Source organism: Daucus carota, chromosome 2 (genome assembly GCF_001625215.2).
Source record: "Daucus carota subsp. sativus chromosome 2, DH1 v3.0, whole genome shotgun sequence".
Classification (NCBI taxonomy): Eukaryota; Viridiplantae; Streptophyta; class Magnoliopsida; order Apiales; family Apiaceae; genus Daucus; species Daucus carota.
Window position 1 is genome coordinate 34715486 of NC_030382.2, and position 142602 is coordinate 34858087.

At 33.5% G+C, this 142602-nt stretch overlaps 19 protein-coding genes across 24 annotated transcripts; 5 read left to right on the top strand and 14 right to left on the bottom strand.

Moving 5' to 3' along the window:
- The first annotated feature begins 439 nt into the window (after positions 1-439).
- On the top strand, positions 440-2782 carry LOC108208081 (CASP-like protein 1E1). Its single transcript, XM_017378561.2, has 2 exons — positions 440-967; positions 2138-2782. The coding sequence occupies exons 1-2, from the start codon at positions 708-710 to the stop codon at positions 2472-2474; spliced, it is 597 nt and encodes a 198-aa protein (XP_017234050.1). The 5' UTR covers positions 440-707; the 3' UTR covers positions 2475-2782.
- A 2178-nt stretch (positions 2783-4960) lies between these two features.
- LOC108206276 (uncharacterized) lies at positions 4961-8877 on the bottom strand. Its single transcript, XM_017376523.2, has 6 exons — positions 8399-8877; positions 7151-7686; positions 6870-7062; positions 6139-6203; positions 5804-6014; positions 4961-5486 (listed from the first exon to the last, which is right to left on the bottom strand). Exons 1-6 carry the CDS (start codon positions 8621-8623, stop codon positions 5124-5126), a joined length of 1593 nt encoding a protein of 530 aa, XP_017232012.1. The 5' UTR covers positions 8624-8877; the 3' UTR covers positions 4961-5123.
- Positions 8878-16662: 7785 nt separating this feature from the next.
- On the bottom strand, positions 16663-17233 carry LOC108208353 (glutaredoxin-C13). The gene has a single exon (XM_017378883.2). The coding sequence runs from the start codon at positions 17084-17086 to the stop codon at positions 16772-16774; it is 315 nt and encodes a 104-aa protein (XP_017234372.1). The 5' UTR covers positions 17087-17233; the 3' UTR covers positions 16663-16771.
- Positions 17234-19075: 1842 nt separating this feature from the next.
- LOC108208233 (glutaredoxin-C13) lies at positions 19076-19527 on the bottom strand. Its single transcript, XM_017378747.2, has one exon. The coding sequence runs from the start codon at positions 19476-19478 to the stop codon at positions 19164-19166; it is 315 nt and encodes a 104-aa protein (XP_017234236.1). The 5' UTR covers positions 19479-19527; the 3' UTR covers positions 19076-19163.
- Positions 19528-26251: 6724 nt separating this feature from the next.
- On the top strand, positions 26252-26884 carry LOC108208408 (monothiol glutaredoxin-S2). The gene has a single exon (XM_017378940.2). It carries the CDS (start codon positions 26435-26437, stop codon positions 26741-26743), a length of 309 nt encoding a protein of 102 aa, XP_017234429.1. The 5' UTR covers positions 26252-26434; the 3' UTR covers positions 26744-26884.
- Positions 26885-29033: 2149 nt separating this feature from the next.
- On the bottom strand, positions 29034-29981 carry LOC108207427 (adenylate isopentenyltransferase 3, chloroplastic). Its single transcript, XM_017377875.2, has one exon. It carries the CDS (start codon positions 29979-29981, stop codon positions 29034-29036), a length of 948 nt encoding a protein of 315 aa, XP_017233364.2.
- Positions 29982-40866: 10885 nt separating this feature from the next.
- Positions 40867-41961, bottom strand: LOC108208397 (probable aspartic proteinase GIP1). The gene has a single exon (XM_017378929.2). It carries the CDS (start codon positions 41959-41961, stop codon positions 40867-40869), a length of 1095 nt encoding a protein of 364 aa, XP_017234418.2.
- A 4869-nt stretch (positions 41962-46830) lies between these two features.
- LOC108209658 (glutathione reductase, chloroplastic) lies at positions 46831-53555 on the top strand. Of its 2 annotated transcripts, none has more exons than XM_017380690.2 (11): positions 46831-47354; positions 48168-48393; positions 48510-48788; positions 48894-49070; positions 49788-49841; positions 49919-50067; positions 50309-50372; positions 50446-50616; positions 50851-50988; positions 51350-51435; positions 52958-53288. In XM_017380690.2, exons 1-10 carry the CDS (start codon positions 46957-46959, stop codon positions 51389-51391), a joined length of 1698 nt encoding a protein of 565 aa, XP_017236179.1. In that variant the 5' UTR covers positions 46831-46956; the 3' UTR covers positions 51392-51435; positions 52958-53288. The 2 variants fall into 2 exon arrangements, with proteins under 2 accessions (XP_017236179.1, XP_063943305.1); XM_064087235.1 differs by lacking the exon at positions 52958-53288 and adding an exon at positions 53347-53555 and having other exon boundaries at positions 46851-47354.
- A 1858-nt stretch (positions 53556-55413) lies between these two features.
- On the bottom strand, positions 55414-56746 carry LOC108206884 (probable histone H2A variant 1). The gene is made up of 2 exons (XM_017377314.2): positions 56546-56746; positions 55414-55864 (listed from the first exon to the last, which is right to left on the bottom strand). The coding sequence occupies exons 1-2, from the start codon at positions 56663-56665 to the stop codon at positions 55568-55570; spliced, it is 417 nt and encodes a 138-aa protein (XP_017232803.1). The 5' UTR covers positions 56666-56746; the 3' UTR covers positions 55414-55567.
- Positions 56747-59760: 3014 nt separating this feature from the next.
- On the top strand, positions 59761-60626 carry LOC108207428 (blue copper protein 1b). Its single transcript, XM_017377876.2, has 2 exons — positions 59761-59969; positions 60201-60626. The coding sequence occupies exons 1-2, from the start codon at positions 59813-59815 to the stop codon at positions 60557-60559; spliced, it is 516 nt and encodes a 171-aa protein (XP_017233365.1). The 5' UTR covers positions 59761-59812; the 3' UTR covers positions 60560-60626.
- Positions 60627-61115: 489 nt separating this feature from the next.
- Positions 61116-64190, bottom strand: LOC108206929 (protein LONGIFOLIA 1). 2 transcript variants are annotated; one of them, XM_017377367.2, is made up of 3 exons: positions 62898-64190; positions 62528-62729; positions 61116-61840 (listed from the first exon to the last, which is right to left on the bottom strand). In XM_017377367.2, the coding sequence occupies exons 1-3, from the start codon at positions 64068-64070 to the stop codon at positions 61260-61262; spliced, it is 1956 nt and encodes a 651-aa protein (XP_017232856.2). In that variant the 5' UTR covers positions 64071-64190; the 3' UTR covers positions 61116-61259. The 2 variants fall into 2 exon arrangements, with proteins under 2 accessions (XP_017232856.2, XP_017232857.2); XM_017377368.2 differs by having other exon boundaries at positions 62537-62729; positions 62898-64189.
- A 5272-nt stretch (positions 64191-69462) lies between these two features.
- Positions 69463-71409, top strand: LOC108207429 (protein FAR1-RELATED SEQUENCE 5-like). Its single transcript, XM_017377877.1, has one exon. The coding sequence runs from the start codon at positions 69463-69465 to the stop codon at positions 71407-71409; it is 1947 nt and encodes a 648-aa protein (XP_017233366.1).
- A 5411-nt stretch (positions 71410-76820) lies between these two features.
- On the bottom strand, positions 76821-79310 carry LOC108207430 (ammonium transporter 2 member 5). Its single transcript, XM_017377878.2, has 3 exons — positions 78700-79310; positions 77967-78252; positions 76821-77665 (listed from the first exon to the last, which is right to left on the bottom strand). The coding sequence occupies exons 1-3, from the start codon at positions 79291-79293 to the stop codon at positions 77121-77123; spliced, it is 1425 nt and encodes a 474-aa protein (XP_017233367.1). The 5' UTR covers positions 79294-79310; the 3' UTR covers positions 76821-77120.
- A 1363-nt stretch (positions 79311-80673) lies between these two features.
- On the bottom strand, positions 80674-83981 carry LOC108205720 (heat stress transcription factor A-2c). 2 transcript variants are annotated; one of them, XM_064087237.1, is made up of 3 exons: positions 83719-83981; positions 83264-83623; positions 80674-82383 (listed from the first exon to the last, which is right to left on the bottom strand). In XM_064087237.1, exons 2-3 carry the CDS (start codon positions 83606-83608, stop codon positions 81589-81591), a joined length of 1140 nt encoding a protein of 379 aa, XP_063943307.1. In that variant the 5' UTR covers positions 83609-83623; positions 83719-83981; the 3' UTR covers positions 80674-81588. The 2 variants fall into 2 exon arrangements, with proteins under 2 accessions (XP_063943307.1, XP_063943308.1); XM_064087238.1 differs by having other exon boundaries at positions 83264-83550; positions 83719-83980.
- Positions 83982-91176: 7195 nt separating this feature from the next.
- LOC108206898 (chlorophyllase-1, chloroplastic) lies at positions 91177-93211 on the bottom strand. The gene is made up of 2 exons (XM_017377327.2): positions 92781-93211; positions 91177-91944 (listed from the first exon to the last, which is right to left on the bottom strand). Exons 1-2 carry the CDS (start codon positions 93033-93035, stop codon positions 91282-91284), a joined length of 918 nt encoding a protein of 305 aa, XP_017232816.1. The 5' UTR covers positions 93036-93211; the 3' UTR covers positions 91177-91281.
- Positions 93212-95023: 1812 nt separating this feature from the next.
- LOC108206323 (uncharacterized) lies at positions 95024-99337 on the bottom strand. 3 transcript variants are annotated; one of them, XM_017376579.2, is made up of 3 exons: positions 98991-99337; positions 96368-97440; positions 95024-95165 (listed from the first exon to the last, which is right to left on the bottom strand). In XM_017376579.2, the coding sequence occupies exons 1-3, from the start codon at positions 99264-99266 to the stop codon at positions 95150-95152; spliced, it is 1365 nt and encodes a 454-aa protein (XP_017232068.1). In that variant the 5' UTR covers positions 99267-99337; the 3' UTR covers positions 95024-95149. The 3 variants fall into 3 exon arrangements, with proteins under 3 accessions (XP_017232068.1, XP_017232069.1, XP_063943309.1); XM_017376580.2 differs by lacking the exon at positions 95024-95165 and adding an exon at positions 95611-96253 and having other exon boundaries at positions 98991-99336; XM_064087239.1 differs by lacking the exon at positions 95024-95165 and having other exon boundaries at positions 96152-97440; positions 98991-99335.
- Positions 99338-101030: 1693 nt separating this feature from the next.
- Positions 101031-108967, bottom strand: LOC108209285 (protein NETWORKED 1D). Its single transcript, XM_017380108.2, has 4 exons — positions 108744-108967; positions 107978-108163; positions 103304-107430; positions 101031-102263 (listed from the first exon to the last, which is right to left on the bottom strand). The coding sequence occupies exons 2-4, from the start codon at positions 108078-108080 to the stop codon at positions 101175-101177; spliced, it is 5319 nt and encodes a 1772-aa protein (XP_017235597.1). The 5' UTR covers positions 108081-108163; positions 108744-108967; the 3' UTR covers positions 101031-101174.
- Positions 108968-116552: 7585 nt separating this feature from the next.
- Positions 116553-122081, bottom strand: LOC108210178 (FCS-Like Zinc finger 14). Its single transcript, XM_017381457.2, has 4 exons — positions 121922-122081; positions 119436-119609; positions 117830-119264; positions 116553-116985 (listed from the first exon to the last, which is right to left on the bottom strand). The coding sequence occupies exons 3-4, from the start codon at positions 118129-118131 to the stop codon at positions 116835-116837; spliced, it is 453 nt and encodes a 150-aa protein (XP_017236946.1). The 5' UTR covers positions 118132-119264; positions 119436-119609; positions 121922-122081; the 3' UTR covers positions 116553-116834.
- A 2508-nt stretch (positions 122082-124589) lies between these two features.
- LOC108206910 (vicilin Cor a 11.0101) lies at positions 124590-127166 on the bottom strand. The gene is made up of 6 exons (XM_017377340.2): positions 126669-127166; positions 125960-126135; positions 125787-125858; positions 125431-125691; positions 125049-125331; positions 124590-124965 (listed from the first exon to the last, which is right to left on the bottom strand). The coding sequence occupies exons 1-6, from the start codon at positions 127159-127161 to the stop codon at positions 124796-124798; spliced, it is 1455 nt and encodes a 484-aa protein (XP_017232829.2). The 5' UTR covers positions 127162-127166; the 3' UTR covers positions 124590-124795.
- Positions 127167-142602: the final 15436 nt, after the last annotated feature.

A 142602-nucleotide genomic window follows, 5' to 3' on the forward strand; every position in this document is an offset into this window, starting at 1 on the left:
GTGAGGTTAACTTACCATTATTCTTTCTCATATAACATGACACTTGCCGATATATCATGATACCAAGTTTGATAATGTAGAGGTGTTAGATTTTACAAGCAGTGCTCAAGTTGCTTGACTAATATGCTGACAGAGAGGAAGGGGCAGTTGTCAGTAGGTAGGCGAGTTCAAATCAATCAATTGAGTTGATCAAATAATTACGCATCAAATAAAAGTTCATGGTAACTTACTACCCAGGCAAGTGATGAGTTTGTTACACACAAGCCTATCCTGCATCCCGGCTCCACTCTCCTGTAAAGAGACGTTCAACGGTACTCGTGGTTAGAAATTTGGTAATGTCAATGCCGTTGTCCACCCTGCAGTGCAAGGGAAGAGCATAACATCTTTAAGAGTAAAAATGATAATTTCTAATATAACCACTATGATGATATTTTACATTTTTCAGAACCTCGTACGTTCAAAGCATTAAATCTCAGTCCCTCTATGGTCTCACATACAGTTATGTAATAAGTTAAATATGACATTTTTCTTACATATTTTTAGAGAGCATCCATATTTTAAAACCAAAATTTCAAAAAAAAAATTAGCTAATAGCTCAATTGAATATGTCCATCTGCTGAGCCGTCAATATTGTCTGTGGTCTTTCTCTCTTTCCGTCTCAGAAATAAAACCCTCAGACACACACACACACACAAAAGCTGAGTAACATGGAAGATGCAGTAGGCAAAAGTGTGGAAGATCATGTCATAAGGCAAGAAGAAAATAGAAACAAGGGGAAGATTAATAAGATGGAGGGTTGTGAAATGATGATAGTAAGGTTTATGGGAGTGCTATTGTGTTTAGCTGCGGCGGTGGTTGCTGGAGTGAGTGAGGAGAGCAGCATCATATCACTTGCTACACTTGCTCCTTGTCTCCCTCCTGTGGATCTCTCTGTCACTGCTAAGTGGCACTACTTGTCTTCCACTGTGTCAGTAACTTCTTTAACTCTATAATTCTCTTTCAGTTTTTCTTACTGCATCATTCTAGCTTGATTTCCTTAGTTACATGCTTCTGAATCTGACACCTAATTGCAGTTTTCAGAATATTTTCATGCACTTCTAAATTTTGCGGAAACATAGAGAATGTTCAGAACTGTATTTCTTTAGATTTTCTGATTCCCACCTGAGCCTGAGCTAGCTAAAACTTAAAACTATTAATGAAAGCTTAAAATCAAAGATTGCCGTGGTGGGATCGGAACAAGAGCTAGTTTGTAGCCTGGATTCAGGCATTGGCATCATCTGGTTAATTGGTTTGTGTGCCACATTGTTGCATAAGATTATTTTAAACTTACTTATAAGTTAAAACCAGTGTTGTAAAAAGCGGGAATCGGATTTAATCGGTGAAGTCACGGAATAAGGATTAATCGGAGATTAATTGAATTGATCGGAGATTAATCGGACTAATCGGTGATTAATCGGATATTTAATCAGTTCGGCGAGATACGGAACAGGGATTAATCGGTGATTAATCGTGATTAATCACCGACTTTTAGAACATAGGTTAAAACTTACAATTTTCTAAATAATTCAAACATGTACTTAACTGCCTGTAGGGCAACATTGAATAGTCAAAACTCATTAAGTTTGGCCTTATTTACAAGGACAGCAACTTACACGTACAAAAAGATCTCAGCCCTGGTCGGATCTGCTGAATAAGTATTATTTTCCAACATTATCATGAAATCCCTTACATGTTCTTTTGTTTGTTTTAGTCTGACTTTGAAATGAGGTAATATATCAGCCTGTACCCTCAACTATATGATGCCAACATATTTATGATACATTACTATAAATAACGTTGGCCCCCAAGTTTCCAAAGCCTATGTAAAATAGTCAACAATAGTAACAAACTTATTAATTTAGATTCGGTTGTGTGTTCTGAGTTCGATCCACTACTCGAGAATTATTAGAACAGATGCTGCCTCATATTACAACCCTACTCAAAATATAATGCTATATAAAAGGTTGTGTTCCTTTCTGTTATATAATTCTCAGCCTTTTGCAGTTGTGTTTTTAATATATTTTTTTCATATTATCATTTTTTTTGGATTTACTATTTTTGCATAAGCAAACTTCTATTGTGATATACTGAATTGCAGATACTTGGTAGTGGCAAATGCCATCGCATGCCTATACGCAGCAGCATCGCTTCTACTCTGCTTTGTAAGCTGGCGCAATAAGCGATACAGTACCACATTTCCTCTGCTTATACTGGACCTAATGATGGTAGCTTTGCTCTTCTCTGCGAATGGAGCAGCCACGGCGATTGGCCTTGTAGCCCTTCATGGGAATTCTCATACACATTGGCACAAACTTTGCTACCTGTTTCACAGGTATTGCATTTATGGTGCAGCTTCAATCGTCGTATCTACACTTGGATCTTTGGTGTTTCTTTGCCTCGTCGTGCTTGCAGCCTTAAAGCTGTATAGGGAATAATCCCTGCAAGAGAAGTGACGTGTAATATTGTTGTTCTGTTATTTTGCTTATGTTCTGGTTTGTTTTTGTAAAATATACTTAAAGTTACATAAGCTTGCCGCTGTTAAGTAGATGAGCAATTACAAATTTACAAAATGGGTCGACATCAGTGCAATTCAGAGATTACCTGTAATACAGGGAAAACTAAATACTGAATTAACTGTAGGAGGGCCGAGGGCTGAAGAGATGTCCAAAACTCGACGTCAATATTCTGATGTATTCTTCTGACTAAAACTTGTTACTGCTCAAACAAATTCTTTCTTCTCTTATTTTTTTTGCCAAGTAACGTCTAATTCGGACATAAGTAATGTCTAATTCCGACAAGAAACGCTAGAACAGAGGCAAGGACTCACCACGAGGTAGACCATCTCCAATCATAATTTTATAAATGAAGCAACTTCATCTTCATATCATCTTTCACCTTTTTCACTTTATATCTTTATCCAACTCCAACCATTACTTCATTTTATAAATAAAGCAATTTTTGCTTTATCTTCAAGTTCAACTTCATATATAGAGTATTAGAGTAGGATAGTGCATGAATTTATATTTAAAGATAGAGTAATAGATGATTGGAGATGGATTACTCTATTTATAAAGTTAAAAGTGAAGAAATATAAAGTTTAGAGTGATGGTTGGAGATGTCCTAACTCAAATTACATAATTAAAATAGATGGTCGGACTTGAAACCAGCAAGCAAATGGCAACAGAAAGTTGAGTTTTCGGCCTTTCTCTAGATATAAGAAGTACCGCAAGAAACAAACTCCAATTCAAAAAACATCACGCCCTGTCTAGACGGTATAGTTTAGTGGGGCAGTGACCATGGACCGGGACCTAATTTTTGCAGATTTTGCTGTCTTAGTAGTTAAAAAAGTAATACGATTTTTTTTATTGATACATTTCGCACTTCACAAATCATTTCTAATACCAAGATCATTCAGTTTTTGTTTTCTCTCCTTTCTCGCCAAGATGGCAAGATCATTCACATGTTATCTACATCCTTGTTAAACTCATACGACTTGCTGTATATAACTAGCAAGTAATGGTACTTACACTTGTTTACAGCACATACAGCCCCGGTTCTGAGGGCAGGCCAGAGGGCAGTGGCCTAGGGCCCCAGACCAAGAGGGGCCCCAAAAAATTTTAAGTTATTTAATTATATTATTTTTTTTTGTCAAAAAATTATTATTTTCATTTATATCATTATTTTTAAGGTAGAAAATATTAAAGTCAGAATAATTATTATTTTTAAGTTAGTTTTTTTGACATAGAAAATATTAAAATTGATTGACAAAATAATTAAATTAATAAATAAGAAAAATGAAAGAAAAAATTGAAAGGCAAAGAGAACTTGTTGATAAGAAAAATTAAAAGTGATACACAAGAAATAATACAACAGATCCATAACACATTACACATCCAAATACCCAACCCAATTTTATCTCAGCCCGCTGCTCGTCTTTCTTTCTTCCCTCGTCTCCATCCCTTTGTCTCCATTAAATATGAATACTTCCCAAGAAAAATAAGCCGTTGTAACCATTAAATCTCTTGGAATCTTCATATATTCTTAACTATGACAATTATTTCCTTCTACAATTTAAATAGAGATAAGTTGCAGTTGGAAGGCGCATCACTTGTGAGTTTTATTATCTATGAATTGAAGTTATTCAGAGATTCTGCAATTGATAAATCAAGGGTTTCTTGGTCAACAATGAATTGAAGTTATCATCAATGATTTTGCATTTCGAAAAACTCGTAGAAATCATTTTTTTATGAAATGTTAGGATTGTGTATTAATAACATTATTTATATATTGTTTGGAAGTTTTTTTTGTAATATATTTCAGTAAAAATTTGATGATTTAAATATTTTCACATTTTTTTAAAAGGGCCCCAATTTTTTATTTTTTTTGGCCTACGGTCCCCGAAAGTTCCGGACCCGGCCTGAGCACATATTATTTGTACAGCTTAGTGGTATAAATAATACAGTACATAAATAATATATAGAAAATTAACTTGAAAATTCTGTATACATGCTGACTAGGGTTCATGTCACAGCGGCACGGGCATGCCCGATTGGGCATGCCAGACTGGGCATGCCCTGGGCATGCCTTTTGTCCATTTGGCATGCTTTTTTACTAATTTTTTATATAAATAATAAAATTTATATAAATATTATATCTTATAAATATTGAAAATTTTAAAAATATAGTCTAACGTCATAGTTAAATATTAGATAAACTACTAATATAAATTAGTACTGTAATAAGTTCTGTTCTTAATATTTACTAACTTTTGTTATATTTGTAAGTGCACTTTAGTATCGATCCTGTAATGATGCAGCAGTTTTTGCTATATTTAATGGAAAATGGCATACCATTTGGGCATGCCTTTTTGTAAAATACATGCCTATAGGCATGCCAGTGAGAACTGCCGTGACATGTACCCTAATGCTGACCGCATTTTTGCAGCCAGCAATATGTAATTTATTGTAATGCTGCCGTCTCTTTTGCCTGGCACGCGTTTGCTTATAATCAACATACAAAAGATGCAAAGAGAATCGTACTAATGATTTCAAATTTGATCTACACAATCTACACATTATCTTCCACTAAAATTTGACTTTTGTAGCATCCCCACTTCTTTCCCACACCTCCACTTGTTTTCTCGCACTTTCTTGCTTATTTTTAATTGCATGAACATCATTTCGACTATATGAAGGAGCCAGAACACAAGGACTTGAATCAGAGGGATGCTTAACCATTGACTCAATCTTAAACCTTTTATTCACTTCTTCGTGTTCACGGCAAGTCATTGTCTCGGAGCACACTTCTGTGGCTTTTGGCGGAATCGTTGGTTTATACTTCATCAGCTTTGCATATTCGTTCAATGTATGATACATATAATCATATACATTTTCCATCTTCAATCCTTCTTGGATAAAGTTGCTTCCTGCTCTTCCAATTCTCTGAGCCTAGCATTTCGATGAAAAATGAATTAATAATTTGTTTGGGAACTTGAATTTCATTTGAAATCCTGAATTTGATCAAATGACATATTTGGATATACAAAAAAGTCGGATCTGAATTTCATTTGAAATTGAAGACATTCAAATACTAGTATAAAACTGAGAATTTGAAATGACGTCTGAGATCATGTCATTTGAAATTCAAAATTTGAAATGGAATACATGTTTCCATACACAGTCTAATAGAAATGGGGACCATGTAAAGTAAGATGTGCCCATATGTTCTCCTTCTCAGAAGACAAAAACAGAATATATTTTCTTACCTTCTTGTGATGTGAATTTCCCCAATCAACTGCAAATTTAATTGATCTGCACTTGTTATTGTTATTTACCGGCCAGTAATGTACCAGCGGCTGTAAACTTCTAGTAAAAAAATCGTAGAACTGTGGCTTAACTACAAGAGCCATTGAATCACAAGCTAGAATGTACTTTTCACTAACTGACCAAGCTCTTCCTTCGATATATATCTTGTATCTAGAGAGTACGCAAACAAGAGCAAGAGGAATAAATAAAATTAGGAGTATTAAAATAATTAGGCCATAATGAACATAAAAACAGGACAGAACTTTATAGCCTAATTAATGGTTTAATCACCAACCTATGAGTGCATTGGTTTGCTAAGTTAGTTTGTTTGAACCCTTTCTTTGACTCAGCGCCCCAGTCCTGCAATTTAGAAATACATAACAAGGGGGTTTACTACTGATACACAAAAAAAGGAAGAATAGATAGGTTCGTCACATCAAAACAAGATCTCCGATCATACTTCTATAGGTTCGTCAAGTTTGCTTGCCGTTTTATTTTACAAAATCTGTTGAATAAAATTTATTTTTTAATGGTTGAAGCAGTTTATGGTGTAGCATATAAAAAACGCCGAAAAGTAGAAATCCTAATATTTTTTGTCCTAAGCACAGAAATCGGCACTCAAACAAAAAACTGGACAATGAATGTTAAACCATCATCTGCCAAAGAAATAACCATTTTTCATTAAATAAAATATGGTTCGTTATGGTGTTATGGAGAGTTTGTTTCTACAAGATAAAATTTGTTATTTCTGTTCTTTGAAAAGGCTATATATAGCATTTGTATATTGTCGAACCAGATTCAGATCAGTCAAGCATCTAATTTTTTATAGTATAATTTGTTCCTTTCAGTTTAAAAATAATCTGTAGCCAAACATCAATTAAATTAATGCCTTGAGTCCTGATTCCTAACCAGGCTTGCCTGCACGCTCGACTGTCAGTATCTTATAGATGTAGTGCTATCATTTTCTTCTTGATCAGTTTCGAAGCTTATGAAAAAAACAAGTAATAAAAAAAAAGGACCACTTACAACTTGATATAGTCGAGCATTCCAGTCATTCTTGTTAGTAACATTGCAGTTCATCAGCGCTCGCCTGTTTTTACTCACCCATGCATTCCCTTTCCAATATGCATAAGGTATTCTTTTCCTCCAAGTTGTTTTCTTATTGCCATTTTTCATCTCATTTTTAAGAGACGCCCATGGTCTTATATTGAGCTCGGCCCTGACAAATTAATAAAATGTGATCACGTTACTACACGAGTAATGGTATCTTAAATTATTGAATGTGATGTAGTGAAGTTTCATCATACCAGCCCCAGAATGACCAATCGGGAAAAACCAAATCCAAAGTTGAATCGTCGCCACAATAATGAAACAATGGGGGTGGACTTGATGCATTGACTCCCATATAATCTCTCATAGGGATCACTGGAGTGTCACCACACTGGAACATGAAATCGAGGTCTGGTATTTTACCTGGATAAAGCTTTAGAAGCTGTAGTATTCCCCATATCGTAAACACATCTCTTGTTTGGAAAACATCCTTATATTTCTCCATGTACAATTTTCCATCAACTATAATAATCCTGAGACTGGCCTTATGCATTCCACTCTCGACAATTTCTTTCGTAATTCCAGTCCTTTTCCATGGTCTTAAATCTTCGTAAATCCACCTGAAATACTCAGGACATTGTCGAGCTGAAGAATCATCGGTGGTGAACAATATTGGATTCTTAGCTGGACATGTTTGTGTAGCGTTCCCGGCAGAACAGTCAAGTTGATATGTAATTTTATTATGATTTAATACTAGAGATGATTTCTGGAAAGGCGCGCCTGTAAAAATGGACTGAGAGAAGTGAAATCTGTTAAGAGGAAATAATATTGATTTTTAAATCATAATTAAAACATTTAGTAAAGTACCAATAGAACTTAAAGAATCATTTTACAAACAGAGCAAAATAATTCACATGCTACATCCATCTAGTGTGGATCTACTGACAAAAAGCGGTTAATTAACTCACGCGATTTGGCTATAAATGACATTTAAATAATGCCAATAATGCTTAATGAAGGTTACTAATGGTGCTTGAATTATTAAAAGAGAATGATCTACTGTCATTAGTCTAATTCCATTATAATATATCCTAATTACAAAAATGCGTTTCTGAATAAGCTACTCTACTTTGCAATACCATTCTTCCTTAAAAGAATCCCCTTTATCAAGACTTTCTGCATTAGATAATTGATTTGTCTTCCACATATAGTTACTAGATAATGCAGTTCAAGAAACACATATCATGCAGTAATTAACCTCTGTTTTCTCAAATTGAGAACGAGGTCGGTTTACATCTCAACCTCTCCAGACCCTGCTTCCGCTGATCCTTCTGAGAGATTCTCGCTGTGAAATTCTCTTCATTCTAGGCCTAATATACTAAGAAGCTAACAAAAGCTCTATATCTTCAAAGACAAATTATAATAAAGAAGCTGACTTATCATATAAGATCATTTTCATGATTTCTTAGCCACATGATGATAAAACAGAGGATCTCGAAACTTACAATATCGAGCCACCGTGTAGCGTAAAGGCCTCCGAAAAACATAACTATACAAAAGAGAGTGGCACTTCTGACAGCTCCAATCTTCAAAGCTGGAGCCATTATTTTTGAGTAAAAAGATTGAGCTTCACTCCACCAAAACTTAAACTTGTGAGTAGCTGCATCATGGTTCTCATCCTCGCCTTCATCCATGCTTATCACGCCGTCGTTTGGGAGCGTTTCCTTCATGGTTTGCTCCCCGGAGAGATTTTGAAGGAGAGGAAAAGAGTGTGAGAAGAGAGGGAGAAGTTGTTTATGACTTACCAACACAGAACTAAAGTTCTAACAGTTGACCAATGCAATATAGTGTGGGAACTCTAGGCTGCACCATGAAGAGTTGAATTTGATCATATATGAAAATTGACGGGGTCATTGAGTACAAATATGCTTTGTTTAGGAACATGTTTGTGTTCTATACAAATATAAAGAACCGAGCACCAGGATTACTGCAATATAAAAGGTAGGTAGAGTTTTTATGATTCACAAAAAAGCACTGTGCTTCATGGAATTTCAAAAATCATAAAATAAATTAGGGATCTTTTTAAAAATACCCATCTGTAAAATTATTTTTTTAAAAATACTACCATCTTTTTCATTGTTTTTAAAAATACCTTTTCATAAAATTTTTTTTTCAAAAATACGATTTGCAACTTTTGCAACCTCATTTGCAACCTTGGGCGGCGCAGCCGTAAAAGTTGCAAATGAGGTTGCAAAAGTTGCAAATTAAGTTGCAAATTAAGTTGCAAAAGTTGCAAAAAAAAATAGAAAGTTGCAACTGTTGCAACTGTTGCAACTGCAATTGCAACTAGTTCAACTGAAAACTGTAAGTTGCAAAAGTTGCAAATGAGGTTGCAAATGAAGTTGCAACTGCAGTTGCAACTTTTGCAACTGCAGTTGCAACTTCATTTGCAACCTCAGTTGCAACTAAATGCAACTGAAAACTGTAAGTAACAACAGATGTATGGTGTGCCCCTGGCGGGGCCATTAGATTACAATAGAATCAACTGAATGCAACCATATGCAACTGAATGCAACCATATGCAACCATATATGCAATTACAAATCCTGATTTCAAGTTCCAGTTTTCAAATGTCATTTTCGACCTCATTTTCGGAATCGATATATATATATGTCGAAAATGACATTTGAAAACTGGAACTTGAAATCAGGTTGCAACACGGCTGGCGCCGCCTGTAGTTGCAAATGAGGTTGCAAAAGTTGCAAACAGTATTTTTGAAAAAAAAAATTTATGAAAAGATATTTTTAAAAATAATTCTGGAAGGTAGTATTTTTGAAAACAATAAAAGAAAAGGTAGGTAGTTTTGTAGATTTCCCAATAAATTAAAGAATCCCATAAAACCTACCGTTTTATAGAATTCAAGAAAATACTTTTGATATTATAAAATTTTAATGAATTTTATTCCAATTAGTTATCATTGCATTTTTAAATATAATTTAAAATTTTAATTAGATACCGATAGATTATGATTATTTGAAATGCTAATTGAATACACAAGATTCTGATAATTTTTAAAATCTAAGTTGAATATACCTCGATCTCATGAATGATTTTTAAAAAAAAAAAATCGATTGAATACCACCTCTAAAATTCTGAAAATAAGTACATTATTCAACACCACAACTCCACGAGTATAAAAAACATACTAATTTAGAAAGCAAATATATCTATTCTTGACACAAAATTATAATTTTTTTTCTATAAACAAATGAGTTATTTGTCCTAATAAGAAATGTTGAATATTTATTAAAATTTGAATTCTAAAAATAATATATAAATAATAAAATACGATTTCAAAAATATATGATATAATTAATATTATTCCTAATACAACTAATTTTTAAGATTACAATTGAGGGTTTGGTCGAATACCAGCATGAATCGGGGAACCAGTCCTATGGAGAAAATCAATGACTTTTCTCCTCTCCTTGTTGGTTTTCTACCGGAAAAAGCTAGCTAGATTTTTCTTATCAACACAGTACAGTGTATCGGTCATTATCTCTTGATTGTACAAAAGAAATTGTCTCAAAGGTCGTCACATGGAGACTGTTTTCATGTTTCACGCTCTTCAAACCAAATCCAAATGAAAATAGAATTTAAATTCTAAAATTTTAATCGATATGATATATTAGGAACGAACCAAGCAAATATGCTGAATCTCAAATTTTGAGCCCGCGTTTTCATAAGAATTAGAATTGTTTTCTTTATATCAGATTTATATCTAGTTTTGTTGATAATTATTATATAGGAGATGATATTATTTTTTATTCAACTATATTGTGTATTAAAAAATCATATTAGAAATTGATTAAAAAGCGTAGCTATACAATTAAATTGATTAAAAAACATATTAGAAAATCATATTAATTTTCTTATTAGTGATTACCTATTTTATTTAATTATTGTTGTATAATAGAATTTTTCATATGAGAATAAATTGGTCTTTCTTCAAACATCTATGGTATACATAGTATATTAGTATGATATGCTTATGTATTTATTAAGTAATCTGGACTCGTAATTTTCGTACAAATTAGTAATTACAATTAATGTTTGAGGCACCTGATATTAGATTCGAAACTATGTGTGTGTTTGGCACCGCCTTTTAAGCCCAGCTTTTGGCACCGCTTTTTATGTCCAGTTTCTGTAATTATAAGTTAAAAACAATTATTTGTATCGTTTGTATAAAAAATCAAGAAATACTTATAAAAAATTAATAATATTAACTTCTGTTTCACGGCTTCTATTTATTTTCCAAACACTTTAATTATTTATAAGTTTTACTTTAGTTATAATATATATTCAATTATTTACTTTAAGTAGAAAACACTTATTTTATATTTATCCAAATGACGGCGTCATTTATTTGCACTTTAGCACAACGAGTATTTCATATGCAATAATGGGATTACTAAAACGTTGTACATTATTGTCAATATTTTTTAATGCCTGTCCGACAAGTTGTCGTCAAGGAAAATTTAAGTTATGCTCCGGTTCTGATGTGAGATTGCAAGTATTGTTTGTTTTGAAGGGGGGACTGATATAGCGTTTTTGTTTTGAAGTAAGTTTGGTGGGCCGAGATATTGTTGTAGTACACTAGTATTAGTGAGGCGGTACCACAACTGTTAAGTCGACCACCACAGGTCCATACTCCATACAGTATGCACCAATAATTCCTTTTAAAATTAATAGCATATGCGTGATATTTTTACAAATATATTTCTTTTAAAAGAATTCGTTCTTTTTATTTTGAAGGAACAAGAGAACAATAGCCTGACCGAAGGTTTAGTCTTGTTCTTTTTAGGTGCCAAACAGGTTATTTATAAAAATATATTGATATATATAATGTAGGTAAAGTTTTTGTAGTACTCATTTTTAGGGATGTGCATGGTGCGGTTCGGTGCGGTTCGATGCGGTTTGCACCTAAAACCGCAACCGGAACCGCAAAGGTGCGGTTTCTAAAATTGAAAACCGAAACCAAACCAAACACCATTGGTACGGTTCGGTTTATAACATGAGCGATTTCGGTTTCATATGGTGCGGTTCGGTTTTCAAACTGTGAAAGTCTCGTTAATATTTCCGCGGCACATTACCAGTAAGAAGAGCATCACCACATTCTGAGCTAATCATCTAAATTTGAGCAAATTAAAAGTGTAATAGGAATAATACAAATTGTCATATCAGCAAGTGTAATAGCCTAATAGAAATATCCTACATTATATCAACACAAATGTCCAATCCAAATATGTGATACAGAGTAGTGACTAAAGTAAATATTAACCTGTGAACTGAAAATTTTGGCCGCAGCCTGTAAGTGCCAATATTCCTAGCTTTAAGCAGGATAGTTTTGAACACCTTGAGATGGATTTCAACCCTGCAAAGACATAAACTTTAAAATGTGAAGAATGACCGGCAGCACGCAGCAGTTTGGCAAGTGTATAAAAATAATTATATATTTTATAATAAATATAATTTACATATTATATTTAAATATATAAAATAAATAAATATTAAAATTATTGCGGTTCGGTTCGGTTTGTATTCGGTTTTAAAATTTTCGAAAACCAAAACCAAATACAAAGTATCGGTGCGGTTTTTATTCGGTTCGATTTTTATTTGGTGCGGTTTTATATGGTGCGGTTTTGTACGGTTTTTGCAGTTTTTGGTTCGGTTCGCGGTTCTGTTTCTGCTCATCCCTACTCATTTTAGTGGAGTGTAGAAGCCCTCATTCTTTAAAATTGAGTAAAATTTAATCTAATTATTTTAATTTCATTTTTTTTGTTTAACAATATTTTTAAATATACAACAAACTAGAAATTATGTTCTACAACGTAATCAATATCCACAACAGTGAATTTATTAAATCGCAAGACATATTTTTTTTTTGTTTTTTTTTTGACGGAATCGCAAGACATATTAAACATATTGTAGCGTCCTGTAATTAACGATGTGTCTTTGTGGCCGTTTGGGTGAGCTTAAAATAAGTGTTTCTTGCTTAAAATAAAAAAGTGAAATAGAAGTTAGAAGTTAGTTAAGACTTATAAGTGATTGAAGTGTTTGGGAAAAAAGCAGAAGTCATGAAACAAAAGCTAGGAATCTTAGCTTTTTATAAGTGCTTCTCGACTTTTTACACAAGCGGTACGAAATAAGTGCTTCTAACTTAAAAGTCCAGAAGCGGGGCTTTTTAGCCCCGCCAAACAGCCACTTTATATTAAACTTTTTTTTGAAGGCAGTCTTTATATTAAACTTGGTAAGCTAATTAATTTTATATGTGGATATCATATATGCCTTTATATTTATATTTTAATTAACGGTGTAGTGTACATCGTTATTTAAGCTAGAATCAATAAAAATATAACATGAGTCATTTTGCATCAATGCTATCCAATTTGATAGGATTTTTATACGCTTTATTCTAAAACGTATCATATATGTAATTTTAGTATCCCAACATTATTTGTAACTGTCCATCAAATATACAAAAACTAGAAATAATATCGAATAATATATTTATTCGATCAAGTGTGATAATTAGTTAACATGGAAATCTACACCAACAAAGGGGATCTTTATAGGGACCAACCGGAGCTCTGCAGTAAGCCGTTGCAGCAGGCCCAAAACGATATTTACAATTATCCCAGCAATTATCGTCAGCCTTTTCATTCTTCGGACAAAATGGAACTGGTACCGTTAATATCGGACTCTCGCATGTTTTTCCAGCAACGCATGTTGCATATATCGCTATCACAAATAAAACGTTATTATAAGTTCTGATAACACAAATATCAAACTTTAATTTAAAATCATTATAGCTACCGAGGAGATAAAAATCTATAAAACTGAAACAAGTAAGAAATTAAAAATATTTATAGAAAAGAAAAAGTACCTAAAATCAGAGCACAGAGAATTTTAACCGACTGCTTTTCCATAATAATGTTACTAATCGTGTCTCTGTTGCCGACGCGAATCCACCAAAACCGAAAGTATAAGAAGGAACTTATGAGAAATATGCACACATATCTCCCCATTTATATACTTGTAACGGAATTTAAAAATTAAATGATAATAAATGTGAAATCACAAATTAGCTTTTTTGTCACGATCTTCCATAATTTTTTAAAATAAGTGAGTGTTGTGAATAATGTTTAACTTTCTTTAAAAGTGAAGAAAGAAAGCATCTATAATTAGTAACTTGCGTATAATAAACAAATCTATATAAAATATGAAAAGCGGAGTAAAAAAAAATTCATTTCTTTTGTATAAAAATTTGGGAAAACTTGTACTTGTATAAAATTCCGTAAGTCTTCAAAAGGCTAGGCTCACAATACTGATGCAACAAATATTTTGTTGCGTGTATAATACCATTGCATATAAAAGGTCATATAGTATAAGAGAATCCTATTTATGTTTTGCCATGGTTGATAATCTTTTTTTTCTTTCTTTAAATAAATAAGGGCCACATGCTCAATTCTCCATCGCGGTCATACTTCCTAGCAATCTACCCTCTATATAACTCCCATCAGAGCTCAATTCTCCCAACAATCCTCACAATTATCAAAATATTACGTATCCGTTTGGGAGTGCAGTTCAAATTGTTGTGCTGTCAGAAAAAGTGATAGTGAAAAAAGTGGTGTTATAAAAATCAGATAATTGTTTGGTAATTTTATATATTTGATTATTTTGAGTTGTAATATAAAAAATAATATTTTTGGTAGGTTTGATAGTGAAATTTGTAACAGTTTCTTGCAAAAGCTAAAATACAGCTTTTTTTCAAAAGCATGAGAGTGACCCGTTTTTTCCAAAAACAACTTTTCATCTGAAAACTATTGTTTGGAAAAGTTGTATTTAGATTTATCAAATAATTTTTCATCTGCTTTTTAGCAAAAAACTATTGTTGCTGCTTATAAAAGCAATATCAAACAGTACCTACGACACTCTTATGCAGTAAGAAGCTGTTTGACAAACATATAACCCGTTTTTTAAAGTTAGAGGTTTGTGATAAAATTAGAGTTTGCGATGTTTTAGAGTTTTGACCATTTCAATCCGCTAATGTTAGTGTTTCATAGTTAGAGCATCTCCAATGTCGTTGGCTATATTGGACATGTAGGACATTATGTAAAATTTGTTGAATCTGTAATACATTGTGCTTCAATGGTATTAGCTGTAATTTAAAAATATTTTATTAATATTTAGATTGTTATAAATAGAATATATCAGTTTAATATGATAATAAATGATGTGTAATCTTTTTACAGTTTTTTTACAGACTTATAAAAATTTGACAAATATAGTCATCCATTAGAGGTTGACTATAATCATTGAAAAGGGGTGAGTATGGTTGGAGTGTTTTTTTTTTAAGAGATTGGCTATATTTTTTTATTTTTGTATGACAATTTACTTTTTAGCTAAGAACTCTTCATGGTTGGAGACGCTTTTAGCGAAAAAAATAGAGGTTTGGGCTCAAAAAGCTAATTTTCAAAAAGCTACATAATTTTTTGGGTTAGGGATTTTGATATTTGTCATAAAAAGTTAATCAAACAACTATTTACCAAACAATTTTATATTTACCAAACAGTTTTACAAATAAGCGTTAATTCAATTCAATACCCAAAACATCTATTTTTAATCAATCCATTCGAAATTCCTAAACAGGGCCATATAATTTGAAATTGCGTTTCTTTATCGAAGAAATGGCTATGGTTACAAATGTAAGGTGCTGAATATCCATTCGTGTTATTCAGCAAAAGCTCATGTTGCATGTTTCGCAGCATCAAGGCATTGATCTCCAACTTTTGTGCCAGTCCAATAGTTTACGAGCTTGATGAACTGCCAAATGGGAAACAAATGGAAGAAAGCTCAAACCATTCGAAAGAAAGCCAGTAGTGCCAGTCATTTTCAGAGGGAAAGAAGTAATAGGTGGTCCTAATGAGCTCATGGGTTTCCTTGTGAAGTGAAAATTTGTTCCCCTGATATTCGGAGCTAAAGCTATATGGTGGTTATAGTCTATAAATTATCTGATTGTGATTAGTCACATGAGTGTGCTCTGATTATAGTGTTATCTCACTATATTAAGTAAGATTCACAGGCCTTTTGTAACTGACAGGACAATCTCTTTACATGAATTATGTATGAGCTGGTTTTGTGATTAGTATATCTTGAGTGGAACTAAAACAAAGAACAACTTGTATATGTGTCACTATGGCCTAATTTAAACATATGTCATCATCTCCTAACGAGTGTTCTAAAAATCGTCCGATTAATCGATTAAGGAGTAATGATTGATACATACTAATATGCTGGATAGATAGATACTCATTTCGATCGTCCAGCCCAAAAGAGATGCTGGACGTGAATTTGGTTATAATCCTGACTGTTGGATACATAATTCGTCGACTATAAAACTGTGTTGTGTATGCCATTGTATTAACCGGATGAAAATCTGAACTACCAAATGCCTTGCACCTTCTTACGCAACCTAAAAAGGGGTTTTAAACTTTAAAGTATGGCCCTCAGAATCTAAGCCTTTTTTATGTTTTTAAGGGTCATTTAGTTGTACTGGTCCGATTTATATGACCTTGCGGCAAAACCAAGTACACATCTTCCCTGTAAGCTAGTGTAAGTCCATGTGTGGCGTCTTCACCGACTAACTCCGCTTCCTACTTTTTGATAAAACTGTCTGTAACTAATGAAAGCTAAAGATAAATACCAATGCCTAAGATCAAATTATATAGACTGATTAAAAGGGAGCTGAAAGTGCTACTGAGCCAAGCTTATTTTTATCTTAGAATGTTACATTGTTTTTGTTGACATGGTATTGTTTAATTTGATAACACAGCCTGGTATGGCTTGATCAGAGTTACAAGGGAGCCACTCAAGTGAAGTGACATGACTTCATTGGTTGATCCCACAAGCTTGCCTCCTATGAACACTGCTGGAACCGCGGGCGCACTGCACCCCAACCGGTAGAGAGCCTTCTCCATTTCCCTTCCCTCGGGATCTTTGTCGATTTCATAAACGACTGGCCTCACTTCCAGTTCTTGAAACAGAATGTCCACCGCATAGCACAAACAGCATGTGCTCTTGCTGAAGATCACAACTCCATTCTCTGACACCAGTCGCGAGATCTTCTCCATCTCCAGAGGAGAAACTAGTTAGAAGCTTAGGTTGCTTGAACTCTAAGTCCTCAGTGCTCATCTATTTATACTTAACCAATTCTGGACTAATTCCACCATGTAAGAATATTTAAAAGTCTAGGGCTTTACTTAGATTCTAGGCTCGAATAAAGCAACTTTTCAAGATAGAGATGCACTAGAATTATCTTCCACATACCAATCAAGTTGGAAGATAACAATATATTCTGCAGATCTGTAAGTTTGTCTATGTGAATAAACGAAACCATCCAGTTCATATAATAAACACTTCTTATCAGATATATGGACAGAACTCTGGCTAAAATGATTAAGTATATTGATTTTTCACACATTTGAAGCCCAAAGATCATGCTTTTGACCACATCATATTTATGGACTGTAATACTCTTTATTAAAGTAGCACAAGAAGAAACAGTCGATTTTCAACAGATTCTCCAACTTTTTAATATATTCTGAGATAGAGAGATTAAAAATGAGATAACTTTCAGTCTCTGTGCAAGATTCTTGGAGTCCTCCTTAAAAACTTGCATGCTTAATTTTTACTATACAGCTTGTTGAGATATAGGAAATAAACAAAAAGTCTCCTAGTCCTCATTTTCTCTCTGTATAGTTCTGTTTTTGTTTTAGTTGCACAAGTTGGTATAGAGCCTTGTCTTGTCTGATCAATATGAACAACTCAGTTCCTCTTTCCTTTGTACCTTAGTTAACTAAAGAAAACTATGCAAATGGAGTATACAAATGAAGGCTCTCCTGGGAGCTCAAGAAGAACGGGAAACAGTACTTGAAAAATGTTATACTGAAGTTGAAGATGAGGAAGGATTAAACCAAGCTCAAAAGGATAAATATGAGAAGATCAAGAAAGAAAAATCAACAAGCTTTTTCTTGATACATTAAGGAGTACAATCATACGATGCAGATTGGGTGAAAATCGCTTCTGCCCCCACAGCACAAGCCTGGGAAATTTTAGAAATTTTGTATAGAGGTGATGAAAAAGTAAATAGTGTAAGATTTCAAACTCTTCTTAGTGAATTTGAATGAATACATGAAACAGAGTCCGAGCCCATTTCAGATTATTGTTCACGGAGTATTATCTGTAGTTAACAAATTAAAAAGGAATAGTGAAGCTCTGGGTGATGTTCGTGTCATTGAGAAAATTCTCCATTCTTTAGGTTCAAAATTTGGCTACAAAGTTGTAGCCATCGAAGAATCTTAAGATGTAAGCAAAATGACCATTCATGAAAGTAAGCTTGTTAAAAGCCCATGAAGAAAGATTGAACACGAAAAAGAATGAAGTGTCATCAGATCAAGCACTTGAATTAAAATCCTCCCTAGATGAAAAAGAAATCACATTGTAAAAATCAAGCAGGAGAACGTAGTCGTGGAGGGGATATGCAATATATCTATACTGACAGTTTTTGCATGCCTTGCAACTTCTAACACTCTTTTAGATTTTAACTGTCAAACATATATAATCCGAAATTGTGTTTCTTCTCTAAGAAATGGCTATGGTTACAATGTTAGGTGCTGAATATCCATTTGTGTTATTCAGCAAAAGCTCATGTTGCATGCTTCGCAGAATCAAGGCATTGATCTCCAATTTTGTGCAAATTCAACAGTTTACGAGCTTGATGAACTGCCAAATGAAAAACAAATGGAAGAAAGCTCAAACCATTAGAAAGAAAGCCAGTAGTGCCAGTCATTTTCAGAAGGAAAGAACTAATAGGTGGTCCTAATAAGCTCATGGATTTCCTTGTGAAGTGAAAGTTTGTTCCCCTGATATTCCAAGCTAAAGCTATATGGTTATAGTCTATAAATTATCTGATTGTGATTAGTTACATGAGTGTACTCTGATTATAGTGTTATCTCAGTATATTAAGTAAGATTCACAGGCCTTTTGCAACACTGTCTGTAACTAATGAAATTATGAAAGCTAAAGATAGATACCAATGCCTAAGAACAAATTATATAGACTAGAGATTAAAACGGAGCTGAAAGTGCTGAGCAGCCAAGCTTATTTTTATCTTTGAATTTTACATTGTGTTTGTTGACATGGTATTGTTTAATTAGATAACACAGCCTGGTATGGCTTGATCAGAGTAACAAGGGAGCCACTCAAGTGTAGTGACATGACTTCATTGGTTGATCCCACAAGCTTGCCCCCTATGAACACTGCTGGAACCGCGGGCGCACTGCACCCCAACCGGTATAGAGCCTTCTCCATTTCCCTTCCCTCGGGATCTTTGTCGATTTCATAAACTACTGGCCTCACTTCCAGTTCATGAAACAGAATGTCCACCGCATAGCACAAACAGCATGTGCTCTTGCTGAAGATCACAACTCCGTTCTCTGACACCAGTCGCGAGATCTTCTCCATCTCCAGAGGAGAAACTAGTTAGAAGCTTAAGTTGCTTAAATTCTATGTTCTCGATGGTCACCTATTTATAACCAATTGTGGACTACTTCCTCCATGTAAGAACATTTCGAAGTCTAGTGCTTTACTTAGATTCCAGACTTGAAAAAAGCTACTTTTTCGAGATGGAGATGCACTACTGTTATCCTCCACAGACCAATCAAGTTGGAAGATAGCAATATATTCTGCACATCCATTTATGTGAATAAAATCAAACCTTCCAGTTTAAAACACTTCTACTTATTGGAGAAATCTGACAGAACTATGACTTAATGATTAATTATTTATGTTTGTCACAAATGGTCATGCTTGTTACCACATGCACATTTATGAACTCTAATACTCTGCATCAATTAATTGAGAAACTGTCAATTTTCACCAGATTCTCCAACTTGTGTTTATATTCTGAGATAGAAAGATTGCAAATGAGATACCTTTCGGTGGCTGTGGAAGATTCTTGGAGTCCTCCCACAAACTTGTGTGCTTAATTCTTACAACTTACAAGTAAGTATCCAAGTTTGGCCTTATATACAATGCTACCAAACTATATGTCAATGAAGTTTTAAACACTTGATACACGACTAGAACAGTCAATAGGAGTTCAAAGAGTGTCAACCAAGTACCAACAATGATATCATCATAGGACTGCAATGACAGTACAGAGTACTATGAGTTGTGTATTATGCAGGCTCAGGTTCTATAAGACAGTTTTAACAATTCAGTAAGATATGAGTCCAGTAGTAAGGGTGCAGGAAACCTTTCACCTGACTAAAAAAACCCTGAGTTCTTGATATTGCTCTCGTTTTTTATAACAAGAAGTTTAATCAGGAAAGGAACAATTAAATTCTCTTTTAGTCGTTCTTAATATTAATATCTGACCTTTCTTGCACAAGAATAGAAATAGGAATCACGAAGGTAGTTCATCTGGTGCTTGAACTAATACAATTAGATTATAAATGTAACTAAGATACTATGCATTAAAAAAAAAAGATACCAGCGTGCATACATGTGTCAAAAATATCAGGTTTACCGTGGCATAATGTTTCTACAAACGAGCAAATATCATATAGCATGTAATTTTCAGGCATACTGGATCGTTCTGTCAGAACATGTCTAATCACTAATTTAAAAAATTCCCAAGAGTAGATTTTCTCCATATGAGAAGAATCTGTGAGTTTTGATTTATTTCAAATATCGATCTACATGAACAGAGATTGGCTGAGAATGTATATATTCCACCTATGAAAACAACTGGGATGGAAGGATAAACACCTTTTAGTTTCCCAAAACATTTTCCCTCCCATTCGCATCTTGATCTAGTTCATGTGTTCCAGGACTTGCACCGCGTTATTAATGAAGTGCCTTTGCACTATCGCAATGCAAGTCAGAGCTCTTTGTGGAAATCACTACAGGCGCTTTTTATGCAAGGTCTTTTACTCTATCCAACTAAATAAAATATATGGACTTCAGAAGATTTGTACAACACAGAGCTTATGAAAAAGAATGAGAAATTGGTTTTGCCATAACCAAATGAGAAAGTTAAGATATGTGCCAAAGCTAGAAAATACAGAAAGCTAAGTGGCCATGAACTCTTCTAAGCAAGCTTGTGTACAGTGGTGGACTCTTACCAATGCAGATACTCAATATAAATCCTATAAAGAGAAAAATGTGGAACGGTTTTAACTCCAAAGTGAGAAAAATACACTTCAAAAGTTGAGATAACCTCCATAATACTAGGATGCAGTTATGAATAATGAAATGATAGCAATATCCTTGACTGCTTCAAGCATGGAGATTTCAACGACTAAGTGTCAATAGCAAGTTTACATGGGATAACTGATTAGGAGCGAGCGCTGGAGAGTTTGGGGAACATATTCTCAAGTCAATCACAATCAATTATTTAGAAGGAACTTCAAGAATAAAACCTATTAACTATCTGAAGAGTGAAGAACCTTCAAAAACTGTTTCATAATGCAGGTGAACTATTCAGCGCTCCTAAATGCCAATTTGCTTCTCTATGTGGGTAAAGTTGAACTCTAAATTGTTCTCTAATAAAGTGAAACTGCACGTTTTTATGGTGAATAGACCACGAATTATTTTCAGGTCTATGTGATCCTTTCCGATTATTGCCCCTTTAAAACTCTCGATATACTTAACAAAATCTTACGCAAGATCACTAACACTGCAAAATGATTTAAAGAGAGAGCCTAAACTCAGTTGATAAATCCTGGGGAAAAAAAAAGGACAGTTGAATTTCTGCTAAACTTAACACCACATTCTGACCTAGTACATTTTTGCATATTTTTATTTACTCCTTTCAGGTTCTACATCATCGTTTATCTTGGTAGGAACCCTCTCAGAATGTGGAAAAAGGCAAGTGTGTCTATAATTCAAGTCGGTCAACTTTCTGGTGTTGGTCCCCTCTTAAGCTCATAGCCTAAAAAACTCAAGCAAGAGAAGCAAGCACTGTAAAGCCATAGATTTACTAAAAGCTTATGACGTAATTGGCTAAACAGAGTATATCTCAGTTGCATTTATATACTAGAAATTTGTTAAGAGAAACAAAAACTCCCCTTTCCAGCTTAAAAATAGATCAGTATTACTTAAGACATCGAAGATTCGCAAAACTAGTGAGAAAAGAAGACTTATCATGATATGATTCTCACTATGTCACAAAGGAACTTCATGCTTAAAAGCATTTACTTTTCTTCTTTCTGGATGGTGTATACTACAAAACCATCCTACTATGTGAGCTTACAAATTTGCCAACAAAGTGCTCGTCTGCTAGATGCAGGCTAATTTAATCATAGCCAAGCATGAGGTGCAAACAGAATAAGACATGTCCAAGTTGCAGAACCATCATATGCAAATTTCTTAGTTTTAATACTACTCCAAAGGCCATGTAGCATATATACTTCTTTACTAGGAAATCACTAATGATCATCCAATTCAACGTTCGTTGCAATGATGCATCTTGATGCAAACCACACTAAATACATGGAAATAGACATGTGATGGGATTTTCTGAAATAAATCGCATGTTTCAATATAAATGACTTGAAGAAAACTTAAAAAAAAATAACATAAAAAAATCAAAAGAAATCAATGGATATAAGACTAAATGACCAGATGCATTCTATGTGAGACATAATGAAAAAGAATGGCTTCTGAGATATCTGCAAAATGGGGTAATAGTGTCCACTTCAGAGAAAAAGACAAACAACTATCTAATGCACATTTGCACTTTAGATCTATTGTTGCACATAAAATCAGTCACTTAGTTTCAAACTGTAATATAAGAGTTAAAGAACATTTTTTTATTGTTGATTGTCAGGACTAGATAGTGTTTTTCCAGATATGCAACATTATTCCAATATCTGTAAACAAAATATTATGAAAAAGTTCATAAAAGCTCTCACTTTAATTGCGTTAAGAAATTGGACTTCTTCCGTTCACCATAATCCCCGGACATGCAAAACCGGAAAATTAGCTTAAACGAAAATCAGCATATTCAAAGCAACATGTTAATCTTATGGTCTGTTCGAGAACTTGAATTTCATTTAAAATTATTTGAAATCGAGGACATTCAATTACTAGCATAAAGCGGAGAATTTGAGACACTTCAGATTATGTCCTTAGAGCAACTCCAATGCAATGCTATATTTGGTTCTATTGCTATATTATAGCATCAAAAGTAAAAAAACTCAACTTCAAAGGGGTGCTATATTTGGATGCATCCATGCATAGATGCATCCTTGGTTCTATATTTGAAACCAAGGATGGATCCATCCATGTTGCCACATCATCAATAAATAGAAATTGGAAACTAGTTAATGAGTTAATGAGTTAGGTAAAAGTTAAAGAGTTGGTTCTATATAGAAGTTAGATAAAAGTTAATGAGTTGGTTAAATTTGAAACAAGTTATAGAACTTAGCATTGGAGTGCAAGTTTTATTTTAGCACCAAAAAACACTTTTTGGTGCTATATTATAGCAATAGCAATAGATATATAGCATCTAGCATTGGACTTGCTCTTAAAGACCAAGTTTGGAACCATTTATGTCTAATTCTCAGAGATCATAAAATTTTTTAATGCCAGTTTAAATTGGGGTTCATCATGACTTTGAACAACAAAATTCTGAATTGGCTGTGTAGCCTTTATTAACTGAAGTATAATGCGGTTGTGCTAACATCTCATTTTAACCGGAAAGCTGTTTTAGCAAATAATTTTCTGAGTCCCCAAATGGGTATATTTATCCAATATCTAGTATAAGTCTTTAACAGAGAGCATAATGAGATAAAGTTCTATTGATATTGACAACCACTAAATTAAAGTATTGCAACAAAAAATTCCGTTGGCAATCATGAATTCTGTTTGGTAATCGAGAGTAGCAATGGAATAAGCTTGTGATATACAGTTGCAAAAAAAAAACCGCCACAGGGAAGGCATTTACAACAGATATTGTTTCTTTGACAACTTAGCGACGGAGATGCAATAGTTTAGCAACAAAATTCAAGGTGTTACCCCTTCGACGCAACTAAGTGCCGTTAACATTCTTATTTAGGAACTTAGGAACTTAGCAACTGAGAATTTAGCAACAAAATTCTTGTTGTTGTAAACAACAAGACACATGCAAAAAATGTCAATATCTATGTATTAGAAACAGATTGACCAACCGAAAAAAAAAAAAAAATCTAACAGAAAAACTTTAAAAAATTATAATAAACCAAACCACGGCAAGTTGTGCGAGTAAATGACTAACCATATATACAATCGACCTTTCATTCTGCCTGCAGCCACTCAACCAGTTTTTGTAATCGAATCCAGTCAACATCTTGTGTTCTACAGAATGTTGCAGGTGCATACATACGTGGCCAACTCTGATACCTGAAATGTACCTTACAGTACTTAAATTATCATAAGATAAAAGAAGAAAAGGAGATATATGCTTTTATTCCCAAGGGTCATACTAATCATAACGTCACAGGGAAAATAAAAAAGTTGAACTGCACCCGTGCACAGCACTAATCAAAAAATTGTTGGAGCAAATAATATATGAGGCATATGAAAATTGATGTAAATATGTATTTTCAGGCACATATATATCGATGTTAATATATATATATACAACATAAGCAGGGACGGAGCTAGCATTGGGGCACTCGGGATACTTACCCCATGATTTTTAAAATTTCTATATTTTGTGGTATGAATTGATAAGATGCACAGTTTTGCTCCTCATGCGGGAGTCATTGTTCTGCTACCTATATGAACTGTGTTCAGCTCTTACTCCTTCTACACTTTAGATTCATTTATGTTTAACTTCTTGTTAGCATATATACTTGGGTTTTTGTGATCAAAGAATCAAATATAGTTTCAGGTTTAGTAGTTTATGTTTGATTTTCAGGTTTAGTAATTTCATTTTTTTGCCTCCATTAATTAAAAATCCTAGATCCGTCCTTGAACATAAGTACTCCCTCTGGCTCATTTAATTCTATACGTGCTCGATACACACTTCAATGCTCTTATAAAACATAGTTCTATAACTTATTTTTAAAATTTTATTTTTCTGAATAAAAATATAACATTCAAACTTTCATACAGAAAAGAAAAATCTTAAAAATAAGTTACAGAACTATACTTTACGGGAGTATTAAAGTCCGTGGCGCGTCCCCGTCCCCCAATGTATATAACTCAGGGGGATAGAGGGAGTAGTTTTTTGATCGATATAACATAAATAGTAGCTACCCTTCTGTCATGGGATTGGTACTGGCAGCGAGAGATTGATTGCTTAAGTACCTGACATTGATGATATTAAAGTAAAACCTTATCCAGTTGTCTAAGCAGGAGAATATGTACGGAATAGGACTGGCGCATAACTTTTACATGGCTTAGCAGACGTGTTACTACTCGTACCTTTCAATTCTCAATGTGATCAAAAAGAACTTCAGAGCTAGCAAGCAGTCGAAGCATGATATCGACATCAAGAATAATAGTAATTTTACGCCTTTAAGTTATGAACTTATCCATTGAAGTATATTTTGGTGAGAAATGTACTTAATTTACTGTTGGAAAGAACTAGAGAGATCAAATACTAATACTTTTGATTATCCGTCAGTATTGACACATTCGGTTGCCATCCTCCATTGGAGATGCTCTTAGGAGCGATATTTACCTGCACTGCAAGGAAACAGGCCTTTCCTGGTAAACTAAAATCGACTGACAATCGATCGACAGTAACTAAAGGTCTGATATATTTAGTGGCCACACAATAATAACCAAACACGATCTCCTTTGTTAGTGGTGTTAAAGCCGAGCAAATACCTCCTAACCGACTAATTATTTTCTGACGATGGCAATCAGTAGATTAAGGACCTTATAATCAGCTGAAAGTCTTTTCCGACCAATATTAATGCTGGTGGTCGTAAAACCCTGTTTTGTTGTAGTGTTGCTAAAAATGTCTGTATAATTGGTGAAATGCATTTGTTAATATGTACAGTGATCCAATTAAACAAGCATTATGCAAGGCCGATCCCAATTAAACAAGAATTTTAAACAAATGAAGAATGTGTTATATGGAGAATATAATGCATGGTAATCATAAGGTCCTGCAAGAATATGCATTCTATCTAAATTGACAGTTTTTGCATGTCAATCCACTGATTGGCAACTTGTAATATTCCTTGTAGATTTTCACTATCAAACGCTGAATTGGTTGTCTGGGAATCCACTCATATCATTTCACAGCAAATTTTTATCACAGGTGCTAAATATCATTGTATTGATCAAGTCGGTCTTCACTATATAGTCCCCATCAGAGCTCAAGTTTCAACACAAACTTCTCAATAATCAAAACTTTTCACCTTTCTTATAAATACCAACTTATATATTTCAAAATTGTAGATCCTTATCTCTGAAATATGGCTATGGTTACAATGTTAGGCGCAGAATACCCGGTTGTGATATTTAGCAAAAGCTCATGTTGCATGTGTCACAGCATCAAGACATTGATCTCCAACTTTGGTGCAAATCCAGTAGTTTACGAGCTGGATGAACTGCCCAATGGGAAGCAGATGGAAAGAGAGCTCAAAGCATTAGGAAGAAAGCCAGTTGTGCCAGTTATTTTTATAGGAAAAGAGTTAATAGGTGGTCCTAATGAAGTCATGAGCCTCCATGTCAAGGGAAAGCTTGTTCCACTGCTCTTGCAAGCTAAAGCTATATGGTTATAATCTGTAACTAAATTACTGTACTAAGATGAGTACGCTCTGGTTGATAGTGTTATTTTACTATTGATTAAGAGCGACGGCCTTTTTGTAACTGTGAGGAAAGTGGCCTTGGATTGAATAATATATGAGACCTTGAGACTTATAATGAATCAATGTGATTGTCATTTGTCAGTACTGTTACTCTGTGAAATCAGAAAATATGGTTGCATGTGTTGCATCTTTATGTTTATGTCTAACCAGCAACCTGTCACTAGATTGTGTAAAATATTGTTGTCTATTATTGACATATATATTGGATATTGGTAATCCGAACAAAATCAAATAGATTTAAGTTAATGAAGTCAAAGTCCTTATAATTTGACGAAGCTTTCATGGAGTTGGTTCAATTTGTTAAATAGATTTTGAATGTACTTGCTTTGTTTGAGTGCAACCTGACAACGTGTATCTTGTGCATCCGCTAGGCCACAGCATATTCAGATATCATCCCAAGTGCTGGTTTCAAACAGTTACAAGTTTCTTAAGTTTTAAGTACAAGGCAGTATTTTGTCCCTTCAAATTTGTAAATAATGTTCTATATTTAGGTTATCTATCTTGCAGATGTTCTCACGTACATGCTAAGATGTAAATGTAGCTCTGCAAGTGTAAGGGTGTCTGAATTTGGAGCTCTAAGTTGTGGAACTTCAATACACTGATACACTCAAATTATTGCTATTAATATTAATGTGAAGGAGAATGAGCTTGGTGTGGGAAGAACAATTTCTTTTATCTGTGTTCATGCAAGTCTCGCCTTCTAACTGTATTCACTGGTATTTGGTATGTAAATAAATGACTTCTCCTCTTTTTGTTTATCTTTTTCTTTGATTCTTATATTATTTGATAGCAGCTTGCATTGCGGAACAAAGGAATGTCTTGTGGAGGGACTATATGTCATTTACAGGTAGAGTCTCACCATAAGCTGGCATAATAGTGAATGTCTAAATGATATGGATATTACAGTATGGCAATTTCTTCTTCACTGTATGAAAAATTGAAATTATATCTCTACTTGTAATGTACTGGGATTCGGCTGGAAGTGTACAACATGTATATGCTAAACTAACAGAGTTGGTAGCATCATGAAAATTGTGCATATTTTCGGCCCAAAATGAAGTGTGGAGTGTCCGAACTCATGTGTTTCTAGTATCCCATGCAGGTTTGATGTAGAAGAGAGACAAAAAAAAGAAGAAAGATTCAGGATAACAGAGCCTTTAAGTCTTTAACTTATCTTACTCTGAAGGAAGAAATTGTAATTATTCTAGATGTCAATTTAAGCTCATAGGTATTAGGAAGATTTCCTCCATAAGATTCTAATAGTCTTATGGTACTTAATATTTGAACTTACACTTTCTTCAACTTGTCATATCTACCAATGTCAAACTTTTTGTATATTGTTTGTTGAGTGAATGCAAATCGCGAAATTTGATTCACACATTTTGTACTCAATACTAGTTGTTAGTTTTGCTTATCGTCTTTGAAACACTTGGACATCGTCTTGTGTTTTCTTCTATAAATTTTGTTAAATGTTGTAAAATGTCATTAATGAATATCTGTTCTGATCAATATCTTTGAAAACAGTGTCCGCGTATCCAGGATCTGCCTTATGTATCTGTTGCATTCCTACAGGATCGTAAATTTTATGAAAGATCAGATTCAAGGGTCCATAAGATATTCTATTGTTTATACGGTCAAAAATATAGTCTGCCTTAATACTATGATAACAACACTGTTGAATCTCCTTTTGGTGCTCTTGATGATCTCTTGTTCTTGTCCTCTGTTTGAAAATGATAGTTTTGCTGTTATTCATATGATGCATATTTGTTTTACTCTTTATAAATTTTATATCACATATTTTGAGCCATATAAAGGTAGCCAGATATGACAAGATGCTTAGAACTATATGCTGTGAAAGACCAAAATTTGTCTTTCAGTAGGCCAGATAGTGACTGATACAGAAGTTTCATTCTATGCTCATCTCCAACTTCAGAACAATGATCACTTGTCACTTTAAATTATTTTACTGCGAGTTGATCCGTATTTGTACCTCTTATATAATCTTGTCTTCAACCATACTCAAGTGACACCATGAAAACATACTTAGTTATAGCTTGTGGATGACTCATCTATAAGGACGCGTCTAATATGACTCGTATCCATGCAACTTCAAATCTTCAGAACTAGGTTACATAATTTCTTTATAAATATATAAATAAGTAGCCACAATAGCCTGGCATCACTGTCTGTTGAACACATAATTTTAGCGGATTGAAGCAGCCATGGCTGTCAGTGTTGGTACTTTATTAGTATATATGTTGGGGCCAGGAGTGGTAAGAAATTTGTTTACAATTTTCATGCTCGGCTCCAGAACAAGCTCCTTCCATGCCTTACTGGACTCCTTGGCATTCTTCTGCAACGCGTCAGTGGCATCAAGCCTGTAAATATTCCATCCCTTGTCGTTCCTCAGTCGTAAAATCTTTTCTAGCTGACGACAAGCTAATCTGCAACTGTTTATCTTCACATCATATATAGCTTTCTGCAGCAGCCTTGTCCTAGTTTCTTCATCCGCAAATGCCTCAACTCGAAAGTAATAATCAAACTCAGGCACCCCAATGGCCCTCCTTATCCCCTTTGAATAATCACCATTCGGGTTGAAATATTGCCTGGCCTCTTCCACCATCCCCTTGTCAACCATCACGTCAACACGTTCCGATATAACTTGGTGTAGCACTGGCATTGAGACATCCAGCCATAGGTAACAACAGTCGTACCTCGAATGAAATCCATGCATCTTACTGTCAACGAGAGCCTCAATGTACGAATTTGAGCCTCCTGCAATAATAGGAACTCGTCGTCGTTCCACTACAGAGGCCAAAGCAGAGGAAGCCCTGTCACAAAAATCAGTACTTGTAAAATCTGCCGCAGGATTCATGAATCCCAAAAGGTGGTGCGGCACACCACAACTCTCTTCATCTGTAATTTTGTTTGTAATCACGTCCAATCCCTCGTAGACTTGTATTTTATCTGCATTGACCACCTCCCCGTGAAATCGCGTAGCAAGATTGATGGAGAGTCTGGACTTACCCGTGCCAGTGGCTCCCAAAACAACCACCACCTTATCTTTAGATGGAGGCCTAGAACTTTTACAAGAATTGCGAATTTGGAGAAAAGGTTGAGATGGTTTGCAGATAACCATCGACATTGTCATTATTCGAAAACAGAACTAATACTTGATATTCTAGCAAAAGGGGGTGTGTCTGCACTATACACTGTACAGGCTGTTTATATACTGCAGCTCGTCGAGTTGAAACAAAAATGGAAAGCGTTCGAATGTGCCACCTGTCCTCTAGTCAAACACTGAGTTGCATAGTGGTGGTGGGGGATCAACGATTGCTTCAGTGATATAGCTTTTCAAAGCTTGCGATAGTGAGGTTTCCGGGCTATAATGTTACCTGTTTTTATTGCCTTGGAGCCTGGAGGCTGTAGATTTACAAGTACTGCATGGGACATTGTGTATGCTCATATTTGAGTGCGGTGCGGGACAGCTCCTAACAATATCCCCTTATGGTCTTTTTTGGAACCTGACTCTAATACCAACCAATTGTTGCAGCTCCCGAAAGGCCTCGTTACTATTATCCTGATGGTTATATTCTAGCTTTTCTGTCACTCTTACAACCGACGTGAGACAACTCCTAACAATAAAGCTAGCATAAGAAACAATGGTCAAACAGGCACTTCATATGCATATAACCATAATTACAGTTTTTTTCTTTAATCCCGAGTTCCACACCATTTAAGTTCCAACAAATATGAAATCATGGTTCCGTAAGTGATCATGCATGTATGATGATAGCATGCCTAAAAGAGAGATTCGAGATACGGCTCCCTTTTACGCTCTGTATACTCTGTTCTCAAATTTTTTGGCCCCAGTCAAACAAAACTCTATCCCTATTTACATAACTAGTTGCATGTACAGCCAGATTAATGCACGCATGGGTTTGGATGGTGATGTATCAATAATTTGCAGTATTGTTTTGAAAGGAATCTTTGATTTCAATTAGATTCAAGTATATAAGTTTTCAGTAGTTTATTGTGGTGGACTCGTGTATCTGTGCAAGCTAGCTCTTAAAATAATACTATAACTTTTTTAGTGTATGTTTGACTTGATGAAAAGGAAGGCTTATAATGGAACTTGGAACTTGGAAGGGGATGTTATAGCATCAAATGTAAAAAAACTCAACTCCAAAAGGATGCTATATTTATATTTAAATGCATCCATGCATAGATGCATCCTTGGTTCTATATTTGAAACCAAGGATGGATCCATTCATGTTGTCACATCATCAATAATTAGAAATTGAAAAGCCTTTGTTGAGATATTTAATAAAATTTATAGAAGTTAGGTAAAAGTTAATGAGTTGGTTAAATTTGAAACTAGTTATAGAACTTAGGATTGGAGTGCAAGTTTTATTTTAGCACCAAAAAACACTTTTTGATGCTATATTATAGCAATAGCAATAGATATATAGTATCTAGTACTGGACTTGCTCTTATGTGTAACTCTTTGTAGTTCAAAGGATAACTTTTGATGCAAGGAGAATCCGAGCTATTATGTGTCTTACATTCAAGACTACTAAAATGTTATGCTAATATTTGAAAAAATTTGTATGCACGTTTGTTAGACCAAGTCCGATAGCTGTTCTAAATAGATGCATATATTTTGTTATCATCATTGTTACAATTTAGCATTAAAATTTGTATCAAGAGTCCAAAACAAGAGTATCAAGCAAGAGTCCAAAAAGACTTTTTGAATAAATTAGATTGCTATGGAATAAGTAAATGCCACAATGGTTCTTCACGGCTTAAAAACAGTTGTACTTGTTAGTGACAAAAATGAAAGCAATACAAAATTTGTCCCTTGGCCACATCACACGAGTTTGTTGTATCTCACTTGAACTTGGACCAATTCTTTATAAATTTGACCTGCATCGACTTGCATTTGGGTCCTCACCACTCACTAGTCACTCCCATGCAATATTGCTTAGCACAATAGCACTAATGGAATCTATTTGTTGTCAGGTTGTGCAAAATGCATGGCATTCATAATTTTGACCAGAAATGTTACTTTAAAATGTGAAGCACGTTACACAGAAGGATGATGATGTAAATACTCTTTTGCGGATTTTGATTTTTTAACACACATACTTGTGAAAATATTATTTTTAAATATTTTTTTATTAATAAAAAAAGTGATCGATTCATATTTTTATTATGAAAAAAATAGGGCTTTTTTTATTTATAATCAAATTTTCAATCTTATTTTCAAAAATACTACCTTCTCCAATCATATTTTCAAAAATACTACCTTCTCTAAAATATTTTCAAAAATACTGTGGTTGCATATGCAACCATATATGCAACTGAATTCCTGATTTCAAGTTCCAGTTTTCAAATATATATATATATATATATATATATATATATATATATATATATATATATATATGGATTCCAAATATGAGGTCGAAAATGACATTTGAAAACTGTAAGTTACAACTGATGTATGGATGCCCCTGGCGGGGCCATTAGATTACAATAGAAACAACTGAATGCAACCTCATATGCAACTAAATGCAACCTCATATGCAACTAAATGCAACTGAAAACTGTAAGTTACAACTGATGTATGGGTGCCCCTGGCGAGGTCATTAGATTGCAATAGAATCAACTGAATGGAACCTCATATGCAACTAAATGCAACCTCATATGCAACTAAATGCAACTGAAAACTGTAAGTTACAACGAATTCCTGATTTCAAGTTCCAGTATTGACATCAGTCAAAACGATAATATACAAAAAATATGAAACTTCCCCCACGCCTGACCGAGAAACAGCAGGTCCAATGAATGATTTTTCTGATGATGTGTCGGATGATGTAGTGTATATAGAATAACATAATATTAAGAAGATTCGGATCGTTGGTCGGGCTTTAAAAAAAGTGACTTATTGCTTAAAGTAAAGAAGTAGTTTAAAAATGAAAAGTTGATTTAGACTTAAAAGCTATTACAAGTGTTTGGATATCGTGACTTATAAGTTCTTATAAATTATTTAAGTGTTTGAATAACCTAACTTATAAGTTAATATAGTTCTGTAATTTTGTAATATAAATTGTTTTTTATAAAAATAAATTATAATATTACAAAACCTCTTACTATTAATACACGAAATATTTAACATATAAAATTTATTAAAACTATGCATTAAAATTATAAAAACTATGCATTAGAAGAAAAAATTCTGTTTTCTGTTAATTAAAGAAGAAGTGCTGCAAGAACAATTAAAGAAGAAGAGTTGCATTTAACAAAAAAAAACAAGAAGAATAGTTGCAAGGGAAAGCTGCGGCAGAGAGAGGTAAGGAAGTGTTAGTAACAAGTTGGAGTCCAAAAAAAAGCTACGTTTTGTAGCTTCTTTTTTTTTAGCTTCTTAACCTCAAAATAAACACTTATTACAATTTGCCAAACAACATGTTTATAAGTGAAGTGGACTTTTCAGGCTTTTAAATCCATAAGCTCAATCCCCAAACACTTGCTTAGTTTTTGTTTTAGGACTTTCACATATTTCTCAAACAATTTAATCACTTATAAGTCTTAAATTGCTTCTAAATTCTGCTTCAGTTTTTTACTTTAAACAAAAACACTTATTATAAACTCCCCCAAACGGCCCCTTAATATGTATCCATTATATACTTATATATAATAATCGTAAGGGAGATAATTTGGTCGTATGGTCCTATGGTCCAAAATCTTATCATCCGTTGGATCGTATATTGAACAAATAAGCACCGTTAGATTAGAACAAAATTAAATTCTGTTCTATAAGGAAACTGACATCTACTTGCATGTTTATAATTCTTTTTTTGAATCCAAAACAAATTCTGTCTTTCACGTGTTTTTGTTTTTTTTTTAAATCCAAAATACATACTTCCTACAAATTTTAATTGTAGAATCTTATAAATCGCATCGTCACAAAATTATTTTTATCCCATCGGATCGTATATTGAACAAATAAGCACTGTTAGATTAGAATAAAATTAACTTCTCTTCCATAAGACAATTGATATTTACTTGCATGTTTATAATTCTTTTTCTGAATCCAAAACAAATTCTGTATTTCACGTGTTTATGATTTTTTTAATCTAAAATAAATATTTTCTACCAATTTTATTTGTAGAATCATATAAATTGCACCGTCACAAAATTATTTTTATCTAATATATTTTAAAATTAATAAGCCCGATTTATGTGGGAAACGAATACAAAAACTTTTTCTTAATCCAAAACAAATTCTACCATCTTATTGCATGTTTATGATTCATCTTTTTAATTCAAAACAAATTGTGTTTATCAATTTTAATCTCGAACTATTAAAAATTTTTGAAAAATATTTAAACCACATTATAATAATTCTAATATAAAATATATTTATAAATATAATCTAATAGGAGTTGGCGTCACATATTCTACTTAAAATAATTTAAAATTTGATAGAAAGAATTTAATAGTTTGGCATGATACATATAATTTTAATTTATTATTTATAAATTAATTTTTTTCACACCATTTAAAATATATTTAAAAAGTTTATAAATAATTAAAAAGCTCCCGTGCCTTGCACGGGCTATAAGCTAGTAGCTATGAACACCGGTACGTGGTTGGGACAATAATGGTTCAATTTTAAAATTTAGTCGAAATTCAAAATCAATTTTTTTTATTACAGTTAAACCTCGATTAAGTAATATCCGATAAAGTAATAACCTCGCTTAAGTAATAAATTTTGTCGGTCCCAACTTGGGCCAATGTTGTGAAGTTATATTTTAAAAGCATAAGATAATAAAAATTTAGAAATTCATCAAAGGCCCACATAATACGTAAAGTAATAATTCATAAATTATATATATATATATATATATGTGTGTGTGTGTCATGTTCTAGAGAGAACCATTAGAGACAGAACTCATGGAACCCTTACCTTATTTCTAGTATGAGTGAGAGTTCTGCAGCAGAACTTCACATGCGAATTTTGAGCTTGGTTTCTCAGCTCCAGCAATTTGAATTTTGAGATGTTATAATATCTCTATTACATGTGCCTTCATGCATTATGATTGCTTTCGTCACGTGATAGCTAATTATTATGACCCTTGCAGTCACAAGACATTTTGCAAGAGGGTCAGTGAAAAGAAATCTGCAGTGCAACCTTCAAATTCTTTAAAGTAGTTGGTTTAGAAAAAGATGTCTGATGTTGTTAACTATGCTCATCTAACATCCTTGCAAGATACTCCATGGTCTTACATCCAGTATTCTAGCAACAACATGCAATTCCAGTGTGATAATTTTTACGAGGACGAGTATAATTTTCAGAATATCTATGAATTATGCTATATTAAGATTTCAATCATGATTTAACGGGCTCTAATATATAGCAAATATTATACCAATAACCAAAAAAAAGTAATACTTACACTTAATAATGATTAGAAACATCAATAACTACCAACTCTAACAGTACTTTCTAAGATTAGGAACATATATCATTAGTAAAATGGTTAATGTTAACATGATATCTGCATCCGAATATGTTCTATTTTATATTTTATTCATATATGAACTATAATAGAGGAAAAAGTAGTGGATGAATTGAAGAAGATGAATTCGTTATTAACCAAAATAAGTTAAGCGCCAAGTTCTTAAAAAATAGAAGAGAGAAGATGCTCGTAAGTTCATAAAGAGCGTGCAGGAGTCCACCGAAGATCTATTTGGATCAATATTCTTTATTCTGGCTGCAAGTCACCAAGGGCCATGTACATGGTGTTAACCATAGATAGCCGAATGTATGTCAGTTATTTGCAAAAAAAATTATAAATTATTACATTCAGGAAGAAACATGCAATGTCTTAATTTTATTTTTTTAATAGTCAGAAATCTAAATATAAAATTATCAATATGTACAAAAGGTTATCTAACACCAAAGAATTACGACATTCATTTTAAATAGTGTCACACATTCTTACGTTTTATGGAAAGCCCTTCGATTACATGTATTTTTGTCAAAAGTTCCTAAGGTTCATTGTTCATTATCTCTTAAGTTAAGACAGAGCCAGGTTGCAGATAGTGACACATATCCATTAGACAATATCATTTGGCAATAAACTATCAAGAGCTCGAATACTCCATATGTGAAATTTTTGCTCTGGGATTGGCCATTTAACATCATAATTTCTGAAAGCGTTAATTTCAAGATTACAAGGCCAACACTTACATTTTCTATCACATATCTAGCCGAGATAGCCAAGCAGAGCTAATGTTTAATTATATTTAAGTTGCAACTTTATCATTTATATTTGTCAGTTTAAGAGAGAACCTCTTATTATAATTGTAACAATCAAGCACCATTATAGATTAAGAGCCAACAAAATCCATGCATAATGATATTAAAAGAAAGAAAATTATATTCAAAGAATATAATCTGGATAGTACATCTACATATGACATATAGTGCAAAGGCTTACCGCAGCTCAACTGCCCAAGTTAAAATCGCAACTACCTTTTCCACTTCTCCATATGTTTTTCAGCTTGGAGTCTTTTTCAGAATTTTCTGATTGGCACATGAGAGCGACTGCAATACTCTAACCGGGTCATCATCATCAATTAAATTTAATTGTGCCTGGACTTCTAAATAGCTCAATTTATTTGCAGAATTAAACGGTAACAAAGCTGCAGGCTGGAAACAAATGAACCACAATCTTTGTGACTGATTAGAAGTCCTACTAAACACAATGATAATCACAATTTTTTTATGTCAGTTTTATATAAACAAATAGGATTATTCTTTCTTTTTAAGACTTGCATACATTTCAAGAAATCCATTTGCACTTTTAGTTTAAAAGTGTTTGCATATGATTTAGAATAACAATGGTATCTTTTTTTGCTAATTATAACAATGGTATTTGAAGTTAGAAAAGACATGTATACTCAGAAGAATTAAAAAGCTACCTACCCTGAAATATTTCTCAATTCAATTGAGTTCACAAACAGAGTCAACACGATAAAATGGGATCTAGGCTTATAACTAACTGTATATGACGTATATGATCATTTATACATTCATGAGACCTTGCATTATAGTTTAGTATAAAACAATCAAACAATACAGTCACTTGAATAACTCTCAGGCGACTTCTACCAAACATTTGAAAGTCACCAGAGAGGCATATATGTTGTGCAAAAAAATTCTGATAAATAAGAAAATGAATATGCAATGCGACCAATGCTATTATTGCTATAGAGGAATTTAACCTTCCAAGGACAATTAGTGAAGCAAGTCTTAGTAATAATACGAAAAGCTATTGAGTCGCACAATGACTTTATCGCTTTAACTTCTTTACAATCCATACCCTTTCTCCAGAACAGAAGATCCAACGAACACAGTCGGAGTTAAATTGAACTACAAACAAATTGAACTATTTTAACCCATCATTTGATTCCATCATATGAACCCTCAAAGCTGCTCGGTCATGTTTTTTTTTTTGACAAAATTGCACTTGCTCTTATCGAGAAAACGCCGCTACTCTGAAGAGTTTCTTTCATCCAAAAAGCTTATTATCTAACCAAAAGACATGAAAATGTCTCCGGATTTTTAGACAATAACACTAATGTCCGAAGGGTCCTGTTCCCTGACAACTGATTGTCAGGGAACGTTTAACCAACACATTGTTTCCCAGCTGTTGGATCGACGTTCCGCGCTTTTTTCCCACGGATACTGGGCCTTCCGCACATAATTTACGCGGACACCACTGTCCATCCACGTTTATTTTGCGCGGATAACACAGAAAGATATCACTCTCTCCCTCTTCTCTCTCTCTTCTCCCTCTTCTGAAAAGGGTAAAAACCATGGATAACAATGAAGCAACGAGTACAATGTTATCAAGAATCAAAAGCTCACAAAATGGAAGCAAAATTGTGGGGTATCTTCTCATAAAAGAGATTGGGGAGAAAGAAATGATAAGGCTTGTTTTGGGCCTGAAAATCACTTGATTTCTCTCATTAATCAAGTGAAAGCTGAGATGGCTGCTGCATCAAACACTCCATCTGCTTCTCCTTTCATCCCCATCGTAAACCCTAACGGGCCCAATTCTTTTGCCCAATCATCACCCAGAATCATTGTTCCGATCAATGAGTTTGTGAGCCGTTCTTCTTATCCGCGCAAAATAAACGCGGATGGACAGCGGGTGTCCGCGTAAATTATGTGCGGAAGGCCCATATCCGCGGAAAAAAAGCGCGAAATGCTTTAAAAAAAATCTTTTATCCCAGCCGTTGGATCGTCGATCCAACGGCTGGGAAACAGTGTGTTGGTTAAATGTTCCCTGACAATCAGTTGTCAGGGAACAGGACCCATGTCAGAAATAAAACGTCCCTAGTTCTCTTTTTATATATAAGAGTAGATGGGCTGAGCTTGCAATAAAAGTGGACGAGCTCAAAGTAATTGGGGTAGGGTCATTTATAAAATACACAGATTTTAGAAAGAAAATGAAGTTATCATAAAATCTGTAGGTGGGCTCCTGAACCCCATATAAATCCGCTAGGGGTGAGCATCGGGCGGTTGGGCGGTTTGAAAGGTCTAAACCAAACCAAACCAAACCGAAACAATCGAGTTTTCAAAATCTCAATCCAAAACCAAACCATTATGTTTAAAATCCAAACCAAACCAATCTGTTTAAAATGGTTCGGTTCGGTTTGGTTTCGGTTTAAACCGTTTTTTATATGTAAATCAAAGTTAGCAACAAAATTAAATTTTAACTTTAAAAATAATTAAGGAATGAAAAATTCAATATATATTATCTATTTAATCATATCTAAAAAAGACAAAAGAATATATTAGCTTGATAAATAAAAAGAGACGGAAGAAAATAAGAAAAATGTGATTCCTATACTTTTATAATAATATAAATAAAAAGAATGGAAACATAATACATACATCAAAATTAACATCATAAAATAGAATAAATAATATTTTTAAAGAAAATCTTTACTAGGACACCTCTTATATGTTTAAGATTTTACATTTTTTTGTAGATAATAATTTTATTTTTAATAATACATTATTAGTACATGTATATTAATGTTTAAATCTACACATTCGATTCGGTTCGGATTTATCGGTTGGTTTGTAAAAACCGAAACCAAATCGAAATAATTCGATTTCTATAATTTGTAACCGTAACCATAACCAAACCAAACTGTTATTAAACTATTAAATTCGGTTTGGACGAATTGGATCGGCCGATTTCGGTACGTTTGGAGAATTTTCGCTCACCCTGAAATCCACCATTGCCTGTTTGTCCTGTAAATTAAAGAAGTAATTTGAACCTCCGTATTGGTTTTGATCTATTTTACAAATACTCGCTGCACATCCATTATTTCTGGTCAGGAACACGTCGTTTTGCAAGTAGCCTGGACTTGGAGTCTTGAAATACTTTATCTTTTCTTTTGTCTCTTGACGCGAGCTGTTAAATGAACTTACATGGTTGTTGCTCTCCTCGTTTCTTTGTTTCGGACATGTTGATGTTCACTTTGTGGCAGTGTGATTTCTTTTAACTCATATCACACAGTATGATTCATTTCGTTACACTTTCAACTACAATTGTATCATCAAAATTAAATATCACATTTTATAATACAGTGCGATGCGATATAATATAGATATTTATGCATTTTGATGAATATCTGTGTTTATATGCATCAAAATAAAAAAACTAATTTTCAACAACGAAGAAGTCTTGAACTATTTCAGTTTTAATATATTCAAAATACATGTTAAGCAAGTTTTTATAAGTTTTTAATCTATTTTAATTTTTTGGCCCTTTTAACATCTCATTCGAGTCTCGATGTAAAGCATAAGCAACGAAGAAGACTTAAACTATTTTACTTTTAATATAATCAATAACTATTATCAAAAAAATATCAAAATACATGTTAAGCTGGTTTTTCTTACTATATCAGTTTTATGCCCCTTTTGACATCTCATTCGAGTCTTAATGTATATTGTCTAGGTTTTTACTTTCGGATTTTAAGTCATTTTCGACTTTAAATTAAAAATTGTATATTTGTATAATAACTCAAAAATCAATTTAAAAATAAAAATGAATCAGAAATCATTTAAAACTAGATGTTAGTTAGATATATTTTTTAATCAGTTTATTTCACTTTTATGATTTTTAATAAAAACCAATTTTAACACTAAAATAAATAATTTAACAATATTTTTTAATACTCGCTATAAATGATAAGACATAAATTATGGTCAAGTCTCTTTACAAGTAGCATCGCATAATTAATTAACTGATTTCTCTGCGCAATCATTAAACAAGAGCCCACATCCGGCTCTGCTTTGTCAGATAAACCGTTATTTCATCATTGCTCACTCCTTTATGCGTTTTTTGAGTGTGCCCCATGAGCACACATTAAGAATTATTTTTTGTTTAGATGCAAAATTTTGATTGATGGAAATTTTTGTGCATGTAGGAGGGTCATGGACCATCACTATTAATCAAATGGGAACCAATAAAAATCTATCATCTAATTAAAAAATGGTTGTTCATGTGTCATCATGAGAATTTGTTCTTTTGTTTCATCATCAACTCATGGGATCTGAAATGCTTCATTTTCATTTTAGTTAAATAAATCATTTTTTTAAATTACAAATCGTTTCTTTATTTTATTATTATCATACTCCATGACAAGAGGAATAATTTGGTATGATTAAACATGTTTCATTAATGAAATAAGATATACAACTGTTTTTCAAAAAAAAAAAAAACACCTCCAGAAGCATAAGAATATTATATAGTATTAAGATCAAGACGAATACTATGACAAAAAAATCATGAGAAATAAAACTTTAATATATATTAGCCACTATTGAAACACGTCAATAGAAAACGAAAGTACAATGGCATAACAGACGATGACATGAAATCTTAAATTTCCTAATATGCCCTTAATATTGTAACTAAAACACACATCTAAATGTTGCCAATTCATTTCATCCCATGAGTGGTGAAATTGAAATTAGCACACATGGTATTTTTTGCTAATACTGTATTAGTAAATCCTAATCTATTATTACCCACATCAAACTGCAGCAGATTATCATGTATTTGATGCCCTCCGATCACGATCGCAGCCATTGATTTAAATTTTCCTTTTGTAACAAATCCTAAACACCACCCATCAAAATCATCTTTTACAATCCTGACCATTGAATTTGATCCCAATATGCTCCACTTCACATCAGGACCGTCCAAGACTAAATCAATGTGAGGCACTGTGGGTCCTACTTGTGTCTCCATGATATCATCCACTAGATAGCAAACACTAAATGGCTTCACAGGCTTGCTTACGGTGAGGTTGAGTGCAACTGATTCTCTCACAAACGCTTTTGTTAATTTCTTATAAATTGATTTTTCTAAAATTGTGTAAGGAGCAACGGTGCTGATGATGGTTCCACCGACGCCATTGTGATTGACGGTCAGGATCTTCGGATTAATGCCAATTGATTCTCCATTGACTAGAATTGACTTGACCCCAATAAAATACTCATCGGTACGATGCAGAGGATTGCTTATGATATGCCTCTTAGATGGACTGGAAAGGAGTGGAGTGTAAATAAGAGATTTAGCAAGGTCAATTTCGGGAAGAAAATGGTAGGGACCACGAAAATTGAAAAACGCTACACCAGGAGCAGATGGTGAACCGGACAAACACAAAGCAAAAATAACCGGTCTGTGAGCAGCAGAGCTAAGTTGAGCCGCGAGAGAAGAATTAGACCGACCTAAGCCGGCTAAACCAGGAAATTTTCTCGCATTATGTATGCCTTTTAAAAGTGAAGGATTCGAAGAACAAGAAAATACGAACTCAGACAACGATATTAAATTACCAGCACTTCTTCCATCAGTTGCATGAAGAGCAAGTGTCCCGACGGAGGCCGCGGTCACAACCGAACCAAAACGATGAGAAACGGTTCGATTATAAGTAGTGGATTTACAATTGAGCCAAGAAAATGTTGCACCAAGGTCCAAAAGCAAATTTGTCGTTTGACCAGGATTATTCAGATAAACAGAGATGGTGTACATGTCACTTTTATAATCTTTGGTAACGGGAGCTAATAGATGTGGTGAACATGGTGGAGTTGTGAAGATGAAGAAGAACAAGTAGAAAATGGTTGAAATAAAACTAGACATGGAGAAATATTGTGCAATCTTTATGAACAATTTAATTATGTGTGTAACAAAATGTAATGTTTGTGTGTTTATAAAGAATGCTGTTGAGAGAAGAGACAAGAATTGGAAAGTGAATGACGAATGAGAGCAGAAACTTTTAACTTTCAATCCTTAAAATAGTGGATTTTTCAGTCTTCCAGCTGGATAAGCACTGCAAAGTGACATATATAGATATACATGCAATAAATTTTGCATGTAGAATTTGGATGAGAGATGTAAATTGTAACGCATGTATCTTGTAGGACTATGAATTTCTTGGTACTTGTTTTTTTGAAAAAAATGATTTTTTCGGTACCTAAATTTTGTAATATTTTAAGTAATTTAATCATAGTTTCAACACTGTCCTACGTTTTTACGTATAGTGTAACAACATGGACAAGAATCTAATTTTATTTATTGAACAATTTAACTTCATAATTCAAGAAATTTATGATTTGATTGAGCGAATTCTTTACAATTATAATTCTTATTCTATTATTCTTATTCTCATTTATTTTTATTTATGCGATTCTAAAATTTTCATATTATTTTAATGAAAGATTATAGGGACATTTGGTCGGGTAATTTAAGAATCATGTTCGGAGTGGAATAAAAAAAATTAAAGCTCATAAATAGTGTTTGGTTGGAATATTTAATTTAAAATTTTTAAGCCCATAATCCAAATAATATATACCTTTGGGGAGGTAGGTGTAGCCCAATCCATACCTCCAGATACATACAAAGATAATAAAAAAATATTATTTTATTTACCTCAATTCGTTCATTATCTTTGTTGTCATCTATGCCTCGAGAACTTTCTAGTATATCTACAAACACTTCTCGATTTATAACTATATTTTATAGTAACAAGTACGACCATCCAATAATTATTGACATAATTGTAATCCCGCAAATTATATGCAGGTAAAATAATTATGTAAGATATAAATCGGAACGTAATTTCTTGAGAATATTTGTGTGCGCGTGTGTGTTATATAAATGTATATATTCAAATTAGATTATTGAATGAAATATAGTATAATAATGTTAATACTAAATTACTCAAGTTTATAAATATTGAAATGCATATTCAAAAATGTGTTGGATTATTCCATGGTGGCATGTCTTCTATAGCCGCTTATTTCATCTTGTAGTATATTTTCAAAGTGTCATGTTGTTTCAAAATTTTCCTGATTAACGTTTTGAGTAATTCACTATATGAACCATAATAGTTATGTTTAGTGTTTTTGTTTAACATTTTTTACATTCTTTTACTTGCGAAATTTGTAATCTGATATTTGTTGGTGTATTGATTTGAGGTCTTATATATATTATCTTTCAATAATTTATGTTTATAATCAAGTTTGTGAGTGTATAAATAAATCAAGAAAGAAACTGTTTATGAATTAAAAAACATCATAGACACAACTGATTATGAATGTTTTGAGGCCTGGTGGGAGATAAAATTTTGTGTCATTTAATATACTATTAACTTATTTATATAATATTATTTTATATTTTATATTTCAATATTTATTTATAAATTATATTAAATTATTAATGTAATATGGAGTTTTGCATACTAATATTTTTGTAAGGATGTGAAAATTTAAATTTTGTAAAAAGAAGGTTTGACAATGAAAAAATTAACATATGACTTATTGAAATAATTTTTATTCATACGAGTGTATTATCAAAATTTATTAACTCTCACTTTAGTCCAAATTTGGGAAAAAATTTAAAATAGTTATTACATCATATGAAATTTAAAATTATATAATTGAATTAGAATACTTTTAAAGTTCAAGATAAATTCAGATTTATACAAAAATTTGTATGAATAATACAAATTATTGAAAATTAGTTCATATGAAACATTCAAAATAAAAATTTATTTTCAAGAGAATTATTACTTTGTTTAGTTAAGTTTATTCTATAATTCACTATACGACCTAAGCATATGCATCAGGTCATCGATCAACAACAAAACAACATAAATATATAAATCGTAAAGTAATATTCATGGCCCCCCGATCCTAGTAGGCCATATGTGAGTGCACGGCTACACTAGGTCAGGACGATCATAGACTAGATAATTCAAATGTATTGATCGATCATGGTGGGTCAAGTAAATTTATTTTCATACAAGTGGAGAATGAACTTAGCATAAACAAATAACTATTTAGTGTACTTTACAAAATGGTTAGGGACATGGTTGGACCAAGAGAACATATCTTCATACAAGTGGAGAAAATGTGAGTAGAAAATTAAATTTCTACCCCTTCAAGATTCTACAGTTACATGACTATTAATTAAAAAATCCTACCGAGTAATAGAGAAATGCGAGTTTAATAAATAAAATTATTTAAAGATACTTTTTATGATATTTGGAATTAAACTCTTTAACTAAAAAATTAATTTTCTTTTCTTCTAAGCATGTAAACCTCGTCATATGTATTACGTAGAATTGTTTGGTGTCTTAGATCATACGTTTGTTAGTAACCACTTGAAAGAATGAAGAGATCTAAAATATTAAAAAACAAGAAATGTGACTGATAAAAGTTTTGGCTTGTTAAAAGAAAAGGTGGGGAGTTTTGAGAAGTCTTTTCTTTTATCCAGTTCATACCTATCTTGTATATTAACATGTGCTTTACTATACAATTAAATTTGAAAGTACATGCCTATTGATCTTGGGGTTGACAATGCTTTGGAAGATAATAATAGCGAGGATGATTGAAATTGATAACAAAGTTAAATACATAACTCTTGTTCTATCTTCAATTCATGGACTGCTTCTAAATATAAATAAAATTTGTTTACCACATGGTGAGCTAGTTAATTATTTCTGAAATTTATCTTTGCCTATTTTTAATATGCGTATTCTTCATCTTTATGTTACATATTGAATGTTTTATCTTACCAGTTTAATTGAAAGTGTTTTTTAATAATTGATACGTTTTATATTACAAAAAACATTTGGTTATGTATGATTTCTTAATATTATTTATAATGGATCCAAATAGTCATAGTTCTACTCTAGGAAGGAGAAAAGATGATGAAGAAAAAGTTTTAATTAATTGTTTGTTAGATATGAGCACTGACCGATAATGGAAAGATGATGGAGATGTTAAGAATCACTATTTAAATTAGTAGGATGTAATGTTAATCACGAGTGTTTTTGTTATTGTTTAAAAGATGTTCCCCACATTGAGTCGAAATTCAAATGGCTCAATGATAATCAGGCTTTTAGTGTGATGAACAAACAAAAATAATACAATGTGATAAGCAAGCTCATGATGAAAAAAAATTAAATCTTGATATATGTTTTGATTTTTACATTATTTTACTAATTTGCATTTTGATTTCTAGAATCATCTAAAGCTGGAGGATTACAGAAAATCCATTTTCTTATGAATTGATTTTTTTATTAATATCATAAAGGATATTATGAGTACGGATTATAATTTGCGTCTATTTATACATTTGTATATGTTCTTTTTTATTATCTTTTTTTGTTCTTTTTTGTTATACAAATCTAGATAACGATTAGCTTTATCTCTATCTGAAGACAAATATTTTTTTTTTTAGAATTTCTTTTTTTAATCTATTTTGCATTTTAGCGATCTGATTACATACCATATTTTTCATATATTATAGGGTGCTTAGGTGTTGCATTTAAAATTTATTTTGAAGATGCTAATGTATACTTTTATCTTCACGGAGATACCTACATATATTTTTGTATCTAAAACTTCATTTTGATTGGTCTGTAATTGTTTCATCAAGATGTTTAGCCTTGTTCAGTTACAATTCTATGAAGATAGTGAACTTCTCATCTTGATTATTTAGATATTCAATTATGCATTTCATACTCTAATCCAATTTATTATGCATCATGAAAAGTGTCCATAAAATTTCTTGTTCAGAGTGAAGTAAAGGTGGCTAGAAATTTAGTTGTTATCTGTTGTGACTTAAGGTTAATTGTCTCGGTAAGAATTCTTGAATCGTAATTTGTGAACAAGAATGACAAATGAGTATTTTACTAGATTTACAAGAATGAAGTGATGAGGTGTTCAGACTCGAAGTGGAAGATTGTTGGGTTTATGGAGTCTATATCAGTTTTAGAATTGGATTCTGATTTGAGTAAAAATATCATAATTGAATTCTAATTAGAGTCAGGTATTTCAAAGTTAGATGGAAATTTATCTAGGTCTAATTTTTATCTCATATAAAATATTCTCATGTAATTGTAAAACCTCAACACAACATAATTGTTAGAGATTTATAAAATTAGTGCAACTTGTGGAGTAGGAATTTCTGACCACATAAATCTTTGTTTTGTGTGATTATCGTTTATTTTCTTGTTCTTATTTATTATTCGTCTTGGATTTTGCTTTCGTTGTTGTATACTCAATTGTTTATGATGACTCAGTTATGAAATTTTGTTCATTATAATATGTTAATATCTTGACTTATTGAATAATAAACTTGTTGATATCATTGTAGTTATATCATAGAAGATAGTTTTCGACGATTTATAAAAATAATTATACTGCTTTGATTTTAGAACAATTATGTTATAAAGCAAAATATGCAGGTAATCGGATGTTTGAAAATATTATAAAATAAAAAAAGTTAGAATTAAAATGACAAATTGAAATATTCATTAATCTTAGAAATCCTGTGTCATCAATATCAAATCAATAATAAAAATAAAAAATGAGCTCTAATCAACTAGGACCAAAATCAAACTCGAAAACCACAAGCCAAATACGTTTTCAATGACGTCCAAACACGCCCTTAAAACCAACACGGCTTTCAAACACAGAAGATAGAAAACCAGACCTCCACAAAGCTTCAACAAAATCAATGGCAGCTGCCACGTCACTCACTATCACCCTCCCCAAACCAACCACCGCTTCCTTCCAGAACCTTCTCTTCCACCACCGCCACTTCCACCGTCGAGCCCCGATTTTCTCGCCAATTCTCCTCTCCTCCTCATCTCAACTCTCCAAAACCCTAGACTTTATCGCCCATACTCCGCAATTCACTCACACCTTTACTCGCCCCCGGCGTTTCGCTACTCGAGCCGAGTCGAGCAATGGCGCCGAGCCGAAACACTATGATTTTGACTTGTTTACAATTGGTGCTGGGAGCGGCGGTGTTAGAGCCTCGCGTTTCGCAGCTAATTTTGGCGCCTCCGTCGCGGTCTGTGAGCTTCCTTTTGCTACCATTTCTTCCGAGACCACTGGTGGTGTTGGCGGAACGTAAGAATTCCTATGTATCTACATTTTAGCTAATTTTTTAATTAATGTAGTTTTGGTAATGTTCGTTTCGTAAATATCGTGATCGTTTCTAAATAGCTTACTTATTGTATGTTGTAGTGTTTTGGCTCGACTTCATTTTGAATTTTATGTAGCTCGAATTTAATATATATATTTGATGTGAACATGTATAGTTAATGTATCTCCAGATCACCTTCGTTTTTAGATTAATGTAACGTTATCTTGCAAATGTTGTACTATGTTTTTGTGCGTCTAAAATTTAAGCTGCTTTAATTATGGCTGTTCCTCAGATTTGGTATGTATAAGTTTTTAATTTAGTTCACCTTCATTTTTTATAAATGTAGTTGTATGAATGTTTATCTTTCAAATTTCTGCTCCGAAAATTAGGAAGGAAGTGTTCTGCATTATGAGTAAAATTATCTCATCGTCAGTAAATCAGGTTCCTGATGATGCATATAACACACAAATAAAGTTATGCAGTCTAAGAACGACTAATTATTGAGTTCTATTTGGCTTTAATAAATTCAGTTAAGTAGACATATAGAAGTTTTAAATTTTCAAAAAATCACAGTGAGACGCAGATTAATGGGAGGATTAGCTAATATTACCGGCTATCTTGGAAAACTGGTCAGAAGCGGCAAGACGCTACATCAATTCAAAGTGAATTTGGGTTTCGAAATATATTTGTTTTTAAGTAATTGTTCCTCATCTATATTTGCTATGCCGTGATCTTTGAAAAAACTAAGGATCTACCAGTGTTGTATTTATGTGATGCTTGATGTATTTGTACCATAGGTGTGTTCTTCGGGGATGTGTTCCAAAGAAACTGCTTGTTTATTCATCCAAATATGCTCACGAATTTGAAGAAAGTGGTGGTTTTGGATGGACATATGAATCTGAACCCAAGCATGATTGGAGCACCATGATTGCAAATAAAAATGCCGAGCTTCACCGTCTTACTGGTATCTACAAGAATATTCTGAAAAATGCTAATGTCAAACTGATTGAAGGGCGTGGAAAGGTTTATTCTTTTACATGGCATCAAAATTGTATCTAACTTTATGTTCGCTTTCCTTTTCTTTTACATCATCAAGTGTCTAATCACAAAGCCCATGGGCAATAATGACCTGATTGTAGATTTTGGATCCCCACACAGTGGACGTCGATGGAAAAATTTATACAGCTAGGAATATACTAATTTCTGTTGGAGGACGGCCCTTTGTTCCAGAAATACCTGGAAGGGAGTATGTGATAGACTCAGATGCCGCTCTGGATTTGCCTACACGTCCAAGTAAAATTGCTATTGTGGGTGGTGGTTACATTGCAGTTGAGTTTGCAGGCATTTTCAATGGTTTGAAAAGTGATGTCCATGTATTTATACGCCAAAAGCAGGTTTTGAGAGGTTTTGATGAGGAGGTGAGAGGCTGTATAGTTGCTTGATATTATTGATTAATATGTATATATATTTATATATATTATGTCATATTATTTGTAGTAATACTTTTGTTTCATTAAATCCAGATAAGAGATTTTGTTGCAGAACAAATGTCCCTAAAAGGAATTGAATTCCACACAGAAGAGTCACCTCAGGCTATTGTGAAATCTTCTGATGGTACACTATCCTTGAAAACTACTAAAGGCACAATTGAAGGCTTCTCTCATGTTATGTTTGCAACAGGACGCAGACCTAACACAAAGGTTATTTACTTTATTTTTTTATGTTTGTTTTTTGTACATCATTTTTTTTTATATACTACCTCCGTCCCACTTTATATGAACGGTTTTCTGTTTACGCGTATTTCAATTTGTTCGATAGATGTACTTTTATATAATGTTTTTCATAATTTTATTTTGTATAAAAGTTTTAAGTTTAAATTTTTATACAAAAAAGAAATCACGAAAAAATATTATATACAAGTACCTCTTTTACATACCTAAAAAAGCGTGCAAAAAATGATAAAGTCGTATAAAATGGGGGTGGAGGGAGTATATTATATTTGTAGGTACGCGAGGTGGTTTGGGGGGTGTTAAGAATTTAGAACCCATTTACCTTATCATGAAATGAGGGGTAGGGGATAACTTTGTAATTAAGCTTCTCGTATTATGATCTCTGAAGTCCGGACCCTTTGATGGTTTAATCTTACTTTTGTAGTCGAAAGGCTGCTCTTTAATCTCTACTGCAACCAGACCAAGCCTGGAGTTTTGATAATATTTTATTATTCATTTATTTGTTGCCATCTTTGGGATTTACTATGTAACTTCTTCTGTAAGTTTATGGGGTCATATGCAAAAGGTTTTCGAACTACTTATAATTATAAACTGCAATTTCATGAATCTTATTTACTAGAGCACCTTTATATGATTTACTCAACTAAAACTGCAATTGAATTGCTGACACATATTTGCACATTTCAGAACTTAGGATTGGAGACGGTTGGTGTGGAAATGGACAAGAATGGAGCAATACAGGTGCTTTATTCAGTTGCGACAATTTCCTTCTCTAGTTCTCGATTCATGTTCGTGACTAATACAGAATGTGTGGTCAGGTTGATGAATACTCCCGCACTTCAGTTCCATCAATCTGGGCTGTTGGAGATGTTACAGATAGAATAAATCTAACCCCAGTTGCTTTGATGGAGGGAGGTGCATTAGCGAAGACATTGTTTGCAAATGAACCCACAAAACCAGATTTTAGGTACTTTATTCTTTCCACAGTTATTGTTAGGTGGCAATACATTATTAATTTTATCTATGTGGTTGATGTGGTTAAATTGTAATGTTGCTCATGTTCTTGGTGGACCACCTGGGGTGAGGACTTTTTGACCTTCATCGTTTGTTTCTTTTGGATTTGGAGAAATATTCCTTGTTATGAATTTACAGTTACAATAAAGGTGATGACTAATTTGTACCTGACCGTCATATTTACTTTTTAACAGGGCTGTACCTTCTGCAGTGTTCTCTCAGCCACCTATTGGTCAAGTTGGCCTTACTGAAGAACAGGTATGTCATTTCTGCATCAAGTCCGCACCATGATTATATGCTCACTGTGGCTGACATTTTTAGGGGTTTTCAGGCTGTAGCAGAGTATGGTGATGTCGATGTTTTCACATCAAATTATAGGCCCTTAAAGGCCACACTTTCAGGCCTCCCAGACAGGGTTTTCATGAAAATGATAGTGTGTGCAAAGACTAATAAAGTTTTGGGATTGCACGTATGTGGTGAAGATTCACCAGAGATTGTGCAGGTTGCTTTTTGTTCTTTGTCCTGTGCTTAATATAGTTGTAGCAGGATTCATATTCTGTTGTATTGATAAAATGTTACTTGTCTATAAGTATCCATATTTATAGACAAGTAACATATTCTTTGTCCTGTGCTTAATATAGTTGTAGCAGGATTCATATTCTGTGGGACATCCATACAAGGAAAGTGTATAGAAATGAATGGGACAGAGGGAGTAACAATTACTTGTCTATTTCAGGGATTTGCAATTGCAATTAAGGCTGGTTTGACCAAGGCTGATTTTGATGCCACAGTGGGTATCCACCCAACATCAGCAGAAGAACTCGTTACAATGAGGACGCCGACACGGCAGATTCGAAGCAGTTCCCCACCTGAGGTTTGTCCATTGCACTAGATGTGCACACTTGCATCATTGCATGTATTATCATTATAGTTTCACAATTGTTACCTTGCTTGAATATTCTGCATATTCTTTCCCGGGTACCCCAAAACCCAAATACTATTCTTGTATATCTCAAGTATATCACTTTTAAGTTTTTTATATATATTCAGCTACATAATGTTGTCGCCACTAATTTCTTGTGTATCCTCTTGTAAAATTTAAAATAATTAATAACTATGAGGCACTAGTGGGTAAATATCTAACAAGTTATTATGATTTGCATTCTACATCACCACATTAATCATTGGATGCCACTAGAAATGCATATATATTCAGTATCTTGTTACTGATCCAGGGAAAGACGGATCCTGAAGTCAAAGCTGCTGCCGGAGTTTGAAAGGAGTTGTGCTGAACTCTTGATGAGAATATTACTGGATTTAGGTGAGATGCATTGTATTTACTTTCCTTTTATGTGGAAACAGATTTTACTGTGTATTACTGGCTTAATTTCCTGTGGTGTTTATATATTAGAAGGATGTGAGAAACTAGAGTTCAGAGTTTAAAAATGTATTTTCACATAGTAGTTATGAATATACCGACTAGAACTTTATGATATGAATTTTTTGAGTCAGGTAGAGGCTATGTGGGGCTGCGAAGTATGATCACTGTCAAATCTGGTTGTCTCTTATTTTCCTGGTGGTTAGCTTTATGTATTCTTAGGAACATGAAGACTTTCGAGTGTTGAGTTGGTAGGGACAGAATAGAGGGTGGAAGTTGCATGACAAGAATAAGGGAACTTATAGCCAGAGGAAACTACTGGAGTTGGTGATGGAGTGAATAAAGTTACAAGTTTAAACTTTCTCTCATAGGATTAGTCCTGACAATTGTGTTGTCTGTTATGTGTTTTCCTATCATGGCCACAAACCACACATGATTTTGTGTAGATTTTGAGTGGCAGGAATATTATTTTTCATTTTCAACACTAAGCGAAACAAAAAGTACACTAAAGGGTTTCGTGATGCAGGACAACTATTTACATATAGAAAATGACAGATCATTACGCAGAAAACCCACAAGTATCTAAAGAAGAGCCACTATCAGTAGGATATCGTAACTGCAGAAGAGAGGAATATGCATGGATTATAACTTATAAACAACACATAACAAAAGAAACAAATCTTAATATCAATTATTCAATCAAAGTCTTCGTATAATGAGATATTACATCTCATATGAGTTAAATTCTACAACCTAACCAAGTGAATCCTAATAATTAAGGGGAAAAAAATCATTTTCTCATTTTATTGAAGTCTAGAATATTGCTAATGAACTATTTATGTATGCAATTAAAATTTATGATAAATTGCAATTAAATCTGTTCTTTAGTAATCACAAAACATAAATTAAACTTAATATTTTAATTTCTCACTCTACACCAGTTCTTGTACTTTTTATGCATTATACGACAACACAATATGGAATAATGTGCACTGGAACACTAATTTGTGCATAAATAAATGTAAAAAGCACCTATTATTTTATGAAGAGTAAGCAAGAATTCTAGGCTCCATCACAAATAGGTGCACCTATCACAAATTGGAAGAATGGGAAAGATAAAAAAAACACAAAATCGGAAGTAGATTGTGGTTGGGAAATGGGGCCTTGGAAGATTGTTCAGCTTGCAATGGACTGACTGTTATATGGCCCCTCTGTTCTTTCCTGCAAGTTTGTGCAAGAAGTAATTGTTTCTTCGATTTCTGTACCTTCCATCACTTGGCCATTAGATTTATGTAACAAAAATCCATCTGTAACTTTCACCGACTAAGGACTGGAGTTTTTATTTTGGCCAGAGTTGTAATATTCTTAGGGATCTTTAATAAAAGTATCATGCTTTATCATTATTGAACTGTTCAGTTTCTAGATTGTAGACTAAGGTCTATTTTGGATTGAATTTCATTCTCAGCTGCTTGGGTGGTCGTGGTGAAAGACTAGATTTTGCTAACGGGGCCTTGACCGAACCTGACCACAAACCATAGCATCAAGAAAGCAAGTGCACCTGTACCTGGGTATTTATGGAGCTATGGATGATTTTTTTTGAAGCAACGTCATTTTAATATATCAAGTGTTTTTGGTTTTGGGAACTTGTTTGTATGTAATAATTATTTTTTGTTTCTGTAATGCTTATTGTATTATAGGAATCAGAATAATAATTTAACAGTGTTGATACATAAATTAAGAGCTGTACATATATGAGATGATCTATACAATTTACTTTGATACTTTTTTCATGACAACACTATAAGCTTTTTTGGTTTATTATGCATAATGTTTAATACATCAATTTTTTTTCAGAATTCAGATGACTATTTGGCAATCTTGGCAGAGATGGTGTTAATTCGTGTATAGTCACATTTGTGATCATGTAAAAACTAGGCTTCTCAGTGGGGCGGCTTCAGGGTGGGTATTTTGACTGATTTGTGCATCCGTCCCGGTAACTGGGTAGGTTAAGATTTTTTTATTTTTTTTTTAAACCTCAGTAAATGGAAAAGTTAATTCATTGACATGCTTGCAAGTTTTTATTTCTCTGTCTCATGCAAACGAGAAATAGTTTGAAGATCAAAATATATGATGGATTAGTGTGTTGGAAGAAACAGAGAATTGCTTTCTAAGAATCAAACAGCTGTTTCTGCAGCTGGTGTATTTTGGGTCACAGTGTAAAACAAGTTTGTTTGTTTGCTTTAATATTTTCCGAAACAGCTTCATATTTTACATCAACAATTTAGTTTTTAGCTTTCAACAAAGCTAATGTTGTTACATAACCATTAACTACCTATCTGAAATTTGTAAACATCGACAATCGATAGGTCCAACAAATGATCAACAACAATCAGATGATAGTATTTAGTAACAAACACAAATGGCTAGAGGGCATTGTACTTGGAACACCTATTCTATCTTTCACACAATGCCAACACATATGGCTTCTTGGATTCTCTTTGCACTTCTCTTGATTCTTCCTTCACCACTGTGCATGAGATTTGTAGCTTCTGCTGTCACTGCTCCGTTATCTGCCATGAACCCGTTAACTTGCTCATTGTTTCAAAGCGCGACTTGCAATTCCATACTCTACCAGAGCAATGATCTCCAGAAAGAAGAAATTGCAGTTTACTACTCCGTGAATGCAACGGATATCAGGAACATCACAAATGGCAGCAAACAAGACTACCTAGTACCAGTACCTTGTTCTTGCCAAAATGTCAATGGCACTACTGCATTTTTCTATGATACAGTCTATACAGTGAAGGTAGGTGATACATTTGTGAATGTGTCATCTCAGTACTATAGTGGCCAAGCTTGGCCACTCGGAGGAGAGGAACGAACTTTTATTCCAGATGCAGAAGTTCCTATTCATCTTCTTTGTGGGTGCGTACAAGATGATGCTGAAGTTGTTGTAACTTATACAGTCCAGCAGCAGGATACATTGTCGGAAATCGGGGACAACTTGTCTGCTCAAGTAAGCAAGATTCAGAGCCTAAACACAAATTTGGCTCAAAATTCGACATACATAGAAGCGGGTTGGGTGTTATTTGTGCCCATGGAAAAGAATGGAACTTCTACACCATAAGATTAGAAGGGTTTAAGAGGTAAGTACTAAGTAGTAATCAGTCATACACGCAGTATCATTCTTGTGAACAATGTTTACACATATTTTTATCAAATGAACACCGTATTAACTGGGAATGATCATATTTATGAATGTTATGCAAGGTTTCACTCATTATTCGGAGACAGTTTAACCATCTTGTTTGCGTATCATCATTAATATGTAGAATAGAAACAGGCCACTAGCAAGTCCAGCTCACAAAAAGCACGATAGCATGCTCAGAAACAGAGCGTGGCTGCTTGAGGCCTTGCAGAAACAACCTCGAGTAAGGTTCTGGGTTTTTGTCCCTTGAGATGTAATCAAGTCTTAACTTCATGTGATATACACCACATCTACTGCTACATATAGGTGTGATGTATTCAATCTTTTGATAGTTTCATTGAGGATACATTACTGAGATGAATATGATGGAATAGACTGCTATCTGGAAATATAACCATTTCTAAAACTAGATATATAGTATCGTAGAGCAGCACCACACTACTGACACTATTAGTCAAAGAACAGTGTAAGGCTCAGCAAAGAAACAACCATAGTGATTTCTTTACAAGATGAGCTCGTGAAGCATATTCAGCTCTTGCAAACATAAATAGGTTCAATATCTGTTTCTGAGAATTTGTTATATTTGGCATATATAGAGTATAACTTGGTAGATTTAGGATAGTTTAGGTTTTGATATTTTCTAGGTTTGTGCCCTAGAGGCTAGAGCACTAGGAAGCCGAAGCACCTTCTAATGAATTTGACCTCTCTAAAAGTTAAGCAAACACACAAGTTCATAAAAAATGCTAAATATACAGTACAACAATCTTTAAAAAGTTAACAAATACCTAGAAGAAGTCATTAAAAGCAAACAATTGCAGTAAAACATTGTTGGTGACAGGAGCTTATTCAAATTAATGAACAAGTCACCTACTCTTTTGTGGTTTTGTTGATGAGGGACTTGTGGATATGAGGGATCACACCTCCTCCAGCAATGGTACCTTTGATGAGCGTGTCAAGCTCCTCATCTCCGCGAATGGCTAGCTGCAGATGCCTTGGCGTAATCCTCTTCACTTTCAGATCCTTGCTTGCATTTCCGGCTAGCTCAAGAACCTCTGCTGTGAGGTACTCAAGAATTGCAGCCGAGTACACAGCAGCCGTGGCACCAACACGCCCATGTGCAGAAGTCCTTGTTTTGAGATGACGGTGGATACGACCAACTGGAAACTGAACTCAAGCAACAAACTAGTCAAGTCTACTCACAAATATAGCTCAGATTTAGTTCACCTATAAGTGTTCTCAAGCATACAAAGTAAATGGTATCATGGACATGTCACAACAGCCCAATAAAACTCTAAACCACATTTTCACTCCAAATGTATACATATCACACTATTTTACACTCTCTTTTCCATTTTAAAAACTCACTGCTTCATAAAACCATCATTTATTTTCAAGAAAATCCAAAAAAATCAAAAAGTGTTCCCAATCTCCAATATGAACAAAATTGTTAAAACTTTTGGGATTCTCACTCAACTTTGTGTCATAACAAAAACCAAGTAAAGACCACATATAATCCGAGCCGAAGGAGTCAGTCTCTGACTGTGCACACCGATTATTCAAGATACATTTCGTTCGATTATTCAAGATACAAAAGGCAGCTTAGCATTTCTGTTAGAAAACTTCACATTTTCTTGTTAAAATTTTCGAAACAATTTCAATTTAAAAACTAATTACACAAAGAAAAATAAGTAAATCCCAAGCACTCCAACTCGTAACTATACTCATGTTAAAAAGACAAATAATGCATATAATCGGCTAGTACAAGCACAACTATCATCATCAATACAAGAAAAATACAATAAGAATTATTTATAAAATCAGAAGCAATTGAAAATGATATTATACCTGAAGACCGGCGCGAGAAGAGCGAGAAATAGGCCTCCTGCTGGTGTCTTTCTCCTTGTTAGCCGCCGCCGCCTGTGTGGTCTTCCCCGCCACGAGCCCCTTGCCGCCTTTTCCAGCCATCTGATGAATCTGTGTATGATAAGTTGAGAGACACAAGTGAATTGTGGTTCAGATCTGAATGTGAGTTTCAGACTAGCTTGTGGTCCGTCCTTTTTAATGTCCGAAATTAGTTTTGAAAAATTTACAACAAATTGGCGGGTTGATTTGCGCGGGCTTTTGGAATTTGGAATAGTGAGAGACAAGCCTTTGTCAGGGATTTAAATATTGTTTTTTTTCCCAAAACTAAACAGTGTTTTTAGTATATGTGACGAGTGACAACCATTTTTTTCCTTCGGTGATGTATGATGCAAGTTCTGAGTAATGAAATTCCTACTTTTATTAAAAAAATTTGGGTGACGGATTTTAACCCACTTTGATCTCATTGATAGTAATTCACTTACATGCACAAGAATTTTTGTCACAGAAAATTTCTCATCTAAATAAAAAAATTATTATGTTCATGAACACACGTTAAAAAATCAAGATGATAAATGTTTTGCTTTATATGCTCATCATAAATCCCTTTTCCCAGAATCTATTTAGGTAAATAAATATTTAAATGAACCATGAATTGGTACCATTTACACTTTGAAATATTGATGTGATTGGAAATTCACGCTATTTGATTTTAGAAATTAATATGATATTTTGCATTAATTATAGTCAGATCTGTAATAATATTATGACCAACAAATATAGTATTTTATCAAATTTATTAATTAATTAAGAGTAAAATTAAATTATCTATAATATGTTGGGAAAATATCATTTTATAATAAAAATATTAATTTATCAATTATTACTTAACAAGTCTAATTATAGTTTTCCTATGGTTGCATCTGTTTTTGAGGCTGAGGTTATAGGTATTAAGCATGCGTTGTCTGGATAAAAGAAGATTGTATAAAGTAGTGGTGAAGTCAGATTCATTACTTAGTGCTTGTTTGGTTGACATCTAGATATATGGGGAGTAGAAGTTCCTAGGAAGTACTATTTGATGAAACTGTTTTGTTGACATTAATTGGAAAAGTGTAAATTCCTTGAAATTTTAAATGCCTACAAAACATAGGAAGTTATTGACCTACACCCCCCTTGATAACTTGCACTTCCTGTAGGAAGCAAATTAACGGGGGTGTATTCTATTGGGATTTTAATGCATTGTTTTTAGTCTATAGATTTTAATGGATTGTATGGGATTTTGATTTTGTGCGGATTCTTGACGAAATGTCGCAGAGTTGATAGGATTTAGGTACAATGCTTCAAAATCCTATTGAATTTGGTGGGATTTCAAAAAACTTAAAATACACTGGAGAATGCCACAAAATCCACCATTTTATGAAATGAAAAAAAATCCATCAGCATTTGAATACCATCAGATTTTAATGGATTTCAAACAATCCCAATCGAATACCCTCGGATTTTAAAGTATAATTTAAAATCTCAATTGAATACCATCAGATTTTGTAGCATAATTTAAAATCCCAATTGAATACCTCAAGATTTTAATGGATTTCAAACAATCCCAATCGAATACCCTCGGATTTCATGAATACAAAAAAATGCTTTAAAATCCCAATCCAATACACCCCTCTAAGTATCTATCAATCAAACACAAATTTTAACTTCCCATTTATTATAATTTCCATAGTAATTTCAAATTACATAGGATTTAACTTCCTATCGGTAACCAAACAAGCATTTAGTGTCAAGGCTATTTTGGAAGGCAAAGTGAACTTGTTGGAAGTTGATGATATTGTCGAGGAATGTAAACAGGAGCTGCAAAGCATGGCATTGGTTTCAGTTCGTTTTATTCGGAAAGAAGCTAACATGGTAGCTCATGTTATGGCTAGAATCTCATGTTTAGCTAATTCCTCTATTATTATTTTTACGTCTCTTTCTACGTGTTTGTTGGATACTCTTTCTTTTGATCGGTTAAGTTGAATGAAATTTGCTTGATTTCAAAAAAAAAAAATCTAATTATAATTTATTTCTGCTGAATGCTATTTCCATTCCAATAAAAAGTAGAACAATTCTAATATGAAAGAGCCGTAAGAACAAGTCCAATTCAATATCAAAAATGGTGTCATTAAAATAATTTTTTCACAAAATATAAAAACAAAATTAACTCTAAAGAATAGAATTTATAAAAAAAACTCTAAAGAATAGCAAATTTAGATGTAAATATGCATGAATATATATATGTGGTGTCAAATTTGCGCCAACTATGCATTTTTGCATCTTCTTAACCTCGTCATGTAATTAGAATTCAAAAGAAGAGAGGTGAGACTCGAGAGTTCGAATCTTGTCAAGATAAGTATAAATGTATTTAGATATAAAAAAAATTATAACGTATTTCACTGTATTTAAGCTTTGTAAAAATTTTAGGTATTTTATACGGATATTGCATGATTTATGAGCATGATGCTCCCAATTATGAAGATTGTTCGCCCATCATTCTACACTATAGCGGGGAATTTTTGTAAGCCGAACCAAGCACAAATGATACTGCAGAAAAGATGAATTCCAAACCACATGTCAGTTCTCAGAACCATCCCATATTAAATTCCAAAACCACGGCTTAAGTAAAATCGATATTTCTCGAACTGAAACCGAGTGCACAATATTATAATCTAACCTGCTGCCACTGTTCTAAAAATCCCCGATTTAACCGATTAATCCCCTGCAAGGTCGGTCACCGATTCGATTTTTGAAATCCGATTAATCCTTATATATATTTCTTAATCGAAATATATATGATAAATTATTAAAACTAAAATACTATATTACTTTAAATACGATCAATTATAGAGTTTATGAATATAGTAAATATATTATTTACTAGATAACTAATATAATAATAACTAAATATTAAATGATATTTTAATATTAAAATAAATCCGATTTTCATTCCGATTGATCTTTCCGATTAATCCCCGATTTCCGATTAATCCTTCAATCGGCAGCTCAGCCGATTAGATCCGATTCCCGATTTCTGTAACACTGCCTGCTGCTAACACAATCGGCCGAGCCGGTTATCGATTTAAGATTTTATGGAGTCTTTTGTTTTATGCTTTGACTTAACAAGCAACTGAAACCTATATAAAGAAGGATACATCCTCTCTTTCAAACACACTCCCACTCTTCTACTCGTTTGATATATAGTACATTGCAATGGCTTCTACGCGTATCATTATCCTTTTAGCCATTGCCTTACCAGCACTCGTTTCCGCGAAGGAATTTATGGTGGGAGATCAGAAGGGGTGGACTATTAATTTCGACTATCAACAGTGGGCACAAGACAAGGAATTTCATGTTGGAGACAAGCTTAGTAAGTTGCTCAACTACTCCATTTGTCTCATTCAATTCTATACGTTTTTCTTCATTGCTCGATACACACTATAATGTTCCCTTAAAGTATAGTTCTATAACTTATTTTTATTTAAAAAAAAATTGTATACAACTCAGGGGGACGGAGAGAGTACTGTTTTTGAAGCACATTAGTAAAATGAAGCATTATGTGGTGATATACTAATTTTTTTTGTGTTAATAATGTGTGCAGTATTTAGCTATCCAGTTGGTGCTCATAATGTGTTCAAAGTTAATGGAACCGGGTTCCAGAATTGCATCAAACCTGCTTTATCCGAAGCCTTGACTTCTGGAAATGACACGATAGTGCTGGCGACTCCAGGGCGAAAGTGGTACATATGTGGTGTAGGCCAGCATTGTGCTGCTGGAGGGCAAAAATTGCTCATTGTTGTCAACCCTGGGGCAATGTCTCCGAGTGTTTCTCCTTCGCAGAGCTTTGGTGCTCCTACTCAAACTTTACCTGCCACGGGATCAGCAGATGGGACTGTCGTTGCTTCGTTTCAATCAATCATGGCGATCACACTAGCTGTTTTGTTTGTCATTGCTGTTTGAAATTACATTGCTTAACCTTAATTTATACTAATACTAGTGTTTTGTAGTATGTTGTTTCAGGCACCATGAGGTGATCAGCTATAATAAACATAAGAATAAGAAACTAGTTCTAATTCAGTTTGTTTCAAATTTAATCTGATTAGCTGCCATTCAAACAGAAGCTTATGGAGAGGGTCAATAACATAGAGAAATTTGATTTCTTCTTGCCAAATTTTGACAGGGATCAGATCTAGGAAGAAAAAAAAGAAGAGGTTGATAGGAAAAGATGTGCAGAGAAGGATTAACAAGTAACAAATATTAAACTCTTCATAATGGCTTAAACACCATTCAGAAGGCATTGATGTTTGAGAATCATGAATCAAATCGACTCAGTCTACAAGTACTCACATCGTAAGACCTCGTGATTTAAAGGACCTGCAATTCAAAGACCACTGAATGATTTGTAACTGTGTCAATTTCAAATAAATTTTACAGAACAAAAGCTATGAACAGTATGAAGTAAGACCAACTAATTACTTCAAGAAAAAAACAGACAAAATAATGTAAATGGTAAAAAGAAAATAGAAGGTGAACTACTTAAATTATAAAACAGAAGCAGAGACAAACAGAACTAAGGGCGAGGAAGTTAAAAGTAGCCTATCATTTTGTCTCCGCCCTTTTGAAACTTTAGAACACTAACTTTCTACGAGGATTCGAAACTTTAGAACACTAACTTTCTACGAGGAGCCAAGTATGAGCTTTTGGTAGCTGAATCTGCCAGATCACGGATTGACTCCACAACTAAATCCTTGAAAATCAACCGTTCAATATCTAATACAGCTTCTGACATCTCTGAAGGAAAATCTCCCCACCCAACAACTGAGTCTCCAGCCAGGTCCTTCTCTAAAATTCCACAAATTACTTCAAAGAGATCATCTGATAATTGTTGCTCTCTAATTTTTTGACATTCAGACCATATCTGTTGCACTAGTGGCCGTGAAGTGTTCCGGTTTTTAATCGATAATGCTTTCCATGGTGGGAAATTTCTCTTTTGCTCCAAAATTTCTGTGATAGTATCAAATATAAGTCTTCTTTGGAGCTTTGAAACTTTGGAGGTGTCCTTGGTTTGCATATAATGCTGCTTTTCAAGCTGTAAGAAGATAAGATCTTTAGTTTCTTCTGGGGCAGAATTCCAAGCTTCAATGACCTTGGAGATATAAATGAAATCAGAGTCATTGATTTCATCCCCACAATCTAGCAGGACAGACGAGGTTCTAGGGCTCCCCAATTCTTCTAGTTCCACTGCTTCATCCAAAACACCATGAAATGTATATATGATTATACAGTTACTAGAAAGTCAGTAACACGGAGAACTGTAAGTACTTTACTTAATCTAAACATGACAAAAAAAAACAATTTTACATTAGCAAGATAACAGGACCTCCTGAAGGGATAAAAATCATATATACATTTCCTTTCATGGTCAAAAGCATAAAGTAAAATGGAGATAGGACATCGGACTTTGTTCTTACATGCCTGTAAAACTAGAACATATCGTAAAAATAAGTAGGGTATGCACCATTTTGATATTTCTAGTGGAAGTATGATTTTCAACAGTTAAAAATGGAACTGAAACAACCTTCTGAGGAAAGATTAAATTCACAAAAACAAATGTTTGGCTTTATTTTGAAGTTCTTAGTTAGCACACATCCACCACCTATCTCTTAAATTTTACTCTGCAGAAGCTCTTATATCTTATCCTGCACACAACCACTATCCTTGTCTGATACATTACAAAACTAAACTTGTAGTATTCAAAACAAACATAACTGAAAGTGACAGCAGCAATGAAATCTAGGGCCTAGGAAAACAAACAAGGTACCTTATAGTCAACTCAGGCCTAACTGCTTCATGTAACACCAAAACAAGTAAACAAAATCTAGCAAACAAGAAATCAATGGAGTTGAATGTGATAGTGATAGTGGCTACCTACTGTACCTGGAAAACTAATGCTTCGTTTTATTACAGGTGAAGGCGACAATGACGAGTCATCCTGGTAATACGACGAATCAAGCACTGACACGGGGCTCGGTTGGGACTCTGTCGCATTCATCTCTGCTATGCTATTCAACAGCTTATCACATCTATTCAACAATCTCCTTCCTTCCTTGTATTCACTTTCTTTAAATCTCTGCAAAACCAGAATTAATTAGCTAAACAAACAACTAACTAATCCAATTACAAGGTATCACACACACACCACACACACACTGAAACCAAATAACTAAAATAATTTAGCAAACAAAATTAATAATGCAAATTATAAAAACAACTAACACAAACATTGTAATTAAATTACCTCAGTATCAGTTTGAAAGGGTTTACTAACACCACTTTCAGAAAGTATCGATGAAAATTCATTTTCTATCGGTTTCCTGTTAATTGGAGATTGATTTATGACCACTTGATCTGCTGCATTTCTTCTTGGAGATATTCTCGGTGAAACTTTTGTTGAATCTATAGACTCATTTCCTCGCCTTTGAGTTTCAATACTCAACTGTTTCGTCTTCACCAGTGAATTAGACCTTGAATTTGAACTCCTCACATTCGTCTCAGTTCGAGGGGGGGAACTCAAATTTCTAGCTCTGACTGGACTACTCACATTCTGATCAATGCTTTGTCGTTGACGCCTTGGACTAATGGATGAAACACGGTTACCAGAGTTTGATCCAGAGTCATCACTGACTCGTCCATTCATAGGCTTCATAAGAACAATCGGAGATTGAGTTTCAGAACATTGTGAATAATTACGATCATAAACAATGTTCTTATTCTTAATTTGAGGTGTTTGATTAGAATGTAGAAGTCCTTTGAGTTGCATAGCTTCGAGAATTTGCTTCAGCGTCTCAAGATCCTTCGAAGGTTCGTCGATTCCCTTCATTTTCAATCTCCGTTCAATTTCTCCGTAAATTGACACATTTTGCGTCGGCTCAGGAAAAAAATCCGCAGAATTGAAGAAGCTCTTACATTGCTGTGGAGATTTAAGGCCTCTCCGCGATTGATCCACCTCTTTTTCCCTAATAACATTGCTTGTAATCAAGTGATTTTGCTGCTTCACCTTCGCATCATCTTTACACTTTTTCTCAACCATTCGAGACTGAAACATATCACAAGACACTCGACACTCGGACACAGATCTCCGTAGCTCAGCTTTCCTAGCTACTGGCTGAGACGGTAAATTAGGCAACGGTTCGATTCCCATTAACTTCGCAATGACGCTTGTTGATCGCCTCCCGCCATTTTCCGCTCCACAATCAGATTGATCACGACGAATCACCGATATATTCGACGAATTCATCCGCTCCTGCTTCTCGTAAAGGCTTCGTTTAGACGCATCAAATGTGGCTCTGCTATCCAGAGAGAGTCTCGGCGAGAATTTCCACGAGTTCCTAACGCCCTCACTTACGTCAAACAACGGCATAGCAATCGGCGACTTTGGCGGCATTTCGGCTCCTGGTATCGGAAATGTCATTGATCTCGTCACTTGTGGCGATTTAATCAACTTATTTTTCGAATTCACAGGAGACTTGTTCAACTTCTCCGTTTCCAGCGAAACCTCATCACCCTGAAAATTAAAAAAAATAATTATAAAAAAGTATAATTATAAAAAAAATAAAAAAAAAATCGTAAACTAAGGGCAGCTTGTTACGATAATATAAATGATCTTGCCTTAGGTGGAGGAAGGCGTTTGCTGGACAACAATTGGTGACGGTCGAAAATGTGAAGCAAGCCCGATATACATCCCATTTGTTTCTCAATCTTCTTCTGCGTATTTTGATCATGCAAAAATGCCGTTGTCGCCATTTAAGGTTCGGTGACGAATCTTGGAGTTGCGGGATGCAGCTGTGTGATGTGAGGTATTGTCGATGTGAAATGAAATGAGACGGGAAGTAGAAGATTTTATCTGAAATATATGCCCATCTGCCGCCTTGTGCTGAGAGTTAGCTAGGCTAAATTTAAGCGTATGGTTGAATTAATTTAGTGTTTGGAGAAAATGACATGCAAGGGCGAGGGGTGAAAGAGGAAAAATAAAAAAATAGAGGGACGTCATGGATACTGTAGCAGCTGCAGCAGGAGGTTGGGAATGGTAATGTTAGTGGTGTCAGAGGAGTAGGCTCCTTGATTTGCGAAAGTTTGAACGTAGACCGAATATACCATTATGTGACATCACGCTTCCCTTGTAATTTAGGGATTTCTTGTAAATAAATATCCGGGTCCTAAATTTTGCTTATAAAAATAATATAATTTTTAAAATTTTTATAAAAATGTCAATTTTTTATAAATATTGTAAAAATACTGTATGCAACTAGATGTGACCGACAATTAATTAAATTGCATACTGTTACATCTAGGACCGTATTTTTCCAAATATTTTCTAAAAAATTTATATTTCAAAAGATAATAAAATCGCAAAAAAACTTAGAAAAGGTGATATTTTAGCAAATTTCCTGTAATTTATACTCGCTTGAGGTATATATAAGCCATGTTTGCCAAAGTTTTTTTATTTCAAGTTTAAGGACTTACAAGCTAGAAGTAATTTATTCCTACATAAGCCGATTTTCAACTTATAAATTAGAATAGAAAGAGTTTAAAATCATAACTTTTTCTAGGGACTTATTTTTATTTTTAAAATTTGATTTTATAAAAATGTATAGAACAATAATAAATAAGTAATTTATAATAATTTATTATTATATTAATAATTTTAATTTATGATTAAGTTAATAAAACCTGTCCAGTAACAAAAAGTTTGTTAGAGTGATATTGTACGATTACAGAAACACCAGAAAAAACCAAAATAAAATCAACTCGATGCTTTAGCTTCTCTGAGTCAAATCAGCGGGTGGGTGGCAGAAGTGGGAAACAGGTGAAAATATATAACGTGAGAGTTATAAAAGCAGATGAGATGGAGTGTGCTATCATACCAGTGACTTAACACGGATCACGAGGTTAGTTTGAGCCTTTCTGGACTTGAGACTTGACCAACTTACTTCATCCAAAAATTTATATTTGGGTTGGGTATGGTTATCAAAAAATAAAAAAAATGAACATCGTAGTGAAATTGATTGATACTGTATGTAATATATACAATAAATATAAGGAAAAAAATTAGCTACCCTGTACCCATGCAATACTTCATGCATATGTTCTTTCAGCTATCTCTCGGCTTTTAATATACGACTTCGGCATATAATTTTGATTTTACATATATTATGTAATAAAAATTATTTTTGATATATCAATTTTATATTTATATATATTGGTCTAAGAAAAACCACTTTGAATCAATTAATCTAAAAAACATTAACTTAAATCTAGCATATCAATAAACTCTCAATCATTTGAACGTAAGAATAACAACATTCGTTGCATAAAAAAAAAAAGAACAACATTCGTCAATGTGTATCACAATATGTCGTGTCTTAATATTTAATAAAAATATGAATTATACACAAATATCTGATCGTAAGAGTATTATTACGTAACATTCAATTAAGTATGAGTATAATTGTAGATAAGTATCAACGTGATACTCTCCCACAAATGAAGTAACATATATATAAATTTAATTAAAAAATTAAATTTTTGGATGTCCAGCCAAAATATCCAGCTTTTAATATTATTTAATCAAAATATATATATTTAATGAGAAAAAAAACCTAAATAGCTACGGTGATACTACCTCCATCCCAAATTAGACGACCCCCTCCATCCAAAATTAGATGATCCTGTTGACTTTAGACACGTAATTTTATGTGCATTGACCGTCTACTTCCGAAATTTATTTTTTTATTTTTTCTTTTGTAAATGAAAATTTTATATTTTATTTTTTATTTACAAAAATAAAATTTTAAAAATAAATCATATAACTATACGATCAATAAACATTAAATTGTGTGCCCAAAATCAACGGGATCATCTAATTTGGGATGGAGGGAGTACATCACATGAGCTGAATATCAAATCGATACATCACAACCAAGGGCACCAGCAAAGAGATATCAATGCGATATTTTACTTATATTCTTTCAAGAACAACAATTTTTAGTTCATAACGTCAAAATTCAAGTTTATATTGCGATGCAACAATAGAAAATTATTTATTCATTATATATCTCCTAGATTCAACTGCCGGAACAGTAGAACGCTCAACTTTTCCTCGTGGATGTTTCAAGCTTCAACTACTACCTGCGATAGTATCAAATGTCAGTCACTCAAGTCAACTGCTTGAAAGTTTGTCAAATGTCATATCCAAACCCATGTTTTGACTTCCATATTATTTTAATCAAACTGTTGAATATTTGACTGGATTTATATTAAAATTTTAGTTTTCGCATAGTCTTAAGTTTCGAAGTATATCATCGTCCGTCCTTCCACCTAGTAGAAGATCTCCCATGTGTGGGTCGGTCTTTCGCCGCACTGTAATTTTACATCAAGAAAGGCTATTCACAGGCCTCCCACCTAGTTCGAACAAATTTGGAGATGTGTGGTAAAATTTGAAATTTTGAAATATTTGTATGTTGAAAATTACATCAGTACAATATAAAATCATCCTAAAATTAAACCAAATATTTCACAAAACTCATTTTTAACTATTTATTTAGGCTGAAAACCGATCTTTGTTGCAAATATAACAAGAAAGTTTGAGCACGCGGAAGTACATACTATGATAATTCTAGGAATTTAAGACGGAAATTTTTCGTCTTTGTCGCCGTAATTAATCATTCACGACGAAGTTTTTCCTCGTTTTCGCTGGTGTCTTAAATTTAAATATGTTCGGTAATTTATTTTGTGTCACAAGTTTTTATTGCCGTCATAAGTTCAGTCATGTGGACACCACTGCTTAATTTATTAACCACAATATATGATGAAAATATCATTGGTACGTTCAAATGTTGGCCCAGTATATTGGCGACAGGGAATAAAATCTTAAGTTTTAGTTTTTTATTTATCTTAAACCACAAACTCATGATGACTTTGTTTCGCGGGAAAATAATATTATTATGTAATTAGTTAGCGCCAAATTCTTTTTACATGCATCAAATAATACGACATGGACTCGTATTCATCTTATGTTTGTGGTACTTCATACGATGATTCAGTCTTTCTGTTATAAGTTTAACGCCTCCAACTTTCCTGTCATAAGTTATTCTTCGTAAGTATCGAGAATTGTCGTAGTGAAATTCTACAGGAATACATGATAGTTTTTCATGCCAAAAATCTCAAAAATATTACGGGTATGAGAAATATTAAATCAGCATAAGAGAATTTTTAAGTGTGAAGATTAACATTACAAAAATTTGGGATCCGGAAAATCTTCGAAAATTTGCGAATGTGAGAAAAAATCCTAAAAATATTAGTGAACATGAAGATACCGATAATAAAGATAATATACATGCTGATGGAGTGAATTAATTGAAGAGTAGAAGAGTAGGTCAGTACAGATGTACAATGGTTACAGATTGATAGTGCTGGCTGGATGCTGCATATACACTGAATAGTGAAGAAGATGAAACACTACTGAAAAAGTTGAAAGTTTCTCCTGCACAAGACCATTTGTTTCATACTCCCTCCGTCCAGCCATTTGTATATAAATGGTTGGGACACGGGGAGACCAAGAAATTGTGTAGAAAATGAGTAAAATTAGATGAAAAGAGGGTATAGTGGTGGGACTCATTTATATTTAATACTCCCTCCGTCTCTAAATACTTTTTCTATTTGTGTTTTTCACGTTTGTCAACATACATTTTTTATCGTTAATATCTTTCATTTCGTATTAGCTATAAATATAAAAACTTCACCGTATTAAAGTACTCGTGAATACGAATCTAACAAGATCACTCATGATTATGTTTAGTTTTATAGATTAGATGTAAATTAGTAATTTATCTCATGTTATGAACAGTACCGACATCACAAACAGGAAAAGAAAAAAGAAACGGAGAGAGTAATAGATTTGAGATAGTGGAGGAAAGTAGTAGATGTAAGAGCATCACCAGCAGATTAGCTATATGAGATCCTAAACTATTATTTTAAGGAATATACACAAAAATTCACTCCAGCAGAGTCCCTCCTCATTCCCTAAATGTTAGGATCCAATTTCTATTCCTCATTAGGGAATCCCTAACTCATTCCTCATTTTATTTTTAATGATTAAATATTCAACTCTTACCTTTTGCACACTCTTTCCCACATATTTTTTGTTATCTTTTTGTTAAAAATATTTGAATATAATATTATAATAATAATAGGGAAGACAAATAGAGATCATTGTTGGAGTTGTCAATCAATATAGGATCCCTATTATTTAGAATTTGAATTGTTTATTATAAATTTAGGGAACCTCCTTAGGACCCTGCTGGAGATGCTCTAATAGTGTATATGTTATTATAGAATGGAGATAATGGAAGAATGTAGTTGGTGTAATGATATTTTATATTATAAAAATTTACTACTTTTGGAATGTATACAATTGGTGGGATGTCCCAAAAAAAAACTATATACAATTCATTGGGACGGAGGGAGTATATATAGTACGCATCTGCATCTACTTCCTCAGTTTGCCATGTGCCATTTTTCACTAGTGAAATACGAGTCTGGATCCTCTGTCTCCTCTTTGTGTCTCCCTCTGTGTCCCCTCTTTCTTATTGGTCAGTTTTTTTACTTTTCACATGATCTCTCCCCTTCAAAATTTTATTAGTTTTAATTAAGATATATTTTAAATATTATTGCAGGAAACAAATAAACTACTTACAGATCGTGGGTATATCTCAAACTCTGGTATATCAAGAGGGTTTTACTTTGCATAACAAACTCGATTCAATTAGTTAAATCGGAACTATCAAGAACCCTAATACTACAGTATGAATACTGTTTCTCAAACATCACGCCACTTGAATTTTGATGATTATTCTTTGGAAGACATTGGAATACCTATTACTCCAACAAAGACTAATGAAATCGATGAAAGTATGGTACCGAAGGTAGGGCTTGAGTTTGAAACAGAAGAAGCTGCTTATATGTTTTACAAAGCATATGCTGAAAAGGCTGGATTTGGTATACGGAGGAGTAAAATGCATAAGGGCCGTTCGGGAGAAATTTTAGACAGAGTATTTGTATGTGCTTGTGAAGGACAACGTGCAAGTGATAAACGAGATGACGTTGTAAAACAACATCGTCCAGAAACTAGATTTGGTTGCAAGGCAAAATTGAGTGTCTCTTCTCGATCAAATGGAAAATACAGAATTTATAAATTCATATCTGAGCATTCTCATGATCTTGTAAGCCCATCTAAAAGTCACTTTTTGAGGTCGCACAGAAGTTTAAATGATATCCAAAGGTTTCAAATTGATATGGCACAGAGTTCTGGTATAACACCTAAAGCAAGCATGGATTTATTAGCACGACAAGCTGGTGGACGTGAGAATGTTGGTTTCATTCGTGATGATTATAAAAATTATCTACGTACAAAGCGTACCATCCAAATGAAGTTTGGTGACACTGGGGGAGTGTTGGAGTACCTACAAAAAAAGCAAGCAGAAGATCCAAATTTTACATATGCAATACAAGTGGATGTTGAAGATTTAATTACAAATATATTTTGGGCCGATGCAAGGATGAAGGTAGATTATGACCGCTTTGGTGATGTTGTGTGTTTCGATACAACATATCGAAAACATAAAGAAGGTCGTCCACTTGCTCTTTTTGTTGGAGTTAACCATCATAAACAAAGTATCATATTTGGTGGCGCTTTGTTATATGATGAAACCATAGAAACTTTTGAATGGCTATTTGATACATTTTCTCGAACAATGTCGGGAAGGAAGCCAAATACTATTCTTACAGATCAAGACGCAGCTATGGATAAGGCATTGTCAACACAATGGCCTGAAACTAAGCATCGACTTTGTGTTTGGCATATGTATCAAAATGCAGCCAAACATCTTAGTGGTATTTTTGACAAATTTAAGAGTTTTGCTAAAGAGTTCAGCAGCTGTGTTTATGATCACGATGAGGTCTCTGAATTCATTCGTGCTTGGGATGATATGCTTGAAAAGTATAATCTGAAAGATAATGAATGGCTGAAGAAGTTATATGAAAATAAGGAGAAATGGGCATTAGTTTATGGGCGTGAAACATTTTCAGCTGATATGAGTACTACACAGCGCAGTGAAAGTATGACTAGTAAGGTAAAACAATATATTAGTTATAAACATGACTTGTTACAATTTTTCCAGCATTTTCAGAATTTACTTGATGATCGACGCTATGATGAGTCTAAAGCAGATACTAAATCTAGTATTAGCATGCCTGCTTTACCATATCCTGCTGAAATTTTGAAACATGCTGCTAGTGTTTATACTCTCGAAGTATTCAAAATATTTCATGAAGAAGTTTGGAAGACATGGAATTGCAATATAGAAATTCTTCAGGAGGTTCAGACAATTACGGAATACAAGGTTACTTCTGAAAAACCTTATTCACATATTGTGAAATTTGATTCAAATGATTGTTCGGTAACCTGTAGTTGTAAAAAATTTGAATTTGTCGGGATCTTATGTGCACATTCTCTAAAGATATTTTTCTTGAAGAATATCAAAAGAGTGCCTGATGGTTATATCAAAAAAAGATGGACGAAAAATGCTAAAGTTGCTTCTACAAGTATTCCTCAATATCTCTCCACAGATGATGATCCAAAGATTGCAACGAGAAGGCGTTATAAGGAGTTGTCATATGTATTTAATAGGTTGGCCGAAAGAGCTGCTGAAACAGAAGAAACATATCAAATTGCTGTTGTGGGTAATGGGTGAAGCTAGAATCCTGACCTGAATTTATTTATCTTTACTTTATTCTGGAAATGAATGCAGTATGACTAAATTCTCCAACTAAGCCGGGACAAAGCTTGTCAACAGTCCCCTGCAGCATCACTTCCTGTCTTCCAGAAGTGATGTAGTCCACTCACAAATACCAGTTAGTTCATAGTTGGTATACGCCGTACAATAAGACATAGAAACATAATAGTGAATATGATCTGTCATTTGTCTCTGAGGTTTGTAAATTTATATCTGACTAGGCTACATATTTTTGATGAAATATTAATTAATTTTGTCACTAAACTGCAGGCACTGATGCTAAACTCAAGTATTCAATCTTTTGGTTCTGTGCCGTCATCCTATAATACTTTTCCTAGCCAGAATATTTTTCAACCAGCAATTCTCAGTACAATGCCAAATCAAACTTCAAGGCAGACATTTGTGGAATTGCTTGCCAATGCTAGTCCAGGAAATGCAGGGGCTACTACAGTGGTAAATAGTCAGAATCAGCAACACATATTGATGAAGGAAGGACGAGAAAATATACTCCAAGGACATGGAAGAGTTCAAGCAGTACCCAAGGATAATGGACAGTCAGGCTGGGCAGGAGCTGGTTTTGGTGGATTTTAGAATCCAATAAGTATTATTTGTGGAGTGAACTCTGATATAAAATCTTTTTTTAGTTGCAGGCTTAATCTGTTTCTTCTCGGTGTACACCTTCAATTTATAAATTCCCAGTCATGCTTTTTTGTTGCATTAAATATTAACTCTATGATTTACCGTTTGTTTTATCAAAAAATGTACCCATGAATTTCCTTCATATACCACCAATATATTTGCTTTACTAAAAAAAATTCATTATATAAAATTTAATTTTAGTAGATTAATACTATATAAAAAAATCTCAATTATTAAATATAATTTAAGTCATTAATAAAGTGTTTTTTTTGTTTTAAATTTAATAATATTAAAGTTTTCAAAATTTTAATTACTTATTTAATATAGAATACATAAAAATAAATTTACTATATAATATTATATTTATACCATGTAAAAAATATTTTTAGTTGATTACGTACTATATGAAAAAGGTATTTAAATAATTAAGATATACGTAAGTAAAGTATTTTTTTGCCTTTAAATTTAATAATATTGAACTTTTCAACATTTTAATTAATTATTTCATATAGAAAACATAAAATTAAAGTTACTATATAATATTATATTTATGTCTATGTAAACAATATTTTTAGTTAATTAAGTATTATATAGAAAAAGATATTTAAATAATTAAGATATAGTTTTATAAATTTGAAAAGGTTAATTAAATTCTGATGAGAAACATGCAAGAAAGAATAAATAAGGATGATAGATCACGTGACAAGTAAACAACTGACCAATAAGAATGAGGGGACACAGAGGGAGACACAAAGAGGGGACAGAGGATCCGGACTCGTGAAATACCAGTGAAGAAGTTGATAGTGGTCATTTTTATTATATGCCGTTAATGTCAGTTTGATAGTTGGGTCGAGTCCAGTATTAAACTCGGACCATAGATTTATTTGAATCACACCAAGAATGTGTTTTCGAAGTCATGGATCTTACTAGATTGATATATCTTGATTTTCGACTCCTCGATCACTCGAGCGTCCTAAAACTAAACAAAATCCAAGTACAGATTAAAATCTTTTTCGGTTTCCCATTACATTTATCGAAATCGAAACGAAATCGGGTATCAATAACTCGAGAACAAATCATGTTCCCTAGCTGAAAATGTACACAAAGCGGTACCAAATTTTTATTCATATAATTTAGTTCCACCATCTTGTGTCTTTTTATTCTTATAGATCGACCACACGTAGGGCTGTAAATCGATATGGACTATCCGGTGTCTCGGCTCATATTCGGCTCGAAAATATGATACATGTCTCATATCTGTTTTGAAAACGATCCAAATCTGGCGGAAAAATTAGGCCCGTATAATATATGATCCCGGATACGAGCACACATATACCCGCTCAGATTCGGTCTCATATAATTTTTCATAATATGATCCTACCCGAATAACCGAATATGATCCACGGTTCATATTCGATTCAAACTCATATACCTATTATATTTTAACACCATCATATTTGCAAGTAAATAGTCATCATTTTATAAAATTGTACTATCTTATTTAAGTTTATATCTTCATAAAATATGATTTATTTAATGTGATAATGCCTATTATCTTCATATATATTTAATAAATGACATATACCAACACATAACTATAAGTTTTAATTCAAAATTATTATACTTTATAATATTATGTTTACTTAGACTAAATGATAATTATTTGAACAACTGAAATAATAATGATATTTGATGTTAGTGGATCATATCCGGCTCATATTCGATGGATCATAAACTACCCGGTTAAAAAATAGAAAAACGATACTGGATCATATCCGGTTCGGATCCGAATCTCAAATACCCGGGATCGGTTTATACCCGAATAAAACGATCCCGGACCCAAATCTGGACAACCTAAAAATAATATGATCCGGTACTTGAGCAGAGGGGTACCCGGGATCACCCGGATCATTTTACAGCCCTAACCACACGTACGGTTAAAAATGGGGAACCTGCACCCGACCAGTACGGTATGAGGCAGATCCGCCCCGCTAATGTGGGGAATGGGATGGTGGCGGAGAATGATTTTCCGCCTCGCCAAAATATGGGACAAGTATGGTATTTGTTGAAGCTCCACGGGGATTCCCCGCCCTGCCCCGTATATATTTGATATGAATAATTATATTTAATATAATATATTTATTATATTTATTATATTTAATATTATTATTTTATAGTACACAAAACTATAATTTTACAATGTACATGTCTCTTTGATTTCTATTAAATTTAGTTTTTTGCTTTTAATATACATATCTTGTATTTTTTTATTAAATTCTAAAAAAAAATTACTAAAATTTTAAAGTAATTATTTAAAGTGTAATATTATAGCAACGGGACGGCACGAAATTATATTAAATTCCTGGTGGGGCGGGGATGGGGTTAAAAATAAATCCCTCCGAAGAATGGGGCGGAGACGGAGCTAAAAAAATATATATAGGACGAGGCTGGAAAATGAAATCTCCACCCAAACCCACACCATTTTTAACCCTACCCACACGCCTCTCGCAAGCCTATCTTCACTTTTTCATATACAGTTGAATTTTATTTACCAACAGCCTTGTATAGGGGTGGCAATTTCGGGTAACGGGTCGTGTTCGTGTCAGCAATCGGGTCGATTTCGGGTCAACCTAAAATCACTTAAAATTGAATAAAACCAAAAATTGAAGTTATTACAAATGAAATTCTAGTTTCGGGTCATTTCGGGTCCATTTCGGGTCTGTCGGGTGATTTTCGGGTCACTTTCGGGTTTCTGTCTCAGTAAATCGGGTTTCGGGTTGGGTCGGGTTCGTGTCCGGTTTCGGGTCGTGTCTGATATTGCCACCCCTAGCCTTGTATACGGAGCCACTGACGTGATCCAACTAGTGACTCGCATATGATAAGTATAAAGTGCAGTAGTAGTTAGGGGTGAGCAAAAAACCGAAATGTAACCAAAATCGAGCCAAAACTGATGAAACCCGAAGTTAACCGAACCATATATGATTGAACCAAAATTAAAACTGAAAAACTGAAAACCCGAACCGTTTATGTGGTTCGGTTTCGGTTTTGGAATATAACCGAACCATAATTAACCGAACCGAATCGTATATTAAATATAAAAATATTTTACACACACATATATAAATTTGTTCGAATATACTAAAGTTTTTTAGGTATTTAATAGAATGTAAATTTATTAAGATTAGTAGCAGAATGATCTCAAAAAATCAATAATATATATATTGCTGAGTGAAAGTTAGTCAATTTTTGAGTGCTGCAGTTATGCATTGTTGTTCTGTTCCACTTATTCAAGTTTGGTTTTATGAGAATGATGTTACAAGTATTTTATTATACATGAAAATTAATCCAGTTACATCTTCATATTATTACACTAGGTGTAGCATGCATTGTTAATATTGAATAATTTTAAAAACCGGGTTATGGTTGCGGTTCCGGCCTAAAATCGAGCTGAACTGAACCACGCTCACCCCTGAGTACAGGGATACCCCTCCGTCTCTTTTAAAAAAATTACGCATCTTAAAAAAATGTTAGTTGGATATTTAATTTTCTTGTCAATCCTTGAGAGATGCACCAGATTAAGATGAGGTTAATAGGCAAAAAAATCACTGAACTCATGACCAACTTGCAGTTGGGTCACTGAACTCAAAAAGTTTGCAAACGAATCACAGAGTTAGATTTAACTTGCAGTCAACTCACTGAACCAATAAAAAATTGCATTTAGGTCCCTGTGCCGTTAAAGTATCAGTTGACTTTAACGGAATCCGTTAAAAAAATCAAAAAAAATAAAAAAAACTCTGAAAAAAATAATAATAAATTCGATATTTAAAAAAAAAACTGAAAACTTAAAAAAATTGGAAATTTGAAAAAGCTATAAAAAATATGGAATTTTTAAAAATATGAAAAAATTGGAAAAAAATCTAATTTTTTTTGAAAACAATCAAAAAAATCTGGAATTCAAAAAATATACCTAAATTTTTCAACTAAAAAATTTCAGAATTTTATCCAATTTTCAAAACTTTTGAAATTTTAAAGTTTTTTCATAATTTTCAGATTTTTTTTAAAAAAAATCAATTTTTATATTTTTTTCAAAGTTTTTTATTTTTCTTGACGGAGTCCGTTAAAGTCAACTGATACTTAACGATGCAGTGACCTAAATGCAAATTTTTATTAGTTCAGTGAGTTGACTGCAAGTTAAATCTAGTTCTGTGATCCGTTTGCAAACTTTTTGAGTTCAGTAACCCAACTGTAAGTTGGGCACGAGTTCAGTGATATTTTTGCCTATTAATCCAATTAAAATGTATTATGAGTATAAGTGTACTAGTCAAATATTGGAATTGTGTTTTAAGAGCATTTCAAGAAAAACCATTTACTAAAACATTATTTTGAAAAGGGTTAGATAAAAGTATTTTGGAACAAATAATTTTTTTAAAAAAGACTTAAAAATTGAGACGGAGAGAGCAGTGGACTAGTGGTGGTGGTCCAAAAATGTACAAGTTCCAATGTAGTGGTTACGCTACATGAATGAATGATGATTTCCAACATGAACCGACTCTCCCTGCTTGTTTCTTTCTGCTGCACACATTCATTCCTTAATGTTAGTATTCAATTCTACTCCATACCTTCACTGCATCATCAAATATATAGACTCATGCTGTTCAAGTGCAATCACAGGTACGAGCTTGTAAGTATTTGTAAGTGGCAACTGTATTTATCACCAACCTGAATGCTCATTCATTAATTTGAACTTCTCACATATTTTTCACATCCAAATCGACAAGGATCATTTCACGTGCCATTAGCATTTTCACTACATTTCCATGTCTTTTTGTTAGATCCTGCCCCTTCCTATCACGTGATCACTGTAACAGGATTCTATTTCATTTCATTTTATTCCTTAAATCTGGCAGTCTTTTCTAACACCATATTACATCCATAATTATCACTATGTTTCTATCTTAAAGCCTAATGGTCATGAACTGCTCATGTTTATAGTTTAGGATTCCTGGGCCCATCCACAGCCCAGACCAAATTCAAACTTTGGCCCTCCTTTTTGTATTAATCTCCTCCTGAGCAACCTGCCTTGATTTCTCAAACTTTTCCCCATCACCCCAAACTGCATAGGCCTCTTCTCCATGTATGGCTTCATCTCCATATTCTAATTCCTGATCACTCAGCCTCAGCGGAACCACAAGCCCAATCAACAAACAAATTATGCTAGTAACAACAAGGTTCAGGCAAACCACAAATACTATTCCCAACAGCTGAACCCCCATTTGCCTAAACCCTGCAGAGCTCCTTCCATTCTGAATACCATAGGCAAGTCCAATGTACTTCTTCCACGAATCCGACTTCAGTGGATCGATGTTGTAGAACATTCTATTAAGCGTTGGATCCGCGAAAAATCCTGCAAGGAGGCCACCTAAGCTCCCGGCAACAGCATGGGTGTGGAACACTGCCATTGTGTCGTCTACTTTTGTTAAGAACGATATTTTTTTGTGAAGGACCATCATTGTGTACCAGGGAATGCTTCCGGATAGTAGTCCCATTGTAATTGCTGCCCAACCTTGTACCACTCCTGAAATTTTTGTAGCATCAAGTCAACCAAACCAAACCAAACATTATCGAGTACCTCCACTCGTAGAATAGGTTTCAAGAAAAATTTAGGGAAATTCACAAAAATATCAATATTTTCGAAAAAAATAATCAAAATAATGTTCAAAATTGCATACGAGGTTGCAACAGTTGCAATTGAGGTCGCATATAAGATTGCACAGTAATTTAGAAGAAAAAAAATTACAACTCGTGTATTTTTGAAAAAACACAGAAATTTAAGCCTAGCCATTAAAATTAGTGCAGTGGTATACAGATAGCTGTACCTGCAGCTGGAGTAATACAAACTAAGCCAGTAATCATGCCTTGTGTGGCGCCAATCACCGAAGGCTTTTTGAAGAACAGAATGTCCAGCATGAGCCATGTGAGCAAGCTGGTGGCAGCGCAGACGTGTGTGTTAAGGACGGCTAGAGACGCGTCAGTGCTGGCAGCATAAGGATCTCCACCGTTGAATCCGCTCCACCCCATCCAGAGCAAACCTGCTCCTGCCAGCATCAGTAGTATGTTGTTGGGAGGAAATCTCTCTCTGTCCTTGGTTGCTCTTGGCCCGACCTAAACACCACAAACAATCCTCACCTTCGTAAACTCTACACAAAAATCTAAATGAATCATTCGAATTGCTTCAACAACTGTTACAAGTTATTACTCCCTCCGTCCTGTTTTTCTTGTAAAAACTCGGAAATGCTAGGTACTTGATCCAAAATGTTTTCTCAAATTTAGTTGGTAATGTATGATTTATTCAACTCACACCAATAATAAATAGGATTACTGTATACACATCAACCACCCAATTAAAATTAGTCATCTGTCTGCCACGTCTTTTGAAACAAAATTTGGGGTACGTAGCACTACTCCCCTGCACTATTTATTTAATCATAATAAATAAACTATATGTTACCGAATTTAACATGTAATTTATCATGGACAACGTTTTTGTGACAAGGAAACAAAAAAACGGGATTAGAAAACTGGGACGGAGGGAGTATTATTAAACGTTACCCAATAAGCTGCGGTGAAACCAGCTACCCCGGAAGAAAGATGAATAACATAGCCACCCGAATAATCAATAATCCCCCTGGTCGACAACCAGCCTCCAAGGGACCAAATACTATACGCCCCAACTGTGTACGAAAACGTCATCCAAAGTGGCACGAAAATCATCCAGGCCACAAAATTCATCCTTCCAAGTAACGCCCCGGCTATCAAAATCAACGTTATTGCCGCGAAAACAAACTGAAAAAACACCATGGTAGCGTTCGGGAGCATCCCCGTAAACGCTGGCCCCGTCAAATACTTGGCATTGAGTGCCACATTAGGCATTCCCAGAAACGGAACCAATTGTTTGGTCCCGAATGAGAGCTGATATCCCCAGCCAACCCAACAAACCAGCACAGCCGCGAAGGCGTAAAGGGCCATGAAGGCAGAGTTGACAGCCCATTTCTTCTTGACAATGCTGCCGTACAAAATGACTAGGCCTGGAACACTCTGGATTCCCACCAGGGTTGCTGCTGTGAGTTGCCATGCATTGTCACCTTTGTTCATCCATCCCGGGCTTGCATCACTCGGAGCCAGGTTCAACGGGAGGTGACTCATTTTAATTTTTTCCGAATCTGGTGAATATGGAATAAGAAGGTATGAAAAGGCATGCTTATATATAGTGCAAGCAAGAGATACCAAACTGGCCTTGCTTGCAAGCTGATTGCTAGAATGATGATTTTGAGGTTAGAAAACATATAGCTGTTAAAATATGATCCTGATAAGCCTTCCTCCTAACACTTTGAGATTTTAGGAGAGTTAGTCACTTAATATGGTATCAGAGCCTAGGCTTGCCGGAGAATCAGGTTCAACGAATATGATTCTGGTAAGCCCTCCTCCCAACACCAGGTTTTAGGAGAGCCGATCACTTAGTAATAGCTGCGGTTGATTTTTTTCTTTTAACTAGACTAATTATAGTAAGTTCTTGTGAAATGCCCATTATTCGGAAAAAAAACATATTTTTGTAAATCAAAATTAATACTGAGATAAATTATTCAATATGAACTCATGTTCCTATTTTTTTCAAGTTCTGATCAATGATTATTTGAAAATTATAATTAAGAATTATAACATCTCTAAAACGAAACACATTTCTTAAGGAAGTTTAATCAGTAATTATAGTTTGATGTCAAAGTTAAAATAAGCACAAGTACATTTTGTGTTTAGCCTTTAAAGAGTAACAAAAATCAAGTGCCAGATAATTTTCCCTTGCCTTGGTAACATTTTTAAGGCTCCTCAGTTCTCAATGCGTTTTGTCATAGATATGACACAAATGCTGAGTGAAGAGTCTGTATTGAGGTAGATTTTTTTGGACTTACCTCTGAAAATTGTCCCTAAATGTTTGTTTTTACCAATTTTTTCGACTATATTACTCTTAAAAATTGAAAAAAATATTAATGAAGGATTGCGGACACATTCATCATATATACAACACTTTTAATAATTTGTTGGTACTATGAATCTATGTTGGTTGATCGGAGAGACCAATGGAGTTCAAAACTGATGTTGGGGCACTACATTGGTAGTATCAGACATCATTATTGGAATCTTGCCATGGGAAATAGCTTAGATACTGTCAAGCTTCGTCTTTTTTAGTTAAGTGTTAGATTTTTCATTTTGCAATCATTGGTTAGAACCAAAATCAGAACTGAGTAAATTAATCATCCAACTGTCTGCTGAATATTTATCCAACGGCTCAGAAATAATAGGCCATGCGGTAAACCAATACCCTTATAATAAGTCAAATACCATCCTAATTCTTGAAATGTGCAGGCCTCTTTTAAATTTACTTTTTATTGATCATCACCAATCACTACTCCTAGATTAATTAATTTATTAGTACTTATTCATTAGTATATCGTCTTTAATAGTAGTAGTGCAGTTGACAGAAAATGCTAAGCAGATTTCTGCATTTGCACATAAGTCAAACCCCATAAAAACAGCTGAAGGTCATGAATATCAAAATAGCACAAGTTGAAACCAGTCTACATAAGTGTTACAGCATTCACTATCCTGTGGAAAGTGCACCTATACAGAACAATTTCTGACCATATACATTTTTGACATATCCTGGAATCAAATTGTATATCCAAAATGTTCATCAGATGCTATACCTGTGAAGAGTCTACACTTGATGTAAATGCTTCTACTCAACGGCCTCTTTTTCCCGGACCATCTCTTGCCAAGAGAAATTTAAAGAACCACACTGGACTAAATGGTGAACAACAAGAACAGAGTTAAAAACACCAACAAGGAGATATTTTCCGAGGAGGAAAGTCTTTGTGCTCCGTCTTGTGTCAATGTCAGGATCCAGTGTAACTCTAATTCCATCAACAAATCTTAGAGTACAGGAAAGAGGATATATATTACCATAAAACGATGACTAATGAAGTGACGAACTAGCAAGTTCTAGGACATCTAGCCATATGAACGAGAGAAACAGTGCACAACTAACAGGGAAGACTATATTGAAATAGAGTGACTAGCAACAGAGTTAGAAACACCAAGATACTCTCTGAGAAGGAAAGCCTTTGTGATCTGTCTCGTGTCATTGTCAGGATTTCAATATAACTCTGACTGGATCAACACTAAGTAAAATCCTAAGGCACGCAACAAAAGGAAATAGCAATAACCGTGAAGTGGTGACTGATGAAGTGACGAACCAGCACTCAGAATGCATCTGGAACACAAGGAATCAAGAGATTCAGAGAAGAATTCGCATCTTCATCTTTTATGCAGAGGACCTAATGGAGAGGATAAGACAGAGACAACAAAGAAGATCAGATACGAGTGAGATTGTTATTGAGACAATGAACAAAGGACAAGACGGAATTGGTGAAAAATTCCAGCTTCCTACTTTGGGCCTGAACCTAGAAAACCCATCCTATGAGCCAGCACACTGATATCTTCCCCTTCATCCTCTTCGTTTCCACTTGAACCTAATTCATCATCATATCTATCATTTAATAGCTCTTCCCAAAATTCCTCGTCAAGTACACCATCTTCATACTCAGATTTGTCAAACACCTCATGTTCTTCCTCTTTCTCACTCCATGCTCTACCAAATCCTTGAATTTCTAATGCAAGTACGTCTAGCTCAGACACTTGAGTCCCATAAAAATCTCCGAATTCTGGAGGCTCCGTTTTGATAGGCTTTAGTACTCCTTGAGCCCTTTGGCTCGATTCTCCCAGTTCATAACCATTATGGCCTTGATCAATTGCACGCTGCCTTTTTTTAGTGACGACACCGTCAAGTTTCTTTCTTTTCTCCTTTTGCTGGACTAAATGGTTAATAAACTCAGGATTTTGTATGGCCCTTGCTAGGAAAGTCATCATATGTTGCTGTTTCTTCTCCGTCCCTTGAATCCTCTGCTCCAAGGATGAAAGGTAAGCTCTGGTAATCTGCTGCTGGTGTCTAAGTTTTGCAGCTTCCATCAGAAGAACCTGCTTGTCACGTTTCAGAGTTTCGACTTCCCCATCTATTCCAAATTGTCCAATCTCAACACAAGGTTCAAGCATTTGTTGTTGTGGGGGCGGAGTCTGGGAAGGAGCCTTTCGTCTCCTAATATTCCTCAAAAGATGCCTCTGACCCCTTATAAATGCTTCATTCGCAAACTCCCACAAATCTGGATCAATCTTTCTAAAACCCTGCATTAGTTAGGATCCATTTTTAAAGGTCAACAGCAGTTTGTGATTAGATAAAATAATTTCTTGTTTTTCTGTCAGAAAGCTTAAATCTTCTAAATCAAGCTTCTAGCATTCCGTTGTGAGATGGCTTCAACTTGGACAAATTAAGATCTTGAACTAAATAGGTATCAAGAAATTATGCTTGAACTTCTTGTCGACATAGCCTTTGGGGGAAAATAAAACACATAAACACGAAGAGATTATACAGTCACAGTAATCAACAGATATCCATTAGATGTGTGATGTGCATATTATACTCAGAGTATATGAAATGAGTGAATTCAATATAATTAAAAACCATATGCCAAAATAGATCATTGCCTTGTGGTTTCGATGCAGATTGTTACAGTGACCACTTTATCTTCTCTTGTGAAGATCATTTCCTAACAAAAAATTATTAGTCATAAATTTGTCTTGGCAGCAGCTGTATACTTCATTTGAGGAGAATAGTAGCAGCATCTTTCAACATCAACAGCCTACAAGCTTCAATTATGAAAAGAATTGAATTATTACTAAATCCGATATCACGGAATGATGTGGAGTTCCTAAGACTCTTTAAAAAATTCAGAGCACTGTTTGCATTGGGGATTTGGTGATAACTTTTTCCGAAAACTTCAATTTATTTATAACAAGGATTCTGATTCAATAGATCTTAGCAAGCCATATCAATAGCTCAAGTAAGATACATCACCAAAGGAATAAGAATTCTGATTGAAAAAAACAGATTAAAATCACCCAATTGACAAAAGCCTAGATGAACTCCACAACCAAAGACAAAACAACTAAACATATAGATACACCAAAGAGTATCAAGATTGAAGCAAGAATCAAGAATACTCACATAAGTATTGAGCTGCCTGACAAAGCTTGAGAAGTTACTGTGCTTAAAGTATCTTGGTAGAAGTTTGGTGGAGAAAACATGAGGGTCCCAAACAGAAAAGCTGAGACCCCCTCTACTCCAAGAAACGATTTGAGCAGTGGCTGGATCATCCACCATATCAAAAGTCTTATTGAGAAAAGGGGGAGGCCCTATCTCATTCAGACCCTCCATTGGCACTGGCAGCCTCATCATCCCACCCTGATCCCCCCCTGATGAGCTGGATCCTTCACAATCTTTCTTAACTGGGTCTGAATCATTCATGATCAAGAAGATTACAAAAAACACAAACTTTAAATCAAACTTCATAAACTTAACTCAGACCTGGACACACACAATACAAAAGATCCAAACTTTAGTAACATAAATAACAAAAAACCTTAAACATAAACATCAAGACTTTAATGAGAGAAACTTACTATCAAAATCAAGAAGATGGTTATGGCTATTCTAGTATTAACCTCAAAAGGTGAATGTTTTAAGTTGAGTGTGCTTAACTTATAAGAAGATAAGGATGTTTCTAGCCTTCCAAGAGGGGTGAGTTTTTATTAATAGAAAGTTCTTAGAAGTTATAGAAGGAAGGCTGGTATATAAAATGAAGTTTCTTCTCTAAAATAAGAAAGGAACTTTTTGGAACTTCAATAGGAAAGGTATGGGGGAGGCATGGGAGGCTGGCAAGAATACAGTTATTTTGGTTTTCAATGTATGTTTTGTGCAATCTGATTGGTTGATGCAAATGACCCACTTGATTATTGGATCACATCTGTCTAGTACTGTAGTACACCATGGATTCACATTAGAGCTCAGATTTGTCAACTTTTTATTGGATAATTTATAATATTAATGCTGGTAAGAAATACAGTGTGTAGCAAATACTACTGCTGCTACTACAATACCAGGGTCTTCACAGTGTGAACATTTGTAAAAACTGTGAACGCTCTTACTTCTTACACTCTTGTTTAATTTACTGGAGGGAATACGTGTCTTACCTGTCAAGGAAAATGTGACACGTACCTTTCTGTAATTTGCGACCATCGGAAAATCGAAGATTCTGAGCTCTGTATAGTGTATATTAAACATCTGCGTTAGCCCTGAAACTGTAATGAAAGTTTCTTTTACTGCAAGGATTTACTGCGGCAATATGGCAATTCTAACTAGGTTTAAAAGCAAACTACACATATTTCGGGCTAAGAGCAAGGCGACGAGTTTCCTAAATTAATGTCCTAAACTATACTCCCTCGGTTTTGAGATATAAAACACTGCCTTTGACCGCAGACTAAAAATGGTTATTTTTGAAATTTTCTTTTTTTATATAAAAATATATGATTGATACTCCCTCCGTCCCTAAATATACTTTTCCTACTTTCCTTTTAAGGTAATTCAAAAAACTTTTCCCATTTCTATTTTGGGCCACTAAGCACAATAATTTTATAAACATATTCCTTTACAACTTTGTACACATGTGAGAAAAACAAAACCAGGATACTATTATCCAACACACCTCATTAATCTCCCGATCCTTTGCATATGTAATATTGGTTTCTGATTGGTCATTCAAAAGTACTCTTGTAATCTGATTGGTTGACACCAATAGTGGTGGATCATGAATTTAGTATAACTGTGCAAGCAGCTCTCTAATTAATGTAAAGACATGCAAGTCAAAGCTAGTTACTCAGTAATCATGTTAGTCTTAAAACCTGTGCAATTCACCTAATGAGAAAAGAAAAAAGAATCAGAGGGAGTATTATTATTCAAAAAAAAAAATTTCAAAAACAATGATTTTAAGCATGCAGTCAAAAAATTTAAAAATACGTGCAAAAAAGTCAAACGACCTCTATTTCAAAATAAAGGGAGTAATTTAACACATTTTACATAAATAAGTTCCATTTGTGTCTTAAAATACTACGACATCGAATAGGCATACCTTATATCGATTAAATCTATAAAAAAAATTCTTTTTTTCTCCAATTATAAAATATATTAATAAGATAAAATTATAAGATATATTGTTCGAGTTGATATATAAAGATCACGACTTGAATGACTAGGACACTATGCGCCTGTTTGGTTAGAGGAAGCAGAAGTTACTTCTGGCTTATGCTCTTCTTGACACTTTCGTATAAATAAGTAAAAGCATTTTTAAGAAATTCTATTTCTTTTTCAAATATTTATTAACATATTTACTTTTCACTTCTTCACTTCTTTAATTTAAACGAGAAGCCACTTTTTTAAGTTTGTCCAAACAACATATTTATAAGATAGAACAATGTTGGACTTAGAGTCTTTTGATCGCTTAGTTAAAATTTTCATTTTTATTTTTTTCCCGAATTATAATATTGATCATATATTATTTATTCAAAAAAAATTAAAAATAATGATTTTAATTATGCGGTGAAAGGATTTAGGTTGTGTTCACTTGAAGTGAATGGAATGGGGGGAGAATGGAATGAATTTTGTACTCAAAAACGGTGTTGATCAAAGAAAATGTATACAATTTTCATTCCTTCAATCATTTCATTCCTATTTTAACTAGAGTTCTATCCCACCTGTTGTGGAAGGAATGCTCATTCCATCTCTACATCATATTTCCTTACAATTTTTATCACAAAAAATTGAACTCATTCATATTTAGTCACTATTAGCTCTTACTTTCTTCTTTCTCCATAAAATTTTTATATAATTTTTCATTCCATTCTCCCCTCATTTCATTCCATCCAACTTCCAAGTAAACAAAGCCTTAGAAATGTGTGTCAAAAAGTCAAACGACTTATATTTCAAAACAGAGGGAGTATGAGTTTTGTCCATTTCAAACTCATACCTAATCTTTGGTTGCAAAAAAATAATTTCAAATCTCATACCTCAAACTCCTAACATATGAGTTTTTGATATCCAAAAGGAGTGTGGGTTTGAGATTAAAATGTGAGAATCAGTTTCATTTTTATTTTTTATTTTTATTTAAGTAATTAAATATTAGTGTTCAATACAAGGATAATCAATTATGCAAATAATAATAATAATAATAATAATAATAATAATTTTATTAATATTTTTAATTAATATAAAACAATAACCTAATCTCTTTAAAAATTGAATATATAAACCAAACACATGATATTATATATAAATTCTTCCGCCCATACCATCTTCACCAGATTTCTCATTTCAATCTCATAATATTCTTAATCTTATTATAAATTGTATACATCAATTTAATTTCGGAAAGAGTTGCCTGAACAAGAAGCATCACATTCGAGATTTAAAATAAAATATTGATCGTGTGACGTGGAACATATAGTGCGCTACAGCCTACAGGCAATCGTGCACTTCAACGTGTCACGACCTCCAACTTGCTAATATTTTATTCGGAAAATAGCTTTGGCAGCACTTACAGTCTTACGCCCAGAATATAATAAATAAAACGAAATTAAAAATTACTGTACTGTATAAACAAATTGCGCTACTTAATCCGGACAAAATCCGTATTCAATGCCACTAGGACCACATATTTTAATTTTAGTTTTCTTCTTTTTTGAGCAAAGTTTTATTTTTCTTCTTATTTTATACAATGAGATTGTGGACAGAGCATGGGTCGCCCCTGCCATGGACGACCCATGCTATATATTTTGGTAATATAGGTCGTCCGTGTATAGGGCAACCTAGCCTCCATTATGCGGACCGGTATTTACTTCTTTGTTTGTGAGTTTCAAGATTAGAGAAAAAAAATCTTCAGCGTATTTCTTTATTGCTAGCACATTTAATAAAAGGTATTGTACACAAATATGATTAGAAATTTAATCAAGCAATACATAGAGGTTTTTTTTTTTTTTTTGAAAAGCACATAGAACTCTTTAATTTTTTACCTTTTATCATTAATAATCAGGGATTCAGGGGCGTAGCTAAATAGTGAGCGGGTCAATTGATTCAGCTCAATTTATAATTACTAGTTGAGAAACCGCGCGTTGCGGCGGCCTATAAAAATTATAATAATAATTCAATATTAATATTTGTAGAATGCAATAATTATATAATTGTCTATAAAAAATATATAAATGATTCAAAATTAATATTTGTAGGATAAAATAAATTTTATATTATAAAATCTTGATGTAATACCAATACTAATATATAAAATTGCAAACTTGGACTATAATTCATGGTAAAAAAATAAGAATAAATTTCTATTTTTAAAGTAATCATGTTCTTACATTGTCACCTTCCTCCAATATTTTTGGATTGATTGTGCACAAAAACATATAACTTAAATCCGCAGGATAGCGGTGTATAACTACTCTTGCTTGTAACAACCTTTATTTTTTAATACCGTATAAACAACCTTTACTTAAAAGTTGCTTGAACGGAGCAAACAGATAATGCATGAATAATATTTTCCTGTATACAAAGTAAATCCTATAAAAATTAACAACAACAAACATGTCCGATGAACAAAACAAATATAAAAGAATAACCAACAAAAATACATCACTAATAGTTAATTTATTGTTATCATCCATCAATATCATGTGAAGACTATATTCTTCTCCTATGTTTAGATTTGTCGACTCCCACATAGCGGTCTATAACTACTTTTACTTGCAACAACTTTTATTTTTTTAATACCGTATAAACAGCATTCACTTATCGTTGCAGAAGAACGACACCACCGAGTTATAAATCGAGCAAGAGAACTATCACCACAGAGAGGAAGGGTTGTGGTATCGAGAGAGAGGAGGTTGTGTTTAGATGATTCAAAACTCTACAACTTATTGGGGTATTTATAGGTGCAGAGAGACTTGTGTGCCACTCTTTCTCATAATTAAATAATCTGAAACAAAATCAGATTAAAACTTTCAAGCTACTATATTCCATAAATAATCGGAAACAAAATTAGATTCCGAAACTTGCTTCTAATATATCTGAAACTAAAAAGTAATTTTAATTTTTGATAATTTCCATCCGAAAATTCCAAAAAATTGAAAAAAATAGAACGGAGCGATGTGAGAGGCGCCACCTACACACCCCTCGCTTTTCCTTTACACAGAAACAAAATCAGACTAAAACTTTCAAGCTAATATATTCCATAAATAATATGAAACAAAATCAGATGCTAAAACTTGCTTCTAATATATCCGAAACTAAAAAAGGTATGATAAAACTTGCTTATAATATATCCGAAACTAAAGAAGATAGTTCTATTTTTTGATATTTTTCATCCAAAAATTTCAGAAAATTAGAAAAATAGAACGGAGCGATGTGAGAGGCGCCACCTACACGCCACTCGCTTCTCCTTTATATAAGTATATTGATTTATAAACTTTTATTATATTAAACATATTTATGTCAAAATATCATTGTTCTAAAAATTTCCAATTTGACTGATTAATTCCCGATTAATTCTCAACAATGTGACCGGCCCGATTCGATTTTTGAAATATGATTAATCTTTAGAAATTTTTCTTAATTAAAGTATATATAATAATTTATTCAAATTAAAATATTATATTATTTTAATTATGAACAATTGAAGAACTTGTGATAAAGTAAATATATATATATATTTGTTAATTAATAATAAATATAATAATAACTAAATATTGAATAATATTTAAATACAACCGATTTTCACTCCGGTTAATCCCCGATTTTCACTTAATCCCTGAATCGGTAACTAAGCCGATTAGGTCGTAACACTATATATGTATAAAATTAATATTTTACTTAACTAAAACAAATTTATATACTATATTTTACGATTACAAAAAAATTAAATTTTAATACGACTAACTTCAATTCTTAGCTACGTCAGTCTTAAAACTCATAATAAATTTTGAGGATATACCTCACTGTAAAATTGACCTTCATCGATTATTATCAATTTTTTGATTATATGCTTATATATGTAATAAAATATATATGTTAGCACAAATAAAATTATATTATATTCTGCCTAACACAATAAGATGTTATAGGTGAAAAATCAAATATTCGTTAACCTGATAAAAGCGAAGTGATTTTTTTAATTTCTAAATTCAATAATATATCTCATAAACATAAATTACACTAATATAAATTTAAATATGTTATCTTACCTATAATTTATATAAAAAAATTTCATTATATTTTGGTAAAGTATAGAAGAAAGAATACTTGTTCACTTGAGGTACAAATTGAAATGATAAATGCAGTTGTGAAAGGGGGCGGCCGTGTATGGGGCGACCCCTGCTATTCTCCATTCATCATAATTAGGTCGCCCAACTTTCAATCAATTAAATTAGTTAGTTTTGAAAACTCAAAAAAAAAAAGTTTTTTTTGAAAAATGATCGAATGTAGTGGTTATAAATGAAATGGAACCGGATCTGTTTGGTAGCATACGTTTTTGACAGAAGACAAGACACATGTCCCAAAAACTTTAATTTTTTGACCTGTTAGATATTACATGTCATTTTTAGTTTTACTATTGATTTTGATATTTTCTTTATTTTTTATACATAAAACTTTTACATAGATTTTTCAATATAATAAAATAAGTTAAATGTTACAAGATTATGCAACCTATTTCTATCTTAGAATGTATAGATGTATTTTTATCAACTTGTTAATGTTGTGTTTGGTTGGGGAGGATGGAATGGAATGAATAAAAAATACTTGAAAAGTAATAGAGATAGAAAGAAAGTTTTGAAAAAATTTGAAAGAGTGGAAAATTGCTATGATGAGATTTGAGAAGAAATTGAGGATGAGAGAGAATGGAGCATTCCATCTCAAATGGAAAGTGTGATAACTAGCATATGATGTAGGGAATGGAACGGAGGAAGTAATGAAATTTCTTAAAAATCATTTATAAAATAATTCATTTTTCATTCCATTCCTTCCGGAATCATTCATCCCAATCAAACACAATCAAACACAATATTAGTGAATTTTTTATATTTGTACGATATGGGACAAATAGGACAAACCTACGCGGCTACACTAGAAATTGAGATGATGTTGATAAAGACGAAATCCTTATGTTATAGTCTCAAAAGAAAGGTCCGGTAATTATGATTGATGTTTAGTTTTGTGAACGTAATATACCTTCATTGTGGATGTTTTCATAACTTTACTTTTTGTTTGTGTATATATATATGTTAAGACGTTATTTGATGAAATTATGATATTGTGGATTGATTATAATATTGTTATAATGATTATTATTATTAAAATATTTGTTATAGTTGTAAAAAGTATTGAGGAGGGAGCGGATGTTTGGACAAATTTTACATCTATTTTGAATATCATAAAATGATAGTAATAACGAAAATACTCCAGATTCTTGATAGATAAATTTAAACTTATGACTGATATATATATATAGTAAGCTTAAATTTTTTCCGAAACTTGTGACGAACATTCGTAAGGTAAATATCCGTCGTAAATTAGATATCTTATGACTAATTATGCATCTTAAGTTAAAGATGTATGTTGAAAATTGTGACGTTTTTCTGAACTTATTACTTGCGAAAAATGAATGGGGTCAGCTTGTTGTAGTGTAATTTGTTTTAATTCTAAACATGATAAGAATTTTAGGGTGTTCTTTTACAAATTAAATTGTATAATTTTAAAATTAAAATAGATAGTTTTATTGACGATATAATTATGTCGATGGAATATTTGTTAGATTACAAAATCATAATAATTTCATATTAATATAATAACAATAATTATTAAATAAAAAAGTTACATAATAATAATAATCAAATTTTAATACTTTATTATTTCACTGAAATACGGCGAGTACAGATATTTTTTTTTTTTTTTTTAAATCTTTGAAGTTACCCGGGCCGTAGCCCACCTAGCTACGCCCTGGGCTGTTTTTCAGAGTCTTTTATACTCTCTTTCAATGAATCGACAAAAAAACCAATAAATATAAATTTCACTGACAAATTAAACTTGTAAACCAAATCCTGAAATCCATTCCCAACAATTTGTAGCCTATGTGGAATGAATCAGTTTTCAACATACAGAACGGGATCAAGTTTAATAGGAGCAACACTAGGTTCCTCCCCAATGATTCTAAGATCTTCCTCTTCATCTTTCAACTTGGCATTCAGAAAAGCAACAATAATTCCTCCACAAGCTTTTATCATCAACTCTTTTGAACCCTGCCCGTGCTTTGTCAACAACTTTGTAAACCAGTACTCAATTCCATCGTCTAACATATCCCCATGCCCGTAATCTTTAGCTAAAAAATAATATATCGGAGGCTTGCTCTCGTTAAAAAATTCTGCATGGTTAACCCCGCACGGGGCAAATGGTGGAATTATGCATTTTGCTTGGCTGCCTAATCCGGTTCCGATTATAGCCACAGGAATATTAAGGTCTAGGCATCGCGGAATGTAGGAAAATATTTTGGGCTGGGGTCGATTATCTACGCTGCCTCCTGCTACTGGATCAACACCAAATACAGCTGAGATTTTGAGGTTTGTGGTGGATATGGCTAATGCAAATGCTATTTTTCCGCCTCGGCTGTGACCTCCGACTGCAATTTTGGTCATATCTGGTGTGACATTGTCTGGGAGTAGAGCTGGGAGGCCATCGGGCATCCAGTCCAGCACATTGGCATCAGAGTCTAACTCCTGGTCTCCGCAACAACATAACAGGGAGCTTACCTGCATGGATCCAGATACTGTGAAGCCAGCTAGAAAACTCCAACACTACACACTTTGAGCCCATTTGATTGAGTTTAAAATTATGACTTATGAATTAACATGACAAGCCGGGAGTTATTAATATTTTTTACTAATTTTTTTTTAAAAAATAAGTCGCTGGAAAAAACATGTCAAATTAAATTATGACTTTAAGTCAGTTTTTGGCTTATTTGTAATTTTAAGCCAACATGTAACTTATTACACAAAAGACATTTTTCAGTTAAAAGTCGAAATTGACTTAAAGCCCCAGTTTTAATTCGAGACAAACATGCTCCTACTTTGATGGCTTACTAAAATTTAATTCGATTCGAATTTGGCTCAAAAAGTTGAACTACAAAAACAGGTATGGCACACTGAAATGCAAGCATCTACTCCATCTGGAAAATAGGAAGATTTGGAAATACTGTTTGATCTTTCAAGGCACCATTTCGAGTATATAATCTTTTTGAAGTTGAGATTGAAGGCTCAGAGAATTTTTTCTTTCAGTTTGGACTAATAATTTTTTGGTAGACTAACTAACTCTGGTTATAAATTGGACTAAAAAAACTAAAAGGAAGAAGACAGGAACAATTGATAATTGGTCCCCAATCCATTGATTCATATGCAAGTCGACCTCGACCATAGAGTTACAAATAGTATTATTATGTGAATGTGGTCTCCACATGTGGTACTCACATATCAATAATGTGAGAGTCGTACGATGTTTCTTACATAGATTTGAAATCAGATAAGATTAATATAATTATATATATATACAAAAAAAGCTAGGTAGGAAGGAGATGAAGGTAGAAGTATACCAATGGATCACCAGGAGCAACAGCTATGAAGCCATGAGAAGCAACATGTTGCAGAAGCTGAGAATAAGCTGTATTGCTCACACAACACCCATGAACGAAGAGAAACACCGGGTATTTCCCATCTTTAGTCGGCGAAACGATGAACAAAGCCTTCCGTTCTGCTGATTTCTCCACTTTGATCCCCTTCACCTCCAAATTTCCTCTCTCAAATACTGAACTTGTTGCCAAGGCAGGCTTAGCATCACTCACTGACATTTTCGAGCTCTTAAAAATGTGTACATATATCTCTGTGTTTTTTTTTTTGTGTGTAAGTTGCACTTTGTATATAGCAAACGCTTGCTATTTATAAATATCTCATGTTACTTCGAATTTTTCTTGGACCAACAACGTAAGAATTTTGGCGTTTGTGGCAGATTCTGAAAATTTTTGTTGGTTTGCATACAGGCTTGTCAATTTGCACTTAAACTCTATGACCTTTGTTATGTTAAAGCAGCCAACGTGTTAAACATTCTTGGAGGAGGACGAAATCGTCGATATCCACATTCTGGTCCCGTTTGAAAGTCAGAGTTGACATGACAGCCGTTAAAACAAGGATTAGTGGATTAATTTTAAACGATTTATAGTTTTAGTAGTTTTAAACTATTACTCCCTCCGTTCCCCCTCCCTGAGTTATATACACTAGCTTATAGCCCGTGCAAGGCACGGGAGATTTTTAATTATTTATAAAAATTTTAAATATATTTTAAATGGTGCGAAAAAATTGAATTTATAAATAATAAATCAAAATTTTCAATAAAATAAAATTCAAAATTATGATTTGTTTGTAAGTTCGAACTGTTGTAAATACACCATCACAGCCATTAATGCCTTCAAATAAACTATTATAATCAAGTCATTTCTTTTCTCGTATGTATCATGCCAAAGTATTAAATTCTTTCTATTAAATTTTAATAAAGTTTTGAAGTGAATATGCGAGACCAACTTCTATTAGAATATATTTATAAATGTATTTTATATTAAAATTATTATAATTTGATTTAATTATTTTTCTAAATTATGGTTTTAGATTAAAATTGATAAACATAATTTGTTTTGAATTAAGAAAAAAAATCATAAACATGCAATAAGAAAAAGTTATATGATTAAGTAGAACCTGTTTTGGATTAAGAAAAAGTTTTTATATTCGTTCCTCACGTTAATCCGGCTTATTAATTTTAAAATATATTATATAAAAATTGTGCCGGTGCGATTTATATATATATATATATATATATATATATATATATATATATATATATATATATATATTTGAAACAGATGGTGCAATTTATATGATTCTACAAATAAAACTGGTACGAAATATTTATTTTACATTAAAAAAAATCATAAACACATGAAAGATAGAATTTGTTTCAGATTCAGAAAAGAAATCATAAACATGCAAATAGCTATCAGTTGCCTTATAGAACAAATGAAAGATAGAATTTGTTTCAGATTCAGAAAAGAAATCATAAACATGCAAATAGCTATCAGTTGCCTTATAGAACAGAAGTTAATTTTATTCTAATCTAACGGTGCTTATTTGTTCAATATACGATCCAACGGATGATAAGCTTTTGGACCATAGAACCATGCGACCAAATTATCTCCCTTACGCTTATTATATATAAGTATATAATTGGGGGACGGGAACGCGGCACGGACTTTAATGCTCCCGTAAAGTATAGTTCTATAACTTATTTTTAAGATTTTTCTTTTCTGAATAAAAGTTTGAATGTTATATTTTTATACAGAAAAAGAAAATTTTAAAAATAAGTTATAGAACTATATTTTATAAGAGCATTGAAGTGCGTGTCGAGCAATGAAAAAGAAACGTATACAATTAAATGGGACAGAGGGAGTATATTTTAGAGGGCTTTTATAAATATCCATACTTAAAAAGAATTTTTATAAAAATACAGTCATATTTGTAAACAGATTGTAAAAATACAATCTTTCGAAAAAAAATGCAAAAATATGGTAGTTACATTTGCAACCATATGTGCAACGGTCATATATGCAATCACAAATACAACTTTAGAATAATCTTTTGAAAATTAGATGTGATTGCAATATAAATTGCAAGTGGGTGCAAATGACAAAAATTGAGTATCCTTCCGGAGTCGATATGAATAACACAAAAGTATTTACAAAATCAACTTAAAACAATCACAAAATCAACTAAAATCAACCGATTAAGATGGTTGCATTTCCTTGGCATTGTTTTCAGGCCCGGGCGTCCTGGTGGTCTAGTAACAGGTAAGGTGTGGCACCGAGTCTCCATTTCGCTAAAATATCAATCCGACTCCCTTAGCTCAACGAAGAAACTATCAGGAAACACCTTCACTAGAAGACACAATTTTTATTTGGATGTCAATAAGGAGAAGGTAATTATTTTAAATTTTTTAATTTCAAGACATTATCAGCAAACAAGAGCAAATAAGAATTGCCAATAAGAGAAGGTAACAGATGTGATACAGGCTTCGAGAGGTCAGGTCATCTTCAGTTGTCCGTGGAAGACAAGGCAACAAAAACGTACACGAGTAAGACTAAGATACTCTCGCATTGTCTCCATCTCAAAAAAACGACCCTTCAACCTTTTCGCACATTTCAATTAATCTGACGTAGGTAGTATTTGTGAATGCTTTCATAAGTTGGACTCGTGTATATATTGAATTTGTTTCACTGTCCTCCCAAATTTCTCTTATCAATTTCGGACCGATTTTACTGTGGCTATTGCAGCATTAACAAAAGACATAAAGCAACTATAGTATTGAACAACGAATAAGAGTTAATATCAAGTAGGTGACCCATTACACCCAAAGTCCCAAAGAATCAAGTATAGTCACACACACAGTCCGTCATTTTTACAACACATTTCAAGGCATTCTTCTTACTTCTTTGGAATGACTGCAATCTTACGATCGAACAATCATTCCAAAGTTGTTCGACCAAGCAGTGGGGGAATGATTGCAATCTTACGATCGAAAAACAGCTTCACTGCCAAAGTTTGTAAAGAAAACAAAATGAAGCTCTGCTTTCAACCCTAAGATTCAAAGAGTATGACTATTATTACTATAGTTTTGATGACCAATAATCCTTAACTATCAGGCTCAGATATCACCAGGATCTGGTTTGTATTTTAAAAAACCAACTCGTATCATTGGCATGACCAAGATAAATTTTGAAATAAGTCTCGCACAACTAGTTGAGATGCAAGAATCCAAGTCGGGCACTAGCCAACTGCAAACTTGCCTTATAGACGAGCAGCACCATTTTTCAATGCGCAAACTAGTAATCTGGTATCTCTGTCATGCTGTAAAACAAATATGTAGTTTAACAAGTTCTCAAGTATGTTCGTCCTGGTTCTATTTGAACTACCATGGTGGCTTTCCCAAGTAATAAGTGGCATCTGAAGTTAAGGTATTTAGGTCCTGTAAAAAGTCCACAAAAATCGAAAGATGTATGGTGGCTGGGAAAAAATACTTCACATACTGTGTCCTAACACCTGTGAGAACAAAGGCAAAAGGAAAAAAGCGAATCGCTACCTCTTTGACTGCAAACCACTGCCACCATAATATTGCTTTGTAGTTGCTTTTGAAAATTCTGCAAAAGTCATTCCCTCTTTCAACCGTGTGGAAAGTGGTGGAACTATTTTATAGATTTCTTGAGCTAGTTTTTCCGATTCCAGGTTGGTATGACTTTCCTCTGTACACTCATTAAGCTGCTGATCAACGGGATAATTTAAAAGAGAGAAAGTCTTGCCCCATGCTGGATGCAAGAAGACAACAAAATTTTCTCTACTCAAGTCTTTTGGTCTAGCTGGTCTACCAACGGAGTGAAGTGTGGCACGAAGCCTCGCTTTTGATAAAATATCAGCTGATTCCCCAACCTGAATTAAGAAACTATCAGGAGGCATCTTCACCAGATATACACCATTTTTACTTGGATGGTATATTTGCAAATATGAATGCCCGCTAGGAGATGGTAATTCCTGATGTAGTACGGAAGGAAAATCATCTTTATTTGTTGTTTGTGAAAGAGAAGGCAACAAAAACATTGGTTCAGTTAGAATAGTGAATATACCATAATCATAATGCCACTGCTGCCATAAGTAGGCCTCATGTGCATCGCATTTGGTTCCATTACTTCCCACACTTGTCTGATTGTTTCTGAATAACTTTTCTGTGCCTTTTGCTGCATTACTAAAAGACTTTACACCGCGATGTCCTTTAGTATACTCCTTTCTATTGGAAATTTCTTGTAAAAAATTGTTATCAAAACCTGAATGATAATGTATGAGTCGCCCTTTAGCTGTGCATGCTTCAAATAGGCTTTGCTCAAGATTTTGGTCACCAATAACTCTGTCACATACTCGTGCTAAGCGACAACCTAATTCTATCATGAGAGATCCTAGCACCTCAAAGATGTTTCTTAGAATTTTAATATCACTTGCCCAAGATTCTCCTTGTCTGTCACTAACCATGCAATCTTCTGTACCCAATTGATTCACCTTTACACTGCTGGCCAGAACACCTTGGCCATACTTCAAGTGCATTGTAAAAGGCGAGACAGTTCTTTCTAGATTCTTCAATGGGACATCACTGCCCAAACCATTCTCCTGAAAATATAAATATGATTTAACGACTCAAAATGCAAACAGACAAACCCTCATTATGTATTAGCAAAGGAAAATGTACCCAATCTCTGTAAAGCCAAGAATGTACCCTAGTTTTTATCTCATTAATTTTAAAACAGATCATGTAGTTCATATATTAACAGCTACTTCGATTCTTAATGGCATAAATGAATGCATTAAAGATGCATTGTGTGCTGTGAGAAGTGAGACGATATTCGTGGTTACAAAATCGACACTAATATTGGATATAACATTTTCGTAACTATGTTCAAGGGAATATTGATGTTTTAGTCAATGCAGTTGGACCTTACTCACAGATGAAGTACTAAAAGAACTTCGAGGGTATTTATTATAGCCTATATACCTCTTATAAGCTAAATCAAACAGGCTCGGTATCATTATAATTTCTGGTTTATAATCGAGCATATGACACCAGTCCGGTCAGAATAATTAACCCATAAATAGCAAAATAACAGTTGACTTTAATTTGGACATGATTACCTGGTGTTTCATTTGTATTTCTGTAACATCAAGAAAAAGAATTCCATATCTAGAGAAACAGAATTGATACGCTTTCTTGTTTTGTTTCAGAGTATAGGTAGCACATGGCAAATCACCAGAATAATGTGAATGATAATGGATTTATGGGTGTTAAGAGGATTGCGAGTGGACCGACACTGAGGGCAGTACTGCGGTGTAACATGAGTTTTAGATGACACTGACGAAGAGACTGAAGTGGTAAAAAGTAAGCCTTAGATAATGATCTAGGTTTTCCTTGTAATTATGTAAAGAGTAAAATAAAAACTTTTCTTCTTTGTCACTTGTTTAACATCTTGTTTCCTTATTAAATTTTTGACCCAATTACCTAAAGTCCTTCTCTTTCAATTAATATAAATTTAGTAAATGCAAAATGATATATAGTTCAGTAGTAAGTTAGCCATGGGTGCACAATAAGAAATAGCAACCATCACCTGGTGCTTCATTCTCCGAAACCTGTTCCACAAAAAAGTCCTTTCCGCCACAATTCCTCCAACTATATATAATTTGCTCACCAAATTCGTCACCGGTATATAATTCGGTCACCAAAATATGAATCATTACTCTATAGTTTCCTAATTAAAATTTAAAATTACCTTCCTCACCGCATACAAGTCCTAAAAATTACCCAAAAACTTACCTCACTCTACTCTCACACCCCATAACTCAATATCTTTCACATTCACATTTCTTGCATACCCAGCCGTACACTATCACCTTGATAAATCTATCTTTCACATTCACATTTGTTATATATCGAGCCGAACACTATCACCTAGAGCTCGACTAAAGTAAGTGCAAAGCTCAACAATCATAAATTATAAATGATAAAGTCGAAGCTTGATTTTTTACTAAATTAATCTAGGCAATAAGTTTAGACTACAAGTTTAGAGTAATAGAGTCACAAAACTAGGCAATTAAAATTACTCACATTAAACCAGAAATATAAGGAAAAATAAATAAATAAGAAAAAAACATATATGCGTGTAATTAACCTTAAGAAGACGGTTAAGATCTCGAAAATCGAGAAGAGCAAGCTGAGGAGCGAAGCGAAGAAGTGAGCTTCTGAGTGATGAAGCACCCGGGACAGCAGTTACTGCAAGAAGGCCTGGCCCATTGGGCCCTAGGTTTTCCATTATGCTAGTCGTGATCAAGTCCAACCGTTGAATCTCGTTTTCAGAAAGAGGTTCATCAGAAGATAAGAGAAGCAAATCAGAGAAGGAAAGCTCGTAAGGATGTAGTAGCTTTTCTGGGTTTGCGTCTTCTTCCATTGTTTCTTCTTCATCCGTTTGATTGGAATCAGGGCCGGGGTGTTATATTTTGGCATGGGCAATGGGCCATGTTTTATATAAACTCTGGGCCTAGCACCGCAGCAGAATATTTTTCTGAACTGTCTTCTGAGGACCGCCAAATTCAAATATCCCAATTTCACATTGCTCCCGATAGGGGTGTGCATGGTGCGGTTTGGTGCGGTTCCGGACATTAACCGTTACTAAACCGATGAATGCTGTTCGGTTCGGTTAATCATCATTAACCGTAACCGCACCAACTAAAACGGTTTTTCGGTTGCGGTTAACCATTAGTCGGTTGCGGTTTTTTTCGGTTTTTTTTTTCGGTTTTTTCACTATTATTTGCTACTCTTGTGCATAATGATTTTTTCAAAAAAATATAAAATTTTCATGAACATGTACAATATGTTCGGTTACTATTTACTATTGTTTCTATATGAGGATATAGGAAACATTACATACTTTCATCTAAAAAACCTTAATACACAATAAAAACTAAAACATACATATTTTGACAAGAAATTAGATGATGTCAAGTCAATAAAATTATCCAAAATCAACTAATCATGAAATTCAAATAAAAAGTTTTCAAAAAGTACATAAATAATAAAAGTAGAATAGGTTTCATAATAAAATTTGATCAGCAGAAGAATAACAGAAATAGTTCTGCTTTGTGGCAAATCACAATAGCCCTAGTTTTCGATCAAGCGCTCCTCCAAATACTTGGGTGCCTAGTTATTTAAGTGACTCAGCAAGTATGCAAGTATGGAAGAAGAACCTCCATATAAAATTAGATGTGAAGTTTAAAAATGACTAAGGTGCTTTATTACTATTATTATTAATATATATATATATATAAATATAAATATATATAAATATAAATATAAATAAATATATATATATATATATATATATATATATATATTTCGGTTCGGTTAATTTCGGTGCGGTTTTAGCATAAAACCGAAAATAAAACCGCACCACTAATTTCGGTTTTTTATTTCGGTTATTTTCGGTTTTATTTGCGGTTTGGTTTTTTTCGGTGTGGTTTTTCGGTTTTTTTAGGTTTTTTTTGCGGTTTCGGTTTTTCCTGCTCGCCCCTAGCTCCCGAGGATCTTGTTCTAAAAATCGGTGATTAATCATCGATTAATCATTTTTCTGTATCTTGTCGAACTGATTAAATATCTGATTATTTTATTAATCTTTCGATTAATTCTTGTTCCGTGATGTCACTGATTAAGTCTGATTCTCGCTTTCTAATTTACATTGCTACCGAGGATCTTGTTTTAAAAGTTGGTGATTAATCACCATTAATCATCGATTAATCTTTGTTCAGTATCTTCACCATCAATCATCGATTAATCTTTGTTCTGTATCTTGCCGAACTAATTATATATCTTTTTATTTTATTAATTCTCCGATTAGTCCTAGTTCCGTGACTTCACCGATTAAGTCCGATTGTCGCTTTCGACAAAACTATCGAGTATGCTAACTTTCGTGATCATAAACATATAAAATGATAGCCAGCACAGAGCATTCCGTCAGTTCCATCTAAAATCGAATAAATATCGAAAATTGAGATATCATTTTTTTTTCCTGCTTCCTGCTGTCTTTGTTTGATTCAAAACAGCAAGTATTGCCCCAAGTCACCAAAATAATTCCAAATAAGACCTATAAAAATGCAATGAGAGAGATGTGTGTACTAGAGCATTTTCACACAACTATGCAAAGATAGAGGTTTACATGAGCATCTTAAAAATTAGAATTAATTAATAGAAAATATTACAAGCTGTTTTGAAAGAGATATTACTGTTAGGTCCTATATAAAGTCTACTAAAGGAAGTTACAAAGACTATTAAGGATATAATTATGGATTCTACAGCATGCAGACTAGTCTCCTCTTGTTGGAGGCTCCATGCATGCACAAAATGGAGCCTTCTTTCGCCTGGGGCTTTTCCTTGCCCCAGTGTACAGATAGTCCTTGAGAAGGATTCTTCTATTGGTCTCTGTAACTCTAAATTTACCTCTGCTTTCATTGCCATTGTCGACTTTCATCAAGTCGAACTGTATTCTCTGTATCTCCAACTGCAGCTCGGAAATCTTTTCAGACACTCTTCGCGCTTGTTCTGAAATTCTTTTCCTTCTCGTGCTCCCACTATCTCCGGACTTCATTGTAGCAATTTTAGCAGAAGGCGTTGAAATTTCTTCAACATTTTTTGTTAATTTGTCGTTGAGGTCAAACAACTTCTGAATTGCTGTTTCAGCTTCTTCCAGCTTCAACTTTATACTATCATTTCCGTTTAGAGCTTTACCACTTCTGCTTTTCTCCATGATCCCAACTTTCCTGTTTAGATCTTGCACAGTAATCTGAAGGTTCGTCAATTTCTGGACATCAGAATTAAGTCTTTCCAGGACCTTTCTCTTGTTCCCTTCCTGACGAGTTTCTTTGAATTTTCTTGAGATCTCTAATATGTTCATTCCTATTTCTTTCTCGACAATAAAATCTGAAGAGAAAGACGCACCCTTATGTTTTAATGCTTCAGACCATTCTTTTTTGGTGGGTGCACCAACCACCTTCTTTCCCTTCCCAACAGAAAGATTAATGCTGCTATCTTCATCCACAGTTTCCCACAACTCAAGCATCTGATTATCTGGCCCAACATAGTGTCTCCTGCCTAGGCCGTATGATGAACTTTCAGATCTGTGATCGAGCATAATGTCTTTTGGCGGAATACCAGGCAACTCTGAGATTTCAGATAATGGCTTTAGCTTTCCTTTAAGGGAGCGGTTTGCAGTTCTTAATTCTTCCATCTGTTTCACTGTAGTCTCCAATTTGCTATATGCATTCAGGTTATCCTGTGTCGCAAGCCTTGCCATTTCAATGACTGTATTTTCAATGGCTTTGATTCTTACTTGCAAACTGTGCAAGTTTGATGATGCATATGGAATGATGGCATCCCGATCTAGCAAGTGAACCTCCTGCAAAGAAATTAGAACGAAAAACCGGAGTTAATCATTTGCAGTAATATGTACATAATTCGCTGTTCTGTAATCAATTCATGATTGCTTTTAAATATCCTTGAATAGTACATGGGCACCTAATGAGCGATAGGCTATTTCCTTCAGCAATTAAGGGCTGTTTTAATATAGTAGATCATGTAATTGAAAATGGATCATAGTTTTCTTGTAGATTAATTGAGAATTTACGTTATAATTATATTCAAACACTACTCCCAGTACGTGCCAGAAGATTGTTATCAGATATAGCTTATAGCTTAGTGATTGAACAGACATTCACTAAAACAATGTTGGTTCTCATCACAATCAGTGTTCATATGGACAGTTAAAACATGGATGATAGTTCATAATAAAAAAGATTAATGCTCATATCTAAACATCCAGCAACGATTTCTCATTTTAACTGCATGTATGTCTGTTTGCTCTATTATCTTGAGAAATGTAGGTATTACAGCCTGAACATTATACATATCTATGTACTATAGTAGAAGATTTATACAAACAGAAAAACCAACTTCATCTCGTCGTTGAACCTGTGACCTCCCCTTATTAAGGTTGACTGCTACTCTTCCTCTTATACTAAAGCATCAAATCTCATCCTTTAGAAAATCAACTTTCAGCTCAACTACACTTAAGCATCCAAAATACTGTTTTGAACCAAAAAATTCTTGATCGTATTATCTCATATACTGGTCAGCAAACATATATATTGTCTGTAAATTATATCTGCAATGCATGTTTATTGTGTAAATTGAATCCACTGCTTGATATATTGAATAAATTCATAAAGCATCTGGATTGGTTTACAAGTGCTTTCAAAAAACAAATTAAAAAAATGACAGGTTACTAGAATTGCTAGTTTAAATGTTACTGTTCTTTACTTATATTAAATTATTTAATTGTCTCTTATGAAGGCAGTTGAGAACTGAATCCCGAAAATATCTCAAGTTAGAATGCCCAGGCTTATGAATCTTAAAAAATTTCAGAGAATTAAATATCACCTTGACTTCCTCATTAGTAGGTTCTTGAATATTTTTATGCATAAATGTGTGCTTTTCCAGGGACGATACACTTTCCATCAGTGAGGTCACAGCTTGGCCAAGCTTAACATACTGAGATTTGAGTTCTTCGTTCTGACCTTCCAGAATGCCAAACTTTTCATCAAGCAATGCATTTTTCATACTGTTAATATTCTTTTCATCTTGAAGGCTGATGACTTTCTTAACAAGCTCGTTGACCTTTTCTTCCAACAGTGTTCGAGCTACAGTGGAGGATTGCAACTCCACAAACAGCGCTACTGCTTGTGTCTGCAACAGGTCAATCTCATCATTTTTGTTTTGCAGTTCAGAACACAAGTGTTCCTCTTTGCTTCTAGATGTTTCCTGTAGATCACGCAGAAGGCACAACTCAACCTCAAATTTCCGTTTTGCTTTAGCAAGGAACTGATTCTCATTACTTAGACGATCATTATCTCCACTTAGTTTGGCTATGTATTTCTCTTGATCTTCCCTGATCATCTGAACCCCATCATATTCCCTCTTTAAAGTATCCATATCCTTAGAAAAGTGTAATTTCTCATTTTCCCAAATAATGAATTTCTGTTCAGCTTCAAAAAGATCCCTTTCTTTCTGGTGCAAGAGATCCTTGCCGTTTGCAATGTCTTGTTTTAAGTAACCAACATGATAGGTGGTTTCTCTCAACTCATCATCGGTCTTACTCAAGGTCTCCTTCAGACACAGGTTCCTCACTTGCAGATTATCCAACTCCTCCTGTGTGATGCTCAATTTCTTTTCTAGGGCATCATTGATGCCATGAAGTTTGTCCACGTCATCACTAAGCCTTTTCATTTCTTTGGATCTCTCATCCAGAAAATTCATGAAAATTAAAGAGAGAACATGTAAAAACACCATCTCACCATAGATAGCATACTCTTCCTCTTCTACAGTGTGATTCTTTTTCTTTAAATTTAAAAGTTCCTTCACTAAGACCTCCTTTTCCTCACAAACTCGTGTTTTCTCCTCTTGTAAATTATCATAAGCTCCTTCAACAACCAACAACTTTCCAAGAAGATTTTCTACCCTCTTCATGAGTTCTTCTTCTTTATGATACCCATCAGTTACTTTTATTATCAGCTCTTCTGTCAACTTGGAAAGTTTTTGACACTCGCTTCCAAGCATCATGCATTGTTCTGACCTGATCCGCAACTCTTTATCAGTAATGTTTTTCTCAATCTGAATAGTTTCTGCTTCTGACCTCAATTGACTAAGTAGAGTAATAAGTACCGACATCTCAACATCCCTTAGCTGGTTTTCATCCTGAGTTATTGATAGAGAACTTTTAATATCTTCAACTTTGCTTAAAATATGGTCCAGACTCGTTTTCCCTTGCATATCTTCATGTTTGCATGCATGGTCTGGAACAATGTTAAAAGCTTTCAGCAGCTGAGACATACTTATTCGTAGTGAGTTGTGTTGATGAAACAGACATTTCACCTCCACCTGCTGCTCAAGATTCTCTTCCTCTAGCTCAGAAATTAATTTTTCCGACAATTTAGATGCCTCCAATAGTTTCTGGCACTCAATCAACATAATTGAGTTTTTATCTCTCAGATCATGTACACATTCGTGCAAGACAAAGGTTTCAATTTGGCAGTCGAGAGCTTTATCTAGTTCTCCTTCTAATTCTCTAATTCTGTTCCAACTTTCTTCATGTAGGAGATGGACCTTGTCTACTAAACCGGCAAATTGTGCGGAACTCAATTGAGCAAAGTTGTATTGCTCCTGTTTCTGCACCTCCAAGTGAACTTTTAAACATTTTACTTCATCAAGTGTAATTATCTTATCTTTCTCCAAAGCTGAGCAATTCTCCTCCAACTCCATTGATCTCTTTTCTATGTCATTCAAGAGTTGCTGAGTTAATTTAAGTTGGGAAGATAAATTACCATTTTCTGTAACAAGGCCAGATTTCTGATTGACCAGAAGCAGGCATGAATCTTCTAAAATCTTTGACTTTTCCTTCAACATTTCAAGTTCATCGCGTGTATCAGAAAGGCAATTTTCCGAAATGGTATTCCTCTCCGAGAGTTTCCGCATATGATCAGCAGTTAATTGCAGTTGAGTCATTAGAGATGCCTTTTCATCGAAAAGAGTAGATTTATCCTGTAAAAGAGATTGGCATGATGCTTCCAGCACACTAATCTTCCTTCTCACATTTTCTAATTCAGTCCCTAATTCTGACATGGAATTCTCCAAGACCGCATTTTTATCAAGAAGCTTTTCGTAAGTTCTCAACTTCTCCACAAGGGCTTCTCTCCCACTTCTTTCTCTCCCACATGAATTTCTTAGTTTCAAGTTCTCATCCTGCAATTCCTTCACCGCTGTTTGAAAAGATTCTGGGTTTAGGCCCACTGCATCAACTTGCTTCAAAACTGCATGGTGTTTACTGTTCACATCTCTCAATTCCTCTCTCAGAGAGTCAATTTCTTGCTGAAGAGTATTTCCTTGATCTAATCGAAGATCGATCTCAGCTTCCAGCTTCCCGTTTCTTTCTCTTAATCTATAAATATCATTTTGCATTCCCGTCATGAAAATAGTAGATGATAGGTTCAGTTCATTTAGGCTTTTGTTCTCATCTTTAAGCTTCAATATGTCATTCTGCAGACTGTCATTATGAGTTTCAATATCCTTCAAAGTTTCGGACTTCTTCTGTAGCTCTGAAGCCAAAGATCTCAGATCTTCCTGAGCTTGTGAGTGAGCAAGCTGAAAAGTTCGGAATGCAGTGTCAGCCTCCATGAACCGCAATCGCTCTTCTTGTATGCATGCCCAAAGTCTTCCTAGCTCCTTCTGTTTCTGTGTAAGTTCTTCACTTTGAGTGTCTACCTTCAGAACCAAAGTTTCCAACTCTGTGTGAAGTGACTGGTTTGATATCTCTACCTGCGAAAACTGCTTTTCAATTTTACAATTCATCTCACCTTTGAGATTCTGAACCTCTTTGCCCGCAGCAGAGATTTCAAGCTCTAGAGAAGAAATGGTCTCCAAGCACTGCTCATTTTTTATTCCTGCAGCTTCCTTCTCTTCAATCAATTTTGAGATGGCAAACTTTGAAGTTTGAACTTCAACTTCTGCCCTCTCTTCAGCAAGCAGTACCTTTTTCTCCAGGTCCGATCTCATCTGTAAAGATCGTTCATACTGATTGACAATGGTATCCCTTTCTGCTTCTACTTTAGCCAGTTCCTTAGCTGAAGTGTGAGCATCAGCTTCAGCTTTAGTAGCGCGTTTATCAAGATCCACAACATTCTTCTGAGCTTGAAATAAAATGTTCTCCAGGTTACCGATCTTCTCCAAACACAGCTCATATTGCAAAAGGCCGGCCTTTTTTTCAGCTTCAAACTCGGAGATAACTTTCTTCAGGGCTTGAATTTCAGATTTATCCCTGATTGCTTGCTCTCTCAGTTCGCGAGAATCCTTTTCAGCATGAGAAACAGCCACTTCTAGCTTTTGTACATGCTCGAGACGCTGTTTATACTGATTTAGACCATCTTTTTCTGCCTCTAGTTTGGCAAAGGCATCATTTAATGTTAGTATTTCCTCCTCAAATTTATTCACATGCTCAGACTCCACATCATCATTGAAGTTAAGACTTCTTCTTACCCTACCTTCTTCTGATTTCTTAGATTCTGCATAACGAAATAAACCATTGAACTGTTCTAGACTACCTTTACTAATTGCAGAATCAGACTGCACCTCCTTTCTTTTGTTAGTATGAGAATGAGAAAAAGATAGTCCAGGAGCATTATTCTGGAGCTCGTCAGTGCAAAAAGATGCTTGTGGGGGAGTTGACATGTTAGGTATTTTTGGTTCAGCCTCAGAACCGGTATTTGTAGGTGCATCGTCGAGGAGTAAAAAGGGGATTTGATTTGGAAATGCCTCTGCCATTGTTCGGTGGGCCTGGTGGAGCACTCCTGTTGTATGATCATATCTTTCAGCCAATGCTCGATATGCTCTGTAGAATTCCTCAACCAATTTCATAAGCTCCGGCCGTTTTTTATAGTACATCTCCGCCCTTCTTGCAAAGGAATCAGCATCCTCTTCTATAAGTTTGATCATTGATTTTATCTTGGAATCCATGTCTGTTGAAGAAAGTATGCATTTTTAATCAGAATCAATATACACAGATAGAGAGATATGTAAAAAACATTGCAACGTCTGCTGATCATCTGCCATTTTATTTCCAAGTACACTGCATACTTATGAGACTAGTATGTTCAAAGAATCAGGAAATCAAAGGCTCTCCAACAAAGGTACATAAATGTTATTAGAAACAACATTATATACTGATTGCAGACACAGCATAAATACGTTTAATAATATATTTCCATAAACAACTCTATAAAGTCAGTAGTCTCTGTGTGAAAAACAAGGATGCTAACATTAAACTGAATATTATATTCAACAACCTAAAAGAAGGCTACCAAAAGAAATACAAACTATCTTGTTTGACATTCTCAGACTTTAAAAAATAAACCTCAAGCATACTTCATAGGGTTCGACACTGCATCGATGTAAAAACTTGTCACACCAACTAACAATCAAAGCAAAAAAAACGGAAAGATAGCTGGATTAGCTGCATAGCTTATGTTTAAAACATTGCTAAATTTGTAGGAACAGGTTAATTACCAGTAAGATTTTCCTGAAGCCACCTTGAGTTTTTTGGACATATGTGACTATCCCACCACCATGAGTACTTGTGCTCTAGTTCCTCTTGTGATAAAGAAGCCATAATGTGAAATCGTCGGGTAATTTCACAACGGCCTAAGCAGACCAACGGAGCCCCAATCCAGTACTAACAACAGTAATCTCGTCCTGATCAAAATTATCAAAAAGAATAACAAATTAGATACCAGTATATCCAATAAAGATTCAATTCTGGAAGGCAGCCCAGGCTTTAACAGAGGCCCTCACACCCTCAGACATATAGTTGTTACCTACAATGCTGGGAATTTCACTTCAAATTATGTTCTTCTGATAGATACATCATACATGATAGATCACAAGCAACAAAGTACACTGAATTTCAAGAAAAAAAATCATTTTTAAGTTCATATCTTTTTTATAATTTTTTTTTTGCTAAGTTTCACAATCCCTTAACTTTTAGTTTAATTGCTCTACAACACTACAAATTCTTCATAATTCACCATACTACAAACCCACATGAAAAATATACCACAATAATTAAATTTATCAAAAATCAAATTTTTATTCACAGTCAACAAAATGCTACTAAAAACACCATAAGTCCATAACCTACAAGACCCAAGAAGCAAGATCAACTCATCCACAACTAAATACTTACAGAATACACACATTTTTGTAACTACAACATCAAAATTCATGACCCAAATTGTATAACAAAGCAGTTACAGTTAAAAAGAAAAAAACTCACCACAATAAAAATCAAAACTTGATGAGATTATGACATCTGTAGCTGTAAAAAAACACACCCCATGAAGTTTTTTTTCATCTGAGCTCATGTATCATAGATCTTTGTTTAGCATTGTTCCTGTTTGTGTAATTCTTTATGCTTTTTTGTAGTGTGCTTTTGTTACTTTATCATGAGCTTTATACAGGAACTGTCCCTTGAGTACAGAGCATCTAGAGACTAGAAGTCTGATTTTTGACTGGGGGTAATTTTAATATTTTATCTATTTTTTTAATATTTTATCTATTCTAATAATCTTTTCTTGTATTTTCAATGTTGTGTAAAGGAAGAACCGGGATTTTTGACATAAATAGTTTTCTTTTTTCTTTTTGCAAAAAATACGTTTTTCTTTATAATAATTGCAAAATAATAGTTTTTATTATTTTATTCAATATACAGAATTGCAGCTTTTAACCATTCTTTTAACGAATCAATCACAACTAATTTCAAACACGATTTTTAAATTTTAAAATAAATAAAAAGCTTAACAAAATCATTTAGTTTTTACTCGTAAACAACTTTAAATATAAGTTGGTTATTTTTAATGATTGAGATATTTGTGAAGGGGTCATCTATACTATACTATTAAAGCCGAAACATTAAAAGTTTGGTCGGTCGGTCGGTACTTGGGCCAAAATACGGTCCTATCTATATAACAAATTATTTTGGGCGTATTTATATAAATAATTATTCTTTTTAATTTGGACCAAAGTACGAGCCTATCTATATAACCAATTAATAATAATCCTTTTAAAACTGAAACATTAAAAGTTTGGTAGGTCAGTACTTGGGTCAAAATACGGGTCTATCTATATAACCAATTATTCTGGGTCTATCTATATAACCAATTATTCTTTTTAATTTGGGCCATAGTACGGCCTATCTATATAACAAGATAATCCTTTTAATTGAAATATATTTTTTTTTATATTTTTGACTAAAAAACTCAATCTTCTAAAATAACATTGAGAAACATGGTAATTACTTTTTTAACTAAAATATATTATCTTTTTATAAATTTTCCAACTAAAAAATTAATCTTTTACAATTAATACGGACATGGGCGACATATTTATACGTAAAGATGTGTGCCAAAAGTCTAAAAGTCAAATAATAAAAAATAGAGGGAGTATTATTATATTGGTCGGGCGGTCGGTACTTGGGCCGAAGTACGGGCCTATCTATATATATAACCAATTATTCTTTTTAACTAAAATAAATTATCTTTTATATATTTTTTAGATAAAAAAAAACTCAATCTTCTAAAATAATATCGAGCAACATAGTAATTGTCTTTTTAATCAAAACGCTTTATCTTTTTTAGATTTTCTAACTAAAAAAACCGAGTTTTTACAATTAACACGGGCGCTATAATATCATTAAATATAATTATTAATAAATAACATGTGATATTATTCAACCAAAATACATTAATAACATTATTTTTAAATACTCTAATGATCTCATATTAAAAGAAATATTACAAATCTGTCATATACTATATATTATTACACTATTAAAGCCAAAAATAAAAATTCACTTGGTTGGTCAGTTAGTTGAGTTTGGTGAATCGTTTGGTATTCGACCCACGGAGCTCTTGAATTTATAACATGTTATAGTATATTTTTTATTATCAATTAAACCAAAATATTAAATTTAGGTTAGTATGATGGGGAGATATTTGGTTTCATGCGTATGTTTTATACCATATTATTAATTATTAATAACAAAATATCAAAGGTTGATTGGTTAGTTTATATCTGAGTTCATAGGCCACCTTAAATTATAACATGTAAAAGAAAATATTTTAACATTCTCATTAAAATATATATGTTCGACCTAATTTTCAATTAGCCATTTGACGGACTTAACTATGAAGAATTTATCCAACTGTTAAGTAAAAAATTTATTAAACCATGTTATTCTATCATAATTTTATTTTTACAATAAAATTAGGTAACTTTAAAATATATATAATAAAATAACAAATATGTTAACCGCCCGTGCATTGCACGAGTTATAAGCTAGTTGCTATTTAAAACTTAAATATTAAATCCTTTGATTTAAAAGTTAAATACTTTGATCCTAAATTCTAAAAATTGATCCTAAATATTGAAAACTAACTTATAGTAATCTTACTATCAAAATAGAATTGGACCCAGATTCTGGACCGCTAATCAAAATAAATTTCACTTTTTTCGATAAAGAGTTATATCTGGTCCCTAGTTTCAACTAATTGCATTTACAATTACAAATCGTATGTTTACAAAAAAATTCAAAAAATTATACAATTGCAAAAAGAAAATCTGAAATAGTGATATGTTGATATATAATCAAAACAATCCGGCATAATATTTAGAATGAAAAATGAATATGAAACCGAAAATGAGATTATATTTATATTTTTTCTAAAGTTTAATACTTTACTTTTCCCTAAGCTTTGAATTTAACTAAATTTATAATGAAAGATTTAGGAGACATTTGAATTATAAACAAGAATCAAAATGATGGATAAGGTACGGGGGTATGATAAGAGGGTGAAAGAAAATGATTTACTCACCAAATAAAATATCTATTAAGGGTTATGATTTCATTAACCAGACTCATAATCATGAACTGAAAATATTTGTTATTATAAATTAGCAGGTATTTTTTACAAGCGGACAATGTAAGTTTTTTTTTTTGACAAAATGCAAATTCAATTCATTAAATTAAAACAAGTCTAGTCGAGACAAATCCCCAACTGATAATGCAATCAGGTTGATAAACAATAAAACGAGCTAAACAAATAGCCGCATTGTTTCCAGACTGCTTAACACACTGAATCCAAGGATTCTTGAAATTGAAAATGAATACAAAGACTTCTCGAGTAATCCAGCCTAGGGGTGTTAACGAAACGAATTCGAAACGAATACTATAGTTTTTGTATTTGTATTCGATTTAAATATACATATTCGGATTTGTATTCGTTTATTATCCGAATAGTTATTTGTATTCGTATTCGTATTCGGTTAAGTTCACGAACTATTCATATTCGTTTAAGACACTCATTTAAAAGAAAATAAAAAAAATAACTAAACTGCTGACACGTGACAAAAGTTATAAACTCCCATACTTCACCAATTCAAGCAAACTATAAAAAAGTCATCCAACTCAAATAATATAAAATTCAAATTACTGATTGAACAAACCTGGATAAACCAGAAGGTGTGACATTTTGTTTCTGATTTGTCGGTCTGTGGCTATAACTAGAAGAGCTCCCCTTACCAGTACATAATCTTATTAAATAAAAATATAATATTTTTCTATATAATATAAAATATATATATATATATATATATATATATAATTTAATTTCCGAATAATTAAGCGAATAGCGAATACGAATATTTATCTATTCGAATTTGTATTCGTTAACAAACCGAATATTTTTTAAGATTTGAATTCGTATTTGTATTTGTTAACAAACGAATACGAATAATGTTAACAGCCCTATTCCAGCCTACATCAATCTCGAAAATGATAGCTTCACAATTGACCTTCACAATAGTTCCATTGCTGTTGCGGTGTTCAGACGACTCAGTTGTAAAAACTAAGCAATGAGGAACAAGAGTCCTCGAATAATGAACAACTACAATTTGTGAAAGGTGAGCACATGCGATCGCCACCGTTCCAAGCATACCACAGCTATCTACATGCCGGGAGCCAGCTATAGACATGCCGAAAGTATTAATGATGCGATAAGCCACATCTCTCAAAACTCCATCCCAATCATTCTCATTGATAACACAGAAAAACATAACAATCGCAAACATAACAACGCACAATCACCCAAAAATTGGGTACTAAATCAACACACGCCAAAAGTCGAGACGGGAAGACACAATCGGACCTTCGATTTCAAAAGATCTGATTTATTCAGAAAACAATCAAGCCCAAGCTCGAATCTAAAACAGATCCGAGAATAAAACTCGATTGGATTCTTCGAGGTTTAAACAACACTCGATTTTATTGAATAACAAAAAACTGGTAGATAGTGGAAAAATGGGAGAGCGAAAAGGATTTGGTGGATGAAGAGGATGAATGTGAAGAATGGAGAAGCGACGGCTAGTTTTGGGAGTCGACTCTCAAAACTCTAATTTATTATTATCGGTCATTACATTTGAGATCTACCAGCGGACAATGTAAGTTATTTTCTTTGAAAAGATGTATTTTATAACAAAAAGCTAAAAACTAAATTATTAAGAGCATCTCCAAAGGCGTTAGGCTATAAATGTTGGTTAAATTGGATCCGTAAGACATTATGTAAAATTTGCTAAACATGTAACACATTTTACTTCAATGGTATTGGCTATAATTTAAAAATAGTATGTTATTAATATTTTAGATTGTTAAAATAAAATATATCAGTTCAATATGGTACTAAATGATGTGCAATCTTCCTACAGATTTCTTCGACAAGTTTAGTCATCCATAGCTAAATTTATAGACAACAACTGGTATGATTGGAGTTGAGTTTTTCGAGCTATTGGCTAAAATATTTTATTTTTAGTAATATAATTCCCCTTTTAACTTTCGATGGTCGGAGATGCTCTTGCAGGTTTGGGTAGGGTGGTAGGATACACAAATGGAGTCCTATTCTTGCAATAAAACCTTTTTAGCGAATATTAAATCAATTGTTGTGCACATAATTCATAATTTTTCTAAATGATATAATTGATACTGCATTTGTACATATAACTCACAAAATAGAATTTATCATATGTCATCTGTGAAGAACGATATTAGAAAAATAATTGTATCCTCTATAATAATTCATTATATTATACTTATTCATAACACAATTATTTTATTGATCATGAAATGAGCTTTGTTTCGTATAAAAAAATGGAGCCAGATATATGTTATTTTATTAAATATAAATTTACATTTTATACTTTTTCAAAAATATTAAAACAAAACATATTAAATTTTCATTTAGGAAAAAAACTTAAAATAATTTATAAAATAATATTTTATAATTTATATGTAGTGAGAGATATTAATGATGTTTAATGGTAGAGAGTTTTGGTTACCTATTCATAATAGCATTTCATTGTTGGAGTTAGAAAGGCGTTTATGGGTAACAATAATATGTTGCTAGTAAAGAGTGGCTAGCTGAGACGATTACACATGATAAAGAGCAATGTACTATCGATAATCAATTCATATTTCATTTCTTGGGACAAGACACGCACTCTCGATATGATGTATGTACACTCGTTAAACGGTTCAGATTAGGTGTGAGCAAGAAATCGAAACTGACACCGATGAAAATCGAACTGATTCGTAACCAAAAATTTAAAAACGAACCGATTATAACAGTTGTGATTTCGATTTTAAGTCAAAACCGAACCGAAAAAATTCGAACCAAAACGATTATTAAAAAAAAACTATTATATTATACACACACACACACTTAATACTACACATAATTTATATAACTATTTATATATAATATATATAATATATATAAATAGTTATATAAATAGTTATATATAATATATATAATATATATAAATAGTTATATAAATGAAGTAAAATGAAGGCAAGGGAGGTTATCAGGAAGTGCGGTTAAAGTATGCTAAGGTTCTTTTGATTAAATTGTTTTATCCGGACGAGTTCCTCCATCGAGAACTTTTTTTAGTATCACTACATTTGAGCCGCTAATCTACTTCCATAATGATCTCTACAAAATACATAAGTTTTATTGTAATCTAATCTTGTTTAAAAACGATAATATAATATTGTGGTTCATTATTAAATTTGAAGTCGATATTGAATCAACATAAATTCTCTACTATTTCAATTGAAAGTATGTTTCTTATTTTTTACTTATTGAGGTTTTAAAACCGAAACCGAACCGAGGTTTTTTGAAACTGAAACCGATCCGACGGTTCGGTTGCAATTTCGATTTTTATTTATAAAAATCGATAATTTGCGGTTTCGGTTGTGATTTTACCTTAAAATCACATCGAGCCGTATCGCGTTCTCTCGTGGTTCAGATGGTAGTACCTTTTTAGGCATTGTGGAAAGGCAAGTGACACTGGCCCTGAGTTGTGCTCCCCGCCCCCCATTGTATACGCATGAGAAAATTGTTCTTATAGAGTTGATGTTGTTCGTGATCTTTGTTATTCCTTGTCAAAAGAGTATCATGAGAGAGTGGCTTCAGGTAGAAAAGAAAATGGTAACTCGAATGTGTTTCTAATTCTGAGAATAAGTCGCAATATGCTCTATTCATTAGCAAAAAAGAAGCGTAAAAGGGTGGATTACATAAAATCTGAGTTGGATCACTACTTGTATGAGGAGATGTGTTGCCTAAAACTAAGAATTTTGATGTCTTAACTTGGCAGAAGGCGAATACACCTAAATATCTTATCTTGCAACACATGACTCGTGATTTATTAGTTATTCAGGCATCTACGGTTGCATATGAGTCTGCATTTAGTTTCAGTGACAAATTATTTAGTCCACATTGTGATTGACTACATCCCAAAACTATCGAAGCACTTATGTGTGCTCAAAGTTGGCTAAAGACGACTGAAATAAAAGGTATCTACTAGGAATTTCTTAATATCTATTTCTGTATTCCTTAACTTATGGTTATATACTAATTGGTTGAAATTTGAACATGTAGGTGAGTCATCTACGAGATATGTGATAATATATAATGACATGGAGTTAGAAGATTCGTGCGCGACTCAACAAGTAAACTCTTTCTTTCCGACTTATTTTAGTAAGTTAGATTTGGAAATTCGGGACTTGTTTTAGTAAATTCTATTTCTGTATTCAATTGTTTTAGTAGTAATTAACTTGTTTTGTAGTTTCTGTTAATACCACATGGTTATGACTTACTAGACTAGAGGCCGGACTCTGCAACATTCGGAGCATATTTCAACTTTCTCTATTCAGATTTTGATTTTCTTAATTCTTAATATGTAATGTACTTTGATATTATGGTTTGTGTTTGAACTACGAAGTATTGTTTAAGTCTGGAGTGTAATGTTTAAATTTGAAGTGTTCCTTAATTATTTAGATTTTATTTTGATTCCAATTCAGGTTTTGTAGTTCAATTATTAGTCATAAAAAAATTTGCAAAAATTCACGTTTGGCTAAACCGAACCCGATCCGAAATCCATTGGATCAGGTTTGGATTTTGTTTTTCAAATCCAAACCGATTTGGACTGGGTTCGGATTTGGATTTGAATATTACAGATATCCGACCCGCCGCTGCCATCTCGGATTGTTGAACATTTTATACGAGCTTTATTTATTGTCTAACTTTGTATTATATTACATAATAACGAGTAAAAACATAAACTAAAAAATATATAAATATTTTAAATAATTTATTCATATAAGATCAAATTTGTAAAATAACTAATTTATATAATATAATATGAGAAGATATTAATTTGTTTGTGTATATTATGATTTCAGTGACTAACGTCTAACCCCATAAAAAATAAGCTCCATACTAGAAAAATCATTTTTTTTTTTGTTGCAAAATCTATACTAGAAATATCACGAGAAGCTGCAGTATAAAAATATATGTAATCATGCAAAATGAAATAGGCGGTTGCAGACACTACCAAATTGCATGATGCAGTGCAAAGGCATTAAAGTTGTAGAAGCTGACAAAGTTAGGAAGAGAGTAGATGGATAGTAGAGATAAAGTGATGGAAGGAACCTAAAAGAGATTGGAATCATATGACATTCAATTGCACACAGATATTCTAAACAAGGTACTTCAACAACAGAGCTATAATGAAGAAAATGTCACTTCAAACTTATTCGAGACATACAGATAGCTGTAACTCGATTAAGTAGCTAAAAGTTTCAGATGTTCATAGTAATACCTCAAAAGTATCCGAGGTAAACCTCATTATTAAGCTTAATGAAACACAAAGAAAAACTAGACAACACTGACTCTTACGCAATGGATTCGGGCTACTTCATGAAAATACAACACTGAATGGGATGTGAAGCACTTGTAGCCTGAGACCATTGGCAAGCTCAATGTTTTACCACAAAAGAACCATTATCGAGAACTATCAGATCCTGTTCCTGAACCACCCCTCCTGATTTTGCAGACTGCATCTGACTCTTCTCATCAAGCTCTATTTGGAGACTACGGCAGTCTTCAGTGCAAAATGCACAGAGATCCCTGCATCATTGGATTATCATCAGAATGATTTATTAAGTACATTTACAAAAACTATATGCATTTGCATAAAAAAATTATTGGAACTTGTGAACCACCAAGTATATTATGGGAAATTCATAATAAAGAAAAAGTAATAGATGGACCTGCATATATCTTCAATGAATCAGAAGGACACAGCTTAAGTAATATCAGATATCAGGCAAATTGGCAGGACTTTCTAGTTAGCTAAAACTCGACGGGCTTGTTGATCAACATAGCTTGTATAGTCTTTAATGATCAAGAATTAAGAATATGGTAACACATTCTATATAGTTTATAAAACTAAGAGCCAGCTTTATAATCCAGATATGGCCAACATAGACCATAGAAGCATCTCTACTGATATTAAAACAATAGGCCAGTGATGGGATGAAACTGGGAACTTCAAACCAAATGTTCAATCATATGTCAATCCAGCATGGATAGTAATATAATTATATCTTAAAATCCAATTAGATTCTGACATAACTAATGCCATACCTCAATTAAACAGGTAATTAATCACAACGCCAAGTTGCATAACAATTCAGAGATATTATAGATCTCACCAAACAAAGTGGCAGGGCGATACTACAAATATTGGGGATATTTCACAGAACAGGTAACACTAACGTTTCCTGAAGTATAATTAAGTGATTGTTTAAGGCGAACTTACAGTAAAAACATTCAGGTGCACTGTCATCAACAACTAGATTACTCAAATATTGCTGAATTTATAAGAGAAACACAACAATGGATTTTTGAACACAAATTTCACCAATTAAACTTAACAGTAAAACAAAAAAAATAAGTGAACAGACACTACCTGTACATATACACGTCTTTACCCTGATCGATCAATTTCTTGCAGTAGTAGCAATTCTTCAGAAATGATCCCAAGCCACCAGATATACTCTCATGTGCTGTAGACTTCAGAACCGTGTTCTTCCATGATTGTTCTTTGTTGCCTTCACCAAGTGACGGTTTAAGGCATTTCGCCGGCTTCCTGACATATGAAGATGCACCAGGCACTTCCTTTTCATAGTTAGCCGGCAAGGACTTGTGGTTGAAAAGCTGTTTCTCTATGAAGTTTGATGAGGAGCCTACTCTTGATCGTTTGCCCGACATTTTTTTTTGTTATGTTTTGATAAACACCCAACTTAAATTACAAAGATAGACAGGTTTGAAGAGGCACGAGATATATTGAGAACATTTGAGACTTGAGAGTTGTAAACAAGTGAATGAGTCTAAAAGTAGTAAAGAGGACACGTGTAAGAGCGATAACAAAAACGCTTGCGGCACATGAAAGACTGGTATAGAGAACACTTCTTTTTCGGTCCCATCATGGAATGTCATTAATAATTACATAATCTACACATTATTTACCCCCAATGTTGTCTAATTACATGATTTCACGAGTTCTACTCGCTTGGATAGTATTTCCATATATTCTGCAACAATAGTTGCTTCTTCACACCCTATTAAAGAGTCAAAAAGTCACCGTAAAATCATATACTATGGCCATCTATGAGACTATGACCAGTGAGAAAAAAAATAAGTCTCAAAAGCACAGGTTTCCAGACTCCAGCTTTCTCCTTGTGACCACAGGAAGGGCGTAGTGTGTGTATATATACTGTTACCAATGCTCTGGTGGAAACCTTGCAATATGTATAGTAAGAAACGGCTGGATGACCCTCAGTCATTAAAGTAAAATCGATCTGTGTTTTTTATTCCCATTTTATAATATGTAACAGAATTCATAACATTTTTATTAAGTAACCAATTCCTCAAGGCGGATCATATATTATCCAACACTCCCCACAAACATATAATTATATTAAACAAATGGGGCAGGAGGACTCGAACCCAAAACCCCTCCTAAAAACGAGCTCTAATACCATGTTAAATAATTAGCTAATCTAAAACCTTAAGCTATTAGAGGAGACCTTAATGGGATCATATATTATTCAACAACTTAAAATTCATACTAGGATCTACAGGATCTATGCACAGAAGAAACTTTATGCACATATATAATATATTTTGAAGTAGAAGGTCGAACTCAAAATCCTTTGCACAAGTCAGAAAAATTATTGGAGATGAACCCAGTTTTTTGCCCTTGTAATTATTTTTCAGTACATATTTTAGAAAGGAACTCATGTTCAACATAAAACATGAACAAAAATGACATTACACACCATAAGCTTCATATGAAGTTCATATATACCAGGAGAATAGTTTGTCATTATGATCTTGGAATCCTGATACAAGATTATCAACAGAGAAAAAGATAATTTAGTGTCAAATCTTTCTTCGAATTGACAATCTTCAAATTTTTTGAATACAACGAACAATATTTTGGCATTAAGTTCTAATGTAAAAAGTAGAAAATGAAGAAAAAGTAAAATTGAATTCAACAGAACTCTTCTCACCATTCCAAGATATCGTCAAGTCCTGCTGCACTCTAAAAAATTGCAAACCTAGATGAGTTGTTCATATATTCCCACCAGCAAAATTGAAAAAGGTTTGACATACAAGGGCAGCTGCTTTCTTTATCTCACTTACTGTTTCTCCAATTTATATGTTCTGAAATTACACACGGCCGCCTAATAGTGGCAAACCATTATGCGAAAATGGCACAAAAAAAACACCAATAAATCCCACGTACACTAAAAACCACCAAAGTAATCTTGTATAAAAATGATAAAGTTAACATACGAGTCAAGTTAACTTCACATAAGATACATACAACTCAATAAGGTGATGTTTTCCTGAAAGAATATAAGTTTGACTTGGAGTCTTATATGCAAAGTATCTTAAACTATAGGAACATGAAATATGAATATGACTTCAATTAACTGCTCCTAAATATGTCCACAGACTATTAAATTATGCAAAGGGCACATGAGTATGACAAGTAATACTGTAATTAGATAAATACCAGGAGGATGGAAAGAAGAACTTAATAAGCAAACAAAAGGTGTTTCACACATATGCTTAATGCTTGAAGAGATCATCAAAGAGAGTTTTTTTTATTTATAAGCACATACCCCAAAAACCATATATAGTTAAATTTCACAGGAGAGGAAAGAGCCAAGAAGTAGGGGTGCAGATAGGAGTATCCCTGCTTCCCAGGGGAGGAGTGAATTTTGTAAATTATCTAAGTTGCAAGGCAATTACATCTACAAATATTGTTAAAAATAATAAGAGGAGATATGCATTACTCTTGCTGGTAAATAAGAAGCTTTCTCCTTGTAGAACATTCTAACTAAGCTTACCAGCCTTGTTATACAAACCAAAAAAACTAAAATTTGATAGCATCCATCCTCAAGAAGAAAGACTCAAACCAATACATTTGGAACAAAATATTGGTTACTTGTATACACAGAATCATATAGCAATAGATATTATTCCCTACTAGAATACTTATTATTACCCAAATGAGGAAAGTGCACTTTCCCATTGTTTGGAAGGAATATATCAGTTAACACGCAAGATCTTGGTCTAATTTGTAAATAACATTGCAGTATAAATGACACTTGTATACATTAACAAACAAATTAGCTAGAAATGCATTAAAAAAGATATAATAACAAAGCAGTAGCTGTGTAGGAGGCTATGTCAAATAAAAGCAAAAGTTGGTATTTGAACTATCACTCCGACATGCTAGTACATACTCGTAATCTAATTCTATCTTGCATGATCATTTGCAAGATACAACTGGATGGAGTCAAAACATGCGATTAGCATAAGCACTAAATCATAAACTTACCACTCCTTTTGACCACAGATTCAGTCATATTGACCTACTTTCAGAATAAAAAAACATTTAAGTTATTGAATATAGAGTAGGCTTAATGACATTTTAACCCTTGAAGTTTGGGGGTGTGTAATGATCCGCCCTTAACATTTTAACTCAGCCAAATTAAACCTCCAATTATTCGTTATGTACCAAATAAAACTTATACCGAGATAAAGTGATAAAACGGTACATAATGGAGGGTAAGCTTGACATTTCCTAATAAGGTAAAGTTTTATCATCCCTTTTAAACCCCAAAGAATACATCGAGCATGAGAGTTCCTCGGTACATAACGAATAGCTTGAGGGTTACTCGGTATATAACGAATAGTTGGGGCTTAAACGGATAATAGAACTTTACCTTAGGAAATGTCAAGCTCATCCCTTTGTTATGTACCGCTTTATTACTTTATTCCAGTAACGAGGGTTACTCGGTACATATCGAATAGTTGGAAGGTTGAATCGGCCGAGTTAAAATGTTAAGGACTGATTGGTACACACTCCCAAACTTTAACGGTTAAAAGGTCATCCTATAGAACAATATAATACAAGTATGAATATGTTAACTAACCCATGCATTTAAAATCTTAAGGTGGCAGAGGAAGCTGTACTAACAGTATCTTATACTCTTCAACAGAATCAACATCCCGTATACCAAGCTTGTAAAATGCAAAATCATAATTAAAATTTTACATTTAAACGAGTCAAATTCACTAATTTTGTTTGTCTAAAATTACGTTGAAATAGGAACCGAGAAAGTATATAAGAAAGAAAACGAAGAGAATACAGCCATAATTCTGTGGATTAAACGGACTACTGCCAACCTCACAACGAGCTTATCGGGAATGTGATTATTACATTTACTTACAAAACCTCCTAAAAATTAACAGCCAAATTTCAGAACTGCCAAACAAGTCTGCTTTCTTCAACATAGTAACCAAGATATATACCCAATTCAACAACAACAAAAAGACCCATATATATGATGTGAAGTCAAACTAAAACATTCTAATAATCATATTTCAAAAGGCAAACAACTAGAAAACTAGAGTAACTACGGATTAAAGATAAATAACAAGATAATAGATGAGAAATAAAAAGTATTTGGCCAGAATTTACCCTTTGGATTGGTAACCATCCGAAACGGAGAAGTGAGGTCATCGGAAAATTGTTGACGCCGGGGCGATTTGGTCTGACGATTGTTTCGCCAACATTCGATCGTATAAGAATTGTAAATGGGCGGTGTCCGAGCTGAAGAATAGAAGCTTTTTAAGTTAAATTAACTTGATTTTTTTTAAGAATAGAACTTTCTCACTATTCCGGTATTTGTTGGATAATAATTGATTAATCGATAATTAATTGATGAGTTAATTTATGGAATTAAGATTTATTGGACAATTTTTTGACAAATCCAAATTTTTTTGTCAAATTTAAATTAATAAATTGGTAAAATAACTTTTAAGGATTAATCGAAAATTTATCGGAGATTGTTCAATCAATCACAAGTTTTTAGAACTCTAATTGAACATGTATTACGAAATTAATGAAAATTTTAAATTACTTTATTTGATAATTGAAAATTTTCGGGAACTTTTAAAATAATTCGTAACTTTCTATTGGAGAGCTTTTATCTAAAAATTTACTTCTTAATAATGGCATCTATAGGTTTGAAAGCCAATAATAATTTATTTTATAACGAGCGTGCCCTAAATAATTACGGGAGAGAAAGTGTGTCCTAAATACCCAGATGAATATATGAGAAATGCGGATGACTTTAAAGCTGCGTCATGTTATGCATGCGCATTCTTATAATGCGTGAGACTCTATACTCATTTTATAAATGCGTAAGTGCATTGTCGGTACACATTGGCTAAGCTTCCTCAATCTTTCCTTTATGCGGATAAAGAAATATGGGCTTGGAGTGCTTGTCACTTAAACTAAGTTTTCTCAATCTTTCCTTTATGCCGACAAGGAAATATGGGCTTGGGTGCTTGTCACTTGAACGAACATCAAGAAGAGAGAGATAAGAAGAGAAATATAGATTGTGTGAAGTTATTTTCCGTAAGGAGATTGTTCAATCCATCAGAAGTTCTTAGAACTCTGATTGAACATGTATTACAAAAGTTATGAAAATTTTAAATTACTCTATTTGATATTTGAAAATTTTCCGGAACTTTTAAAATAATTCATAATTTTTTTATTGGAGAGCTCTAATCTAAAAATTTATTTCATAATAATGGCATCTATAGGGGTAAAAGCCAATAATAATTTATTTTATAATGAGCGTGCCCTAAATAATTACTAGAGAGAAAGTGTGTCCTAAATACCTAGATAAATGCGCATGATTTTAAAGCTGCATCATGTTCTGCATACGCATTCTTGTAATGCGTGAGACTTTATACGCTTAAATGCTTAAGTGCACTATCTGTACACATTGACTAAACTCCTCAATCTTTCTTTTACGCCCACAAGGAAATATGGGTTTGGGTTGTCTATCACTTGAAAGAACATCAAGAAGAGAGATATAAATTGTGTGAAGTTATTTTCTAAAAAATGGACGTTGTTAAAAGAAATTATATACGCATATGTCATATGCGTATCTAAGTTGATAGATAGGTCACTGTTACTGATAATTGATATAATTGATATTTAGGACAATCACATCTTTAAATATTGATATTTATGACATTTTCTCCATCTATAGAGATTTTTGTTAAAAAAATGCATTTCAATAAACTTAGTTAAATTTATAATCAAACAATAATATGAACCTCAAACAATAACTACGAATTTCAATATTTTGAACCCTCGAGTTGGATCTTTCTCATGATGTGCAAATATGCTATTTTACTACTCCATCGCCCACTCCTATACAGTTTTTATTTTGGATGTCCCATCATTTATATATATTTCAAAAGTAATACCTCTTTTGTTTTTTATTATTTGATACTTTGACTTTTAAGTACTTTGACCGGATAGTTAAAGATATTATTTTTTATTAAATTTTTTTTTGTGAAATAAAATTTTGATTATATATTTTTATTTAGAAAAAGAAAATTTTAAAAAAATATTTTTAACTATCCGGTCAAAGGACTTAAAAGTGTGTGCCAAAAATCAAAATGTCAAATAATTAAAAACAGAAAAAGTAATTTTTTATAATACACAACACGGGTCGCGCTCAAGAGAAAACCGGTACTTAAAATAGAACCATGAAATCACTAAATTTCTTGGAGTGAGATTTTGATACGTTAATCTACGAGTATTTCAAGAGCATGGATAGTGAAATGTTCTGATTTCAAGTTCAATAAGATATAAAAATCTATATTTTAAACTTTAAAAAGAAAAACTTCTTAAAATTCAGATTTTTATATGTTAATAAATTTTGATATGTTAATATAAGTGATTTCAGAAATATGAATTTTTTTGATCTCAAGTTCAAGGACGTATAAAAATCTACGCTTGAATCTAAATTTTTTATTTAATCAAAAACAGATTTTTATATAAAAATCTACACTTTAGTCTAATTTGTTTTATTAAAATAAAGATTTTATTGTTTTACTTTCAAAAAAAAAAGATTTTATTGTTTTATTAAAATAAATATTTTTATACGTACTGTAGAGAGCGCCAAAAAAACATAATCAAAGTTCCTAGTGAAGTCTATAAGACTTGGAGAAAAAAAGCATAATCAAAGTTCCTCAAGCCAGCGGACAACCATTGCGAAGAAATTAATCGAGTTGTATGCGCTACAGGATGCAACGCATCAAAGTTTCAACGAATGAACACAAAATGCAGTGGAAAAGGAGGCGATTTTATTTATGTTAAACATCAGCAGCTTCGTGAAACAGATACACTGATACGTGATCCATCTCACTGCTCAACCATACACTCTTGATTACTGATTACTTTACACACACACACTCACCTCACATTCAAACTTCCCGCTGCTCCGCGACTCCCTCCTGATATATACAACAGATCCAGTTCTCCAGCCACTCATTCAGTCCTCATTCGTATATAGGCACCATCCTGGGGAATTTGTGAAGGACCTTTCATGAACCAATCTTCATCTTCTTTCCCAGCCACTTGATCCACCTCTCTCGATGGTCGACCGAAGGCGAGCTCCTTGGCTTCCTTCTCTAGTTGCTTCCATATGTTGTTTTTCCCTGACAGTGAATAACAAGTGAATCATTTTGGTTTTGAACATTCATATTAGAAGTAAAGATATGCAGTTTGTTTGTTTAGGTACCTGCGAGAGAGAACCTCTTATTGTCTCTGGCATTGATCTGAAAGACAACGAGCTCGAGGTTTTGGTCCTTGGATGCCACAATTATAACAGGGTGATCAGGGGGTACAATGTAGACAGTTCCCTGTTTTACATGGGCATTCACCTTACGGTAGCTAATAGGGGCGCCACCCGAGGAGGAATGGGAGGATAAGTGAGGGCATGCCATCTCAAGGTAACCTGCTCCTCTGTTCACAACCCCTATGTTTATTGACTTGGAATTGTAGAATGGGTTTTCCATTCCTCCCTGGACTCATCAATCAATATTCACTTAGGATACAAGACTAGTAAAAATGTATGCGTGATAATGTATTATCAATTTAATTGGTAAATCAACTCTGATCACCTTCGTAACGTTGATGAATGCGAGTGCAATGTTGATGTCTTGAAGCTGCCTGTGTTCTTTAGGAGATACCTCACGAAGTTCTCCATAGTCATTCGATTTCAGAGGCTTCTGCTCGAAAAGGTTTATGGTCCCTTTGGACTCGCTAAAAGGCCAGATCCCCCCTTCTTCGTGATGGCTCAGAGCCCTGATTTGCTCTTCAGAAGCTTCAAGTATCGAATCTCCCGCTCCTTCAAACATTTTCTCCACCCTAGAGCACTGCGTCTAATTTGTGTTGCACAATCCAAAAAAGCTATTAGTACTTGCAATCCTATTAAGATCAGTCTACAAAACCAAGTAAATTAAAGATCACAACTTACTTTGAAAGCCGCTTCAAGTAGTTCCCCACTGAATGCCTTGAAAAAGGACTCTTTCCCCACCCCGAAAAATGTCTACATAGAGTGTTCCCATAACAACTTTTACAGTTCAACATCGATTCAAAACAACCGAATCAAGAATTCAAACCAAAGTCAAGCTAAGATTGATGGCTTACCTCTACCACGCCAGGTGTGGAAACAGGGTGCAGCAGCTTGATTATAATTAGCTTTTCATTGTCGTCCCTGTTGATGAGGTACACAGTTGTTCCGGAAGGAATATGCAGTATGTCCCCGCATTTTATATTTATGCTCTCCCTCTTCTCAGGACGTACCAAACTAATGCTCCCCTTCCCTGAAATCATCAATCCAACATCAACAAGGCTTGTAAAGAACAAGGTAAAACAAGGATTTCAAAAAACCCCAGGCCTAACTAGTTTTCACTGATTATTTTATTTTCCAGAAATGAGTACTTATTTTTTAAAAAAGAGTACACAAACGTTCCTTGGATAAGAGCATCTTCAAGGGGTGAAAACTGTTAGCTAAAAATCTATGTATCATCCTTTGTGTTATCTAGGTGGTCATTTTAGATAATATGTAAAAAAAATTACACTCCAACCATCATCTTTTAGCAAAAAAATTATAGATAACAAAGAATCATTCAATAAATTTGTTGAATCAATTAGGCTGTTAGGTATAATTTTAGCTTATAATAATTATACATAACACCGTTGGAGTGAAAACCTTCACTGTTAGCAAAAAATTTGTATTATCTATTTAGATGAGCATTATAGCTAATGAGTTTACATATTAGTGGAGATGCTCTAAGTTAGTAGTTTTTCCGAAAATAAGTCCTTATATTACTGAAATAACTGGACAGAGTGGTACCTTGAGCAACAAAGATGACAGTCTCAGCATCCCAGTGAGCAGGAGAAAAGAAGGCTCGAGGATTTCCCACAAGCACAGACAACCGAAAGTTCTCAATCCCTTTCAGAAGCGAGTGATTGAACCTTTGAAGAATCTGAACTTCACCATGATCACTCTTCATCACCGTACTAAAATGTTTCTCCTCGAAAACATACGGATTCTCGTCACCACTTTCTCTCTCGACTTCACCGAGCCGCTGACGCTGGTGCTTCTCCTCGATGTACTTCTTGCACATCTCTCGGCACTCACGCTTTTCCGTCTCGCTATAAGCTTGCTGCTGTTTGCAGAGGTGGAGGCATTGCGGCAGCTCCGGGTCCTGTTGTTTTGCTTCGAAACTTGTGGTAGTTGAGATGAACGAAACACAAAAGATTAACACAAAAGCAAAAACCTTCATTCTTGTTCTTTTTTTGACTAGTTGTGTTGAGTGTGAAGAGAGTGATGAAGGGAAACGCATATATGTAGATAGTAAGATAGAGATGAAAGTTGGTGTGAAGCAGGGAGGGCAACATGCAGAAGGACACGTGTCCTTGTGAGGGTGTTTACGTGTTACATTAAAAGTACAGGTGGATTGAGTGCGACAACAGCCGCGTATCAACAATGCGTTCAACGATAGGGTTATGTAATAGGAAAATGGTAGAGACACAAAATTAGGTAAAAAACATACGATGAGTATATGTTAACTTTTTTTTTTTTTTTTTTTTTTGAAAATAATATATGTTAACTTTTGATTGCAATGGGCTCTCTGTATATGTGTCAGTAGCACCAATTAAAATTTCTCATCTCAGTTGTCATGTCATTTTATGCAAAATTATGTACCCAATTTTGTGCACGTTGCACTACTCTATGTAATACTCCTTTGTCCCATGTACGATAAAACCTTTATAAATTACGCCCTGCTCATTTTATATCACCGTCATCTTTTTTGGGCGTTCCAAAAAAAAAACCTATTAATTATTATACTTAATATTTTTGGAAATTATTTTCATTATTACACCCACTACTTTTCTATTTTGTACTCTATTTTTATTAAATAAACACTATTATATCCACTACACTCCTTCATTATCTCAATCTATTATAAATTTTTTGATAGGTCCCACTACTTTACCCAATTTTCAAATAATTTTTTTTAATCTTTGTAAAAGTCAAACAAGCTCACATAAAATGGGACGGAGGAAGTAATATTCTAGAGCTAAGAAAATTTAATTTTTAAAAGCTTATTAGTTTAACGATTGAAAAATATTTTATGAAATTTGATAAAGATACCAATTTTTGAGTATTATATATATATATATAGGCAAGTGATCAAATAGAAACCAATTTTATTCTAGAAACTAGAAACCATTCCTTGAATCACTGTTTATAACCACATACATCACTAGTTTCTATGTTGTTAATCATTATTTTATACAGTATATTTATCAGTTTTTATTTTTAATAATTGAGAAAATTTACTTATGATTGACATTGGTGGTCGATTATTGATGGTCGATTATAGTTGTAGAAGGTCTATGATGGTAGCAAATGACGGGATGAGGTGTGTGGTGATGGTGGATAGTCATCAGTAGTGGCAAGTTATGATGACAAACGATGATAGGTAAATCATGGTTGTAAGTGAAGGCGGCAGTAGTGGAAGGGGTTGATAATGATGCCGGGAGTTTCATCAATGTAGTATGATTGAAGATGATGATGATATACGTTGTATATATGTGTATTTATATATCTATATTTGTTAGATTTTGCATATATAAATTAGTGATTTCTGATATACAAATGAGTGAATTTTGTAGTTAAGCACAGTGATGAAAAACTGGCCAGTGACTAGTTTCTAGTTTCTAGGCTAATTTAGTTTTTAGTGGAGTAAGCCCCTATATATATATATGTATATCAATTTATCTAAATACCTATAATTTTGTTAGAGCATACAATCGATTATATTTCAAAAATACCTTTTTATGTATTGTATCTACCCGATCCATCCTGTTACCCACCTTTAATCTCTCCCCTTACTCTGTTTTCTCTTTCTAGCATTAATCAACATAAAGAAGTTATTGAATGATTGGTCATTACTTTTACAACATTTGATATAGTGTTCATCATCAACGTGGAAAGATTAGATTACATCAACCTTCTTCCCAAAAAATTGTTATTCTAATATTTTTACTCTTTACTCGTTTTTCTGCTAAATCACTCGGACAATGTAAGTGTATTTCGAAATCATGAAAAATCCTAATTCTAATTTAATCAAGACTCATGTCACCACCAGAGCCTCTTTAATTAAACTTATAAAGGGTGTTTCGAAATCATGGAAACCCATAATCTCTAATTTAATCAAGACCATCTCACCATAACCTTCGTAACTAAACTCATTCTCATTTTCATCTTTTCTAACCCTTATGCCATGTACGTTATCAATTTTGTTCATGATGCCAGGTACGATTACACGAACCTCAATTATAAAAAGTTTTAAAGACATCTCCTGTTAGGATGGAAGCCGGGCGAGAGACTAAGAAAAAGTTGGATTTTTATCATTCACAAATGTAATTCTCTTCTCACTCCCTTGGTTTCGTTGATTAGTTTTAGTTGTTTTTGTGGTTGATTTTGTTGGCACCACAAGGACACTTAATTTTTGACTTTTACAATTATTTACAATTTATTATGAATTAAATATAATTTTTAACCGATATTTTCAAACTTGTATTTGTGATTGTATATATGGTTGCTAGCAGTTACAAATATGATTGCAAATGCAAACTCCTTATTTTTACATTTTTTATTTGAAAGATTGTATTTTCGTAATTTTTAAAAAAAAATAGGATATTAATATAATAATTATAAGAATTAAATTATAAGTAAAAAAAATTTAAATTATGTTCTCGCACGTATTTCACACCGATTTAAGGATGGTGCCACTATATAATAAGCGAATATATTGATTATGCGGAGTAGTTTTTCATCAATCCTAAATTATCTTTTTCTTTGCGCTATCTTAAAAATTAAAGACTCGAGTTTTCTTAACTCCAATGTCTTATACTCCAAAACAAACCGAAAGTGATCATCATATAACTAATACAAGAAAAATAATATACTTTTTCTTATCAACAAATAAATAAATAAACATATAATTTATAATTTAATAAAAAACTGAATAAGAAATAAAACTTTCATCAATAACATATATTAATATTTAAAAAAACTTAGATATATGATAAATATATTTATTATTTTTATCATTCATTTATAATATATATCAAGAAAATATTGTAATCGCTAACTCTTTAACAGAAAACATAATCAATTGGTTAATAATTTTATTTTAATGAAAAGTGAAGAATTCAATAAAATACTGGAACCCAGCGAGACAAACCCTCAAATTTCAATTAAAACCTGATTGTGGGAAAAAAATGAGCTAAATAAATAGTCATTTTATTTTCAGATCGCTTAACACATATATGTAATATATAAATTTTTTAATCTAAAAAGTATTACAAATCATATCTCAAGTAATCCAACCTACATCACTTATAAACCTAGTAACATCGCAATTGACCTTTACATAAGCACCATCTGTAGTTGAATGTTCTGAACTATCAGTTATATCAAATGATATTGGAGCAAAAACTGCCCCCATAATATGAACAATTTTTTATCATGAAAGATGAGTCCTTCCGGTATTCACCACCGTGCCATATTAGATGCGAGCCTTACGAATCACCCACAATATCATATAAGTCCTTCTCAGAAAAATTACCGAAACTCATAAGAAGTCACACAAAGACATCAAAACATAAAACATTGACATCAAAAAAGGGCATGACTAATAATCTTGATAACAAAGTACTAACAAGGACTCACATAAAAAGAATTCACATAAAAAAGATTAGATCTTGATTTTATCGAAAAAATGATAAATAAGAGAGGTGATGGAAGAGTGAAAGAGATGAAGGTTGACTAGCGGAGAAGCGGCGGCTCGAACCTTAGTTTTGAAAATCGACTCTCAAAACTATAATTGATTAATAATATTTAAACAAATTTCAATACATTATTATAGAATTTCTTATATAAAAACATATAACAATGTTAGAAGTTGAATTATAAATAAGAATTTGAATTATATTCTTACCCATGCCCGATGAGTAATGACCGCGGTAGAAAATTTTGGGTCCTGGAAAATTTTAGACACGTATATTTTTAGTCAAACCAATTATGATAAGACCCACTGAATTTTGGACATGTATATATATTTTTAGTCAAACCAGTTATGATAAGATCCGCAGAAACACGCATGGACGAGGGGAAAGGATCCCTCAATACTGGGCGGCTCTTGTTAAACCAGGTTGATTACTTTACGAAATAGGTGGAGTCGTATATTCCAGAAGAGCGATTTCAATAGAATTGTACAAAATGCCTATACGAATTCAATTTGGGTTTAAGAATAAATGTAAAAAAGTGTAAACTTTGTTAAATTATCGATACAGTTAGATAAAAACCTACTACTCAGAGATAATTACGTACAGAAATATACAAAGAATTAGGAAATAAACATGCATCTCTTGGCCTGAACGCTCAACCAGTACTGTTAGTACTGTTTCTTTTAGCTGCTGCTAGATTTACTGCACGTAAAACCAGACAAATATTGTGAGAAGAACAGCTAATCAAAGCATGAGATGATGAACCTAAAAAAAATTATCTATCTGCAGACTGCAGTGTACCTTTGGCCTCAACCATTGAACAGTCTTCATCGCATTTCTGTTCACAAAAGGTCCGGTTATTGTCCTTCCTGCATTTGTTTTGGCAATTCTCAAGGCACTTCTTGTATGCTTTCTCTTTATGCTCCAAACCACCCTCAGTGACATGGATTGCTGTCGCCAGAACAACGCATACCAGTAACACGGCAACAGACTTCTGATGAAATACCATCCTTCTTAGTTCTCCGTCTAACGATATATTTCTTCTTAATTCTCCGTCTAACGATATATTCGTTATTTTTGAAGAATCTGTCTAGATGGTTTCGAAAGTGGAAGTACGTATTTGTAGATTTTGGCACCAAGTTGTGACATATGTGGGTATGGATGATTTAGCTTAAACTATGGAAATGCATGTGGTGTGTTTTGTTTGTGTCAACTAAGTGTCTTAATCTCCTATCATTAAGGGTTAAGCTCCTATGCCAACCAACATATACACCAGCAAAACAAGACCGATACACGTATATAGGATAGTTGAACAGGTCTTTCTTTAGTCTAATTACTTAAATTTTTCCAAATTGCATTAGCTAACACTTGATACCGAAATTTTGTCACACATTATATCTGACCGTGTTCAACCATGCCCGTCAACTGTCAATGTCATTGAGATTTCTGATCTGTAGATCCTGTTTTACGGCGTGTCTTGTATCATACCAGACCATAGTATAAATCATAATGGCTGAATACGAAATATATTTTTCTCTTGACTTGATCTAAGTAGATCAGTAAATATATTATAGATGAAAATTTGGTAAATGAAGCCCGGAAGCACCTAATAGAGTATTCCTAAAAGATATGCACACAAATTTTGAACAAAGCATGCATAAATAGCTAATAAAAAGGTGGAACTGAACTTTCTCTAACAGTAATTCTATACAATGTCTGCAAATGAGCAGAGAATCTGCAGATATTGGGTTGGAAATGCCTATTTAGTTATTATCATATATTTTTGAAATCCTTATAAAAATATGAATCATCAGTTTGATGATCTTTGTTGACTTTTTTCTTTTTGTAAGTTGTCATCCATGCCACTGTGACTAATTCATGTAGCTGCGCGCAGAGGGAGCTGCAGTGGCAGGTGGAGGAGAAGTTCTTAGCAAAACAGGCCTTGTAATTATACGAACTTAATTAAATATTGTATGTAAAATTTGTCCGCCAAAAATAAGAGATCTCGATTACACACCCCTCACAAAGGGAGCTGGTAGAGGGACACCAGAAGCTGAGACACATTGAGGAAGTGTCATGGATTATATATCTTAGAGCTATGTGCTAAGAGAAAGCTCTTTTGTATCTGGTGGCCATGACAAACTTGTTATAGACTATTGATCAGTGGCATTGCATCTACACTGGAAAATATTTCTCGGGCATTTAGGTTGCCTCTTTTATAATCTTTTTACAGTTGAACGAGATACAAGGAATAATTCGCTTGGTTATAAACATTGCATTGGTCTTGCTCTTACTACAAGTAAAAAAAGCTGATGATCTCCATGATAAAACAGCAGTTGCTCTTAAGAAAATTTCTTACACAATCAAGTTACCTGAAAGCTGGAAAGTGGCTCCAACGTCAACTTACTGGTCAAATTAGTAACAGCAACAGCATTGTTAAGCTCATGCAGCTTTTCAAAAGGTGCTCTGTTCTTGCCAACATCATTCTCCATAAATATGAAATTGCTGGACAAATCCCACAATTCAACATCGCTGACTTGACAACTGCAAGTATAGGATGTTTGCTGCATTTGATTTAAAGGAGAAATTAGAAAAGACCATTCAGTTCTTTTTCCATTAAGTAACAAGAGAAATGATATTTAACTAAAAAATGTCACAGAAAATTTTCAACAGGCTCTAGTAAACAAAGTCTGACAGCAATACAAGATTGATAGTGATAAGGCCAAACCTGTAACACTTCTTTATTCCTTCAGCGTCTCGCTCCGTCTAGCTGGAAATAGGTGTGCGGTTGTGTGGAACCTGCAAAAGAATGCCTGCCCGGGGGTTGTGCCTGTCAAGTAACTCCGGTGCAAGAGTAAGACAGTGTGGTTCGGGAATGAGTAAAAGATATCTTAGCTTGAGTCTAGTGTTCCCTGTTCTGAATACTCTGCGTCCTAATTTATAGGGCATATTGGCTTTTATCTTCGCATGACACCTGTCTACGTTTGTCACGTGCTTCCTCCTGCGTTTCCCGGGAGGCTCGACAACAGGAAGGATCCGCCATCTCTGCCCAGGTGGGTAGTCAGTGGGGAGCGTTCCAAAATGGGCCCTACAGATAGTCATACCACTTCGTACCATCATTTGAACAGAACCCTCCACAGCTTAGATACCCCAACTCATATAATTTATAATTCGATCTGATGATTTCAGAACAGACACACAAACATGAGCGCACACACAAAGGAACAGAGAGAAAGGCTGAGAGACCTTTCAATTCATTATCACAGTACCTCAATACAAGAACAAACAACAAACTACAGATACAGAAAACTAGACTGGAGAGGATATAAAAATTGAAAACCTAATCAAAGGATTCTACAAGAACATATGTACAGAAAATTTCTAGAAGATTCTGTATATCACAAAGTTCACTATCGCCAAGATCAACATAGTCATGTAGATACTTATTATCCCTAGGGTTTTCCACCTTCAACTTCTCCCCGTAACATAATCTCTGGTGAGAGAGGTGGGGTGAGAGAAGTGAAGCTATATAGCTGGACATTTATGGCTAATGGAGAGCCTAAGTGAGATTAAATGAACTTTACAAACTAAATTCATTTTTTTCTACATGTCATCTTAAAAACCAAACCCTTATAGCCCACAACCAAGTAGCATTGCCAAACAATGAAGAAGATCATAACTGGAGAAGACATGATAGTAAAGCCACCCAGATTTTAACCTTGTTAAACTTCAAGCTGAAAAACCCATTTTCACAATTTTCCAGCCTTTACAAGTTGGAAAACAAAACATAACAGCGATCAGAAACATGATAATGTTCAAAGCACAATATTTACCCCCAATATAAAAATATATATATATATATATATATATATATATATATATATATATATATATATATATATATATATATATATAACATAAGTATCTGTACTGCATAAAGAATATACCATATACTGAACCAAGCAAATGCTTTTTCCCGAGAAGAATTCTTCAGCTTAATATCTGAATACTATGATTCTTGCTGCAAAGTATATATCAATCCGATGCAACAAAAGAATATGCTCTACACAATTTATTTACAGGGAGTCTAAGGGTACAATACAACCACATCACTGGCAACAACTATCTCGTTAAACTTGACTTGGCACCTAATGCTTGAGGTCAGAAGAATGGAGAGAGGAATTGTATGAATTTAGAACTCATATGAAACATTGTATAGAACTGTAAGGAAATTTTAAGTCAACTAATGCAGTTTCTCAGTGATAATCAGCTTTCTATATTAATCTAAGTATGTAACTACCTTGGATGTTGGACTGCTGCAGAATTGGTAGACCATAGCTTATCTTTTTCTCCAGTAGAGCTTGTATTTCTCAATTCTAGTGTTTATGGACACGTAACCATGTTGGACACTTCCAGCTGACACAGGATAACAAAGTTTAATAGGAGGATATAACAAGAACCAAATTAACAACACAGGTGAATTCAGAGGATTTGTTACTATATGGATGATGATCCTCTCTGGTTCCTGCAGGAGCCCGGTTATAATAAGAACTCTCACTATGTGCCTTGGCAGTACTAATAATAGCAAAACATCGTACGAAGTATTTGTGACAGATTATAACTAGCTCAAATATGAACATACTAGGCATTTTCAATATCGACCAACATACATTAAAAATTTCTGGCACTGTCTAGCGCATAGGCGAAGTAACAATGAATTAAGTATATCCGAGCACTCATGGATATAACATCTTATGGTTCACCAACAGAAGCAAATTTACACCCATGCAGTAGTTATTTAAATTATACTAAGTATTAATTGTCCAACCTTGGTGATAGAATTTCTTTCAAAATGTATTCCAACATCCGAGCTGCATACCTATTTAAATTGTTACGATAAAGTAACAAAACATCCTTATTACCTACTAAAGTCCCATACTTGTACCGCCAATCCAAAACCAACGTTTCCATTACAATACTAGAGAGCCAACCAATGTGAATACACCTAATTGCTAATCAACATTAACCTCGACAACAATTCACTGAAATGATCAAAGTTGATGTTAAGCGGTTCGTTTATATGAGAAAAGCTATAAGTAGAAAAATTCAGTATACAAAGTTACAAGGATTCTTATAACAGCCTCCCAAATTAAATTCCACAATTGCTGTTCAATAGTAAAAAGTCTCCACAGTTCTATTTTCTTTTGCTATGCTTAAAATTAGACAGTCCCTGAGAGGCAGGCAATAAATGTGAGGGTCCACATACAAGTGATATTATCAACGTCTATGAAAACCACTCCAACGGACAATAGCTACAGATGTAATTTGCATGTAATTTTCCTACATATTAATTTCGTCTAGACAGTCAAGCTATCTTTAGGAACATTTATTGTGTGTACAAATAGAAACATTGCAACTCACCCTAGCAGTAGCCAACATCGTCCGAGAAGACAACAAAATGTATGAATCTGCATCATGCAAATCTTCCTGGCTGGGAAGCTTTCTCTTCTCAGGTTGAAGTGCAAAGTACTCTGCAGTTATGATGTGCAAAGTCCTCTGCAGTTAACCGCTTACAGCAACAATGAAGATCTTTCGGAATTGTCCATCCAGCAAGCTGCACTAAAAAGGTTGTTTCCTTTTTCCAAACAAGGACTAGTTTTTCAGCATTGTATGTGATGGCATAAAATTTTGACCATCGTATTACAATCAGGTATACACAATTGGCTTTTAACAGTCACCTCCAATAGAATTGACCTCTGCAAAGCCCTGAGGAATTCATATTAAACTCATATATAAAGATGATTATTATTATATAAAACAGACATCACATTCCTATATCAGTCCATCAACACTTGTTGTAAAAAATGACAATGAAGGTGGTTCATTTTTCAACTGCAGACAAACATACACAGGGAGTATTTAAGCAAAGTATACTATACCTAAATCTGGTTTATTTCCTTCATTAGTACTAGTTCAACTTCAGAAGTATTTGACCAAAAATATTATGACTTCTACCGCAGAAAATTGTGATCAACACTGGTTCAGAAGGATACACAAGAGAAGAAAAATACAATAAACGATGACAGAAACGCTATACATTTATAATCGCTATACAAAAGAAGAAAAAGGCAATAAACGGTAACAACAGTACTCTGAAATAAAAAAAATAAGAATACATTTATTCTGATCTGCACCACTACTTCAAAATAAAAAAAAATCATAAACATCGAATCACATATATAAACTATCTTGCACACATAACCAAATCCGTTAGTCATTCCCGCATCACAAAGCTCAATTCTAAATTGAAGCAGTAGATGTGCAAGACACAAAAGCAGAAACATAACTAACATAGAATTTATAGACGAACATGCTTCAATGAATATAATTTTATATGTAACAAAGATTTGAAGATCTACTCGCTAATTGTGTGTGTGTGTGTAATGCAATCAGATGAACATATAATACACAAACAGCAGAGTGAGAGAGAGATATTGCAATTCATTTGTACGCAAGAGAGATTTCTATTCATTTACACAGAAAACTAATCAGGAGATTGTACAAATATTGAACATTCTATGTCCCGACTTGCTCTAAGATATACACAGCTCTTCAACATTTTATTTATCATCTTCAGCTGCCTTATCTGTAGGTTGTTCAGCAGACTTCTTAGGAGTGGACTTGTACCGCCTGTATAATGAGGCGAAGCTTGAACCTATATCTTCAAAACTAACAGAATATCCAGACCGAGGGGGAACAACAGTCGAATCATCAAGAATAGTAGTCAAATCATCATCAGCACCAGATTGAGACAATACACTATCACTGGCGGACCGAGACAATACACTATCACTGGCGGCTTCGAGACGTTCGAGACGCATGAACGGTACATACTTACGTTCGGAGACCACGCCGGCGGCGGTAGATGATTCATACTGGCGAAAGATAACACCGTCGTCCAGGAGGCTGCGAGGAGACGATGCAGATGGCGAATCACCGCCAGCACCAGATTGAGATGACGAAGCGTAAGTATCACCGGCGGATCGAGATTTCGATACGGCGTCGTCGTTCGCATCGGCGGAACGAGATTTCGATACGCCGTCGTCTTTTGCACTGGCGGATCCGGACTTCGATACGCTGGCGGATTCGAGAAGTTCGACACGAATAAACGGTACATCCTCACGTTCGGAGACCACGCCGGCGTCGGTAGATGATTCATCTTGGCGAAAGATTACGCCGTCGTCCAGGAGGCTGCGAGGAGACGATGCAGATGGCGAATTACCAGGGGCTTCGAGGCTAAAGTAGGGAAGATCTTCGTCATCATCAGCAGATCTATATGACGTAGACGCACTGTCCCCGAGATTTCCGGTATCAGCGATCGTCGTCGCCGCACCGGCGAGAACTTGAGAGGACGGAGATTCGTGGAGATCTGAGATCGCCGGAACCGTGGTGACGACGGATGATGAGGCGGTGTTGGATGAGGGTGTTGGAGAGGGGAGCGAGGTGAGGGGAACAGCATCACGAGCCCCAGAGGGGGCCACAACTGTGAACAACAGAAACACGTGGAGTGTCAAGTCCATTACCGAAGAACTAGTCATTTTGACTTTTTAGAATCACTCCTTTTTTTTACCAGTATTATATACGGAGTAGTAATTTCACTGAGAGTGTGATTTATCTTCCGACTCCCTTGACTTGTATAGGCATAGGAGCGGTACGCATTTTAACGATTTTTTAAAGTGTAGTTATATATTTTTTTTGATTTTTTTATTTGAATAAAAGTTTAATTATTTAATTTTTATTCAGGAAAAAAAATTTAAAAATAAGTTATGAAATCATATTTAATAGAAACATTAAAATGCGTATCAAACAGTGAACGTATAAAATCTACGGGGACGGAAGAAGTATATAAGTATTTGTTTTTGAAAAGATGTATTTTTTTATTAAATAAATATGAATTACTAACATTTACTTCAAATTTATGTAACTATAAATAATTTAATAAAAGTAAGTTCTTATTACTTTCATCTGTCAAACAGAATCTATATGGATTAGAAGATATTTGGACTCTGTCGTGCAGTTGTTGACCCGATCACAAAGCAGATCAAAATTAAAATAAAAAACATTTTTAAAAATTTGAATTTCGGTATTATAACTGAAACATACTTTTCTTTTTGAAACAAACCTGAATATAAATACATATTATACATATTATGGTGCCGTGTGAGTGAGTTTAAAATAAGTGATTTTTTTTTGAAATAAAAAAGTGAAGAAGAAGCAAGTTAAAAGTTATAAGTGATTAAACTATTTGGGAAAAAGTTAGAAATCCTGAAACAAAAATCCTAACTTTTTAAAGTACTTATTGACGTTTTACACAAACTGTACAAATAAATACTTCTAACTTATAAACTCAGAAGTCGGGCTTATAATTTGTTGCCAAACACCACCTATATGATAAAAATTATTTCAGCTTTAACGGTGTAAACTTTAGTTAATTTAGTATTAAATTTTTTGATTCTTACCCGAGAACAATAGTCATTATTTTGTGACTAGTTGCGAAAATTCACAATCCGCATGAAATTATAATGACTATGGTAAAATCGACTACGATTTAATTAAATAGAATTATAAACTCGTATAAGCTCAACATATTTCATGAAAAGAACAGGACAAAACCGACGGTCAAAACGAGTCGGTTACGATCTAAAACGGTCAATTTTTGGCGTGACACCGACCAACAACGATGATAGGTTTTGATAGATTTGTCATGTTTAAGGTATACCATGTTGTAACTTCGTTCCTTTATTGTTTGTCTTATAAAAATTAAAATTCTCTTTCTCTTCGTCAAGTTTTATGTTTATCCAACTTCTCTCGTCATTCATTCACCACCCCACCAAGTATTTCCTTCCTTATTCTTTTTCTATTTTCATTTATGATTTATTTCAGAAATCATTAACAATGAAATTGATATGTAAATATTTTTTCGAAAATCAAAATTTAATTTTAATTTAATTTTTATAAATTAAAACATAATTATGATATGATTTATAAGTCAAGCCATTAAAAAATAATAATATCTTTAAATAATTAATTGTATTAATTTTTATTATTAGAAACTTTAATGTCATTAACCTTTTCAAAATTATGTAATATTTGAAAAATCAGATACAACAATAATCATATAATATTTCATTTCATTTCCGGATCAAAACCAAGCATGTAATACAATTCAATATCATTTCTTTCCTTTATTTTCGATTCCCTTTCAGAATTTCATTTCGTTTTACTGAGTTAAACCAAACATCTCCTTAATCTCTTCTAATAATAGGATTTATGGTTAGATCCTGGACTTTTAATATACTCCATCCGTCCCCTTTACATGCCCATCTTGATTTTCAAGAATTCAAATTGTTAATTTTCGACTAAATATTACAAATTATTTATTTATTATTTTTAAAATATGAAAGTTGCATATTGAAATAGACTAAATATATTTTATAATGATATAATTTTTAATTTTTATTTTAATTATATGATATATGTTAATTTCAATCTATAATGAATTTAACTGGTCAAAAAATCAAAATGGAAATGTAAACGAAGACGGTGTGAGTAGTCATGCGGGAAGCCTTCTAAACCAGAATCCAATATCCAACGCTTAGAGCATCTCCAATGCAACACCAAAACACACCAAATTGGTGTTACATTTGGTATAAAACTATCCAACACCAACTTGGTGTAAAAATGACACTAAATGAATTAATTGACACCAATTTTGGTGTCAAGTATTGATTTGGTGTCATTCTTACACCAAATTTGGAGTTTTTTAAAATCCCCACTATACCCTCACACCTATTAAAGAAAACAAATTTATTCCTTTAATGTCCAATTTAAAGTTGTTTTATTTTATATTTTTTATTCTTCAATCATAATCGTTTTAAATTTTCTTTCTTTACTATTTAATTCACATTTTTATCAAAATATTAATAAATTTATATTCTTATGTAGAAAATATGTTTTTTAAATATATTTTATTAAAACATAAAATACACAATTAGGTTATCAAGAGCCGATTTTGTGCCTGATTAGGTTACCAAGAGTCCATTTTTTGATTTTCAAATAAGTTGTTAACATAATGATTGAATACTGCACGTGCATGCAAACAAAAGGGAAATGGATTATATTAATAAGTCAAGAGAGTATTGTTTAAACTGTCTCAAATATTAAAACACAAAAGAAAAAGAAAATGTACAACTCATATGTAACTAGAACAGAACTCACAGGCAATTAAACACAAAGCAAATCATAAACATGGTTATATTAACACTTAAGCAACTTAAGAAAGGGAGAATATTCCAGTCAATGTGGAAAAGATTCTTTTTGGTGTAAAAATGGTGTTGATGGGTTAAAGTGAAATTTTTTAATAGTGTAGTTTTCACATCAAATTGGTGTAGTTTTGACACCAAATGGTGTCATGGGATGGAGATGATCTTATTAAAGATTTCCACCGACTTTTTTGACAATAGGATTCGACAATTGGTTTCCAAGTAATAGTACAAAAGGCTAGAAGCGCAAACCTAATAGATGTCAAGAAACAACCGGAATCTTGTATAAAGGATAGGATTGAATGATACAATTTTGACAATCATAATCTGAGCTCGTAAAAACACACAATCAGGGTCAAAGAGAAAGTGGATCTAACGAAGATGTTTGGTTACTTCATCTTCTTAATTTTTTTGTTGCTCCCATTATCATACAAACTACTCTATACTCAATATTACTTGTTACGTGAACCAAAAGACAACCTGGTCGAGACCAACATCAAGGCACATGCAAAACAAGAAGAGGAACAAGTAGATATCAACCACTTATGGTCTGAACTTGATCCTAATATGTTGGGTGAAATTCTGGAGAGACTCTGTTTCGCTGACCAGGTTCGTTTTCATGTTGTCTACAAGAACTGGCTGCATGTTCATAAATTCACTCCTTTTAAAAAACCATTGCTATGGTATTTAACTTTCGATCGTGATCTTCTAGGAATACAACTCCATGACTCGTCATCTCTTCATCCAGCTTCAGTTCAAAACATATCATTCACTAAGCTAGGCATTTCATCCCCTGCTTTTTATAAAAAAGTTTCATCAATATTCCTTAAGCACAATTGGTTATTAATTCGCTTGGTGAAATGAATATGGATTTTTTTGAAAAGATAAATACATCTTCTTTTTATCTCCTCTTACTAAAAAAAATCATCACTCTCCCGAAATATGACTATCCATGTCCTTTTAGGTATTTGACATTAACTTCCTCCACCCAACCTGATTCGCCGGATTGTATCTTCTTCCTTTTAGGCACAAACACAATGATGATGAAAAAGTTACTATGTTAACGTATCGAAATGGTGATAAAGAATGGGCTGCTAAACAATTCAAAATAAATACTAATTTTGCGCAAATTTCTTGCAAGATTGTGTATCTAAGTGGAATTCTGTATATTGTCTCTCCTTATAGACAAGTCGCTTTGTATAATATTGTTGACGAGGAATTCAAGTTTGAACATTTGTTTAAGGACAATCTTTTTCATCTGAATTCAAAATTTAGTAGGACAAATATAAATCAAACTGCCAAAAAATTGATATAAATATCTGCTAAAATTGAATGGATATAATGTGGAGTTAGTCAAACATGATCTTTTGACAAAACAAATAGATTGTATATATAAACATGATTAATATCCAAGTTAATAATCATTTCGACACTAATTTTTTAATGAATCAATTAATAATTAATGTATAAATAGACTACATAAATTAATAACATCATTAATGAATAAATAGACTACCTAAATTAATAACATCATTGAACTCTATACAAAAAATTTCAAATGTAAGCAAAATTTACAAAAAATAAAATAAAAAGAAAGACTTATATAATATGGACCAATATTCTAGTTTAATCAAAAAAATAAAATAAGGGGAAATAATGTTA

What these genes read in the sequence shown, in the direction of transcription:
- LOC108208397 (XM_017378929.2), bottom strand. Translation starts at nt 41,961, where the DNA reads ATGTACACCATCTCTGTTTATCTGAATAATCCTGGTCAAACGACAAAT.
- LOC108208408 (XM_017378940.2), top strand. Translation starts at nt 26,435, where the DNA reads ATGGCTATGGTTACAATGTTAGGCGCAGAATACCCGGTTGTGATATTT.
- LOC108207429 (XM_017377877.1), top strand. Translation starts at nt 69,463, where the DNA reads ATGAATACTGTTTCTCAAACATCACGCCACTTGAATTTTGATGATTAT.
- LOC108208081 (XM_017378561.2), top strand. Translation starts at nt 708, where the DNA reads ATGGAAGATGCAGTAGGCAAAAGTGTGGAAGATCATGTCATAAGGCAA. An exon ending in CACTACTTGTCTTCCACTGT is followed by an intron (nt 968 to 2,137) that starts GTCAGTAACTTC and finishes ACTGAATTGCAG; the next exon opens with ATACTTGGTAGTGGCAAATG.
- LOC108206898 (XM_017377327.2), bottom strand. Translation starts at nt 93,035, where the DNA reads ATGTCAGTGAGTGATGCTAAGCCTGCCTTGGCAACAAGTTCAGTATTT. An exon ending in TTGCTCCTGGTGATCCATTG is followed by an intron (nt 91,945 to 92,780) that starts GTATACTTCTAC and finishes GGATCCATGCAG; the next exon opens with GTAAGCTCCCTGTTATGTTG.
- LOC108206276 (XM_017376523.2), bottom strand. Translation starts at nt 8,623, where the DNA reads ATGAAGGAAACGCTCCCAAACGACGGCGTGATAAGCATGGATGAAGGC. An exon ending in GATTGGTCATTCTGGGGCTG is followed by an intron (nt 7,063 to 7,150) that starts GTATGATGAAAC and finishes TTAATTTGTCAG; the next exon opens with GGCCGAGCTCAATATAAGAC. An exon ending in GCAAACCAATGCACTCATAG is followed by an intron (nt 6,015 to 6,138) that starts GTTGGTGATTAA and finishes CGTACTCTCTAG; the next exon opens with ATACAAGATATATATCGAAG.
- LOC108207430 (XM_017377878.2), bottom strand. Translation starts at nt 79,293, where the DNA reads ATGAGTCACCTCCCGTTGAACCTGGCTCCGAGTGATGCAAGCCCGGGA. An exon ending in GTTTCACCGCAGCTTATTGG is followed by an intron (nt 78,253 to 78,699) that starts GTAACGTTTAAT and finishes TGTGGTGTTTAG; the next exon opens with GTCGGGCCAAGAGCAACCAA. An exon ending in TTGTATTACTCCAGCTGCAG is followed by an intron (nt 77,666 to 77,966) that starts GTACAGCTATCT and finishes CAAAAATTTCAG; the next exon opens with GAGTGGTACAAGGTTGGGCA.
- LOC108207428 (XM_017377876.2), top strand. Translation starts at nt 59,813, where the DNA reads ATGGCTTCTACGCGTATCATTATCCTTTTAGCCATTGCCTTACCAGCA. An exon ending in TCATGTTGGAGACAAGCTTA is followed by an intron (nt 59,970 to 60,200) that starts GTAAGTTGCTCA and finishes TAATGTGTGCAG; the next exon opens with TATTTAGCTATCCAGTTGGT.
- LOC108206910 (XM_017377340.2), bottom strand. Translation starts at nt 127,161, where the DNA reads ATGCGTTTCCCTTCATCACTCTCTTCACACTCAACACAACTAGTCAAA. An exon ending in TGTCATCTTTGTTGCTCAAG is followed by an intron (nt 126,136 to 126,668) that starts GTACCACTCTGT and finishes TGATGATTTCAG; the next exon opens with GGAAGGGGAGCATTAGTTTG. An exon ending in CCACACCTGGCGTGGTAGAG is followed by an intron (nt 125,859 to 125,959) that starts GTAAGCCATCAA and finishes CACTCTATGTAG; the next exon opens with ACATTTTTCGGGGTGGGGAA.
- LOC108209285 (XM_017380108.2), bottom strand. Translation starts at nt 108,080, where the DNA reads ATGGCTTCTTTATCACAAGAGGAACTAGAGCACAAGTACTCATGGTGG. An exon ending in GCTTCAGGAAAATCTTACTG is followed by an intron (nt 107,431 to 107,977) that starts GTAATTAACCTG and finishes TTTCTTCAACAG; the next exon opens with ACATGGATTCCAAGATAAAA. An exon ending in CTACTAATGAGGAAGTCAAG is followed by an intron (nt 102,264 to 103,303) that starts GTGATATTTAAT and finishes ATTTCTTTGCAG; the next exon opens with GAGGTTCACTTGCTAGATCG.
- LOC108205720 (XM_064087237.1), bottom strand. Translation starts at nt 83,608, where the DNA reads ATGAAGTTTGATTTAAAGTTTGTGTTTTTTGTAATCTTCTTGATCATG. An exon ending in TCAGGCAGCTCAATACTTAT is followed by an intron (nt 82,384 to 83,263) that starts GTGAGTATTCTT and finishes TAACTAATGCAG; the next exon opens with GGTTTTAGAAAGATTGATCC.
- LOC108208233 (XM_017378747.2), bottom strand. Translation starts at nt 19,478, where the DNA reads ATGGAGAAGATCTCGCGACTGGTGTCAGAGAACGGAGTTGTGATCTTC.
- LOC108208353 (XM_017378883.2), bottom strand. Translation starts at nt 17,086, where the DNA reads ATGGAGAAGATCTCGCGACTGGTGTCAGAGAATGGAGTTGTGATCTTC.
- LOC108210178 (XM_017381457.2), bottom strand. Translation starts at nt 118,131, where the DNA reads ATGTCGGGCAAACGATCAAGAGTAGGCTCCTCATCAAACTTCATAGAG. An exon ending in AAAGACGTGTATATGTACAG is followed by an intron (nt 116,986 to 117,829) that starts GTAGTGTCTGTT and finishes CCAATGATGCAG; the next exon opens with GGATCTCTGTGCATTTTGCA.
- LOC108206323 (XM_017376579.2), bottom strand. Translation starts at nt 99,266, where the DNA reads ATGGAAGAAGACGCAAACCCAGAAAAGCTACTACATCCTTACGAGCTT. An exon ending in ATCTTAACCGTCTTCTTAAG is followed by an intron (nt 97,441 to 98,990) that starts GTTAATTACACG and finishes TTATATTTTCAG; the next exon opens with GAGAATGGTTTGGGCAGTGA.
- LOC108207427 (XM_017377875.2), bottom strand. Translation starts at nt 29,981, where the DNA reads ATGACAATGTCGATGGTTATCTGCAAACCATCTCAACCTTTTCTCCAA.
- LOC108206929 (XM_017377367.2), bottom strand. Translation starts at nt 64,070, where the DNA reads ATGACATTTCCGATACCAGGAGCCGAAATGCCGCCAAAGTCGCCGATT. An exon ending in CCTTTCAAACTGATACTGAG is followed by an intron (nt 62,730 to 62,897) that starts GTAATTTAATTA and finishes CTGGTTTTGCAG; the next exon opens with AGATTTAAAGAAAGTGAATA. An exon ending in TAGTTTTCCAGGTACAGTAG is followed by an intron (nt 61,841 to 62,527) that starts GTAGCCACTATC and finishes TGGATGAAGCAG; the next exon opens with TGGAACTAGAAGAATTGGGG.
- LOC108206884 (XM_017377314.2), bottom strand. Translation starts at nt 56,665, where the DNA reads ATGGCTGGAAAAGGCGGCAAGGGGCTCGTGGCGGGGAAGACCACACAG. An exon ending in CTTCTCGCGCCGGTCTTCAG is followed by an intron (nt 55,865 to 56,545) that starts GTATAATATCAT and finishes GCTTGAGTTCAG; the next exon opens with TTTCCAGTTGGTCGTATCCA.
- LOC108209658 (XM_017380690.2), top strand. Translation starts at nt 46,957, where the DNA reads ATGGCAGCTGCCACGTCACTCACTATCACCCTCCCCAAACCAACCACC. An exon ending in GACGCAGACCTAACACAAAG is followed by an intron (nt 49,071 to 49,787) that starts GTTATTTACTTT and finishes TGCACATTTCAG; the next exon opens with AACTTAGGATTGGAGACGGT. An exon ending in GAAGCAGTTCCCCACCTGAG is followed by an intron (nt 50,989 to 51,349) that starts GTTTGTCCATTG and finishes TTACTGATCCAG; the next exon opens with GGAAAGACGGATCCTGAAGT.